Below are 141,631 nucleotides of genomic sequence, written 5' to 3'. Positions count from 1 at the left end.
GGCAAGCCCAACAGACTGCCTTTTTAAAAAAAAATATATAAGAGTGAAAGAGTGAGAGAGAGAACTGGCACATCAGGGCCCCTAGGCACTGCAATCAAACTCCAGATGCCTGTGCCCCGTTGTGCACACGTGTGACCTTGCGTGCTTCCGTCACTGTGTGTCTGGCTTACATGGGGCCTGGAGAGTCCAACATGAGTCACGAAGCTTTGCAGGCAAGCGCCTTAACTGCTAAGCCGTCTCTCCAGCCCTGAAAATTATACTTTGACATAGTGAATCTCACAGCATCACCTGAGACGCGTCAGAAGTGCAGCCTGTGGTCCCTGGCACGGGCTGTCTGTGAATGACAAGAACAGGCCAGCTGCCCTTTCTCTCCTCTCCAGGGGCCAACCAGCGGTCCCATCACTCACTTCACGTCTCTGCAGCCACAAGGGAGGGAACAAGGGTCCTTTGTGAGCTGGACAGAATGGGAGTGTCAAGGTTTCTTTGAAAGGATCATCCAAGGCCTGTTGGCACCTGCTGGTCTGACCCTCTGAGCGCTCACCCCATCCCCCAAGCTTCATACTTAATTTTCCCAAGGGGTCCCTGCTCCTAGAGAGGAGGGACGAGGACAGAAGAAAGCGTGGCCCCGGGGTCCAGCCCCACATGCTGCGTTTATTCTCTGCTTCCTGCAATAATGGAGTGTTATTTCGCTGTGGGCAGATGCACAATCACAAGTCCATTGTGTGCTGAGCTGGAGCACATATGTCATGCATTTGTCTTTCAGCATGCCTGGGCACCCTGCCCTGTCCCCAGGAAGCCCTCCCTGACTGCTGAACACCATGGGAGCCAGATAATCCCAGGAGACAAGAAGAAGAGCCACCCAAATCTCCGCTCCACGGATGGGTGGAAAGGGTCTTCTGGCCGCCTCCCACCCCCATGGCCCACCATCCACCAGCCCACCCCTGCCAGGCCTGCTGTCGCTCATCAGTCCCCTGTGCCTACATCACAGGAATGCAGAAAGCCCAGGGGCCGGTGGCGGGGCGGCGGGGGGCGGGGGGGGCAGCATGCTACAGGAAGGTTATCCTGGGGAGACCGCAAAGCACAATGGGTGAGAGAAAGAGGTCAGCCGGGTTCTGAGTTCAAATTCTCCCTCCTAGCAGGCCCGTGAACTTGGACTTGTTTCCCCTCCTATCCCCCATTTTCTGAAGCTTTCAACGTGATGCTGAGCACACCTTCCTCCTTCCTCCGGCATGCTGTGAAGGCTCGTGATCTCACAATCACAAGGTCTTTATCACAGAGCCACTTCCCAGACAGGTGCCGGGGGAGTCTGTAGTTGGTGCCACTGATTATGATGGAGTGGATTCCACCGAAGGCCCCTGGAATAGGGAGGGGCAAGAACTGCAGACTGAGCCCACCGAGTCCAGGGAGGAACTGGACCCAGGGAACCTTGGGACCCGTGAGCAGCCCTGCCTCCGATCTGTGGAAGCTGAGTCCAGGCCCCTGTGGAGAAGAGGACCTGCCTCTACAGGTACCCCATCCCAGCCTCCTGCCACCTCACACAGCTCAGCCACACCCCCACCAAATGTGGAACCACCCTCTCCGTCACTCACCATGCTCTCGGGAGCTCCTGGACAAGCAGCTTCTGCCCTGCTAAAGAACACTTAAGGGAGGCAGCTAGGCCAGGAATGAGGGGAGCCCTGAGTCCCAGCGTGATTCCCACCACTAACCTCAATTTGTTTGGCTGGTTTTGGCTTTGGGTTTTGTTCTTTGCTGTCTATTTTTTTAAATATTTTATTTATATTTATTCATTTATTTGACAGAGAAAGAGAATGGGCGCACCAGGGCCTCCAGCCACTGCAAACAAACTCCAGACATATGCACCCCTTTGTGCATCTGGCTAACGTGGGTCCTGGGAAATCGAACCTGAGTCCTTTGGCTTAGCAGGCAAATGCTTTAACCACTAAGCCATCCATCCAGCCCTATTTTTTTATTTAATTTATTTTTTACTGGCAACTTCCATAATTATAGATAGTAACCCATGGTAATTCCCTCCCTCCCCCACTTTCCCCTTTGAAACTCCATTCTCCATCATAACCCCTCCTCATCTCAATCAGTCTCTCTTTTATTTTGATGTCATGATCTTTTCCTCCTATTACGATGGTCTTGTGTAGGTAGTGTCTGGCACTGTGAGGTCATGGATATCCAGGCCATTTGTGTCTGGGGGGAACATGTTGTAAGGAGTCCTACCCTTCCTTTGGCTCTTACATTCTTTCTGCCACCTCTTTCGCAATGGACCCTGAGCCTTGGAAGGTGTGATAGAGATATTTCAATGCTGAGCACTCCTGTCACTTCTCAGCACCATAGTGCCTGCTTATTTTTGTTGTTGTTTTTGAGGCTGGGTCTCATGTAGCCAAGGTTGACCTTGAACTTCTGATCTTTCTGTCCCTACCTCCCACGTGGTAGGATTTCAGGTGCATGTCACCACATCTACCTGGTTATGTTTTAAACTGTTTTGTTGTGGTTGTTGGGGTGTTGTTGTTGTTTGTGTGTTTATTTTGAGAAACGTTCTCATTATGTAGCCCAGGCCGGTCAGGAACTCACTATGTAGTCCAGAGCGGCCTGTAACTCCCCTCTCAGCGCTCTCGCTGCCTCCGCCTCTAGAGCACTGGTATCACAGGCACGGGCACAGCCAGCTCTCCATCACTGTCTGTGCAACCCTAAGCAAGTCCCATCAACTCACTGAGCCTCAGCTCCCCATCTGGGAAGTGAGAGCTGGCCAAGGTCTCTAGCACATCTTCCAACATTGGCATCCTGCACTCTCACCAGCTGTGGCTCTGCTCCCGTGCACACCTGCTCACTGGCACTCAGACAAGGCTTGATCCATTCTGTCTCTCTTGCTGCTGTGCAAGGCCTGGCTCTCCTATTCCCGTACAAGACAGACCCTGGGGAACAGCAGGGGTAGGATCCCTCTGTGAGAGTCCTCTGGAATGGACACAATGTGTCCTGCCCCTTCCCAGACCCTGGAGACCAGGCCGGGCTGCCCAGGAAGTATGGAGTAAGGTCTCAGATGACAAAGATACCCGGGACACAGACAGTCTGCCAGCCCAGGGGAATCCAGGCCAAGAACAGATAACGCCTACAACACGCCCGCACCCTCGCTGCTGGGTGTCTGGGAGGTAACCACTCCAGGTACAACAGTGTTCTCAGCTGCCTCTGCCAAATCCCTGAGCAGAAGGAAACTGTCAACTAAATAACTCCACTCCTAATCCCTCCCCAGCCTTATCCCCCAAATCCCCCTTCCCCTCAGGGCCCCACGGCTCTCACTGAGCACGGGTGACAGCTGTCCAGATAGTATCAGTCTGGGGCTTCTCCTGACTGTGCCTCACAGATCCCATGAGGACCCGGAGCAGAATGGAGCTGCGGGCCAACTGTCCCGGGCTCTCAGCTGTGGGGCAGTGCAAGGTGGTGGAGGGAAAGGAACCCAGGAACTCTGGAGTTGGGGTCCCAGCTGCTTGAACTTAGAGGCATCATAAACCTTTACATCTATGACTTCCAGTTTGCTGGTTTGCAACTTGGTGTCAGTAATACCTATCTTGCAAGATTGCCCTGGGAATTAACCTCATGAAACTGAAGCAAAGCCACGGCCCTGCTCCAGGTGCTCAGGAAAGGTGGTTACTTCGCGCGGAGAGGTCACCCGCTTGGCTGAGTAATGCACAAAGCACAGGAACACGGTGACACAGGAGTACTTGAAAATACCCTCGAACCAGAACCTCTTTTGGCACTTTATAGTGGACTGGATTCTGTTCGGACTAAGATTTTGCATTTAGTTCAGACAGATGCCAAATTCACGGACCGCTCTCTGGAGGCCGTCTCCAGAACCCTGGAGAGGAATGCCAACTCGGGGCGACTCAGGTTTTCCCCACTTCTGAAGCACATCCCTGATCAGACCGGATTCAGCGGTGTTCAGACCCAACTACATGCCAGCATCCGTTCGGAGCATTCCCACGTCCTGGGTACCCAGCCCCGGTCCCAACCACTTTCTCAGCGTCTCTGATAACTGGGGCCCAGATATCAGCAATGTCGAGAGGTCCCTGGGAGATTCTAACATATGATCTACTGTGTCAGAAGATCTCTAAGGATCCTCCCAGGATCCCCGGAGCCTGCAACCACGCATGATTCCGAGAAGACACTGAGCAAACACTTGGTGAATAAATGAGGGAAGATCCTGGCTCATCTTTTTGCAGCTTCCATATTTGTAAATAATGAGGTGAAAGAAAAAAGACAGGGTTATAGAGATGGCTTCGTGGTTAAGGCGTTTGCCTGTAAAGCCAAAGGACCCAGGTTCAATTCCCCATGTTAGCCAGATGCACAAGGGGGCACATGTGTCTGGAGTTCGTTTGCAGTGGCTGAAGGCCCTGGTGTGCCCATTCTCTTTCTCTCTCTCCTCCTCTCTGTCTGTCACTCTCAAATAAATAAAAAATAAACAAATTTTTTTTAAAAATAAATAAAAATAAAGGAATTTAAAAAAAGACAAAGTTACTGGGTGGAGTGGTATGCACCTGTAATTCCAGCACTCGGGAGGCCCAGGAAGGAAAATCAGGAGGTCACAGCCAGCCTCAACTACGTAGCATGTTCAGGGACAGCCTGGGCTACATGAGACACTGAGACACTGAGAAAGAAAGGAACAAAGAGAAGGAGGGGAAAGATAGAGAAAAGGTTGAATGCAGAGTATCCAGTAGAAGTTTTCACATATGGAAGGGAACACCAGCTGAGCTACGGAGGGCCACGGGCAACCCTCCACCCCCACCATCTGGCCTCGGTTATGCTAGAGGCTGGCCCTGGGTTCTGTAAGCTGTGTTATTTGTTACAGTAGCCATGAACCCAATGCGACTGACTACTGGCTACCCGAAATGTGGTCAGCGCAACGAAGGCTGGATTTTCAACTTTATGTGAGTGTGACATGTGACTTACAGTGCCATCTCGAATACCGTGCAGATGGAGTATCCGTCGCTTATAACCCCAGCTATGCCTGGACACAGCCACAGCGCTCTCACTCACTAACAGCTTCCCCTTGGCTTCAGGGCAGCTCCCTGCCACTCCTCCCGACAGTCATGACCAAACAGATAATCCGCCTCCTCCCGCCAGAGAGCAGGCCTGGGACCCAGGCTCAATCAGCCAGACTTTCCTCTTTGGGAATTTGGTATTTTTACTCAAGGTAGGCTCTCGCTCTAGCCCAGGCTGATCTAGAATTCACTCAGTAGTTCCAGGTTGGCCTAGAACTCACAGCAATCCTCTACCTCTACCTCCCAAATGCCAGGATTAAAGGTATGCACCACCACACACAGCCCTCTCTCTCTCTCTCTCTCTCTCTCTCTCTCTCTCTCTCTCTCTCTGATTTTTTTTTTTCTAGGCAGGGTCTCACTGTAGCCCAGGCTGACCTGGAATTCACTATATAGTCTCAGGGTGCCCTCAAATTCACAGTGATCCTCCTACCTCTACCTCCCAAGTGCTTGGGAGTAAAGGCGTGTGCCACCATGCCCGGCCTGTCTCTGGGAATTTGACTCTTGCTTCAGTCAGACAGGTTGACAGGAGTGTTGATGCCCTAAGACAATGGATTCATTTCTAGAACAGTGGGCTGTGCTGACAACAAAAGTGGTATTATGGTGTGAGCTCAGCGTCATTACCACCATCCTTGCGGTCATCAAAGTCACCGGTACCCAGCAGCTCTGGTACCAGCAGCTTCTCTTGTACATGCATCATTTCTTCATCTGTAAGATGTGACTCATCTTCATCCTACCTTCTTCCAGAGGTTTGTTTTGGTTTGAGACAAAGTCTCATGTAGTCCAGGTTGGCTTCAAACTTGTTATGTAGCTAAGGATGACCTTGAACTTCCATTCTTCTTGCCTTCACACTCTGAGTGCTGAGAGCATATGCGCACCACCATGTGTGGTTTAGGTGGTGGCGGGAATTGAACCTAGGTCTTTTTGCATACTAGGCAAGTATTCTGCCAGTGAGCTATGTCCCTCAACCCTTCTTCCAGAGTTTTTGGACAGACACCAAAGAAAATAACGATCATAAGAAGTTTGATCCAAAGCCAGGCGTGGTGGCGCACGCCTTTAATCCCAGCACTCGGGAGGCAGAGGTAGGAGGATTGCCGAGAATTGCAGGCCACCCTGAGAATACATAGTGAATTCAAGGTCAGCCTGGGCTACAGTGAAACCCTACCTCAGGAAAAAAAAAAAAAAAAAAAAAAAAAAGAAGAAGAGGAGGAGGAGAAGGAGAAGGAGGAGGAGGGGGGGAGGGAGGGGGGAGGGGGAGGAGGATGAAGAAGAAGAAGAAGAGGAGGAAGAAGAAGAGGAAGAAGAAGAAGAAGAAAAACTTTGATCCAAATAAAATAAGGAGCAACTCATGTGTCTTTCACAGGTGTTGCACAGGTTTGGAGGAGTCCTGGAATGGTTGGGGCCCAGGTCACAAGTTTGGAGGAGTTCTGGAATGGTTGGGGCCCAGGTCACAAGCTGTGCAGCATCAGGCAAGACCCTTGTTCTCTCTAGCTTTTGAGTAAGAAATGCCCCTTTGGGTGCTTAACCTTTCAATTTCTTTTTTTATAAATGTATTTTTATTTATTTATTTGACAGAGAGAAAGAGGGAGAGAGAGAGAGAAAGAGAATGGGCGCGCCAGGGCCTCCAGCCACTGCAAACGAACTCCAGATGCGTGCACCCCCTTGTGCATCTGGCTAACGTGGGTCCTGAATCGAACCTGGGTCCTTTGGCTTTGCAGGCAAATGCCTTAACCGCTAAGCCGTCCCTCCAGCCCAACCTTCCTATTTCTATGCACACATGCCAGAAAATTTCCCAGCCTAGACTATGCTGGCCTTGCACCTCTTATCCTCGTTCCTCAGCTCCCCACCTCCCTGGGACGTTACCCTGGGAATACATTCTCATAGCCTTCTGCACTACTCTCCGGTGGTAATTTCGTGGAAGTCGTGGCTGCCCTCTCCTCCACTAGTAGACCATAATCAAAGGCTAGGGCAGAGGCTGCATTCCCCCTTTGCACTTCTGCATCCTCAGCGCCTGGCAGAACCAGAACACATCCGGTGCTCCACAATACTTCCCAGCTGAATGAGTGAATACCCAAGCCCATTCATTGTGCTTCATGAAAACTCCAGATCAATTTCATGTCAGGAAACCCACAGTACCCGTGACTCCATCACAAATTACTTCAGGCTTCTAAAACCCATGATTCATTGTTATCTCAATATTTGTTTTGCCAGGCAGTCTCACTGTAACCCAAGTTGACTTGGAACTCATTCTGTAGTCCAGAATGGCTTCGAGCTCTTGGCGACCCTTCTACCTTGGCCTCTGGAGTGCTGGGATCAAAGGTGGGCATCGCCACACCCTGTTCTGTTATCTCAATTTCTGAAGGAGAGAGATACAGACAGGGCAGGTGAGGTTGACCTCTCTTGGCTCCATGTCTGAGGCCTCAGCTGTGCATGTGCAAGACCCAAAGGCTGAGGGCTGACTCCTCTGACGTCTCAGTACACAACCTGTATAATGATTGATTCTGGCTGCTGGCTGAAGACCTACTTCAGGGAGATGTCAGCCAGAGCATTTTCTCGTGGCCGCCATGTAGTCTGGGCTTCCTCCCAACATGGTGGCTGATGTCTTCAGACAGAGGAAAGTGTTTCAGTTTTGTGACCTGACTTTAAGGGTCTCACAGAATCTACTCATCACAGACAAGTTCCTAAGCTCAGCCCACATCTAGAGGGAGGGGAATCAGACTCAAATCTTTTTAAAAGACAGCTATTGCCATCTTCTTCAGAAACCCTCAAAACTGTGCCTGTTAATGTTCCCTCACAGCAAGAGGGTCACTGGACCCTCACCTGAGATCTCGCCACTCCCTTCTCACCTCCCTGCCCACTCCGCGTGTGGTCCAGTGATATCTGGAATACTAAAGGATACAGTGGGTGGAAAGTTAACAGCTAGGCAACTAAAGGAATGTTGTCATCCGGGCTGGCGTGAGACTTCCATGCTATGGTTGTAGGGTCATCCATATTGCTGTAACTCCCTCCAGTCACGCTCTGTAAGGAAGCCCAATAAACTCATCGGTCACCACGTTGAACTTTGGTGGAATCGTATTTATTTATTTATTTATTTATTTATTTATTTATTTATTTGAGAGTGACAGACACAGAGAGAAAGACAGATAGAGGGAGAGAGAGAATGGGCGCGCCAGGGCTTCCAGCCTCTGCAAACGAACTCCAGACGCGTGCACCCCCTTGTGCATCTGGCTAACGTGGGACCTGGGGAACTGAGCCTCGAACCGGGGTCCTTAGGCTTCACAGGCAAGCGCTTAACTGCTAAGCCATCTCTCCAGCCCTGGAATCGTATTTTTAGTCAGTGTTTGGTCCTCTATCAGGGGGAGTAGGTGATTCTTGGCATCTCCCCCCCACCCAAGAAGGTTTCACACAGTAACCCATTTATATAAGAAGGTGGCAGCTTTTTTTCTCTCTTCACAGCATGCTTGGGCTTTTCTTGCCTCCAGGCACTTAAGAGGATCCAGGAGTAAGGAGCTTTCTTGGAGCCCTCAGACCCAAGGTTCTGGTAACTACCCCATAATTGACCACCTGGAGGCAGCAAAGGGTTTTCTCCTGGAGTTCAAAGGGCCAAGCACAGTCTGACATAGGAAGAACTTTAAGGACAAGATGCGGGCCTGCGGAATCTCTGAGGTCTTCTGCCCACAGTGTGGAAACCTTAGTGTCTAGAAAGGCAGCAACTGTGGGCCTTAGGAATACAAATGTGGGCTCTGAAACCCAATGTACTAGCTGGCTTTGAGTTACTCTAACAAAAAAGATCTAGGACAATGGGTTGGAGAGATGGCTTAGTGGTTAAGGCATTTGCCTGCGAAGCTAAAGGACCCAAGTTCAATTCCCAGGACCCACATAAGCCAGATGCACAAGGGGCCATGCACCTGGAGTTCGTTTGCAGTGGCTAGAGGCCCTGGCATGCCCGTTCTGTCTCTCTTCTCTCCTTCTCTCTCTCTCTCTCTGCTTACAAATAAATAATTTTTTTTTAAAAAAGATCTAGGGCAATTATTTTTTTAAAGGTTCATTTTGGTTCACCATTCTAGAGGTTCTGGTCAAGATGAGCAAGCAGTCTATAGCTTTGAGCCTGTGGCCAGACCAGCCCGTCATAGTTCAGAGTGCAACAAACCTTTATCAATGATCTAAAGACTCCCACTACACACAAAGCCCCACCTCCTCTGGGGACACAAGAGTCTTTGAGAATGAGTCTACATTAAGGCAGGAACTTGCATTTCCGGCAGGTGACTGTCATTCATACTAACTGCTGCGGGGGGTGGGGACAGGGGGGAGGAGGATTCAGCTGTGGACCTTTGGACCTTTGGTCAAGTTCTTTGCTCGTGTTTGGACTTCCAGGAGTTGCATATAGCTCTGTGAAATAAGGAACAAAGAGGATGAGTTGAATGTCAAAGAGCCACGGGGCACGCACAGCAATTATCTTACTCAGGGCGGGTCGACACTCCCCAAGCCCTCCCACTTCTGCATCGCGACTCGCGGGGGGGGCACTATCGCTCCAGCCCTGTGCTCAGGAACTCCTACGTTTAAAGCCAGTGGGGAGGTGGGCGGGCCTAAGAGCAGACGCCATGGGATCCCCGTGCAGTTAACCGAGCGAAACAGGGTGACTTTAACCCTCCTTGTTTCCAACAATAGTTACTTCCAGGTGGGCCAAGTCATGTGGTCATGTCGGCTGACAGATGGGGAAACTGAGTCCTACAGATGGAAGGAATCCGAAGTCCCAGAACGAGACAAGCACTGGTCCGGGTCTAGAACCTGGGTCTTTCAGGCCGGAGTTCCTGCATCTAAAAGCTGAGGAGCCCCGCAAGGTGTAGGAACTTCCCCATCGCATCAATCCCTTCCGAGCCAGGAATCTCCCTGGAGTTTGCTGTGCTCCGGTGTGACCCGTCGTGAACTTCGCAGCGTCCCGAGACTGGTGAGCAGGGAGCGAAAGCCCAGCGCATCCTTGGAGATAACTTTGGGATGCAGGAGGCTGAGGACCGGGCGGGAATGCGCTGGCCCTTTAAGGGGGGGACGGGGCGCATGCGCGGCGCGGGCCGGAGTCTCGCCGGGTGGGCGGCGGGCTGGGGTCCCGGCCGGCAGCCGCGGGTCCCAGGGGCGGCACGGGGGGAGGACGGCGAGGGAGAGCGGCGACCCGGGCTTCGCTGAGCCCCGGAGCCTGCGGTCTTGTCCCTGGGCTCCGCGTCCTCAGGCTGCACCCCGGGGACCGACGCATCCACGCCGGCCCGGGGCTTTGTCACCGGGCCGAGGCTGCGCGAGCGAGCCTGCGGGCTGCGGGTCCCCGCCCCGCGGTCCTCCTCCCTCCACCCTTGAGCTGGGCCGCGGGAGCCCCGAGCAGACAGCCACGGAGCATCACCCTTCGTCCACCCCGGCGGGACCTCCGCCCATGCTGCAGCCGAGCCCGGCCAGAGACCCTGCGGCCGGAGCCCGCCGCTCGGTGATCTCCGCCCGGCCCGCTGAGCCGGGGACTGCGGGGGGAGACCCGCGCCCCGAGATGGCTCGGTTGGCGCCCCGCCGCGCCCGGTGCCCGCCGTCCGCTCCCTGAGAGCTCCCTACCCCGCAGGGCCTGGGCGCCCCGAGCCTTCGCCTCCCTCCCCGCCGCTGCCCACCCGCGCCCACCGAGGACCACCGGGGACCGGGGTGGGGGTGCTCAGACGAAGCCCCCGCCCCAGCGTGTGAGCGTCGGTCGTGGAATGCGCGCCCCCCGCCCGCCCGCCCCGCCAGCTTCGAGTCTCGCCTCCCGGACGCCTCCCTCCGGCGCCGCCCACCCGCTCCCGGCGTCCTGACTCCAGGCCCGGGGTCGCCGGAGTCCCACAGTCCCCGGACACGATCGCGAGTGAGCACGCCAGGCTTTCATCGAGGACTTTGTTCTCTCCAAAACAGACCTGGGACACCCCGCCGGCGTGGGCACCCGTGCCTTGGCCCTCCCCGCGGCTGCAGCACCCAGCTGGCTGGCCTCAGTTTCCCTTCCAGTTTTCTCTTCTCTGCCATCCTAAAATTGCTGCCCGTCATTGTTCTCGCTGCCAAATGGGGGTGCATTGATTGTAGAGGCTGCCAAATTGGGGGGGGTGTTCTCGCGATCCCATCTTCTAAGCAAAACAAGGCCTCTAAGGCTGACCACCTCTTCCCTTTAAAAAAAAAAAAAAAACTAGCCCCTGACTCCCACTTAAGGGTGATGCTCTGATTTATTTCTTACCAAGTAGTATTTTATTGTGCAGGAGCCACGCCCTGATTTCTTAAAGGCGCCGGGCACTGTTTGGCCATGTGTTATCTCTACAGCTGGTGTGTGGGAGACCTCCTGTGAGCCACTGATTTTTTTTTTCCCGCCTCCTGATACATCCTTTCACCCCTCCCCCCGCCGAGGATTTAGGGATGCCAGCGGGAAAGAAGGTGGCAGCCAGTGGCAGCAGCGGCGGTGGCGCGTCCCCTGCTACCGCCCACTCCGGAGTCAAGCACATAGAGACCAGCGGTGAAGGGGCCTCGGCCCAGAGAGACGATGAACCCGAAGAGGAAGGGGAAGAGGACCTACGAGATGGAGGTGTCCCTTTCTTCATCAACCGGGGCGGCCTGCCTGTAAACGTGCCCACCTGGGAAAGGATGTGGAAGCACGTGGCTAAGATCCACCCCGATGGAGAAAAGGTGGCGCAACGGATTCGTGGGGCCACGGACCTGCCCAAGGTGAGAAGTGAAGTGAGGTGAGGCGGGGCCGGGGGGGGGGGGGGGACCACGACGCAGAATGAGCTAGGGTGTTGTGACCTTGGAGATAAGAGAGCAAAGCCAATGGATGAGGTAGGCAACCTTATTGGTATGGTAAGCGTTTTAAAAATACAGATGTCATACCTGCCCAGAACTTTCTCTGCACTGCTCCTGGGTTCATTTGAGGAGGGACATTCAGTGCTGTCTCCAGGAGCCCCCCCACCCCACCCCATAGCTTTCCGAAACATTGCTGTGGCCTGACATCTCTCGAGTTGATACTTGCTAAGGCAGAAAACGATGAGCATGAATGCTCGGGTAGATCACTGGACTTTGCATGGTGAGAAAATATATTTTGATGTTTTTAATCTCATAGTTCGCCCAGTAACCTTCTCAAGGAAGTGCAATTTGAGTCCCCTTTTAAGATGAAAAGGCTCAGAGCTCAATATGGGAAATCAAGGTCCCATAAGGGAGGACATGGCAGTGCTTGGGACTCAGAGCCAGGTCTTTGAACTCCAGATCATGGGCTTTATTGGCCCCCAGAGTCAGTGAAATTAGAGGTCCACTGGGGCAAAGGAAAGCTAGTACTTTTCTGAGTTGGCTGCAACTAACTACATTATGACAAAGACCCTTCCCCGGTGTCACCAAGGAAGGCAGAGGCTGTCTCATTCATCCTTGTCTCCTGGGCGCCTGGCACCGATGGGAGCTCATGCATGTTTGCTGAATGAAAGGAGGTTTGAGCCTGGGCTGCACAGTGCTGTGTGGAAATGCGAGCCTGTGTGTGTGTTTGCGGTGTTTACTGTTAAGTCTAAGTACTGCCCTTCCCCCCCCCATACAGAGCCCTTGAGCCAGAAGTCAGAGTCCTGTGCTTAGTCCTGAAGGGAGGGGACAGGGAGAACGGAGCTGGTGTGACTTAGACATGGAGACAAGCGATCTTTTATTTTCTCCAAGTTATTGGTAGAGCCGTCAGAAAATGGGCAAAAAGAGTCTGAGGTTGAAGGTTTAGTTACTGCCTAATATTTCCAGAGGGAGTAAGTATAGATAAATTTTGAGTAGCTACATCATTATTCTCTCATTTATTTAGCTAAACTAAGGTTGGACAGTTTCTACTATCTCTTTCTTTTCTTTCCTTTTCTTTTCTTTTCTTTTCTTTTCTTTTCTTTTCTTTTCTTTTCTTTTCCTTTCTTTTCTTTTCTTTTCTTTTCTTTTTCAAGGTAGGGTCTTGCTGTAGCCCAGGCAGACCTGGAATTCCCTATGTAGTCTCAGGCTGGCCTCAAACTCATGGTGATCCTCCTACCTCTGCCTCCCAAGTGCTGGAATTAAAGGCGTACACTACCACACCCAGCAATTTCTTAGTATCTTATCCTTAAATGAGCACCATAGAAAACATTCTAAAACATGAGTTTTGGAATCTAGCTCTGATTTTTTTTTTTAAGATAAATTCCTAGAAGAGAAAGCATTGCATCAAGAGATATGGACAAAAAGGGGGGGGGGCATAGTTTTGGAACGCCTGCCTGTCTCTCTGACCTTAGGCAAGTCTCTTCAACCTATTTGAGTCTCAGTTTTCTCATCTGTAAAATGGGTTAGTGATGGGGAGGGGGAAGCACTTGACAATCGACATAGCAAAACTGCAAACCAATATTCTTGTGATGTACGTTACCTTTTCTCCCCTCCCTCCCGAGGAAAAGAGAGATGCCACCCAGAGCAATTGTGCATTTGGCTCCCCAGCCATCTTGTTTCTGTCTGGACTGGGCTGTGGGAGAATGGGGTTAGTTCCTACAGAACTGTCACCATTCCTAGTTAAAATTCCAAAGTTAAAATTAGGAGATTTCTCACAGAACGATTCTGAATTTTGGCATCTTCACAAAAGAGAGAGAGATAGAGATGTGGTGGGCTGGAGAGATGACTTAGCAATTAAGGAGCTTGCTACAAAGCCAAATGACCCAGGTTTGATTCCTCAGGACCTATACAAGCCAGATGCACATGGTGTTGCATGCGTCTGGAGTTTGTTTGCAGTGGCTGGAAGCCATAGAGCACCTCTTCTCTCCTCCTTCTCTCTCTCTCTCCCCCTCCCTCCCTCTCCCTCTCCCTGTTCCTCTTTCTCTCTTTCAAGTAAATAAATAAATATATTAATAAAAAGAAAGGTGGAAACAGAGACTATATAGTCTCGTGTGGCAGCCAGCAGTGGAGGGTGAGTGTGGCACTCCCTCCCCCCAGTATACCTTAGCATAGCATCCTCACCCCAGCTGCCTTCCCGGTTTCTTACCTGCTGGGTCCCTTCAGGAGCCTGAACCCTACAGCTTCAGGGCATTGTGGGGGAAAGTAGAACTCTAGAAGAGAACCCACATGGTCTAGTTCTTGCTGTCTCTTAACCACTTATGAGAGGAGTATGTGCAACCTCCTCGTCCCTCAGTTTCCCCAGGTGTCAGATGGACACACTGACAATGCTCACTTCAGAGAGATGTTAAGAATTAATGATATATAGGATCTAAACTCTGTGATTGAGCAAGTTCAGCCCCCGGAACTTGGTGTCAGGGCCAGCCTCTTCCTGAGACAGCCCCTAGCCCTAACCAACCAGCGGGCCCTCCGGTTCACCTGAGCCGGAAGACAGCCCAGCACTATAAGGTCATAAATAACTTTGCAAGGGGAGGGCAACTCTCTGACCACTTGGGAACTTCCAACTGTGGATGAGCTTTTCCCCTTGGCTGGGCCTGGGCTGGGTCAACCTGGGCCTAAGCCCAGGCCCAGCAGAGAGGACCCGCAGCCCTTATTCTCCACAGGGGTTCTTCACCCCCTCCAGCCCCCCACATGGCAGCAGCTCCTTGAACTTTCTGTTCTCTTCTTTTCCTGTGTTTCCCCCCCCCCCCTCCGGGCCCTCCACATGGGATCTCTACCCACGTGGGAGCCTTTCCTTGGCTCTGTACTTCCCTCAATAAATATAATTTAATTTTAAAAATTAGTGGTATAAAGCATGTGACATCTCGTTAGGTGGGCATACAATCAGTGCCCAGCACTGCTGCACCAAGTGGGCACAAAGCACTTTGGGGAAAGAGTGTCTGCAAGCATGACGCTGACTTGGCCAAGGGTGAGTTTCTCAACGGGCCCAGAAGCCAGCAGCAGTCCATGCACCTCTGCGAGAATGTCTCATTAGCTCAGGCTGCCAAGTCCTCTAAAGCCTCGCGACCGTTCTCCAAGCGTAAGTGCTGAAGCTCTAGCCGTGGCCGCCAGACGCCCGTAGATGAACGCCGACATCCCTGAGAGGGTTAGACTGCTGCTTGCCGGCCCCACTGCCTGACGTCTTTCAGGCTCAACAGTAGCAATTGGTCTGTAGTCTCAGGCTGGCCTTGAACTCACCAGGATCCTCCTACCTCTGCCTCCAGAGGGCTGGGATTAAAGGTGTGTGCCAGCATGCCCGGCCCTGGGTCTTTTTTTTGTTTTGTTTTGTTTGTTTTGACTCACAGAACAACTGGCACCTGGGCCCTTCGTCTGCATGACAGTTGCCCACTATGCTCTCATGGGTACTGTCTGGCCCTGCCTTGACAGGCCTGGATCTGCTTGCGCTGGGCAAATGATTCTTGGACTGTGGCTCCCTCCCTCCCTGTGGGGGCTCATGGGTGGGTGCACTTATACCGCTCCAGTCACTTTTTTTTGTTTTTTATTTATTTATTTACTTGAGAGTGACAGACAGAGAGAGAAAGAGACGGAGAGAGAGGAGAGTGGGCGCGCCAGGGCCTCCAGCCACTGCAAACGAACTCCAGACACGTGCGCCCCCCTGTGCATCTGGCTAACGTGGGTCCTGGGGAATCGAGCCTTGAACCGGGGTCCTTAGGCTTCACAGGCAAGTGCTTAACCGCTAAGCCATCTCTCCAGCCCCACCCCCCCCCCATCATTGAACCGCACTCAGTGATGAGGAGTAACCCTGTCACACTGGGAGTGTCACTGTGGTCTGGTGATTCAAGTGCCTGTGCAATGCTGTTTATAAAAGCACAGCTAAGTCCTTCCTGTCATACCTCTCCCACCTCCCCACCCCCATGTCTTGACCCAGGGAGGGCTGCAGAACTCTCCCATTTGGCAGACTGGGAGGAGGTATCGTGATTGTCTCCTGCTAGTGGCTGTAAATGATGGTGCCTGGAGAAGGGAATGTGAAAGCGGACACGGCTTCCCCAGGCTGAGCTGTCTGCTGCTAGGGACTGCCCAGATAGAAAAGAGAGGACAGGCACGGGGAGGGGAGATAGGAAGAGTCAGGCTGCCCTATCCCAACCAGAGGCCCTTCCCTCCTGCATCTCCGCCCTATGGAGGTATCTGCCAGCCCCCATATCAGCAGCACCCCAGATGCACATGCACTGTGATGACGGACATGTCACTCCCCTTTCTGTCGCAGCCGCTCTGTGAGCTCAGCATCTCCACCCCTGGAGAATCTGCCGAAGAAAGGATGGAAGGAGTGGGGTCCTTCCTCCTCCATGCAGCCCCACCCCAAGGGTACCCAGGGCTTCTGATGTCCCTTCTTTCACTCATACCCCTATACTTGTAGCTAGGTGAGCATGGAGAGCTCTGTGTGGCCCTGGAGGGTCAGCTGAGCCCGGAGAGGGTGGGGTCTTCCTGTGAGGACCCCAAGACCACTTCACAGCTGAACTGCTTAGGTGTGGAAGGGCGGTGTTAAGGGAGACCCACCCAAAGTGGCCAGATGTCCAGCCAGTAGAGCCACAGCAAGACGTACCCATCAGATAGCCCCTTGGCCTGTTGCCACTGGCATACTCCTTACAAAGTCCGCTTGGTGCTTTGGAGGCCTGGCACACCTGCCACGCCACTTAGGTGAACTGACACCTCTTGAGATGATGTTCATCTCTCCAGGTCCCAGCCCAGGCCACCACCCTGGGAGAAAGAGACAAAAAAAAAAAAAAATTTTACTCTGGTACTTGAACCCAACTGTATTAGTCTGTTTTCCATTACTGAAATGAAATACCTGAGGCTGGTTTATTTAGTTCACAGCTTTGGAGGCTAAAAGTTCAAGGTTAGGGACCCCATTGGTTCAGCCTCCTGTAAGGACTTCAGAGCTATAGATGGCATCATGATAGGCGTGCAGGGGAGAGAGGGCTATCACACTGCAAACCAGAAGCTAGAACAAGGAGGTGGAGCTGGGAGTGCTCCTTTTAATTATTGATTTGTTAGGAGAAAAAGAGAGAATGGGTATACCATTCTCTTGCCCCTACAAACAAACTAGATGCCTATACCACTTTGTATATCTGACTTTATGTGGGTAGTGGGGAATCAAACCCAGGCTGTTAGGTTTTAAAGAAAACCATTTATTTGTTAGGTTTTTATCACATTGTGTCATTAAAAGGGGCCTTATGACTTCAGTTACACCATTTCTTTTTTTTTTTATTTGAGAGCGACAGACACAGAGAGAAAGACAGATAGAGGGAGAGAGAGAGAGAATGGGAGTGCCAGGGCTTCCAGCCTCTGCAAACGAACTCCAGACGCGTGCGCCCCCTTGTGCATCTGGCTAACGTGGGACCTGGGGAACCGAGCCTCGAACCGGGGTCCTTAGGCTTCACAGGCAAGCGCTTAACCGCTAAGCCATCTCTCCAGCCCATAGGCTGTTAGGTTTTAAAGCAAGCACCTTAACTGCAGAGCCACCTCTCCAGGCCCTGGGTTTGCTTCTTGTATGACAGCCCTGAGAATGATCTTGGGGGTCCCATAGGAAGTACTGTAATCCTTTCCAAGTCACACCTCCAATATATTAATGACCTCACATTAGGCCCCTCCTCAGTAGCACTATACTGCGGGACAAATCAACAACTTTAGAGAGACAAACCATATCCAAACCAGAGTGAAGCCCAGACCCAAACAAACTTAACCTCAATACTGACATTCCTGATAAACGTTAATGGCTATCTTAAAACAGTCAGTGAGTTGGCCTGTGCTTTTCTCAGATGATTAAAGCATGACGTTGGACCGTCAACATACGCTCCACATTAGAAGTGTGGTCATGCTGAGGTGTGGGGAGTAGAAGGAGGGCCAGGCTGGATGGAGAACCCAGGAAAAATGAGAGAAGGGTGGGGGCTAATCGTTGCTGGTGCTGCAAACTCAAGGATGAGCCTCACCGTGTCACTATGTGACCGGAGTGTTTTGTTTTGCTTTTGCACTCCCAGATTCCTATACCAAGCGTGCCTACTTTCCAGCCCACGACGCCCGTCCCGGAGCGCCTGGAAGCCGTGCAGCGCTACATCAGGGAGCTGCAGTATCCTCTTAGGGGCCACCGCTGTGGGCCCCATTTGGCTGGTGGGTCACAAAGACCAAGCAGAGCCTGTTTCAGACCAGGTTGGGGAGGGGTCAGCAGAGTGGCTCCCTCCCAAGTTCCAGAGGCACCATTCACAGGCGTCTTTGCTCTTTGGAGGAGTGCGGCTTGTGTCTGTGTGCTGGAGCGCTCCCGCGTGCGTCCCGTGTGCGCATGAGTGCGGAGGGTGGGGGCTGTCAGCCCCAGGAGAGGGAGGGAGGAAGCTCCTTTGGGGCTGTTGAAAAACTGACTTTGAGGAAATGATGGAGGAGAAGGATCATATGATCCATGGAGTAACTTCCACATCTTGGAATTTCCTCCTGGTTCTTGGTTTGTTTTTTGTTTTTTTTCTGTTGTTTGTTTTTTTTGGTTTTCCCCTAGCAGGAGGCCAGTTGCCCTGATTCCTTTTGTCCCTGCTCTGGACCCCTCCAGCCTCTGGCCAAGAGCCACGTGTCCTTGGTCTTCTCCCCAGGTCCCTTTGGCTGCAATGACGTTTGAAGTAGGAGGAGGCAGCCTGGGTCCTAGCAGGGAACTGCCAGGCCGATGGCTGGAAAGAGGGCCCGGGCGCCCTCGGCCACTGGAGACATCACTGTGGAGCAGGAGGGTGGTGGGCTGGAGGCGGCTCCCCGGCCTTCTCAGCGGTTTGCAAACTTCAGGCCGCTTCCCCAGCTCTTCCTGGGCTGGCTGCCTGCTCAGTCTCCGGTCTTAGGATGAGAGGCCAGGGGAGAACAGAGGTGAATGCCAAAGAGGGCGGGGGGAGGGGCACGGCTGTGAGGAGAAAGAGAGCCCCCCACGATGCGTCCTGCTTCCCCCTTCCACAGAGCAGGTCCTCTGAGGTCCTCTGCAGCACACTCCGTGGGGTCCTTACCCAGCCTGCGCATCCCATTGTCTGGAGCAGCAGGGGTACCCCGCATTCCATTCCTAGCCAGGAAACCCTTAACCAGCACCCACAGGTACAATCATACAGGGACACAGTTCTTTGAAATTAAGAAGAGCAGACCTCTGACAGGGTGAGTACCAGGCTTGTCTGCCTGCCTTGGGCCCCCAGCCTGGGCTGATCCCCGGGGAAGTCTCTGTGGTTGGCCTCTGAGGGGAAGCTTGGTGGGCAGGCTGGGACTTTCCAGAGGGAAGCCAGCTATGGGATGGGGGCTGGGTGCCGTCCTGGGGCCCCAAGGATGTCCTAATAAAAGAAATCCCACGGACATACACAGGGCTGATGAAAGGAAACCCCAACTGAACTACAGAGGGTAGCAGGCAGTGCCTACCACCCGCCCCCACTACAACCCAGCTTGCCTTGGTGATGCTAGAGGCTTGTCCCAGGTTAAATGGCTGACTTTTTTTTTTTTTCAGTGAGAGGTAGGCAAAAGTGTGGTCTGTATCACAGGGTCACCCCATTTGCCCTTCTGGACTTTAGCAGTCATGTAGCAGAAGGTCTTATATATGAGCAACAGGGACCTCACCATACACACACACACACACACACACACACACAAATTCCTTCTCGCCCCTTCCCACCCAGCCTGCAGACCACTGGCTGATTACTTGCTCTAGACTGTCCACCAGGGAAGCCTTGAGGGCTGAGGCCAGTGAGAAGGGAATGCTACGTTGAGTCTGGGGTCTCAGCCCCAAAATGGCCATAGGTTTAAAACCCTGGGGCTTTCAAAATTAACCCAGAGTTTACCATGCTCCACACATAATGCACGTCTGTGTCATTATAAAGTGCCTTAAGTGGTTCATTTACTTAACTGCCCTCTCTGGGAGTCCCTGGGTAGAATTCACCCTCCCCAATCCCATGCTTTGCTCTAGACCTACCTGGGCTGCGTGCTGAGGGTCCCCACTCCAGCCTCCCGTGGGATGGAAGAGTGCAGACAGCCTCCTGGACAAAGCCAGTGACCAGACTGAGACCCCAGGCCTGGAAAGCAAGCTGTCTTGAATTTCCAAGTTCAGGGGCAGGTAGAGCTGCAGGGGAGCAGAAAATTAGCAAGCTCTTGGAGAAGCTGTGGTTTGATCAGGAGTGTCCACTGTGCTTGAAAAGGAAAAGATCAATGCCAAGGTTCCCCGCACCCCGTGTCCTCGCTGCCCTCAGAGAGGTCCTAACACCATGGGCCAAAGCTCCCCTCCCCCAGCGGTCATAGAGCAGGAGCCAGGCCTGGGAGGAGGAAGTGAGAGGAGCAAAGGACAGAGACCCACAGGCCTCCTTCCTGATTGCCAGTGTCTCCCTCCCAACCCCCCAGGCTGGGGCAGGAGAGAAGGGAGGAGCGAGGAAGATAGCCTGGGGACCCAGCTCTGTCCTAATCTGTCTGGCCCACCACCAGAAGCAGCCCAGAAGGGGCTGGGGGCAATGTCCTCACCACTCCACCTCCCTTGCCCACAGGCTGATGGACCTGGCCAAGGAAATGACCAAAGAGGCTCTGCCAATCAAATGCCTGGAAGCTGTGATCCTGGGAATGTATCCTCTTATGGGCCTGGGAGGGGCCCCTTCTGCCTGCTGTGGAGTAGGAGGTCTGGTTTGGGTCCAGGGCTCTCCCCTACACCCCTATGCTTGGACCCCTCGGTGAAGGAGTCTCTGAAAGTGGGGGATCCTCCCAAGGGTGGACACATCCCCAAGGTGGATTCTGAGTCTTTGTACCTATGCGTGTTCGCTTGTTACAATTTCCCGGGCATGCTGGGCAGCTTGTCCTTGAGTCCCATGGACACAGTGACCGTGTTTTCTGAACCAAAGACTGATGTGGGCACAGTGCTGTACGCAGCCGGTTGTGCCATTGCTAAGAACCAAGCAGCCTAGGAGAACTCGTGAGAAAGAAACCCCAGTGTTGGCATGTCTATGGAGATGACAGAGGGCATCTTGGAAGCAGCGATGCCTAAGGTACATGCACAGGATTTCTCAGCCAGGACCCAAGCGTGAGGGGTAATCCCGCTGGGTCAGCTACATGCCTAGAATGGGCAGGGAGCAGGATAGTCTTTGTCCCTGTCAGGAAGCCCACATTCTGGGGGGAGACAGACTAGGCAAGCGAACAAAGAAGACAGTGAAATGCAGATTGTGCTAAATACCCTTGGACATCAACAGCCAGAAGTCCTGCTTCAGAAGGAAGGCCAGGGTTGGTGGAGAGTGGCTCAATTATTAAAGTGTTTGTCACGCAAGCATGAGGACCTCAGTTCGGTCCCTAGACCCCATGTTGAAATTTTTTTTTTAAGCTAGGCATGTGCCTAAAATGCCCTCCTGGGGCTTACTGGTCAACCAGTCTAGCCTAATTAGTTCCAGGCCAATGAGAGAGGCCATGTCTCAACAAAGGTGGATGGCACCTGAGGAACAACACCTGAGGTTGTCCCCCCTGCCTCCTGAGGCGCATGTAAATAAATGTACTAGTAAATAAAAGTATTTTTAAACATAGCCTTTAAATATATATATATTTAGGGGCTGGAGAGATACTTAGCAGTTAAGCGCTTGCCTGTGAAGCCTAAGGACCCCGATTGGAGGCTCGTTTCCCCAGGACCCACATAAGCCAGATGCACAGGTGGCCCATGCATCTGGAGTTTGTTTGCAGTGGCTGGAGGCCCTGGTTCGCCCATTCTCTCTCTCTCTCTCTCTCTCTCTCTCTGTTGTTCTCAAATAAATAAATAAAAATAAATAAACAAATATATATTTGCAAGCAAAGACAGAAAGGGTACACTAGGGCCTCTTACCACTACAAACAAACTTGACTCACGTGCCAATGTGGGCATCTGGCTTTATGTGAATACTGGGAAATCTAGCCTGGTAGGGCAAGCTTTGCAAGCAAGTGCCTTTAACCTCTGAGCTGTCTCCCAAGCCCAAATATCCTTTTTAAAAAGGGAAATGTGCAACCAGGTATGGTAGCATATTCCTTTAATCCCAGCACTTGGGAGGCAGAGGAAGGAGGATCACCATGGGTTTGAGGCCACCCTGAGACTACATAGTGAATTCCAGGTCAGCCTGGACCAGCGTGAGACCCTACCTCAAAAAAAAAAAAAAAAATGGGGGGAATGAGAGAGGACGTAGCTGAGAGGATCTGTGGCAGAGGAGATAGGCATAGAAGAGACTGACAGGAGGGACAAGGTAGGGATGGCCCACTGGTCCCTCATCCCAGCTTCAGCCACAGGGTTCTGAGAAACTGGGCGGTCTAGACCGAGGCTGTTAGCTAGAAATGTGCTTGGCATCAGAGCAGCGGCCGCTGGTCACCGAGGGCCTTGTTCCGCCAAGGCCTGCTGTATCAGACACGTGCCAAACACCAGGCTGAAAGCTAGAACAGGATTTGGAGATGAGAAGCCGGGGTCTGCCTTCAGAAGCTGGTGTTCTAGGAGACCCCCTCCCCTCCCTTCCAGTACATGTGTGTCCCTTGGGTGGTCCTGGCCTGGTTTCTCTCCTGGCCCTTTCCTTAGCTTGGTGACTGGCCAGTTACCTCACCAACAGCATGCCCACCCTGGAACGCTTCCCCATCAGCTTCAAGACCTACTTCTCAGGGAACTATTTCCACCACATTGTGCTGGGGGTGAACTTCGGGGGCCGCTATGGAGCCCTGGGCATGAGCCGGCGGGAGGACCTGATGTACAAGCCGCCGGCCTTCCGCACACTCAGTGAGCTCGTGCTGGACTACGAAGCCGCCTACGGCCGCTGTTGGCACGTGCTGAAAAAGGTGAAGCTGGGCCAGTTCGTGTCCCACGACCCCCACAGCGTGGAGCAGATCGAGTGGAAGCACTCAGTGCTGGACGTGGAGCGGCTGGGCCGAGAGGACTTCCGCAAGGAGCTCGAGCGCCATGCCCGCGACATGCGGCTCAAGGTCGGGCTCCACGGTGGCTCGTGGGACTACTTCCTTGTGGGGGTCCCCCTCTACCTCCTCCCCTGCTGCCCCATCCAACGGGGATGGCCTGAGGATGAATGTCTACTTAGACCCAGAGCAGGGTGTCACTCAGCAGTCAATGTGGTCCCCTCAGCTGGGCAGACCAAGGACCCCTCTGGAAGGAGAAAGGGGTGAACTGAGTTGTTTACATAGTGAGTGTGGAGGACAGGGGCATGATACTCTGGGCAAGTGCAATGAGGAGGGAAAGGCCGGGTCTATCTGTGGGAATGGGGAAATGGCAGGGCAAGGTTGTGCGAGTGGCCCCCACAATCCCTCCGGCCTGTTCCGGTATCCCATAAAGAAGCAGCGGGGGGTTCCAGGAGGGAAGGGCAGAGCACCTTGGAAGACAACAAACATAGCAGTTGCTTCCCCTCTCCCATCACACATAGAGGTACTGGGGAACTAGGGGATCTGTTGGACCCAGAACAGTAGACTGAGCTCCTGCATTGGCCCTCAGAGCCTCCCACCAGGCGTAATTTGGGGCTCCCTTAGTCCCCTAGACTAGCGTTACCTCTCCTTGGGAATGCCAGAACACTGTCCTGAGTGTTCAGCCCATCATCGAGGCATTAGACTGGATATAGAGCTGGAAGCTATGGTTACGCTGTCTTTAGTGTTGTTGAATCCCAGCATACTAAGCAGACTCTCCATATTACTTCCTCTCCAGCTCCGCACAAGGCACCCCACACTTTGAAAAGCCAAGGTGGGATGGCCATGCTGCGCCAAGGATGATTTCTCATTGTTTTTTCCAAATCAGAGACACAGCTCCCATGGCAGTCTGACATCTGATTAGCTTCAGATAGGTAGTGCCATCACTGGGCCTGACAGGATCCACCCCATGGCTTAGCCACCATCACACCCCCATCTGGAACACTTAACGTGACCTCCGTGAATGGGCCCTTTCTCAAGGGCATTTTCCCATCTTATGGCAGCCCAGTGCGCACCTCTTTGAAGGCGTGCAGGGACTAGTGGCTAGCCCCCTGCTACAGATCCACTGCCCTGGCTGCTTGGGTGCCTGAGATGACCCAGAGACATGACAGAGGTCACCTGGAGCTTTGGGGTGCCCTGTTCAGGGTAGCCTCCAAGGACTCTGGCTCCTGGCAGAGTAGGGTTGGGCCTTGTAGCAGAGTCAGAGTCATGTTTTGTTTTGTTTTGTTGTTGTTGTTGTTTTTCTGAGATAGGGTCTCAGGCTGACCTAGAACTCACTAGGTAGTCTCAGGGTGGCCTTGAACTCATGGTTCATCCTCCTACCTCTGCCTCCCGAGTTCTGGGATTAAAGGCCCGGCTTTCATGTTTTTTTGTTTGTTTTTTCTCCACCCAGATTGGCAAGGGGACAGGCCCTCCCTCTCCTACCAAGGACCGGAAGAAGGATGTTTCCTCCCCGCAGCGGGCCCAGTCCAGCCCCCACCGCAGGAACAGCCGCAGTGAGAGACGGTGAGAGACCACACTCAGAAGGCTTCTTTCCGTTCTTCTCTTCCTGGTTCCTTTTTGTCCCTTCTTTGCTCTGTCCTTTTTTTTTTTTTTTAATATTTTTAACGTTTTATTTATTTATTTGAAAGAGAGAAAGAAGCAGATAGAGAGAATGGATGCGCCAGGGCCTCGAGCCACTGCAAACAAACTCGACTCATGTACCACCTTTTGCATGTGGCTTATGTGGATCCCAAGGAATCGAACCTGGGTCCTTAGGCTTTGCAGGAAGCACCTTAACCAGCCCCTCTAGAAGGCTTTTGTAGGACACAGATTGCCATTGGAGAGATTTATACTTGAAGCTGTTGCCCACCAGCTGTGTCAGGTTAGTTAACTCCAGCAAAGAGCAAGAGGCTGTGTGAGAGCAGAAACCTGGCTAGGGGTTCCAGAAACACTTCCCTGCAGATGCTGCTGCTGCTGGGGAGACCCCTTGAAGCAGGAGGGAAAGCTGCCAGGACAGCTCCCTCCTCCCTCCGTCGTCTTGCCGGTGACCATTCATCCTCTTTCTCCTCCCCTCTGCTTTTCCTCCTGCAGACCCTCCGGAGAGAAGAAACCTTCAGAGCCCAAAGCCATGCCAGACCTCAATGGGTACCAGATCCGGGTGTGAGGCAGATGCCAGCACCCCAGGCCTCCTCTGTTTGTAGAGGCCCAAATCTACCTGAGGGAAAGAATCCCCTTTTCTCTGAGGCGGGGACTTGTGATGCTCCGGGGATGGTGGATGCTGCAGGATATTTGCAGCTCAGCCCCAAGCCATTCCCCCACCCAAGAAGCCAAGTCCCTCCCTAACTTTGGGCCAAGAGGGAGTTAATATTTTATTTGGAGTTCATTAGCTCTACAACTGAAGGAATTTGAAGGAAAGACAAATAGAGGTGCCGGTGGCTGGCAAGGCCAGCTGTCCCTGAGGATTGTGGCGCTGGCCAGGGAGGGCTTACTGGTTCTTGGGGTCACCAGAGATTTGGGAGCATGGGAAATGTCTCAGCCACCCCAGTCTGCGGGGTGGGTGTAGAGGTATTTTCCCAGCTAGGCCTGTCCTGGCAGAATCTTGACCCAGGGGAAAGGAAGCAGGGTAGCACACAGGTCAAAAGCTTGGTGAGGGACACATCTGCCTCAGCACAGGAGGCTGTGGCTCAGGAGAGCCCTGAGGCCCTGTGTCTCCCCACGCAGTGCTAGGTGGGCCAGCATGGGAAGAGTTCCCAGCCCCTAGCAAGTCTGCCGCCTCAGTCCAGCCTTACCTGTTGCAGCAGCGTAAGGGCTCTCAGCAGAGGCCTGGGCTTTGTAGAGGGCCCAGCATAGCCATGGAGTCTGAACACATCCAGAGGCTGTGGCTGCGCACAGGGTGGTGGTGGGGGTACGACTCTCAAGCTTGAGTCTTTCCCCTGGGAGTTCAGGGTTAGGCTCTGCTGCTCTTGCAGAGGGCCTGGGCTTTGTAGAGGGTCCAGCGTAGCCATGGGGAGGGAACAGACCTAGAGGCTGTGTCTGGGCGCAGGGTGGTGGAATTCAGGGTTAGGCTCTGCTGCCCTCTTCTAATAATTTCAGCCCTGGCTGGGGAAATCAAGACCAGGCCGCCATGCCTGTGTCTCGGGCTCGCCTCCCCTGCTTCAGGAGCCCATTTAGGCTTGGAGTGACAGTGGTGGGCCAGGCCACCACGTCTGGCAGTTCCTCAAGGCACTAGCAGAGGAAAACCCAAGCAGTGGGAATCGTCCACCTCCTAGCCACCAGGCATGAGATCCCTGGCACGGAAGTGAGCTGTGGAAAGAGACTGGCAGGGCTGTGGAGACAGACCGAGCCCCAGAACTGCGGGTGTAAGTGAGAAGGGCTGTGGAAGGAGTTGACGATGGGACTGTGTGGGGCAGTAAGTTCTCTCTGCAACAGATAGTGTTTGTCAGGGAGCTAGAGAGGGCATTGGGTGATGGAGTGCAGCGAGAGGTGACCATTAAGGGACTTTACTGAGGCTGCAGAGGTGCAGGGGCCTGCATAAGGGAGCCACAGAACTAGGGTTGTGAATTCAAATGCCTGCAGGAGCCGGGCGTGGTGGCGCACGCCTTTAATCCCAGCACTGGGGAGGCAGAGGTAGGTGGATCGCCTTCAGTTCAAGGCCACCCTGAGACTCCATGTGAATTCCAGGTCAGGTCAGCCTGGACTAAAGTGAGACCCTGCCTTGAAAAAACATTAAAAAAAAAATATTTTAAAAAAAATCAGCAAATGCCTGCGGGACCAGCAGGCGACACACGGAGGGCCACAGGGCTGGGGGACACTAAGAGAGCATGCCAGCATGTCCCATGGAGGGAGCTACTGTCCCCACGGTGTAGGCCCTGTATGGTGGTTACCTGAATTTGTACGTGCATCTGGTATTTAAAGGTTAGCAGTTGGGCTGAGAACGTGGCTCGGTTGGTAGGGGTGCCTGCCTCACATGTACTGAGCTCTGGGGCTGATGCCCAGCACCCCAGAAACTGAGCGTGGTGGTACCTGTAATCACAGCACTCTTCAGGCAGAGGCAGGAGAATCAGAAGTTCAAGGTTATTGGCTGTATAGTAAAAGGGCTACATGAGACCCTGCCCAGAAAAAGAAAAGGTTAGCAATCAGATCAAGGTATTTTAAAGATCCAGTACAGGTGACAGAGTGCCAGTGTGGCAGCTTCTGCTGGACAGGACTTGTCCTGGGGCAGAGACTCCTGCCATGGGTGAAGTGGGAGTGTGAAAGTTCCATTTCCAAGAGCTGGGCTGGGCTAGGGCAGAGGGGGGCTGCTTCTGGAGTTCACCTTCCTCGGCCCCCTGCAGGCAGACAAGACCACAGTCACCAGATGGGGTGCAGAGAAAGAGAAAGGTGCCACCCTCGCCTGCTAGGGGCTGAGTGGTGGTTGGAATCAAAGAAGGAGGAGGAGAGGGAGGAGCAGGGATGCCTTCACTGAGACGCCCCGCGAGGAGGCTAGCAGCTCATTACACCACTGCTCCCCGCCCCGGGGACCCAATGCCAAGCCCAGCGAAGGCCCTCCACGGGCCCATGGGAGGTCAGTGGATCAGTCCTTTGCCTCCCCGCCTTCCTCCTCCAAATTAGAGCCCTGGCCAGAGCAGTGACAGTGGTGTCTCCTGACACAAATTCATCTCAGTGCTCAGAGTAGGGAAGGCAGACCCCATGCCCTCGTGCTTACCTGGGGAGAAACGGCTCACCTTGAGAGGCCCAGAGCTAAACAAGGTCCTTCCTGGGTCTGGTATGGCTGCCTATAGAGAGTGGCTCCATAGGCGTCTGGGGACGGACATGGGAGGTAAACTATGAGGAACTAGGAGCTAGAGGCAGAAGACTGGTACCAGAGCCTTATGAGGTTCTAACCCGTGGCTCTTTCCTGCGAGCCCTGGGGGCAAGGAAGCAGACGGAGCACCAGACCTGCTCTCATGAGCAGCTGGTCCCTGGCTGTAATCCCCTGTCACTCGCCCCTTCTGAGCCGAGGACCTCAGGCCTGTGGAGACCGCCACAGGACACAGCGGTGCTTTTTAATTTATTTGTAACTCTTTCTCACATGTAGCAAGCCCTCCTCCCCGCCTGAGCTGTTTACACAGGCTCTGCTCCTTGGGGCTGGCCTGGCTGTGACGTTTCTGGGGAGGCAGGGGCAGGGACTATGGGGCCTTAGTCACCAACCATGGCATCACTTCATCTCTTACTTCCTGTGAGCGACAGGTACCCGGCAGACAGGATCCAAAATCCCCAACTCAGGCCTGCCTGCCACCTCCTCTGACCTTTCGTTGAGGTGCTGACTTGGGGGGGGGTGGCCTGAAGTGGGGGCTCCCTGTGCTGGGTCAGAACACTAGGAAGCTGGCTTCAGAGAGCCTTTCTCGCTGGCCAACTACCTGCCAGTCCTCTCCCTTCATGGCTTCACATTTCCATGCTGCCCCCACCCCTTCATGCCAGCCTCCCATTCCCAGCGGGCATGGCCGAGTGCGGAAAGCAGCCGTCCTCTGGCTCCGATGCAGTGATGAAGCCTGGGAACTGGACATAAAGGAGCAAAGGACGAGGAAGTTGACCATGGCTGACATCCAGTCCTTTCTGTCATCTCATGTCCCGCCCCTTCCAGCTGGGGCTTCTCGGCTCAGGAAGTGGGACTAATGATGGCTGGCGAGGGGCCCTACGGCCTGTGTGCATGTGTGCCTAGTTTTCTGCCTGGAATGTCTTCGGGCATGTGTATTATAGCCCCACCCTGGCACAGTGCCCCGGCCTTGGAGGATAGGCATGAATAGGTGTGGCCCAACAGGCTGATGGTGCGAAGGGCAGGGGTGCTTTCTGAAGGAGGGTGGGTAGGATGTAGGATTGGCCCTGCCAGGCACCACTGCCTTCCACCAGTTGCCCCAGACAGGCAGGGCCACCACAGTGTTAGCTGCACATCCATCACTAGGACCTTCTTGCCCCATCTTGGTGCTCTGGGGTCTCAAGCTTCTCTTTTTCTGACGAGACATGGGTACTCTTGGCCCTTGGGCCAGTCATGATGGACCACCCGCCCCTGCCCTACGCTTTGTTTGGATGTTGTGTTGTCCTAGATGTTCCTGTGTTCTTACCAGTATTGCCCCTGCCTTTCACTTTGACACTTCATCTCATTCCTGTTCTCATTTTTCCCCTAAAATGAATAAAGTCTCCCCAGACCCACTTGTGTGGCCTGGACAGAACTCATGTGAAGCCTTATCTCCATTACCGTGAAAGCAGGGCCCAGTCGCATGCCCATCAGGAAGAGCCCGAGCAGAGGTGAGTGGCCACCCTGCCATGGCAATGGAGTTTCTTGCTCCCTCAGCTGTCAAGCAGGAGCAACTTGGCTCTTGTTAACCCATTTGAGAGCAGAGCTGTGGCTGTGGGCGAGGCATTTCCCCCTCCCACAGAAGGCCTGGGCTCTGGAGTCAGCTCCTACACATAGCTCCCAACCTCCTCTTCCTGCCTTAGTTTTCCATAGGCCATCAAGACAAAGGAGAAAGATGAGCTTGTTTCAGGAAACCATAGCGACAGGGATCTGAAGACAGTTCTCATCAGTTGCCAATCCATAGTTTTGGGAAGGACCTCTGGGCCCACCATTCTCCCTCTCCACTGTCCTTTGATTATGGATCTCTTCCTCCAAGACAAGCGCAAACACGTGAAACCAGGCTGCCACAGGAAGTGTCTCAAGAGCCCAGAGCAGTCGTCAGCCTGGACCTTTCCTCCCTGTGTGTCTCTTTTCATCCAGCTTTAGAGCAAAATCTAGACTTGCATGAGAGATGACAATCCAGCCAGTCCCGCCACATCCTAACTGAAAGAACAGGTTAGCACAGCAAGCCCGCCCCATCTGCAGCGGTGCAGGGACCAGGCTGGGAGGCAGCATGCAGCAGGGGAGGACCTTCGACTAGACAGTTAGGAGCAGTTTTACTGCCAACTGAAAGGCTACCCCAAAAGGGCCTTTCCACAAGAATCTGCTATTTACACAAGCCCAGCCACGATGATGCAAAGCAAAGAGCCTGGTGAGTGAGTTGTAATGAGACGCTGGGCCCCAGGCTGCTGGGGGCCAGGGAAGGCTGGGCTTGAGCCTAAGTCATGAGTCAAGCCGAACACTTCCTTAGAATGCCGACAGAATACACATGTCACTGTTGACTTCTGTGTGGCTCAGAACCAGCGTCCTTGGGTGGGGGTGGAGGGCTTCTCGATCTCTGCCACCCTCTTTTCCCAAGCACACAGTCCCTACCTGCCTTATTTAAGCTCATGGCTAAATTGGGTTGGACCTTCATATGCAAACAGCACTTCTCAGAGCCCTTAAGTTGAAGAGGTTGACACTCTGCTAGCCTTCTGCCAGGACCTAGCATTTTGAATGCCACTGTGGAGGGCAGTGGCAAAGGAAGGCCACTGTCATGCCAAATACTAAGCAGACTGGCCCAGATGCAGGTCGCCTAGTTACCCTGTTTGCCAAGTGGGGAGGACAGCCAGCTGTTGAGGACTGGCAGGTGGTAGAAAGGCTACTTCAGGTCAGCAGGAGGGCTGGCTCTCTGAGCCAGCTCACATGATAATTTCCAGTCTCTGCTCATGGGAAACAAAGCCTCCAAGTCTCCATTTTCCCCACAGTGGGCTAAGGTCCCTGACCTTAGGGTCATAGGAACCAACTAGGGATGGGACAAAAGGGAAGAGTTCCTTTCAAAGTACATGAAATTCATTCCTCTGATCTCAGCAGATAATGCGCCCAACCAGGCTCTCACCTAGCTGACCCTTGTCTTCAACAGTTCAGTTTTGCACTTTTGCTCAGGAAAGAGGGACAGGCAGGGTGTTGGGAGCAGCTCCCCCTGGTGGAAGGTGGAAGCTGGAGGAATGGGACCAAAACCAAAGTGGCTGACCAAAACCAGTTCAGTGAGTAGCTCCAGCCTTGCAGGAACAGGAAAGAAAGTAGATTAAAAGCAGTGCCCTGGTGAGCCTCCCTCCTCAGTCTCCTCGGCTTCTGAGCACCCGCCCCAGGCTCCTGCCACAAAAGAGGCTGCCCTACAAGACAGCCTTGGCTCCCAAGCTCCTCCTGGAGGGTTGTACTGAGGAGCAAAGCCCAGTAAGAAATGAAACACAGGAGCTGGGGAGATGGCTCAGTGGAGAAAGCGCTTATCACACACGCATCGGTACCTGGGTTCAGATCACCACTCCGCATGTAAAAGCCAGAAGCTGTGGTGGGCTTCCGTAATCCCAGTGCACCTACAATGGTAAGGGAGGGAGACGGGAGTTTCCTGGAACCTTCTGTCCCAGTGAATGGAGCAGTGGACAAGAAGAGACCCTGCCTCAAATGCAGTGTAAGGAAAAGATGGGACCAACCTAAATATTGTCCTCCGACCGCCCTAAGTGCACAGTGGCACACACTCACCAGCACTTATGATTGCAATCATCAGGCGTGTGTGTGCACACACACGAATGAACTTTTTAAAAGAAAAAGAAATGAAGCAAAGAGCCAAGGTTCTGAGTTTGTCTCTGGTTCTCCTCCCCCCTCGCCCCAGTGCTCTGTAAGCCCAAGTTCAGCGTAAACACTCCACCAACGGGCTGAAGAAACTGGGGGAGTCCTCTGTCAGGAAAGGGTGCTCTGGAACTATACCTCAAACTTAAGTGTTTTTAAATACTTCCCAGCTTGTGGACCCAACCATCCAACCTAACTATCCACCCCATCTCCTGCCAGATTTCTTTTTTTTTTTCTTTCTTTCTTTCCTGAGGTAGGGTCTCACTCTACCTTAGGCTGACCTGGAAGTCACTATGGAGTCTCAGGGTGGCCTCGAACTCACAGCGATCCTCCTACCTCTGCCTCCTGAGTTCTGGGATTAAAGGCGTGCGCCACCACGCCCGGCTCCTGCCAGATTTCTTTGTAACTCTCAGGATCTGCATCCCTTTCTTGCCATCACACAATGTAGATCTGAAAAACTCTCAGATTAATTTCCACTTCACCAAATGATGCAGACAAACACAGAAGGGTCAAGTAATTTACCCAGTCACCAACCAGCCTGGCCAAGATAAAAGGGTGGTCTTCCTAACCCCTGGTTGTTTCCTTGCTCCTAAATCAGTGGGTCCAGACAGTACGCACTAGAAGCTCCAGGTAGCCTTCACTGACTTAAAGTTCACATGTGGGGTCTGGAAGTCTGTTCACATAAGGCAGACACCATACCTGGTCTCACATCGCCCTGACTGGCTTTCTTTTGGGGAGGGTGAAGGACAAAAGTAGTTGCAAGAGTTAGGCCCAGCAAGGGAGAGAAGTGATTTCCATGACAGATGGCCCACAGCTCAGCCCTAGTTCCAAAATGCTAAAGAGATGATCAGAAATAGATGCTCAGCAAGAGGCATCTGCCACATGCATCATGCCTCATACAGCCACCAGAGCTTTGACCATAAAAACAGATCTCATCCCCCTTTCTGCACAGATCTGCCCAAAACTGAACAGGCTATGGGAAGTACAGGGTGACAGATGGAATAACAAAAAGCAGCAAAATTAGAGCCCTTCTCATCTCACCCAGCAGACACACAGAAGGCAGCTGTACCATAGAGGTGGTCAGGTCTGGGGGCTCCACTCAAGCCCAGTTCCTCCCAGGTCCTAGAGCTCACAGAGATTAACAGAGGCAGATAGCAGGACATTTCTGTTCTAAATTTAGATAGAGATCCCACCCTCAGGATCAAAGTGTCTCCATCTTTTTGTGTTCTGCCCACATTTTTCAACCCTGTCTCCAACCTTTTTCAGAGTCCTATTTTTTAAGTATTTTATTATTTATTTATTTGAGAGAGAGGAAGAGGCAAAGGGAGGTAGAAAGAGAATGGGCGTGCCAGGGCATCCAGCCACTGCAAACGATCTCCAGACACATGTGCCACCTTGCGCATCTGGCTTCATGAGTCCTGGGGAATTGAACCTGGGTCCTTTGGCTTTGCAGGCAAGTACCTTAACCACTAAGCCATCTCTTCAGCCCCAGGGTCCTAATAAAAAGACCAACAATGAGGGGAAGGTAAACTTTTATTTGGAAAAAATGTTGTTACCCAGTTCTGCATGCTGCAGAGTGCAATTCAAATATCTAAACCCCCACTTCATTTCTAAAACAGAAACAAAAAAGAAAAGCTCTGGTCCTCTGCCATGTTTTGCAGTTTGAACCTGCATTTCCTGGCAGAGGAAACAGATAGGAACCAACAGGACATTATCTTGAGACCACCTCCGGAAATGCCTAGAAAGAGACACAGTGAATGGGGGATTGTGGACAGACAGGCCTGGGGCTCAGACAGACCCACGTCCAGTACCCAGAAAACAATTTACAATAGACACACAGGAAAGAAGTTGTCCAAAAACTGGTCAAGGAAAGCTTACAACCAGCCACACAGTAGCAGTGTTCAAGCTGGGTCTTTGGCATTCAAATAAATGAAAGAACACTAACACTGGCCCACCATCACCTGACTGTAACCTCTTGGCCCTCCTCCTCATGGAGATGGAACAGGGCAACAGCCACTCTAAATTAGAAGTGTGGGGAGGAGCTGGCCCAAGGACACCCTAGGCCACATCCCAACAATTAGAGTAAGGCATGCAGGTGGCACACAGTGTGTGCTAGAGGGGACCCTGAGTGGCTAGGAGACCCCATGTTTGGGGAGGGAGAGCAGAGGCTCTAAGCACTGAGGCTTTGCTGGACAAAGCAACTCCTCAAATACAGCCACCCATGCTGCCCAAAGCTAGCCTTTTGTTGAGATGGTTTGACCTGAGCTAATAGTAGGCTTCTGCAGAAAGAAAACTGAAGGGACCAGGGAAGGTAGGAGACAAGAAATAAAAGTAGTGTGAAGAAAGGAACGGAAAACTGCTTTTTAGGTGTGCAGAACAAATAAAAGTAAGCCCCTCAGGGCTTGAGTCCTGCCTAAGGCAGCTACAGAGCCTCCAGCTCTTTCCTACAGGAATTCCAACTCTAGTCCAGTTCTGCAAAGTCCAGTCACAGATAGAGTTTCCTGAAGGTTTCTTCTCCCCATCCTTAAAATGTTTTAAATTTCATACCACTATCCCACCTACTGAACTCCACACAAGGCTTTAATTTCTGCCTCCCTCAGGGCACTCTGGAGCAAAGAATGAGTCCTGCCAAAATTACCAGGCCTATGGGGAGCTCTGAGGTATAGTATATAGTGCATGCCCTGATCTGCTGGTCCAGGCTGTGGGTCATGAACTCCCTAAGCCCAGCTAACAAGTGTGTCCTGACTAATGAAACCCAAGGTAAAGGGTGACAAGGACAAATAAATATACCTGCTGGCTTTTGGGCCATGTTTTCAACCTGCCCCTAGCCCAGTGTTACCCCAAGAGGACACATGCATTCCTGGCAAGAGGGCTTGGCCAACAGGTCATGAAGGGTATGAGGTTAGTCAGAAGGTGCCACCAAGAAATGGCCCGAAAGCAAATAACCAATGAGATCAATAGCTCCCGCAACCCTGGTCATTAAAAATCAAGGGGAGTGCTGGGTACATGAAAGGGGGAAACCTTTCCGCCTCTCCCAGGGCCACCAAGCATGTGGCACAGGATTAGGAAGAGGCTGGGGTGTAGCAGGGACCATAGGCAGAGCACATGGATAGGCTTGGAGAAAGTCTAACCACAGGCAGGAAAGAACAAGGGAAAAGGATGTAAGTTTCCACAGCACAGGGCATTTGCACAGTCGTCAATCCAGTGAGCTCTTCCAGAAGAGAAGCCCCTCTTCCCCTGGGGGTCGTCACGGGGCAGTAACTTCCATGCCAAAGCTGGCTAACAGGCAGAGATGGTCTGAAGAGTAGAAGGGATTGGGTAAGCCGTTGGCAGCCCAGAGAATCTCTTCAGAGAGGAGGGAGAGGCGGCCCAGGAGCTTCAGAGTTCCATGTCGATCCAACCTGTGATCTATGGCACAAAGTAGAAGCCAGTGGGTATACCAGACAGGGCTTGAGACAGGCAGTATCCCCTTCGTGTGCCTCACCTCCTCCTGAGCGTCTGGATAGGAGGCCAAAATGACCCCTGTAACATCAGTGAATCAAGATGGCTACAAAGGGTCTGGGCAATTGGGACACAGGCTCAGGGTCCAGCAGTGCAAGAATTTTGATTTTCCAAGAGAAGCATAAATGCATACTTCTAACATAAAGTTTGATTTTTAAACATAAACAATCATTTCATTCCCCCAAAACATACTCTAAGCAAACTAGGCATGGGACTGGTGAACTTGTTCACTGTGACTATTGTGAAAAGAGAAAACAGGGTCTGACCTTACCAAGTCCCTCCCTAACTGCTGCCCCTGAGCAAGTCTAATCACCGCCTCCCCACCCCACCCCCCGCCATGCTCTATTTTTAACCCCTGAAATAGGAATAGAAAATAGAATAGATAAAGGGAGAAGGAAAGCAAGTGGCCTACAAGGAGAATTACTGGGATGACCAGCAGCAGACAGGTCACAGTAGCCCAAACCCAAGGACTCTGAGGTAGCATCTAACCCTGGTTCCATGAGGCTTACCAGCTCTGTTCTCATTCCCACAGGACTCAGCTGAGAAGAAGATGTAATCCACTGTCATCCCAAGACCTAAGGGCATTGTGGTGACCTCTGGGCGGCCATGCTGGGGCAGGAAGTGGGTATACACTGAGGCCAGGTGGAGGCAGTGCTGGATAGTGCCTATAGGTCTACAGGACAGAGGGGAAGGCTTCAGCTAGCAAATTACATTGTATCCAGGTCATGTTTCTATGTGGATTTTGTGCAAAAGTTTTAAGGCATGATCCCAAATATTTCCATCTTCACATTTTCCTTTTCATCCTATTAAGAGGCTAGCAGTCTCAACTAAAATTAACCTAGAACTAGACTTAATAATTTAGCAAACCCTGATATGCCTCATCCCCATTCTCTATTCACCCAACGAAATATACCAATCATATTCCTGTCTCTGACCAGCAAGCCTATTGGAGACTTTATCCCTCAAAGGAGTACACAGGCTTTTCACATGCAGACTCAATACGGGTGAGTCACCTGCTTCTATATATAGGCTCTATAAGCTTTATTGGGAGACTAGAGACAGCTTAACAAAAGTGCTCCCTCAAAATGTAAACTAGTCCAGCTGCTAAAGAAGTCAATATGGAGGTATAACTAAGCTAACAACAGATCATCCATATGGTCTGACTGCACCACTCCTGTGTGTTTATTTACCCAAGGACTGCAAGCCAATATACCACAGAGATACTTGTACATCAACAATTAGTGCAGCACTATTTATTATAGTATAGCTAAGTTATAGAACCAACCTCAGTGCACAACAGAGGAATGGATAAGTAAAATGTGCAATTTTTTCATCCATAAAGAAGAATGAAGTTATGTCATTTGCAGAAAAATAGATGCAACTGGAAATAATCATATTAAGTAAATTAAGCCAATCTCAGGCAGACAAATATTTGTTTTTATCTCATCTGAGGTTCCTAGATTTCAAATATGCAGAATCACTCGTATGTATTATACATATATGACATGAAAGTAAAACTTTCTAAGGGAACAAAGGAAACCAATGGGAGAGAAAGAAGGGAAGGAGAGAGGGGAGAGAGTGGAGTGTATATATATGATCAAAATACAGTTATACATGTACAAAAGTTTTTTAAAATAAAGTTTAAAAATAAATAAATAAAAAAGTGTTACCCCAAATTAGTCTCAGGACAGCCAGCAAGAATCTCTCTCACACTCAAGGCAGGGGCTACACTGAAACTAAAGAGAACTAAAATAAGTTTACCTGGGGAAGACAGGCTCAAATTCAGATGTGTCTTCCTCAAGGACACATTCGGCCCAATTAGCAGGTCTATCTGTAGATGACCAGAGAGAAAAAGCTTTTAGCATCCATACACACTGGAGCAGTGTTAAAACCTTTCACGATGAAATCCCTCTCAGACTCTGACTAGATTTCTTCAGAAGTATCTAGAAGGGGAAACATACACCAACTTAATCAGGAACAGAAAATCTGATTGAAGCCTGTAACAAGTAAAGATACTAAATCAGTAATTTAAAAACTTCTGAAAAGAAAAGCCCAGTCTTGGATGGCTTCTCTAGTGAAGTCTATTTAAACATTTAAAGAAGAGTTCATCCAAATCCTTCACATACACTTTCAAAGCATAAGAGGAAATATTTTCCAATATATTCTGTAAGGCAATACTGATATTACTCTCATGCCCAAAGTAGGAAAGTGCATCACAAAGTGTGTGGGGAGTGTATGCATATGTACATGCGTGTCTGCACACGTGCAAAGGCCAAAGGAATACATCTGGTGCCCTCCTCTATTGCTCTTCTGTGTTGTTTCCTTGAGAGTCTCTCTCTGAACCCATAGCTTTTGTTTTCGGTAGACTGGCTGAGCAGCAAGCAATTCTCCATTCTATCATAGGACTGGGATTGCAGGCACAGGTTCATCTTCTTGGCATGTGCTGGAACTGATTTTGTAAAGGCAGCTATTTTGTGCTATTCTTTTACAAAGGCAATCACTTCATTTTTTTCATTCATGGGAAGATAATCATAATTTCCGTATGTTTTAATATTTACCTTTGAAGTACTTATTTTTTTTTTAAGATTATTCATCTGCCTTTAGTTTTTCCTTTCTTCCTTTTTATGGTAATATTTTAGTACACATGCATAATATTCCTTTAGGGCAAACCCAGCTTACACCAGCTATCTGTATGACTTTTATAAAAGGAGGGACCTAGCATGTATTAGTCCTTCCTACACTGCCTCTTAGATTTCAAACAGTCCAGGGACTTTCCTATCACAATCTATGCTCTTCTATGCTCACTACAAAAGCAAGAGATTCTGCTTTCATGAAAAATATGCTCATCACCTTGGGAAAATATATACTATGGTTTTGAGATTCACATGACCTCACAGGTAAGTTTCTTTCCATACTTCTTCAAGCACCCAAGGCACATATCCAGTGCTAAAAGCCATTCCATGGGTGCTGTGGTTCATAGTTTCAGGTATCTTCAGATCTCCTAGTTTTGTAAATGATGGAGTTTCATCAAAGTGCTGTGAAGAAGTGATAGTGGTGTATTCAGCACTAAATAAGACATCTCTATCACACCCTCCCAGGCTCAGAGACCAATGTGGAAGAGGTGGAAAAAAGAATGTAAAAGCCAAAGGAAGGGGAGGAATGTTTACAACACTGTCTCCCAGACACCAAGTGGCCATGGTATTCATGGCTTCAGAGTGGCTCATGCTACCTTCAGAAGTCCTGCATAATAGGAAGAAAATAAAATGACAACATCAAAGTAGAAGAGAGACTAGTTGGAAAGAGAAAGGATTCAATGGAGGGGGAACTGGGAAGGGTAAAAAGGAGGAGTAGGAGAGGACTATGGTCATGATATGGTCTGCAACTATAAAAGTTGTCAATAAAAAGTTAAAACAAAGCCGGGTGTGGTGGTGCACACCTTTAAACCCAGCACTCAGAAAGCAGCAATAGAAAGATTCCTGTGAGCCACCCTCAGACTACATAGTGAGTTCAAGATAAGCCTGGACTACAGTGAGACCCTACCTTGGGGAAAAAAAAATAGTTAAAACAGTAAAAATGGGCTGGAGAGATGGCTTAGCAGTTAAGGTGCTTGCTTGCGAAGCCTAAGAACACATGATTATATCTCTAGGTCCCACATAAGCCATATGCACAATGACACAAGTGTGTAATGTTGCACATGCACACAAGGGGGTACATGCATCTGGAGTTTGTTTGCAGCAGCTGAAGGCTCTAGTGTACCCATTCTCTCTCTCTCTCTCTCTCTCTCTCTCTCTCTCTCTCTCTCTCTCTCTCCACCCCCCCCGCCCTCCCTCCCTCCTTCTCTCTCTCTCTTTAATATATTTTTTTTTTAAAAAAAAGGAGTTTGCCTTTTTCCGTCTTTGTTGATTTGAAATGGTTTCAGAGACAAAAAGGTGAGGACGTCAAGAATACTCTGCTATGTTCAATCAAAAAGTTCTCCTCGGGCTGGAGAGATGGCTTAGCGGTTAAGCGCTTGCCTGTGAAGCCTAAGGACCCCGGTTCGAGGCTCGGTTCCCCAGGTCCCACGTTAGCCAGATGCACAAGGGGGCGCACACGTCTGGAGTTCGTTTGCAGAGGCTGGAAGCCCTGGCGCGCCCATTCTCTCTCTCTACCTCTATCTGTCTTTCTCTCTGTGTCTGTCGCTCTCAAATAAATAAATAAAAATTTAAAAAAAAAAAAAAAAAGTTCTCCTCAGGGGCCAGGTGTGGTGGTGCATGCCTTTAATCCCAGCACTCAGGAGGCAGAGGTAGGAGGATCGCCAAGAGTCTGAGGCCACCCTGAGACTACATAGTGAATTCCAGGTCAGCCTGAGCCAGAGTAAGACCCTACCTCAAAAAACCTAAAAAAAAAAAAAAAAAGTTCTCCTCAGGAACAACTTTTTATTGTGCCCAGGTACACTGTCACCTTATGATTTTAACAAGCCTCATGATATAGTATCTTCCCCCTAGAAATGTTCTAACAGTAGTTATCTGCAACTTAAGCCTAAAAAGGCTAAGTAGCTTACTCAAGATCTCAGAGCTGGCAAGAACCCAGGGCTCCTGATTTGTGGTCCAGCACTCTGTTCACGATATGCATGTATGTGGCTACTTAATTCAACTCACCTTTCTTCTTAGACACTCATTATCACAAGCTGATTAAGAATTATATTTAGCGGGGCATGGTGGTGCATGCCTTTAATCCCAACACTTGGGAGACAGAGGTAGGAGGATCACTGTCAGAGACTATGCAGTGAATTCCAGGTCAGCCTGAGCAAGAGAGACCCTACCTCGGGGGGAAAAAACAAAAAGAATTGTATTTAGAGGGCTGGAGAAGAGATGGATCAGCTGTTAAGGAACATGCCTGCAAAGCCTAACCACCTGGGTTCAATTCCCCAACACCCACATAAAACCAGATGCATAAAGTGATGCATGCGTCTGGAGTTCAATTACAGTGGTTAGAAGTCTTGGCACACCCATTCTTTCTCCCTCTCTCTCTCTGTCTCTCTCTGCTTGGAAAGAAAGAAAGGAAGGAAGGAAAGAAGAAGGGAGGGAGGGAGGGAGGAACGAACGAACGAACGAACGAATGAATTATATTTAGAAAAGAACAAGAAACCAGTAAGTAACAAATGTCAGGGTTGAAGAAATAGGAAGACCAAGAAAATTGGCTTAGCTTCTGTTACCTGGCTTAGAGTCTGTCACTCCTTCCATGAGAACCAATCCTACTGGTCGCTGACAAGCGATGCTGCAAAAGCGGAAACGTAACAGGAAATCTCGGCCGTACTTTCGTCTCTCTGTAACCCAAGAATTAAAAGAAAAGAAGGAGCCCCATGCTGAAACCTCCTTAGTACCAAGAGGCTTCTAGCATAGTGACACAGAGCAAGTGTGGACCTAAAGACAAGGAGATTTTCCAACAGCTATGATTCAAAGGTGTCCATTTTATTGGGTGAACATATGGAGGACAATACGAAGAACTTGCTAAGAGAATTAAAGAGATTACACTTCCTCTTGTCACTGAACAGCAAGCTTTCTCCCATGATGGGAATGAAGACACATGCAACCAAGAATGTAAAACAGGCTTACCTAATCTCTTAGGACGACAGGATGTGGCATACTGACAACTGTCAGTGATGCCCAAGGAGCTGGGCCACAGTGGGGCCTGCAGCTTCCTCTGGTAAAGCTGATGGGAGCAGTCTTCCTGTCCAGACACCTACAAAGAATAACATGGTTGGGAATGAGAAAATAGAAATGACAAGTCCTGTTTTGGGACATTTGGAAAAATACAAAACATGCAGACTCAGACCATATAGATGTGGTAAAAGCAACATGACTCTCCAAGAAAGATCAAAATAAACTAGTTCAATCACTACTTTTTCACTAGAAACACTGAAATGTTCATGGGACAGGAAAGAAGGAAAAGAGAGTGAGTATGTGAGCCATGGAAAACAGACTTATGAACATGAAATCCTAAGGTTTGCTGCAGAAAAATTTACACAATTCTCAACAGGGAAGACAACTCTTCAGGGGCTTAACTTGCAATGGGGACAAGTTTGTCCTGACCTCTGGATCTTCTGGATCAAAGTCTAATTTCTAAAGTCTAGTACTAGGATGACACAGGGTCACACCAAATAGGAAATGTACCAAGCACTTTACCAGAGATCAAAGCCAATGAGCAACCTAGGAATGGACAGAAGGTACAGGGGAAATATTTGCCAACTTTAATTCAACAACAAATATTTGAATGCCAACTATGTGTAAGACACCAGGAGACTGGTGACAGACACAATCCTTCTGCCCCAAAAGGACCTACATATTCAATATGTCATCTGGAATTTAATAGACATTTAATGTTTATGACTTTGAACAACTTACTTAACTCATTGGTTTAATATCCATTGCTGTAAAATGGGATACTAATATTATTTACAATTTTAAAATATTAATAAAAATAACACTACAAAATGCTGATTGTTTCCTTTGAACAAAATACTAGAAATCACTTTACATAATTTTATGTAATCCATAAAAATATCTGATATAGGTCCTATTATATCTACACCATACAGCTAAAACAAATGAGGCTTGAGAAAATTAAGCAACTTGCCTAAGATATCAGAGCAAGGATTTGAACTCAGAACTGGCTTCAAAGAAAATGCTCTTATACCCCATGAAAAGTAGTGTCTGTTGTGTGGTAAGTCCTCAGCAAATTTTTTTTTCTGTTCCCTAGGCTCCTTGATTACAGCTCTTTTAGAGTAGGACATTGCTAGCTCTTGAGTAACTTTATTAAAATAAAAGCCCCAAGTGCTCAGTAATAATTTCATTCAATGTCTTTTCTCCATTGGGCTTTGCCAGAAGCTAAGCAAGTTGGGCCAGTAAGGACAAAACAGAGGAACAAAGGGAATAAGTGGCATACAAGAAAATCAGTACAAGCTGATAAAACTAGGAGCTGTCTATGCTACCAATATTCAGAATTTAGAAGACATGAGAAACTACTTACTGAAAGGAAAAATGAAGCCATAAATGGAAAATACAGTACTGTATATTTACAAACAGTAGATTTACATCAGCTGTTACAGCAATGCATACAGACCATACCACCTGGTTGTAAATCCTAGCTCCTCCACTACCTACATCATCTACAGAATATTATGTAGAGTCTGTTTCTTCATTTATAAAATAAAGCAAGGGCTGGAGAGATGGCTCCACAATTAAGTTGCTAGCTTGCATTGACTAACAGCCTGGGTTCAATTCCCCAGTACCCATGTAAAGCTACATGCACAGAGTGGTACATTCATCTGGGGTTTATTTACAGCAGCAAGAGGCTCTAGTATGTCCATTCTCTCTTTTCCCTCTCTCATTTTCTCTCTCCTTCCCTCCCCCCCACTTGCAAATAAATAAATATGCTTTAAAAATTAAATTTAATTAAAGTATTGCTCAGACACAATAAAAATGATGAGTTAGCTGGGCATGGTGGCACATGATTTTAATCCCAGAACTCAGGAGGCAGAGGTAGGAAGATCACTGTGAATTTGAGGCCAGCCTAAGACTACATAGTGACGCCCAGGTTAAGCCTGGGCTACAGCAAAACCCTACCTCAAAAAAAAAAAAAAGAAAAAGAAAAAAGTTAATGTCTGTCTATATATATTAGAAACTGGAATATAATTAGGAATTTATAAATGTAAACTGATGCTGGGTGTGGTGGCACATGCTTTTAATCCCAGCACTTGGGAGGCGGTGGTAGGTGGTTCACTGTGAGTTCAAGGACAGCCTGGGACTACAGAGTGATTTCCAGGTCAGCATGGACTACAGTGAGATCCTAACTCAACAATAACATAAAACTAATGTAAACTGACATACCAGAGGAACACAGATAACACTGTAAATGCATAAAACATAATCTGCAAGAATGGCATCAATCACAATAATCATTACTTTCTTCTGAGAGGAAAGTTATGGAATTAAGGTAATAAAGGGGGTATTTTCCCTACTTTGTCTCAATTATTACAAAAATATATGCAGATATTACTTGTGAATTAAAACTAATGATAAAAAGGGGAGGGGTTTCAATACTCCAGAGCCACTCATGAGCTACTAACATCCAGGCTCAGGCACAAGCTATTCAATTAAAGCAGTAGCAGAAGGGAACCAAAGCAGGTATAACAGTCTCTGCCAAAGAAGCAGCATGTGATGCCAACACCCACCTCTCTCCCCAGACTGTGTTCCCACCCCCCAGTGGCTGCCCCCATGTCACCTTCCAGGCTGGCATCCCATCATACTGGAGCTTTCCATCCCTGATGAAGTTGTAGAGAGGTGAGTCAGGCACGGAATTCAGGTCCCCACACAAGATGATAGGGCAGTGGCTCCCATCTGACAACCTGGCCACTTTGTCCACCTCAGCCAGGAGAATGGCCATTTGGGCCAGCTTGACATCACCCCGGCGTGGGTTGTATAGGACATGAGTATTTGCCACACACAGTGGAGCCACTGAGACTTGCCCCAGGCCTTCTGGAACTAGTGGCTGCAGCAACAACACTAAGCCCACATTGTCCCTGTTGAGGAGCTCTAAGCCTGGCCGGAAGTACTCCACTGGGCTGGCACAGAGCAGACGGAATCTGGTGGGCTTGTAGCAGACAGCACAGCCATCTGTTTTACATCCAGTCCTCCTCTTGTAGAAACAGGTAAAGCCTGCAAGGAAACCACACCAAGGAGATGGAGATGAGTCCAGAGTCCTTAAAGCTTGAATCCCTTCCAACCAATGCAATAGCATATGGGGGTAGCTCCTAAGGCACTGTTCCTATTGCCCCTTAAAGGGATCTCTTGCCCTTGCCACCTCTGTGGTTCTGCAGAGATTCCCTTACATCTGTAAACAGAAAGCTGAGGCACCCGGAGGGAAGAAAAGATATGGAGCAACACAACATGACAGGAAGAACAGAGAACCTGGGAGGGAGTCAACCAAGTGGAAGTCCTGGTTCCACAGCCTATTAAACAGCTTTGAAGTTTTGTGATTTTGAGGTCATATACACTTTCAGAACTCATTTCTTCAGCTGTAAAACAGGCTTCATAACACTCAGCTTCGTGGAACTGGTTACTACAAAGATTCAACAAACTTCAGAACTGTTTTCTTACTCACATATGGAAGAAGCTACCCTAGAGTGACTGAAGGTTTACTTAGACACAAGAAAAAGATGAGCTCTTCAGAAAAGAAGTGAGGACTGAAGGAAGAAGGGCTGACAAACATGCCAGGAAGCTGCAATACCCATCATCCGCAGAGAGGGCTCCAGCTGCTCCCAGTAATGGTCTTCCTGGACTTCCTGGAGACACAGGATCTGGGAAATTGACAAGAAAACCAATCACTCCAGAGGGCCACACCATGACCATCCCTCCCTGGGAGCAGGTACCCAGACCTGGTAGGAAGCTGCACACATAGATCTAAGCTGAAATCTCCCACAGGGCTGACTTCCCAGGCACCTACCAACATCAAGAACAAGCCCAGACTGAAGCTGGGAGTCAAGACAGGTGGGCTAGATTTTCCTGCCTCTTGAATCCCTCAAGTCCTCCTCCCTGGATGAGGGTGCTGAAAAGCGCACACCTCTGGATTCGTCTCTGTATATGCTCAAAACTCTGATTCAAGGGCACAAAGCTTCAGCCTGTCTGGCATAACTGTCATCATCTGAACAACTATGAAGTTAAATTCAATCTCTGGAGCAGCAGGGAACAATTGCTGTCCAGCACCAATGCAAGATGGTACATCCACCCTCTTCACTCACATCGGGGTCCCAGTGCTGGAATTCCTGCATGAGGTTGGCGAAGCGATAGTTCCAGTTTAGGATGTCTGGATGGCAATGCAGATAGAGCTCGGAGCTCTGCTGCATCAGATCCTGAGCCAGGATGTTGTAAGACATCAGAGTGAACTGGAACTGAGGGCCATCCCCTGCCTCCAGGCCTTGAGCATCTGGCTGGGTGGAGAAATCCTCCCATTCTCGCCACAAGATTTCTACAAAGGGGAAGAAGAGTCTGATGACAAGTTCAGGTTATTGAGAGGCCAGAGCCCCTCTACACACCACCGTAATACTATGCCTGAAGTTCACTCAGGTTTTCCAAGGCCGGGCCACCTCTGGACATGACCACAACACTATGCCTGAGGTTCCTGTTCCATTGCCCTTGTGACTCATCCCTCTGAGGACATGCTTCAGAGTAGACAGCTCCACAGAGTCAGAGGCAACCTGGCCTGTTCACCCTTGCAATCCCCCAGGACCTGGCACCTAGCAGATGCTCAAAAATACTCAGGCTGACGGCCTCTACTTTAGATTCACCCATGAGCCTCTGAAGAATTACTCAGTGAGGTGTGGTTAATAGCCACCTAGAGTTAAAGACATTTCTAGAGTAATTTCAGCCCTGAATATTGTCTGATCTCTACATCTGGTTATAGCATGAGGTAACTTCGTGGATTTCCATACCTATTTGAGCCACAAACCTTTCTTCACATTTTTTTTTTAAATTTAATTTATTTGTTTATGAGAAAGAGGCAGAGAGAAAGAGAGAGAGAGAGAATGGGCATGCCAGGGCCTCTAGCCACTGCAGACGAACTCCAGACACATGTGCCCCCTTGTGCATCTGGCTTACATGGGTCCTGGAGAACGGAACCAGGATCCTTTGGCTTTGCAGGCAAACACCTTAACCTCTAAGCCATCTCTCCAGCCCTTCACATTTTAATGAACCCCCGATATGTAACACAAATAAAACTAGTTATTCTCCTCAAGGTAGAGTAGAGGCCTTGAAATCCCCTCCTCCTTCCTCCACAAAGCCCTGTAGAAAAACAGAGTGGAGAATCAGAATTATAGCCAGGTGTCAGTTCTTACACTATCTAGCTATGACAGTAAACATGTCCCTTTACCTGCCTGCACTGTGGCTATCTCATCTGCAGGTCCATGAGAATGAATAAGATGATCTTTAAGAGCCTCCCTAGATCTGTCCCTGCAAGTCTCAGAAAAACAGAAAGAGCCACAGAGGGCTGGAGGGATGGTTTAGTGGTTAAGGCATTTCCCTGCAAAGCCAAAGGACCCAGGTTCGATTCCCCAGAACCCATGTTAGCCAGATGCACAAAGGAGCACACACATCTGGTGTTCATTTGCAGTGGCTGGAGGCCCTGGCACACCCATTCTCATTCTCTTTCTCTCTCTGTGTCAAAGAAATAAATAAATATTTTTTTTAAAAAAGAAAGAAGCTGGGCATGGTGGAACATGCCTTTTATCCCAGTGCTCAGGAGGCAGAGGTAGGAAGATTGCCATGAGTTCAAGGCTGCCCTGAGACTACATAGTGAATTCCAGGTCAGCCTGGGCTAGAGTGAGAACCTACCTTGAAAAACCAAAATAAATAAATAAATAAATAAAAATGAGCCACAGAACCCTCTACCCAAGGATCTTCTCCCAGACAACCTGCCACCCTGGCTTACTCAGCCATGTGCCAGACTCACCGTGATAGGGTATTTCCACTGGGGGAGGCTGCTCAAGGCCTTCAAAGGGCCACATGGGAGCCTCTTCCTGAGGCACAGGCTCCAGTGCCATGTTCCAGGGCACCACCGCAGGATCCGCTTCCCACTGCTGTGCAGCCATCGTGCTCAATGGAAGAACAGCACAGTCTGCATACTGTGGCTCTGTCTGTACAGGATCAGCTGCCCACAAGGGGCCCTCAACCTCTGACTGTGGTTCCTCCCCTAGAACCTCGGGGAAAGGCTGGTCCAGGTTCTCTGCTGCCCGCAGGTCACTCAGCTGCCTGCTGGACCACTTGTCATCTGAAGCTGCATCCTGTTCTCCAGAATTATCCATCAGGAGTGCCAGACTGCTCTCGGCTAATCCCTTTTCTGCAAGGGGACCCTCACTCACAGTTGAGGGCACCTGGTTGGACCCTTCTTCTCGCCACTGCTGCAGCAGGCCCTCACACTCCTCTTGGTCAGGGCCCCGAGGGGCCATGGCAAAGTTACCCTCTACCTGGGGGGACGGGCTCTTTGCCAGAAGGGCATTTTTTCGACATGTAAAGAAAGCATCTAGGAAAATAAAAATAGATGGTTATAAGAAGACAATATCACTCAGTCCACATTCTTCCCTGGCTATCAGGTTAAGTCTCCTATGAACAAGAGTCATACGTACTCCCTGTACCATCATGAACCTGCCCACCCTAACACCTGGATCAAGATCATCACAGAAGTGCTTCCTAGGTGTCAGGTACTGTTTTATATTAATATAATATAATATAATATAATATAATATAATATAATATAATAACATAGTGGACAGACAGGGGTGCCGCAGAATGTCCTACAACAGAGATTTATTTACAAGGATCTGCTCCAGTGTCAACAGTGTCAGCTAAGAAATCCTGCTCTCAGTCAACCAGGGCTGGAATGCTGAATATTAACATATTCGTTAATTTGCATGGCAGGGACCTGATAAGTTCCAGTACATGAATGAAAGAGCATAGAACCTAGGACACAGGCACATATGACCACACCTCCTTTATCTATCTTTTATCTGGAAGGAGACACTACTATTAACATCACTCTCTGGTTCTAAAAACCACATTATATTGGAACTAACCCTTGATCAAGGACTAGTACTGTAGATGATGAGCTTGTACTGAAATTAAAAGGAACCTAGACAATGCCCCAGTCAATTGGACTTGATTATAAAATGGGGACTAGAAAATCCCCAAGAGTTTTCTAGCTCTACAGATTCCATAATCTATGAAGGCATTCCAAAAGAAAAAGAAAAATCAAAATTAGATAGTCTTGAAATTGACACAACTTAATTCTTAGCAAAACTCTTGAGCCTAGTCTCAAAGCTATTTTTTCTACCAATAAAATTTTCACAAACTTCAGCATCTGATCTCCATTCCATAACACATCAGAGACTGTTTATAACAAGGTGCCAGAAAATGACAGTTATGAGACAGCTGTCATCCCTCTACTACAACCAACACAAATGACAGCTAACAGGCAAGAAGGACGGAGGGAATTCTCTAAATTTGTATCTTCAATGTTTTGTGAGAGCAAAACTTCCACACATACACATAACTTAGGACATAGAGCACAGGATGAGTGACTGGCCACTTCACTAGAGCTCATTTCATTGGCAATTTTTTGAAGCAGAGTCTCACTTTAGCCCAGGCTGAACTGGAGCTCACTCTGTAGCCACCCTCAAACTCACTGTGATCCTCTTATCTCAACCTCCTAAATGCTGGGATTAAAGGCCTGCACCACCAGGCCTAACAAGGCAATTTTTCTTAAGGAATGAAAAACTTCAAGGGGCTAAAATAGTGAAAATTCAAATGTGTTTATGAGCTACATAAGTTTCTCTCTCTTTAAATCAGTAATTTTCAACTGGACAACAGGCAGATTGTGCCCTCAAGCGACATTTAGCAACGTCCAGTGTGTTCCACACAAGAGTGGCAGAGCTACTGACATCTAGTGGACAGACAGGGGTGCCGCAGAATGTCCTACAACAGAGATTTATTTACAAGGATCTGCTCCAGTGTCAACAGTGTCAGCTAAGAAATCCTGCTCTCAGTCAACCAGGGCTGGAATGCTGAGCTTCAGTCAAGGACTTGGTAATTATCTGCCCCATGAAACACCCTGTGTATATACCACATAAGAGCTCTGGTTGATAAGCATGGCATGCTGAACTTTCAAACTTTCAGATTTTATTGGTGATGATCATTTTTAGAAGCTATATTTTTTTAATTAAAAAAAGAGGGAGAGGGCTAAAAATTAAAAAAAAAAAAAACAGATAATTTAATCTGTGGGTGGATAAGGGGCCTCTAAGACCCCTAAAACCCTACTGACCAGGAGACATAACTAGGACTAAGACTGCCACTGTGGACGCTGGATAGCTCTAGAGCCCCCAGGCACATACCTTTTTTTCTTTGCCGCGTTTTTGTCTTTTTATTTTTTTCCTTATTTTTTACTTTTATTTTTATTTTTTTGCAGCTGACAACTTGAATTTATTGACACAATTTGCAATCACAAACCAGAGTTGATTTTACTAAGTGACATTAATCCTCCAGAAATCCATCTCATTTGTAGTGGAGAGGTACAGAGCAGACACAATACAAATCTCAGTGCTCTAGTCCCAGCCACATACTTAAAGAAATGTGCTCTGTTTTCTGAAAGCAAGGGCTTCTGTAGACTTGCCCATTCCTGAGGAGTATGGACCGCCACCAGGCAAAATGTGGTAAGCATGTTCAGAGCAAACAAGTGAGCATGATGCCTCTGCCCAGCTGAAGCTGGTAGTCTAGTGGAAACACTGAAGTATTTCAACTGCTTTCTATACAACATGTAGTACCGGACTGGAGAGACGGTGCAGTGGTTAAGATGCTTGCCTCCAAAGCCTAAGAACCCAGGTTCGATTCCCCAGTACAAGAGGGCGCATGCATCTGGAGTTTGTTTGCAGTGGCTACAGGCCCTGGCACACCCATTCTCTCTCTCAAATACATAAATAAAATAGATTGTTAAAACATGTAGTATCAATTGCCCACAAAGAAAAATCACAGAATACGCCTGGGCCCCTCGTGTCTTAAAAAAGTCCTTCTTGGTTCCGGACTCCAGGAGAAAAAGTTGGGGAACTGTGGGTGGCCCTCGTCGAGCAATGGAAAAGTAAAGAAGTAAGCCTCCCTCCATCTTCCGAAAGCTTCCTGCGGGCATCAGCGCCCCCCCCCCCCCCCCGGCCCCAAGCCATCGCTGCCCCCCAGCTCAGGTGGAAGGCAGGCCGCCTCTGACTTCTGAGCATGTCCGCCCAGGAGCCAGCGAGGGCCAAGGCGGTGCGACGCCCGCCCCGCCTCCCCGCCCACACTGCCAGGGCTGCCCCGCCTCTACCCGCAGGGACTCCGAGCCTCGTCCGGGCACTGCCAACGCTGCCGACCCCCGCGGGGTGACGCGGCCAGCCGCCGGGGACGTCTGCGCCGCCACGGCCCAGGAGCACGGCCCCCCTCCCCGGGCCTCCGCCCACGTTAACCGTGGCCCGACGTCACCGGGCCACGGCGTGAGGGGGGTGCCCACGAGAGAGGGAGAGAGAGAGGGGGGGAGAGGGGGACAGTCGCCCGCCGGCCCGAGTCTCGTGAGGCCCGGATGGCCCCGAGGCCCCGGGTCGAGGACCACCCCCCACCTGGGCACTGCCGAGGCCCGACCGGGGTCGCCGGGTCCCGGAGAAGCCCTTTACGGGAGGTCCGTACCTGAGAGGGCGCGGAAAAGGCGCGCGGCCGGCAGCAGCAGGTAACACAGGCACGACGCGATCATGGCCGGCCCCCAGCGCCGCCCCTCTCCAGCGCTCTCCCGCCCGCGGAGTCTACCTCAGCTAGGCCCCGCCCCGCGGACACACAGGCCCCGCCCCGCGGAGTCCACCTCGGCGAGGCCCCGCCCCCGCTGACGCAAGGCCCCGCGGACGCGCAGGCCCCGCCCACCTCCTCCCCACGTGCGCGGCCGCGTGCTTCCCCCGCGGCCTCGCTTCAAACAACAACTTTATTGGCAGCGCAGGCTGAGCGCGCGAGGAACTGGCTAGGGGCCAGCCAACTCCTCATCATCCCCGAAGTTCCCGGATTTAAAATCAAGGCCTCAGGGCTGGAGAGGTGGCTTAACGGTTAGGACGTAGGGGCTTCATTCCCCAGTACCCACATAGGCCAAGATGCGAAAGGGATGGAGTTCTCTTGCAGTGGCTGGAGGCCCCGATGTGCCCATTCTCTCTGTCTCCTTCTCTAACCCTTTCTGCCTCTCAGAAATACTTTCTTTTTGTTGTTGTTGTTTTGTTTTTTTATTTTTTATTCAGAAATATTTTCTTTTAAAAAAATTAAGGCTTCAGAGTGCCTGGTCAGCCTCTGTAGTAAACCAATTATTTTGTATGCTACCTATAAACATTAAAAATAAAGCCAAGCATGGTGGCTCACGCCTTTTAATTCCAGCACTTGGGAGGCAAAGGTAGGAGGATCGCCTTGAGTTCCAGGCCACCCTGAGACTCCATAGTGAATTCCAGATCAGCCTGGGCTAGACTGAGACCCCCACCTCGAAAAAACAAAAACAAACAAAATTAAAAATAAGCCGGGTGTGGTGGCTCACGCCTTTTAATTCCAGCACTTGGGAGGCAAAGGTAGGAGGATCGCCAAGAGTTCCAGGCCAGCCTGAGACTACACAGTGACTTCCAGGTCAGCGTAGGCTAGAGAAAGATCCTACCTTGAAAACAATTTAAAAATAAGTAAATAAAAAGGTCCTCACTGGAGCTGTAATTCATTCTAATTCATTCAAAAGCCACAAGTTTATTCTCACTTCTGCCACCAAGTAGGTGTCTACCTTAGGAACACCTTCCAGCTCTGCCCATTTTTCAATCTGTAAATATGAAGGTCTGGAGTTTTCGCTGAGGCTGGAGCAAACTTTTCCTCATTGCTCCTTTCCTTTCCTTTTACTTTGTTCCTCAGCTAAGATTCTAGATCACAGATGGAGCCCTGCCCTTGCTTTGGCACATAAGAGTGTCTCCTCCAAACCCCCCTTCCAAATGAGGTGTGTGTCCTTGAGAAAGAAGAGAAGGAGGAAGGATGCCACAAGACCTAGGACTAAGTCTGACCGGTGGTGTTTACAAACATGAGGTATCTCTAGTGCTGAATACTGTCAGCTGCATGGTAGGGTCCAATGAATGAACAAAGCATGCATCTCTAAATGAAGGCCAGGTCTTCCATCAATTCTGTGTGAACCAATGACCTCTGTGAATCTCTCTTCCCCTGCCCCCACTCTCCTCAGCCTTCTGCCCCAGCTATGCTCTGAAAAGGACTACATAGTAAACCCAGGTTCGATACCCAGTGTCTGAGCTGCGCCATTTCCAATTTGTGGCTGGAGCCTTGGCTGTTCAGGAAAGCCCTCCGGGGAGTCACCAGATCCTGGACTGGCTGGGTACATCATAACACTGGAGGGCTAAAAGGAAGAAGGAGAGAATTGGTAATGTGACCTTCCTCTTTACTCACCTTTCCTGAGATGAACCTGGAGGCTTTAGTAATCTGAAGGTTGGGAAGCCACTTAGAAATTACCACACAAATGTTAGGACTACCCATGGAACCCAAAGCTCAACATCACTCTTAGAACATCACTTCAGTAAACCTTTCTTTCTTGTACTCTCCTTCCATTTTGTCCCAAGAGTTATCCAGAAGTCCAAGTTCCAAATCACGTTTTTTTTTTTAATTCGTATTTTATTTATTTGAGAAAAAGAGAGGTAGATAGGGAGAGAGAGAATGGGTGTGCCAGGGCCTCCAGCCACTGCAAACAAACTTCAAATTTGTGCATGCCACCTTGTGCATCTGGCTTACATGAGTACTGGGGAATCAAACATGGGTTCTTAGGCTTTACAGGCAAGCACCTTAACCCTAAGTCATCTCTGAAGCCCCCAAATCAGATCTTAAATCAAGGAGTCTACATATAATTTTGTAAAGCAATGGTTCTCTCATCTACTTGGGAAAATATAATTAAAATACAGATTTCTGGGGCTAGAGATAGCTCAGCGGAAAAGGCACTTGCTTGTAAAGCCTAACAGCCTGGGTTCAATTTCCCAGTACCCATATAAACCAGATGCACAAAGTGGCACATGCATCTGGAATTCATTTCCAGTGGCAGGAAGCCATAGTGTGCCCATACTCACTCTTTCTGTCTCTCAAATAAGTAAAAATATTTTTTAAAAAATCAAATCAAAGGGCTGGAGAGACAGCTGAGCAGTTAAGGCGCTTGCCCGTGAAGCCTAAGGTCCCAGGTTTGATTCTCCAGGTCCCACGTAAGCCAAATGCACATGGTGGCACATGTATCTGGAGTTCATTTGCAGTGGCTACAAGCCCTAGCACGCCCATTCTTTCTCTCCATCTCTTTCCCTCTCTCTGTGTCTCTAATAATAAATAAATAAATACAAATCTTAAAAAAAATCAAAGCCTGGCATGATGGTGCATGCCTTTAATTCCAGCACTCAAGAGGCAGAGGTAGGAGGATCGCCATGAGTTCAAGGCCACACTGAGACTACATAGTGAATTCCAGGTCAGCCTGGACTAGAGTGAGACCTGACCTCAAAACCAAACCAAAACAAACAAACAAACAAAATCAAATCAAGCCAGGCATTGCGGGGCACGCCTTTAATCCCAGCACTCAGGAGGTAGAGGTAGGAGGATCACCACAAGTTCAAGGCAACCCTGAGACTATATAGTGAATTCTAGGTCAGCCTGGGCTAGAGCGAGACCCTACCTTGAAAAACAAAACAACAACAACAACAAAAAGCAAATCAAATACAGATGTCTCTGCAGTGAACTTTTTACTTTTTTTGTTGTTGTTTTTGAGGCAAGGTCTCACTCTAGCCCAGGCTGACCAGGATCTCACTCTCTAGCCCCAGGCTGACCTTAAATTCATTGCAATCCTTCTACTTCAGCCTCCCAAGTGCTGGAACTAAAAGTGTGCACCACCACGCTCAATTTAAAATACAGATTTCCGAGTTCTGCTTTCACAAGAGTGAGGCCCTTAGATATTTATGAAGTCATGAGTTTAGGAACTTCTGCTAAAGGGGCCCACCTCACCTGGCTGCACAGTGCATAAGTGTGGGCATAGCATGGCAGGCCAGCTAGCTTATGCCACATTCTTTCAAAGGTTTTTCCTGGGGCCATTTAGGCAAAGCTTCCCTCTTAGTTATGTCCACACACACCACAAGCTTTGGAGTTAGACCACCTGAGTCCAAGTCTGGGGATTCACCACTCCTACCCATGGAACCTCTCTCAGGACCCCATCACCCCCACCCCCCACCTCCAGGGCCTCAGTTTCCTCACCATGCCTGAGCCAGGGTCAACCCTCACTATTTTTGTTTCTTTCTTTCTTTGCTAGCCTTGAACTCACTGTGTAGCAGTAAAGAGCCTTGAACCCCTGATTGTCCTGCCTCCACAGGTATATACCACTATGTCCTGTTTATGCAGTGCTGAGAATTGAACCCAGAGCTTCATACATGCTAGACATCTGTTATAGTTCTTGAGCTTGGACAAACACCAATTCTAGCCACTGTGAATGTTGGCTCTCCTTCCATAATCCCTGGCTGAAAGATTCAAACTGCAATGTGCCACGGCCAAGCAAGCCAGTGACTGCAGATTCCATCCAAAGAGACCTGGCCTGAAGAAGAGCAGCCTCGGTCTTCCCCAGTATGATCTGTACTGTGTCATATCATCACACTAACCTTCATCATATCAGACTAACCTAAGACGGGCATGAGCTACGTGGTTCATTCCAACTTTGTCTTGATAATGCAACAAGGAACACCTCCTTTGTCATTAGCAAGTTTCAAGGTGCAAAAACAAATGGGGCAAGCAGGAAGTTTTGCAATCATTTAAATGATTTAAAATGGTATGTGCAAAGGCTGGGGATGTGTAGGTCAGCTGTTAGAGTGAATTTTGAGTTCCACCCCAACACTCAGGAGATGGAGACAGGAGGATCAGAAGTTCAAGTTTCAACTTCAGCTATATATTGGATTCCAGGCTGGCCTAGGCAAAAAGAACAAATCTGGGCTTAGTAATTAAGGCACTTGCCTGTGAGGCCTAAGGACCCATATTTGATTCCCCAGCACCCACGTAAGCCAGATGCACAGGTGGTACATGTGTCTTGAATTCATTTGTAGTGGCTGGAGACCCTGGTGCACCACTCTGTCTCTCTCACTTTTTGTTTCTCTCATTAAAAAAAAAAAATAACACAAATAAAATGGTCTGTATGTAAGTTAAACAATGTGATGGCCTTTAACTTGTCTGTTGTACCTGTGCAAATTCAGAGGTCAGCAAAATGCTTCCACCACGATTGCAAAGTTACTAGCCAAGGCCTGAAACACTTCTGTCACCCCATCACACACAAACAATATGAGCCACATATTTAATTTTAAATGTTATACTTGGGAGCTGGGTCGGTAGCTCAGCAGTGATAGGTGATTGATTGCAAAGCCTGCTAGCCCAAGTTCAATTCCCTAGCCATTCATGTAAACTAAAAACAAAAGGTATTTCAAAGGGCTAGAGAAATGGCTTATAGGTTAAGGCACTTGCCTGCAAAGCCTAAGGATCCACGTTCTATTCCCCAGTGCCTACATAAGCCAGATGCACAAGTAGCACATGTGTCTGTAGTTTGTTTGCAGTGGCTGGAGGCCCTGGCATGCTCGTTCTCTCTCTCTGTCTTTCTCTTTTTCTGCCTCTCTCTCTCTCTCTCTCTCTCTCTCTCCCCCTCCCTCCCTCCCTTCTTCCGTCTCTCAAATAACAAAGTTAAAAAGTACTTTTTAAAAGAATGGCTCAAGCATCTGCTGTTTGCAATAGCGAAAGGTCCTGGCACACCCATACACAAACACACACACAAACATACACATACGCACACAAATAAATAAGTGTTATAGAAGCTGGATGTGTCTCAGTGGTAGAGCACTTGCCTTATAGGTGTCAGGCCTTGGATTCTATCACCAGCACCACAAATACATTGGATTCATATAAAAAGTAAAAATATGTGCTGGAGAGATGGCTTAGCGGTTAAGCGCTTGCCTGTGAAGCCTAAGGACCCTGGTTCGAGGCTCGGTTCCCCAGGTCCCACGTTAGCCAGATGCACAAGGGGGCGCACGCGTCTGGAGTTTGTTTGCAGAGGCTGGAAGCCCTGGTGCACCCATTCTCTCTCTACCTCTATCAGTCTTTCTCTCTGTGTCTGTCGCTCTCAAATAAATAAATAAGTAAAAATTAAAAAAAAAAAAACATTAAAAAATAAATAAATAAATAAAAATAAAAAAGAAATAAAAAGTCCTATGGAAAGTCTCACCAGTAGAATGGATGAAGGAGAGAACAGAATATCTAAACTAGAAGACAGGGAGGCAGATCTAATACAGTCCAACAAGGAGAAAGACAAGCTAATAGAAAGGTATGAATGTGAATTTCAAGATATCTGGAACACTATGAAAAGATCAAACATAAAAATTCAGGGTATATTAGAAAGAGTAGAATTTCAGTCTAAAGGCTTAGTAGGCATTTTCAACAAAATCACAGAAGAAAGTTTTCCCCAAATTGGGAAAGAAATGCCAATGCAGATACAGGAAGCTTTTAGAACACCAAGCAGACAAAACCTGGAAAGAACCTCTCCTCGCCATGTTATATTTAAACTACCAAATACACAAACCAAAGAAAATATATGGAAGCAGTTAGAGAGAAAAAGCAAGTCACCTGCAAAGGCAAGCCCATCAAAATAGCAGCAGATTACTCAACACAACTTTCAAAGCCAGAAGGGCTTGGAATGATGAATGCCAAGTTCTGAAAGATAACAACTGTCAACCAAGATTCCTTTATCCCACAAAGCTATCCATCCAAATTGGTGGAGAAATAAGGACATTCCACAGCAAAAACAGGCTAAAGGAATTTATGACAACTAAGCCAGGTCTACAGAAAATACTTGAAGGCATCCTTCACGCTGAAGAGAGAGCAAAGCACACACATGAGGAAACAGGAAAAGATAAACCACAAACACTATTAGACTTAAGGTCACAGATAACACCAAACACAATGGGAATCAGTGGTCTCAATATCCCACTTTCAATTGACAGGTCATCCTGGCAAAAAAAAAATACAGGGACATCTGGATTAAATGATGTCATGGAACAAATGGTCCTAACAGTATCTACAAACATTCCATCCAAATGCTGCAGAATATACATTTTTCTCAGTAGCACATGGAATATTCTCCAAAATAGACCATGTATTAAGACACAAAGCAAATCTTAACAAATAGAAAAATTGAAATAATCCTTTGTACCCTATCTGACCGCAATGGGATTAAACTATAAATCAGCAACAAGAAAAACTACAGAGCATACAAAAATTCATGGAGACTAAGCAGTACACTATTAAATGATGAATGGGTTATTGATGAAATAAAAAAGGAAATCAATAAATTCATAGAATCAAATGATGATGAGAGTACAACATACCAAAACCTTTGGGACACAATGAAGGCAGTCCTAAGAGGGAATTTTTATAGCTCTAATTATTTATATGAAGAAAGTAGAAAAGCAGGTGTGGTGGCACATCCCAGCACTCGGGAGGCAGAGGCAGGAGGATCACCATGAGTTCAAGGCCACCCTGAGACTACAGAGTGAATTCCAGGTCAGCCTGGACCAGCCAGAGTGAGACCCTACCTCGAAAAAAAAAAACAAGAAATTAGAGAGTTCACAAGTAAACAATTTAATACTTTGCCTTAAGGCCTTAGAAAAAGAACAAGGCAAACCAACTCTCCCCTCTTGGTCTCTGTCTCATGCTTGCTTTCCTTTTATCTCTGTGGTCATTCTGTTCTCCTGGCCTTCCTTTGTGTTCCTCTGACCTCCCTCCTCCCACCTATGGAGTTGCCTCTCTCCTCCACTATCCATCCTGAAGAAATTTCTACCACTTTGAGAGCTTCAAATACCATCCACATGCTTCAAAAAAAAAATAAAAAAATTATCCAGGCATGGTGGCACACACCTTTAATCTCAAGAATTTGGGAGGCAAAGGTAGGAGGATCACATGAGTTCGAGGCCACCCTGAGACTCCATAGTGAATTCCAGGTCAGCCTGAGCTAGAGTGAGACCCTACCTCAAAAAACCAAAAACAAACAAACAAACAAAACTTTTATTTAGTTTGTGTATGTGTATACACACACACATGTATACACATACACACCAGGGTCTCTTGTCACTACAAACAACTGGATACCTGGCTTTATGTGGCTGGGTAGAGAACTGAACTAGGACCAGCAGGTTTTACAAGCCAATGTCTTTAACCACAGAGCAGCAATCTTTTCTCCCCAGCTCCTATTTCTTTAAGACAGGATCTCATGTAGCCCATGCCAGCCTCAAACTCAATATGTAGCAGAGGATGACCTTCAACGTCGGATCCTGCTGGCTCCACTTCCAGAGTGCTGGGATTAAAAGCATGTGCCACCACACCAAGTTTCAAATCACATGTTTGACAAAAGACTTATACTCAGAGTCCATTAAACACCCTCAACTCAAGAAGAAAACAAATAACACAGGGCTGAGATGTAGCTCAGTTGGTAGAGTCCTTGTGTGCCAAGCATGAAGCCCTGTGTTCAATCCCCACCACCACAAAAACCCAGCATAGTAATACATGTTTATGATGTCAGCACTGAGGAAGTAGAGTCAGGAGGATCAGAAGTTCAAGGTCATCCTCTGCAACATAGTGAGTCCCAGAGCCCCAGGTGAACCTGAGCTACTTGAGACCTTGTCTGAGAAGGGATGAATGAAGGAAGGAAGCTTAATATAGGCAATAGATCTGAACTGCCAACAAAGACATTTGACCGGGAAATAAACAGATGAAAGAATGTCCAACATCACTAATGATTAAGGAAATATATATTAAAACCATGTTAAACTGGGCATGGTGTCGCACGCCTTTAATCCCAGCACTCGGGAGGCAGAGGTAGGAAGATCACCATGAGTTTGAGGCCACCCTGAGACCACATAGTGAATTCCATACAAGTCAGCCTGGACTAGAATAAAACCTCAAAAAAAAAAAAAAAACCCACAATGAAATACTACTTCATCTGCTAGCATGACAAACCAAAAACAGATACCAGCAACACCAAGTTTGGCAAGAATATGGAGGAACTGATGTTCTTGGTGAGAATTCAAAATGGTGCAGACACATTACAAAATCAGGGGAGGAGCTTGGATATTTCAGCAGATAATTTTCTCAAGCATGAAGACCTGTGTTCAGATCCTGAACACCCACCCACGTAAAAGCTAGGTACAATGCCATGTTCCTGTAATCCTGGCAATGTGGAGATGGAGACCGGAGGACCCCTGAGGCCTGCTGGCTAGCTAGTATAGCTGAATCAGTGAGCTCTAGGTTGAGCAAAAAATACTAATAAGGTAGAGGGCTGGAGAGATGGCCCAGCGCTTAAGGCACCTGCCTGCAAGGCATGATAACCTGGGTTCAGTTCCCCAGGACCCATGTAAAGCCAGATGCACAAGGTGGCACATGTGTCTGGAGTTCATTTGCAGTGGCTGGAGGCCCTGGCACACCCATTCCCTCTGTCTCTCTTCTCTCTACCTCTCTGTTTGGAAATAAATAAAAATATTTTTAAATTTTATTTAAAAGAAAATAAGATGGAACCAGGCATGGTGGCCTTTACTCTCAACACTTAGGAAGCAGAGGTAGGAGGATCACCATGAGTTTGAAACAGGTGGAGAGTGACTGAGGACGACATCTGAAGTTGACTTTTGGCCTCCACACACATGTACAACATGAACCCACACATGTTCACCTAGACACACACCACATGTACACATGCAAAAGGGAGAAAATTAAATGAGAGCTGGGCTTGTTGCCCTCAGGAAGAATAACGGATATGGAAAGTGGCAGACACAGCGGAACCCAGTGGTGCTGGATCATAGGCAAAAGCATCTCTAGAGAGGCATGGGTGTTGCGGAATGTGGCTCTCTCCTGAAGAATAATTCTAATTAATAAATGCAAAAGGATTGGGGATTAATTAAAGCTACTATGAAAACACCATAGTACAAGCAAGATACATTAAACAGTGTTAAAGTTAGTGAGCAATTATTTAGGCAGAAATGGGATATTTACAGTCTTAAAGCAGTCTTCTTCCAACTATGCATTAATTGCAAAGGGAAATACAGCAACTTTATAGTAGAAATTGCTGGACAGAATGTGTACCTAATACACAGTAAGGAGGAGGACACATGGACTCTGGGGAGTCTGTTCTAGTAATCATGAGAAAACATCAGAGAAACCAACCCTGAGGAAGATTCTACAAAATGTGACCACTGATCTTCACAAGTGTCAAGGTCATGAAAGACAGAGAAAGACTGAGGCGACACCACATATTGAAGGAGACTCGCAGAGCCACAAGAAGGCAATATAGTTTCCTAGAACACAACAAAATACAGCCCGTCACTTCCATGCTAGCACTGTAATGTAGATTTAAAAAAAAAATAAGATAGATTTACTTTTCTCTGGTTAAGATGGTGAGAAGCTGGGTGGAGCATATGGAGACCCTGGAATATCAGTGACTCTCCTATCATCTAAAATCATCTTAAAATAAAAGGGCTAACTTTAGCTGGGTGGCGCACACCTTTAAACCCAGCACTCAGGAGGCAGAGGTAGGAGGATCGTCGTGAGTCCAAGGCCACCCTGAGACCACATAGTGAATTCCAGGTCAACCTGGGCTAGAGTGAGACCCTACCTAGAAAAACCAAAAAAGAAAAAAAAAGGGGGGGGGAGCTGACTTTTCAAAGGATACCCTTTAGGACTAGGGATGTAACCGAGTGGTAGAGAGCTTGCCTAGCATGTGTGAGACCCAGGGTTCCATCCCCATTGAAGGAGAAAAAGAAAGAGGAGGAGGGAAAAGAAAGAGAGAGAGTAAGGAACAGAGAAGGAGGGAAGAGGAACAAGTACTGTATTTGGTGGCAGGAAGATCTCAACTTTGAGACCTTCCTGGACTCACAGCAAAGCCAAGAGTCAGCCTAAACTCCATAGCGAGACCCTGTCTTAAAAAAATAAATGGGGCTGGAGAGATGGCTTAGCGGTTAAGCGCTTGCCTGTGAAGCCTAAGGACCCCGGTTCGAGGCTCGGTTCCCCAGGTCCCACGTTAGCCAGATGCACAAGGGGGCGCACGCGTCTGGAGTTCGTTTGCAGAGGCTGGAAGCCCTGGCGCGCCCATTCTCTCTCTCTCCCTCTATCTGTCTTTCTCTCTGTGTCTGTCGCTCTCAAATAAATAAATAATTAATTTAAAAAAATAAATAAATAAATGAACAGAGCTGGAGGGATGGCTTAGCAGTTAAAGCGTTTGCCTGCAAAGCCAAAGGACCCAGGTTCAGTTCCCCAGGACCCATGTTAGCCAGATGCACAAGGGGGCACACGTGTCTGAAGTTCGTTGGCAGTGGCTGGAGGCCCTGGTGCACCCATTCTCTCTCTTTCTCTCTCTCCCTCTTTCTCTGTCAAATAAATAAATATAAAATATTAAAAAATAATAAAATAAATGAACAATGTAATACTTTTAAATTAATGCCCTTAGACATTTTGTTTGTTTGTTTTCCAAGAACTGACTAGTACAAAAAAAAAAATCTGCCATTTCTAAAGAAAATATGAGGGTGGAGAGCTGGCTCAGTGGTTAAAGGTTTGCAAAGCCTGATGGCCAGAGTCTGATTCTCTAGCATCCACATAGAGCCAGATACACAAAGTGGCACATGTATCTGGAGTTTGGCAGGAGACCCTAGCATGCCCATTCTCATTCTCTCTCACTCTCTCTCTGTAACCTTCTCTGTCTCTCAAATTAATCAATAAATATGTTTTAAAAGAAAATATGATGTTCATAAGCTCCTGTTCAAAATTTTTCAATGACTCCCTATTGCTTTCCTTTTGTAAGATTTTTATTTTAGTGCGTGTGTGTGTGTGTGTGTGTGTGTGTGTGTGTGTGCAAGCTTGTGTATAGGCATGCCAGGCTTCTCTCTACTGTAAACCAATGCCAGATGTTTGCCCTATTTTTTGTGGAATTTAGGCCAATTTGACCACTGAGCCCTTTTCCCAGCCCCTGCTTTCCCTCTTTTGAATTTTTTGTTTTGTTTTCTTGGAAACAGGGTCTTGTTACATAGCCAGGCTGTTTTCTTTTTTAATATTTCATTATTTATTTATTTGACAGAGAAAGAGAGAGAGACAGAGAGAATGGGCGCACCAGGGTTTCCAGCCACTACAAACGAACTCCAGACATGTGCACCCCCTTGTGCATCTGGCTAACGTGGGTCCTGGGGAGTCACACCTGAGTCATTTGGCTTTGCAGGCAAACGTTTAACCGCTAAGCCATCCCTCCAGCCCTAAATTTTTTTATTTTTAATTTTTTAAATATTTTATTTCTTTGTTCATTTGAGAATGAGAAGCAGAGAGAGATTGAGAAAGAGTGGGAAGAGAATGGGTGCAACAGGGCAGCTAGCTACTGTAAACAGACTCCAGATGCATGCACTTCCTTGTGCATCTGGCTTATGTGGGTCCTGAGGAATCAAACCTAAGTCCTTAGGCTTCATAGGAAAGTACCTTAACTGCTAAGCCATCTCTCCAGCCCTTTTTTTTTTTTTTTTTTTTTTTTTTGAGGCAAGCCCAACACTGTATTTTTTTAATGCAAGAATGAGAGAGAGAGAACTGGTGTCAGGATCTCCAGCCACGACAATCAAACTCCACAAGTGTGTGCCTTTTGTGTGCATGTGCAACCTTGTGTGCTTGTGCCACTGAGTGTCTGGCTTACGTGGGACCTGGAGAATCAAACATGAGTCCTTAGGCTTTGCAGGCAAGTGCCTTAACTGCTAAGCCATCTCTCCAGCCTGATTTTTTAATTTTTTTTTTTGTTGTTTATTTATTTGAGAGCGACAGAGAGAGAGAGAGAGAGAGAGAGAGAGAACAGGAACGCCAGGGCTTCCAGCCACTGCAAACGAACTCCAGACACGTGCGCCCCCTTGTGCATCTGGCTGATGTGGGTCCTAGGGAATTGAGCCTCAAACCGGGGTCCCTAGGCTTCACAGGTAAGCACTTAACTGCTAAGCCATCTCTCCAGTCCTATTTTTTTAATTTTTATTATTTATTTGAGAGAGACAAAAGGTGGCAGATAGAGAAAGAGAGAGTGAGAGAATCAGTATGCAGGGCTTCTGACCACTGCAAACGAACTCCAGACATATGTACCACCTTGTGCATCTGGCTTACCTGAGTACTAGGGAATTGATCCTGGGTCCTTAAGCTTCACAGGCAAGTGCCTTAACCACTAAACCATCTGTCCATCCCTCCAGACCCCCTTTATTCCTTCAATGATGCTTTCTCTTCCTCTACACCAATGCAGGGCCAGCTAGACATCCTGAGAATCTCTGAGACTCCATCTCCCTAACCATCCCTAGCATTCTTAGCGTTAGTTTGTATCTTATTTTATTTATCTGGTGGAGAGAGAGAGGCAGAGAGAAAGAGAGCTGCTGCAAACCAACTCAGACACATGCACCACCTTGTGCATCTGGCTTAGGTGGGTCCTAGAGAATCGAACCTGGGTCCTTTGGCTTTGTTAGCAAATGCCTTAACCTCTAAGGCATCTCACCAGCCCTTTAGTGTTACTTTCAAGGGACATGTGATATTGGGACACCAGGTGCTGCCACATCAGTTTAGAGTGACAGATTTTTTTCTATGCTCTGCCAAAAATATTTGCCTACAGCCCTCTTCCTAGAGGTGACCCTGCCAATTTCTAACTTGTCTCACACATGCCTGGAATGGAGTCTGCATCTACCCCATGACACGCCCATCTTAGTGCCTTTAATGCAGTCGATGTTCTGTAAGCATTTCTTGGGATAGATGACTGAAGAAACAAGGAACATCTCAAGTGAGCAGATTTCTTTTCACTCATGGTTTCAAGATGTTTGACACAAATTTGTAGATTTATCATCATTCTAAACGACTAAAAGGGATTTCCACACCCACCAAGTCCTCCAGCCACTGACCTGACTGTTGATGCTCTGAAATCTTATCAAGGAGCAACAGACAAGCCCCCAGGTCCTCTCGACAGCACACTGCCACGGAACTTCAACTCCACAGCATGAGAAAAGAGCCAAGTGTGGGAATGCTGGCTGAGCGTTGGGAATATTGGCTTCAAGTTAGGCAGCCCAGTGGTCTGGCTTTGACCAGCTTTGGCTGCTGCAAACCCGAGAGATAGAACATATGCTTGTGGTGCTTAGATCTTCGGCTCTGAGGTTGAAGGTGCTCTCCCAAGGACGAAGGGAAAAAGGAAGAACTGGGTGGAAGAAAACCAACTTCACCCATCACTGAAATACTTTGTACCTGAAACATAGCCACCTTGGAAAAAAAACATGGTGGGCAGCGCGTCACGGTCACCTGACTAAGGGCCTTGGGTTTGGTTCTGCCTCAGAGGGAAATATGCTGCCACTGAGAGGCCCCCCAACAGCACTCAAGCACTTACAGCCAAGTATGGGCTTGGCCCCAGTGGACATATGAGAAAAGAGGACCACCAGAGCCACCAAAAGGGTGGGAGACCTGCTGTTGCCAGGTCCACCCTTGTGGATCACAATGACTACATGAGGTCATAGAATGTTGCAAATAAAATGAAAGTGGCTCCTAAGTCACAAAGTGATGGGTGGGAGGGTATCCTTTCAACAGAGGTCTGGGGAGTAAGAGGAGGGGTACCACTGACTCTAATGAGCTGGGGGGGTAGCTGCCTCTCCTAGACAGGGTTGGGAGCAGACCCATGTATGTTCCCGCCAAAGCCCATGTTCCTCCAGATAGCTGGGAAGGAAGGATAGCTGCATGCTCCCCTGTGATTTGCCCACACAAGGACAGTGCCCACGGTTGGAGACAGAGGTACATGGACAGGCGTGCTTCTTAAGGAAGCAGCCGCCAGGGCCAAGAAGCTATCAGCAGACAGCAAGAAAGCACTGGCAGCATGGAATACGAAAACGAGGATCTTCTTGGGTATGAGACAAAAGGTGAAAAAGCCTCCTATCTCTCACCCCTTGGGCCCTCCCAAGCTACACAGAGATGTGCCCGTGATCAGGTGGACGCCAAAGTCCCTCCTCTCTCTTCCTGGGTGTCTCTAGAATGAGGATGATGTATTAGATTGACTTGGATCAGGGTTTGGTAACTACTGAAATAGTTGGATGTCATTGCTGGAGCTGGTACCTTCTGGCTCTGGCCAACCTTAATTTTCATTCTATGGACTGATCAGTAGCACATTGGTGGTTAAAAGTCAACAGTATTGGGGATATTTACACCATTATGAATAGGCCAACACTATAAATTGGCCCCGGGGGAGAAGTATTTTCCTGGAAAGCCAGTTGCTAAATACTTACTTGGCATCCCAGTGGCTGAATGGAATTCTCGAAAGAGGAAGCTAAGGCTAAGAAATCCACTGTGCTTCTCTAAGCACTCAGCCTCAGTTTGGGCAGCTCAGAGGTTGCATATCTTCTGACCACCAGGCCACAGTCCCTCGGTCCCCATGTCACATAGACATTGTCTCAGAGGCTGGGAGAGAAATGTTAGTACCTGGGTCAGTGAGCAAGAATAAGTAAGGCTTGGATCTACATGGAATCTTCTTAAAGTCCAAGTGGTAAAAATGGGGGGTCCTTGCCACAAATGTTTAGTCCACCCAAAGAATAGATTGGCCATGTTCTGCTCAGCCATTGAGGGCGGGGAGGGAAGCACAAGCCACCAAGGCCTTGCCCCTGCCAGATGATTGGGCTCTGTGCTCTGGTGTGGCTTTCAGGAGCCCACCACTCTGGCCCAGTGGACAGATGCCATCTAACAAGCACAGGAGATGGGTGTGAGGAAGTCACTGCTCCTCTTACCAGTGAATGAGTGTGCCTAATCATAGCAATCTATTTCAACCCAGAGGAGAGTTGTAAAACCTCCTTCTCTTGGTCATAGAAATGATGTTGGGTTTAGAGGAGAAAATGCTCGATCAACCTCCTAGAAATCAAGTGGTCTCTCTTGCTCCCTGGAACTGTTTTTAGTTCATTTTCTTTTGTATTTTTTAAATATTTTTTAATTTTTTTATATATTTATTTGAGAACGACAGACACAGAGAGAAAGACAGATAGAGGGAGAGAGAGAGAATGGGCGTGCCAGGGCTTCCAGCCTCTGCAAACGAACTCCAGACGCGTGCGCCCCCTTGTGCATCTGGCTAACGTGGGACCTGGAGAACCGAGCCTCGAACCGGGGTCCTTAGGCTTCACAGGCAAGCGCTTAACCGCTAAGCCTCCAGCCTTTAAATATTTTTTATTGATTGATTGATTTGTGAGCAGAGACAGAGAGAGAATGGGCATCCAGTGCCTCTGGCCACTGCAGTCGAACTCCAGACAAGTTTGCACCACCTTGTGCATCTGGCTTACATGGGTACTGGGGAATAGAACCTGGGTCCATAGGCTTCACAGGCAAACACCTTTAACTGCTGAGCCATCTCTCCAGCTCTTGCTTTGTATCTGACTCATGGCTACCTGTCCTGCCTTCCCCTCCCTGGCACCACTCCCTGAAAAGGGAACCAGCAGACCCTTCCAAGCAAACATCAAGAGGGGAGGGTGAGCAAAGACCTCACCAAAACCAGTCAGCACTGGGAACTGCGCACTTGTGGCCAGACCTCAATAGACCCTAGGAGCATTTGTCATAGGACTCCATGAGGCAAAACAGTGCTGGGAAGGGAGAGCTTGTAGACAGAAGTCACCAGGGCAGGACCTAGGAGGCAGAGGAGGGGAGCAGAGACCAAGTCAGGGACCACCCAAGGGGCCACAGGTTTCATTCCCGATGGGGTTTTCTTCCAGATGAAACTGAAACTGAAGCTGAAGCAGCGCCTCAAAGCAGCGACGACACTCTTTACTGCGAGGCCGAGACCCTTATAAACCCTGAGAAAGAGAAGACCAATCAGGAAGATGCCGAAACAGACCTGGAGATTGAAGGTTAGGGAGGTGGCATTTGGGGCAGGGTGGCTGGCTTTCCAGCTCCCTCTGAAACTAGAGAAATCTGGGTCCAGCCAGCGGGTCATCCTACATGGGGGATTGGGGCAAGAAGGCTGTGCCCAATTCTAGACCATGTCCTTTTCCTGGCTGTCGGAGGACAGCAGCCATGAGACCCTGCAGGGCAGTGCCCACAACAGCTTGTCACAAACAGGAGTTTCTGGTCTTTAAATGTCTCCCATGTGACATCTTGTGTGAGATCAACTTTATCACCTGTCTTTTCTATAAGAGGAAACAGAGGCTTAAAGAGATTGTGTGAATCACCCAAGGCCACCAGGAGCTGCCCAAGACTTCAGTGGGCTGATCTGACCTTGACCCCATTCTCATGACCTGCCTTCAATATTCGAAATTCCAAGACTCTGGAGTGTCTCTGTGGCCCATCTTGCAACTTGGTTACTTTCCAGTCACCTCAGAGGTCTTGTCTCTGCTGCTTAAGAATCCCAAGTTTGTCCCGGACAAATCTTAAGTACGCCTGGATAGCCGAGCTGAACTTAAGCAGGCACTCTGTTCTTGCAAACAACGCGTTCCTCCTAGCTTCCCCCAGGACGGAAGTGCCAAACACAATATTTGTGAAGCAAGGGGCGAATAATGCTGGCCCCAACTTTCCAAGCTGAGGCTAGCCCAAGACATCCTTCCTCTTTTTTTTTTTTGACACAGGGACTCATGTATCCTAGGCTGGCCCCAAACCGATGAGGTAACTGAGGATGACCTTGAACTGACCCTCCTGCCTCCACCTTCCAAGTGCTAAGATTGCAGGCATGTGCCACCACACAGGACCCCTCTTGTGTCCCAGAGAAATGCCATGAAGTGTGCCCACACAATCAGCCATAAGACTTTCCCACTACCATCAGCATATAAACTCCCCCTTCTACATAGCTCTTCCTGCTGCTCCCCGATATTCTGCATTCTGCGCCTCGCTTTCTTCTCTTTTTCTCTCTCTTTTTTTTTTGTTTTGTTTTGTTTTCGTTTTCCGAAGTACAGTCTTGTTCTAGTCCAGACTGACCTGGAATGTACTATGTAGTCTCAGGGTGACCTCAAACTCATGGCGATCCATCTACCTCTGCCTCCCAAGTGCTGGGATGAAAGGTGTGCACCACCACGCCTAGCCTGTGGCTCACTTTCTGACTTCTTGTTACTTCAAAGCTGTGACAAATCCTGTGTTGTTGTTGGTTTTATTTTTTCCTCATTTTTTTATTTGAGAGAGAGAGGATGGACGCACCAGAGCCTCTTGTTGTTACTGTAAACAAATTCCAGATGCATGCGCCACTCTGCATCCGACTTTATATGGGTACTGGGGATTGAACCTGGGCTGTCAGGGTTTGCAAGCAAATGCCTTTAACTACTGAGCCATCTCTCCAGCCCAATTCTACTTTATTTTTTCTTAAGTTTTTTGAGGTAGGAGTTAGGGTCTCACTCTGGTCCAGGCTGACCTGCAATTCACTATGTGGTCTCAGAGTAGCCTCGAACTCACGGCAATCCTCGTACCTCTGCCTCCCAAGGGCTGGGATTAAAGGTGTGCACCACCACACCCAGCTCCAATTCTACTTTAAAAAAATATTTTATTATTTATTTAACAGAAAAAGAGGGAGAGAGAGCTACAGAGAGAGAATGGGCGCGCCAGGGCTCCAGCCACTGCAAACAAACTCCAGACGCACGTGCCCCCTGTGCATCTGGCTAACGTGAGTCCCAGGGAATTGATCCTGGGTCCTTTGGTTTTAAAGGCAAACACATTAACAGCTAAGCCATCCCTCCAGCCCCAATTCTACTTTTTAACTCCTGATTTTACCCAGTTGGAGGAGGTGGCAAAGAGCAATATTGAATGTTTTGCCCAAGCCCTCTGCTTCCATCACATTCCCCACTTTGTCCCTGGGAAATGATGACATCAAAAAAAAAAAAAAAAAAGCCACCTCTAAAATATAGCCATGGTGAGTATAGCTAGAAAGGGTACTCATTGTGGGCCAGAGCAGGGGCTGTCCCCAGGACAAAATTACCTTCTTTTCTCCAACCAATAGGAACCTCTTCTAATGACTGAACTTGTTACTAAAAATTTTGTCCAAACCAGAAACTTGAGGCTCAGCTATTCTGGTTCCAAGGATCCCTGTGCAGAGATGCTGGGGGATAAGGGAGGAAGGGTTTGCTTGACCTGGAATTTACTATGTAGTCTCAGGGTAGTCTTGAACTCATGGCGATCCTCCTACCTCTATCTCCCGAGTGCTGGGATTAAAGGTGTGCACCATCACACCCGGCTTGCAACTTGCCTGTTTCTTGACTAACTTCAAGTTTCTGTCTTGTACTGATTTCTCTTGAGATAACACACTGTCCTACTTTAGCTTTTCTTTTTTTTATTTTTTTCTAAGTTGGCATTTCTCTAAATCTTTAGCAAACTTTTATTCATGGTTCATGACTTTTTGGTTTGGAGGATCAAACCAGAGTTTCACATATGCTAGGAAATCACTCTACCACTGAGCTGCACCACCAGCCATGGCTTACATTTTTTTTTTTTTTTTTGTCTTCAATGTTTTATTTTATTTGTCTATTTATTAGAGAAAGAGGCAGAGAGAGAGAGAATGGGTGCACCAGGGCCTCTCATCACTGCAAATGAACTCCAGACCACCTTGTGCATCTGGGCTTTCATGAGTACTGGGGAATTGAACCTGGATTCTAAGGCTTTTCAGGCAAGCACCTTAACTGCTAAGCCATCTCTCCAGCCTAGCCATGGATTACATTTTAACAGCACTAGTGAAATAAAAATGGAAATGGAGACTCCCTCAGCCACCAAAAGTCACCAGCTCTTCGCTTACTTGTTGTACTGTTGTCCCAAGGTGAACAGGATAGCTGGGCCCTTGGGCACTCCTGGTGACTAGTCTTTGAATGTGGCCAACTAGGGAAGGTGGCCAAGAGCATACTGCTATTCTCTTACAGGAAGGCGTAGGGCCTAAAACCAGCCTCTTCTCTTAACCCCAAGGGACATATCCATTTGGGGCTCTCTGGAGTTAGTGCCTTCTGCTCTGTGGTAATTTGACTGGACGTTCCCCCAATAGATTCAGGAGTTTATTAAAGCTTGTAACTTAGATCTCCAGCCACTGGCTAGAAGTGTTACTGTGGGTGGATGCTGGGGTCCACCCCAGGGTGTGTTTGGGGAGGGCCTGGAATTCCAGCCTAAAGGAAAGCAGAGCGCTTAAGCTCTGCCTGGGGTTTCTGGAGCTTGCTTGCTTGTGGTGCTGGGGGCGGTTTTTCTCCCTGCATGAGCCTGTGAAAGGGGGCCAGCTTCTTCTGCCATTATGGAACTTCCCCTGGATCTAAGCTGGCATAAGTAAGCTTCGAATAAATTCCCTTCTTCCCTTAAACTGTGCCTGATTTGGAAGTTCATCCCAGCAACATGAAGCTGACTGCTACGCACTCCTATAACTGGCTGACTCTGGAGTTGGGGTTTGCCTCTAGAGAAGGGCTTCTTAAGCTTTCCCACTCACAACCCCTCTTCACCCAAGAAATTTTTTAAAATATTTTATTTTTATTTATTTATTTGAGAGAGAGAACAAGGCAGAGGAAGAGAGAGAGAGAAAGAGAGAAAGAATGCACTTGCCAAGGCCTTGAGCCACTGCACATGAACTCCAGATGCATGCATCTCCTTGTACATCTGGCTTACATGGATCCTGGGGAATCAAAACGAGGTCCTTTGGCTTTGCAGGCAAGCTCTTTAACCACTAAGCTATCTCTCCAGCCCCACCCAAGAAATTTTTAAACAACCCAGGGTATATAGGGATATAAAATAGGTGTGCAAATCAAACATTTACTGATAAATCATAAACTTATTTTATTTGATTGTTATTAATTTGGGGGGGAGTTGAGGTAGGGTCTCACTCTGGTCCAGGTGGACCTTGGATTAACTATGTAGTCTCAGGGTGTCCTCGAACTCTCAGTGATCCTCCTACCTCTGCCTCTCAAGTGCTAGGATAAAAAGCATTCACAACCATACCTAGCTCATAAACTTATTTTAAAACAATTTTTTGGTATACATGAATTTTACCATTTATTAAAGTTGAAAAGCAAACTTGCATACTAATAAGGTTGATGTGCTCATTTGTTTTTACAAAGGATGAAATCCTAGGACTGGGGAAATGGCTCAGTAGCTAAAGGTACTTGCTTGCAAAGCCTACCAGCCTGGGTTCAATTCCTCAGTACCTACGTAAGACCAGATACACAAAGTGGTGAATGTGTCTGGAGTTCATTTGCAGTGGCAAGAAGCCCTTATGCACCAACATTTCTCTCGCTTTCTCATAAATAAAAGACAATAAAATTATAAGCCAGGCGTGGTGGCACATGCCTTTAATCCCAGCTCTCAGGAGGCAGAGGTAAAAGGATTGCCATAAATTCGAGGGTACCCTGAGACTCCATAGTGAATTCCAGGACAGCATGGGCCAGAGTGAGACCCTACCTTGAAAAATAAAGTAAAATAAAATAAAATCTTGGCTGAATATTTGATACTACAGAAGCTAGAGCATCCCATTGTCTTTCAGAGTTAATCAATATTTTGATTTCATAACTCTTAATGCTGAGATTACCACTTTGCATAAAGATATAGTTTTAAAATGGTAGAAGTATGTTTAGGACCATTTCAGACATTGTTGGATATCCAATCCTAATCCCAAACCAAAATTTACTTAACAATTTTTATGAAACTCAAGTTAATAACTCAAACAGTAACTTTTTAAAATTTTTTTGTTTATTTTTATTTATTTATTTGAGAATGACAGACATAGAGAGAAAGAGGCAGATAGAGAGAGAGAATGGGCGCGTCAGGGCCTCCAGCCACTGCAAACGAACTCCAGACGCGTGTACCCCCTTGTGCATCTGGCTAAGGTGGGTCCTGGGGAATCAAGCCTTGAACCGGGGTCCTTAGGCTTCACAGGCAAGCACTTAACTGCTAAACCATCTCTCCAGCCGTCAAACAATAACTTCTAAAGATCAAATATTCTGAACCAGCCATGGTGGTGCATGCCTTTAATCCCAGAACTCAGAAGGCAGAGGTAGGAGGATTGCTGTGAGTTTGAGGCCACCCTAAGACTACATACTAAATTCCAGGTCAGCCAGGGCTAGAGCAAAACCCTACCTCCAAAAAAAAAAAAAAAAAAAAAACCAAATATTCTAACACAATACAATCCACAGTTATACTAATTTGATAGTATGTGATAGTATGAAAAAATATTAAAATTTCTTTTTCTCTGTAATTAAATCATAGTGTTTTATAAAGGTCAAAAACACTTTTATAGGGCTAGTGGTATTACTCAGTGGTTAAGACATTTGCCTGCAAAGCCTCACAACCTAGGTTCAATTACTCAATACACACGTAAAGCCAGATGCACAAAGTGGCACATGCATCTGAAGTTTATTTGCAGTGACTAGAGGCCCTGGTGCACCCTTACTTGCTCTTTCTCCTTCTCTCTATATCTCTCTGCTTGTAAATAAATAAATCAAATTTAAGAACACAAAGATCTTTTGTAAGCCTGGCATGGTGGTGCATACCTTTGATCCTAAAAGTAGAGAGATTGCTGTGAGTTCGAGGCCAACCTGAGACTACATAGTGAATTCCAGGTCAGCCTGGACCAGAATAAGACTCTACCCGGGTGGGGCGAGGGGAAACCTTTGTGTATAGAATAAAAGCACTACAATTCATAAGGTAGAGCAGTCTTGAATCTGAGTCAAGGTGCTTCCGACAGTGTTCTTTGGCTTTGCATGGTGCAAAGTGCACACAGTTTGTGTTCAGACCCAAAGCTGCAGTGAAGTCACACCATGCGATACCAGTGAGCATTGCCAAAAACCCCTCTGCACTAGTCAGGGTCCTCCAGAGGAACAGAACTGCTAGGATGAATTATTTTAAAAAGGGAACTTATTGGATTAGCTTACAGTAGTCCAATAGCAGTTGCAGGCCCGAGAATCATGGAACCTGGTAGCTGCTCAGTCCACGTGGCCAGATGCAGTCCCCACCCAGCACTGCAGATGGCGCTGGAAGCCTGGAAGCTTCCTGAGGAGCCTCTGGTCTTCAATCCACGCTGGAAGGCAGCGAGCAGCTCTGGCAGCCAAGTGGAAGGAAGGATGGAAGGACTCTTTTTTGTTGTTGTTGTTGTTGTTTAGTTTTATTTATTTATTTGAGAGCGACAGAGAGAGAAAGAGGCAGGGAGAGAGAGAGAGAGAGAGAGAGAGAGAGAGAGAGAGATTGAGAGAATGGGCGCACCAGGGCCTCCAGCCACTGCAAACGAACGCCAGACACGTGCGCCCCCTTGTGCATCTGGCTAATGTGGGTCCTGGGGAATTGAACCGGGGATCCTTAGGCTTCACAGGCAACCGGTTAACCACTAAGTCATCTCTCCAGCCTGGAAGGCCTCTTTTTACCCAGAGCTTCCTTATATGAAGTCCCCCTCTGAGCTGGCCACCCGCTCTGGGGGAAGGGCTCACTCTGGGGGAAGGACTTCCTCCTTTAGTTGATCCTTCCTGGAAGCAACCTCCAAGACCCACCTGAAAGGGATTTCTGTGGATTACTAAACAGATCAAGTTGACAACACCTTAACTATCACACCCTCAGATTCTTGATTTTGAATTAAATTTTGGTCATGGCACACTCAGAAACATTCTACTGTTGCCAAATTTTTCGTGACAACCCCCCCCCCTGCATTCAGTCATATGACCTCAAACTATGACTCACCGATTAAGAAGCTGGGTTCTAGAGCGCATACTCACAGAGAGAGACCCTTGTACAGGGGAGTCCGGGTGGAGGACCAGGCCACCTGGGATTGGAGGGGAGGCGAGTGGGAGAGAAGACCTCCTTCATGCTGTCTTCCTCTGCAGACACAGAAAAGTTCCTCACCATCGGACAGAAGGAACTGTACCTGGAAGCCTGCAAGCTGGTGGGCGTCATACCTGCCTCCTACTTCATCCGGAATATGGAGGAGCCCTGCATGAACCTCAACCACCATGGGCTGGGACCCCTGGGTACCAAGGCCATTGCTATAGCCCTAGTGGTGAGCATGCTGGCAAACCTGGTGGAGGAGAAGGGTCAGCAGGGTGGCTGGCCTTGAGATGTGGGGGACCCCTTCCTTTACAGTCTAACAAGCACCCTGAATGCCCACCTGCCTCGTATTCTGCCAGTCCCTGGCAAAGCTGCCCCCATTGCTGCCTCGCTAGCTTTTGGAAGGGGCTGTGCTTTGCAGCCTGTGTCTTTCCCATTAGGAAAGCTGCACACCAGCCTGGGGCCTGGGAAAAGTAGCTGGGTTAGAACCAGGCCCAAGAGTCAATGTTAGAACGTGACCCAAAATATAGACGAGGGTCTCCGTTTCAAAGCAGACCTTGGCTACAAATGGGGCTGCTATCGAGCCATTCCATTCAACGTCTGCCTTTTCCAACATTGTGGTTTTTCATTAACTAATTAATTTTTTGTTGTTGTTTTTTGTTTTTTTGTTTTCAAGGTAGATTCTCACTCTCAACTCTCATTCTCAACCCAGCTACATTATGTGGTTTTGTTGTGCTTTTTGGTTTTTCAAAGTAGGGTCTCACTCTAGCTCAGGCTGACCTGGAATTCACTATGTAGTCTCAGGTGGCCTCGAACTCAAGGCGATTCTCCTACCTCTGCCTCCCGAATGTTGGGATTAAAGGCGTGCGCCACCATACCTGGCTCTACATTATGGTTGTTTTTTTTTTTGTTTTTTTTTGTTTTTTTTTTTTTTTTTTGTTAAAAGAAAGTCATATGTGTATACACACACACACACACACACACACACACACACACACATACATATATGGCTTTCTTTTATTTTCTTTTTTTTAAATTTTGTATTTATTTATTTGAGAGTGACAGACACAGAGAGAAAGACAGATAGAGGAAGAGAGAGAATGGGCACGCCAGGGCTTCCAGCCTCTGCAAACGAACTCCAGACGCGTGCGCCCCCTTGTGCATCTGGCTAACGTGGGACCTGGGGAACCGAGCCTCAAACCAAGGTCCTTAGGCTTCACAGGCAAGCGCTTAACCGCTACGCCATCTCTCCAGCCCTACATTATGGTTTTTAAAGACCATGCCACAGAGAATACTATCTCTTTTTATTTTATTTTATTTATTTATTTATTTTGGTTTTTCAAGGTAGGGTCTCACTCTAGCCCAGGCTGACCTGGAATTCACTACGGAGTCTCAGGGTGGCCTCAAACTCACAGCGATCCTCCTACCTCTGCCTCCCAAGTGCTGGGATTAAAGGTGTGCACCACCACACCCGGCTTGAGAATACTATCTCTTGGCTTGGCATGACCAAACAAGGACTTGACCTTCAAGTCACCACAGCTTTATAGATAATTATTAATTCATACAAAACTGGCTCTCATCACAGGATTTAAAGATGGTATATGAGCACAGCCCTGTCTGTACACTTAGAAAGGCAAAAAGGAAGAAGGGGTAAATATTCTTTTTCATTACTGTTTTGGGGTTCACAAGCACGACGACCTGAGTTCAGTCCTCAGTACCATGTAAAACATGCTGGACGGGTGTGCAGCCCTAGGGATGCAGAGACGTGCTGTTCCCTGGGGCTCACTGACCAGCCAGTCTGCCCTAATGGGTGAGATCCAGGCCAGTGAGAGACCCTACCTCAAAAAAAACAAATGTACTTAGGGGCTGGAGAGATGGCTTAGTACTTAAGGCTCTTGCCTGTGAAGCCAAAGGACCTAGGTTCTATTCTCCAGGACCCATATAAGCCAGAGGCACAAGGTGGCGCATGTGTCTGGAGTTTGTTTGCAGTGGCTGAAGGCCCTGGCGTGCCCATTTTTTTCTCTATCTCTCTCTTCTCACAGAGATAAATAACCTATCTAGAAAATGTACATGAACTGTGAGATTGTACTGTTTTCTGGGAAGAGGAGGAAAACTGCAGAGAGAGAACAAAAGCCACCGTTCAATTTACTGAGGGCTGAGAGACTGATGAAGGAAGTGTTAGGAGCGAACTATTACCTCGTGAGCTTCATGGGAACCAGTAGCTCACAGTGAGATCTTCTCAGGGCTTAGACACTTGTGTCTTAGCAAAGGCAGTGTCTGTCTGCAGACGGAAGTCATCTCCTTCTCCCATCCCCTGTGTGGTTCATTTGACAATTCATCGTTTTGACCTTTGGATGGACTGAACTTTTGCTTGCCTTTGGTACTGTTTAGCTTATCATAGATTTCTGTTTCCCCAGCTTAGAAGAAAAGCGTCTTTGATGGTGGTGGTCATATTTTAACCTTGGCTGTAGTCAGCGCCTGTCAAGTACTACACGTTTGCCCTGGTGGGGAAGGGGGACCCGAAAGCAGGATGTTCTGTTCTCCATCTCCCTGGCCATCAGCACAGAGAGTGACAGATGCTGGCCCTTGTGGAACGGATAGGCATAGTTTGGGAGTGGGCCTCCTGCTCCACTCTGTAAAATGCTTTTCTAGCACGTCTCAAAATGCTCACACCTGGGCTGGAGAGATGGCTTAGCGGTTAAGCGCTTGCCTGTGAAGCCTAAGGACCCCGGTTCGAGGCTCGGTTCCCCAGATCCCATGTTAGCCAGATGCACAAGGGGGCGCACGTGTCTGGAGTTCGTTTGCAGAGGCTGGAAGCCCTGGCGCGCCCATTCTCTCTCTCTCCCTCTATCTGTCTTTCTCTCTGTGTCTGTAGCTCGCAAATAAATAAATAAAAATTTTTAAAAAAATGCTCACACCTAGGTGTCTAGACAGATGCTAATACAGTGTCCAGACTACAGGAACTAAGGACCATCTCCCTTTCCTTTGAGCATAAAAGAGAGCTGAGTCCAGAAAACACGCCCTTAAAACCCTGGGTGAACCACCTTGCATTGCAGAGATTCCAACAGGCTGGCTTCAAAAAGTCACTACGGGGCTGGAGGGATGGCTTAGTGGTTAAGGCGCTTGCCTGAAAAGCCAAAGGACCCAGGATCAATTCCCCAGGACCCACATAAGCCAGATGCACAGGGGGGCACACGCATCTGGAGTTCCTTTGCGGTGGCTGGGGCCCTGGCGCTCCCATTCTCTCTCCCTGCCCCCCCCCCAACCTCTTTCTCTCTGTCAAATAAATAAATCAATAAAATATTTTAAAAGAAAAAGTCACTACGTGGAGCAGGGTGTGGTGGTGCACGCCTTTAATCCCAGCAGCACTAGGGAGGCAGAGGTAGGAGAATCACTGTGAGTTTGAGGCCATCCTGAGACTACATAGTGAATTCCAGGTTAGCCTGGGCTAGAGCGAGACCATACCTTGAAAAACAAGAAAATCACTATGTGGCTAAGATTGATCTTGAACTTCTGATCCTCCAGCCTCCAGCCTCTTCTGTGCTGGTATTACAGGCATGCACTGACCACACTTGGTTTAGGTGGTGCTGGGGATGGAACCCACAGCTTCACCCGTGCTCCATAAGCACTGAGCTGGGCCCATCCCCAGCCCGGACATTCTCAAGGCTGCTGGAAGGAGCAGGACTTAGATCCTCGATGAATATCTACAGCCACGTTAGTCTTCATCCCTATGGGGAGCAGGATGAAAGAAAATGACTTCAATTACTGCTTGAAGAAATGCGGTTAGCTGTAACCAAAACTTCCAGAATTTCAAAAAAGAAAAAGGGCTAAAGAGAGAGAGACAGAAATATTGAGATTCAATATGGGCATACCAGGGCCTCTTGCCACTGCAAATCAACTCCAGGCGCATGCGCCACTTAGTGCATCTGTTTTTACATGGACACTGGGGACTCGAACCCAGTCTGGCAGGCTTTGCAAGCAGGCGCCTTTAGCTGCTCAGCCGTCTCCTCAGCCCTCAGAATTTTTTTATTTTTATTTTTTTGGTTTTTCAAGGTAGGGTCTCACTCTGGCCCAGGATGACCTGGAATTCACTATATAGTCTCAGGGTGGCCTCGAACTCTCGGCGATCCTACCTCTGCCTCCTGAGTGCTGGGATTAAAGGCGTGTGCCACCACCCTCAGCTTCAGAATTTTTAAACATAGATACATCTCTTTGTATAAACATTTTCAAATCCCACCAAGTTGCAAGAGAAGTAATGGGTAGCCTGGAATACATAAAACCTTGTCTCAAAGAAAATAAATATTAGGATCAAAATACATTATGTACATGTATGCAAATGGTCAATAAAAAGTTAAAAAATAGGCCAGGCATGGTGGCACACGCCTTTAATCCCAGCACTCAGAAGGCAGAGGTAGGATCGCCATGAGTTCGAGGCCACCCTGAGACTATATAGTGAATTCCAGGTCAGCCTGGGCCAGAGTGAGACCCTACCTCGAAAAACCAAAAAACAAAACAAAACAAAAAAAAAGTTAAAAAAAAAATACACAAGTATTGGGTGAGACTAAAACCAAACTGCAAGAAGAGCCCTGAGGAAGCAAAGTAAACACTTAAGAAGTCTTTCCTTTTGTAAATTTTATTTGGGGGCTGGTAGGGTTGCTCAGTGGTTAAAGGTGCTTGCTTACCAAGCCGCATGGCCCGGTTCAATTCCCAAGCCACCCACATAAAGCTGGAGGATGAAAAAGTGGTGCAAGCATCTGACTCGTTTGCAGTAGCAAGAGGCCTGGAAGGCATGTGCATGCACGCTTACACTCACGTGCGCACACACATACAAAGACACTTTTTAAAAAAAATATTTTTTCTCTTTTTAAATTTATTATTATTTTTATTAACAACTCCCATGAATTTTTTTATTTTTATATTTATTTGAGATAGAGAAAGAGAACATGGGTGCATCAGGGCCTCCAGCTACTGCAAATGAACTCACTCATGCGCCACCTTGTGTATCTGGTTTATGTGGATCCTGGGGAATTGAACCTGGGTCTTTTGGCTTTGCAGGAAAGCACATTAACCACTAAACCATCTCTTCAGCCCACAAAGACGCTCTTTTAAAACCAATCTTTTAACTTTTTTCTTGTGTTTCCCTCCCCTTCTACTGAACTCCTCTTTCCAACTAGACCGTCTCCTATTTTGATGTTTTGTTGTTGTTGCTATTGTTTGTTTTTTGTGGGTTTTTTTTTTTTTTTTGGTTTTTCGAGGTAGGGTCTCACTCTGGCTCAGGCTGACCTGGAATTCACTATGTAGTCTCAGGGTGGCCTCGAACTCTCGGAGATCCTCCTACCTCTGCCTCCTGAGTGCTGGGATTAAAGGTGTGCGCCACCACGCCCGGCTGGTTTTTTGTGTTTTTGTTTTTCCTCCATCACCCATGACAGCATGTTGATGGGCTCAATAGTATAAAGATCTTGTGTGAGGTCACTTCATGTCCAGAACACAGCATCCAAAGCACTCCTCCCCCATCTTTTGTATCGTACATTCTTGTTAAAAATATTTTATTTATTTATTTATTTGACAGAGAAAGAGGGAGAGAGAGAGAATGGGTGCGCCAGGGCCTCCATCCACTGCAAATGAACTCCAGACACGTGTGCCACCTTGTGCATCTGGCTAACGTGGGTCCTGGGGAATAGAATCTGGGTCCTTTGGCTTTGCAGGCAAACATCTTAACTGCTAAGCCATCTCTCCAGCCCTCTTACATTCTTTTTTTAAGTTTTTATTTATTTATTTTTTGTTTTGTTTTGTTTTGTTTTTCAAGGTAGAGTCTCACTCTGGCCCAGGCTGACCTGGAATCCACTATGTAGTCTCAGGGTGGCCTCAAACTCACGACAATCCTACCTCTGCTTCCCGAGTGCTGGGACTAAAGGCATGCACCACCACTCCCTGCTCTTTTTTAAGTTTTTAAAAAATTGTCTATTTCATTTATTTTACAGAGAGAAAAAAATAGGCATGCCAGGGCCTCTAGCCACTGCAAACAAACTCCAGACACATGTGCCACCTTGGGCAACTGGCTTTATGTGGGTACTGGGGAATCAAACCTGGGTCCTTTGGATTTGCAGGCAAGCGCCATGGCCACTAAGCCATCTCTCTAGCCCAAAGTTTTTAAAAAACATTTTATTTGCTTATTTGACAGAGAGGGAGAGAGGAACAGAAGGGAAGAGGCAGATAGAAAGAATGAGTGAGCTAGAGTCTCCAGCCCCTGCAAACAAACTCCAGATGCATGTGCCTCCTTGTGCATCTAGCTTACATGGGTACTGGGGAATCAAACCTGGGACCTTAGGCTTCACAAGCAAGCTCTTTAACTGCTAAGCCACCTCTCCAGCCCCAATTTTTTAAGATTTCAATTTTATGTATTTGTATGCAAGGAGAGAGAGAGGGAATAGGCATGGCAGGGCCTCTTGCTGCTACAACTGAACACCAAATGCAGGCGCCACTTTTTGTGCACCTGAGTTGACAAGGGTACTGGGAATAGAACCCCAAGCCAGGAAGTTTTGCAAGCAAGTGCGTTTAATCAATGAGCCATCTTCCCAACCCTCTTACATTCTTTTGGTTGTTGTTGTTGTTTTTATTTATTTATTTGAGAGCAACAGACAGAGAGAGAAAGAGGCAGAGAGAGAGAATGGGCGCGCCAGGGCCTCCAGCTACTGCAAATGAACTCCAGACATGTGCGCCCTCTTGTGCATCTGGCTAACGTGGGTCCTGGGGAATCGAGCCTCGAACCAGGGTCCAGGCAGTATAGGCAAGAGCTTAACCACTGAGCCGTCTCTCCAGCCCGACATTCTTTTTTTTGTTTGTTTGGTTTTGTTTTTCAAGGTAGGGTCTCACTGTAGCCCAGGCTGACCTGGAATTCACTATGTAGTTTCAGGGCAGCCTTGAACTCAATTCTCCTACCTCTGCCTCCCAAGTGCTGGGATTAAAGGCATGTGCCACCATGCCCAGCTCCTCTTATATTCTGCCACGTTTTCTGCAGCGTTCCCTGAGCTGTAGAGGGTGTGATGGAGATATTTTATTTAGTGTTGAGCACTCAACCGTCACTTCTTCTCAGCACTGGAAGGGGTTGAGTTCCCTTGCCAAGTGCATCGTGTTGCCCTTGATCCCGTGGTAGATAACTCTCAAGGCGCCTTGCTTGGCGTATCCTTACACCTGTGACTTTTCAGGCTAGTCATTGATTTAATGAGCCTCTCCTTGCCTTTCCTGGAGATGGCATACTGTGGAGTTCAGTGGGGTGGCTCATCCTCTGCGCTGCCCTTCTCGCCCTCTGCACCCCTTTAGATCCCTGGCTTGCATTTCCACACCCTCTCTATTAGTGCTCTTCCATTAGCATAACAAAATACCTGAGACTGGTGACTTGATCAAGAGAAGTGTTTTACTTCGCTCGCTGGGTCAAGGGCATGGTATTGACATGAGCTCTGTTTTGGTGAAGACCTCATGGCATCACAATAGCAAGACTGAAGAGAGAGAGAGAGAGAGAGACCTAGTAACCACCTTCCAGTAGGCCCACCTCTTATAGTTCCCACCAATTCTGAACATTGCCACACTGGGAACCAAGCCTCCAATCCAGGGACCTTGAGAGACAAGCCATATTCAAGCATAGCACCTCCTCACATGGCTGGGTGGGTCAAGAGAGGGGCCAAGCTCTGGACCACAGCCATCAAGGAACCAACTCAGTCACCAACCATCTCTGTGTCTTTCTCCCTCTCCTTTTGTGATGGCCAAAGTCCAACACGACCATCCTCAAATTGGAGCTGGAAGACAACCGCATCACGGAGGAGGGCGTCTTGAGTCTGATGGAGATGCTGCATGAGAACTACTACCTCCAGGAGCTGGTACACCCCTCCTCCTCTGGCTCCTCCCTCCATACCTGGAGACCCAGAACCATTCAAACCAAGCCCGGGGCCCCATCCTCTGGGCCAAGGTCAGCCTCAGGCTCCTCCTCCTTAGACTCAACTTCTCAGAGGAGGGCCATGCAGCAGAGGCTGGCTCTGGGACCGAGGTCCCTGTGGCTATAGAAAACCCTAAGCATTTCTGTCTACCCCTTCCAAGTCCTCAAACAGTGAACTTTCTTTCTTTCTTTCTTTCTTTCTTTTTTTTTTTTTTACTATTTTTGTTGATCATTTATTTGAGAGCGACAGACCGAGAGAGAAAGAGGCAGATAGAGAGAAAGAGAGAGAATGGGAGCTCCAGGGCCTCCAGCCACTGCAAATGAACTCCAGACGCGTGCACCCCCTTGTGCCTCTGGCTAAACGTGGGTCCTGGGGATTCAAGCCTTGAACCGGGGTCCTTAGGCTTCACAGGCAAGCGCTTCACCGCTAAGCCATCTCTCCAGCCCACAGTGAACTTTCTTAAATGAAATTATTTCATAAAACACAATATGCCTGGAGGAAGATGGTGGTGATAGTTGCACAATGGGAAACATTTTTATTTCTTAAAGACATATTTTTTTAATTTATTTTGTTTATGAGAGAGAGGGGGTGGGAAGTATGTATTCAAGGGCCTTCAGCCACTGCAAAGGGACTCCAGATGCATAGGCCACCACCATGTGCATCTGGCTTACACGGGCCCAGGGGAATTGAACCTGGGTCCTTTGACTTCTGAGGCAAGTGCCCTAACTGCTATACCATCTCTCCAGACCAGGAGCTTTTTGTTTCATTTTGTTTTTGTTTTGTTTTTCGAGGTAGGATCTCACTCTAGCTCAGGCTGACCTGGAATTCACTGTGTAGTCTCAGGGTGGCCTCGAACTCACAGTGATCCTCCTCCTACCTTGGCCTCCCAAGTGCTGACATTAAAGGCGTGTGTCACCATGCCTGGCAGGGATATTTTTAATATCACTGAATTGTACACCTAGAATGGTTAAGGTGGTAGCTTGTATATGTATTTTTGCCACCATAAGAATTTTGAAAAGAAAACCAAGTTAGACAATAATGGCTGATTTTCAAAAAAAAAATCTCTCCCACTAGCCTGAAAGGACCACACAACCATGTGTCCCTCCCTTTTCCTGGAGTAGGGATTCATACCTTGTGGATCAGTAATTGGAATTCACACTGATCATTTATTCTAAAAACATCATTTCTCAGTTGTCGCATGAGAAACTGGCCAAACGAAGCTGTCATTGGATTTCAAAATAAGCAACCAATATGTTCGTCCAAAGTAGCAGGGCTGTGCTGCAGAGGTGGGCTATCAGTGGAGACACCTTCGTAGATGGCTGAAGCCACACGAGCGCTCCTGCCTCCCTCCTCCCTAGCCCTGGCCCTGCCTTTCACAGCACGCCTACTCCCTCAGTGACCCGCCACACGAGCGCTCCTGCCTCCCTCCTCCCTAGCCCTGGCCCTGCCTTTCACAGCACGCCTACTCCCTCAGTGACCCTCCCCACCCTCATCTCCCTTCTTGCTTCTTTTGTTTGCTTGTTTTTGTTTTTGTTAGGTAGGGCTTCCCTCTAGCCCAGGCTAACCTGGAATTCACTATGGAGTCTCAGGGTGGCCTCGAACTCACAGCGATCCTCCTACCTCTGCATCCTGAGAGCTGGGATTAAAGGCGTGTGCCACCATGCCTGGCTCCTCCTTGCTTTTGAGGACCCCTTTGGTGGGATTCTTACATTCATATGTATGTTTTTTGCCCCGTAGAATATTTCTGACAATGACCTTGGTTTGGAGGGCGCCAAGATCATCTCCAATTTCCTCCAGGAAAATAACTCCTCACTCTGGAAACTGAAGCTTTCAGGTGAGCCCATGGAAGCACGGGCGAGGATGGTGGGAATAAAGGAAGAGGAGAAGAGAAAGAGCGGCGAGGGTCTGGGGTCTATGTGAGCCAGCTCCTTCTGGTCTCGGAACAAAGCCCCGAACCTCCCCCAGCTGCCCCCGGCTTCCTCCCCTCCATGGCCACACTGTCTCCTTGCTTGTGTCACAAGCCACTCTGTCCAGCTGTGCAGTAGTCTCCTTGCTTGGCCGTCACCACCCTCTACTGTCTGCCTGCTTTGCACGGCTTACTCCACCTTGTCTCCCCTCAATGTCATCTCTTGAAGAGACTTGCCTGAGCCTTATCCAAACAGCAACACTCCATTACCACCTTTCTCTAGTCCGTGTCTTCCGCTGGCTTCCTCATGCTTATTACCAATTTGATCCTCTTCCACATCTATTTTTTAAATTGTTATTTATTTATTTATTTATTTGAGAGAGAGGGAAGGAAAGAGATAGAAAGAAACAATAGGCACACCAGGGCCTCTAGCCCTGCAAATGAACTCCAGATGTACGTGCCACCTTGTACATCTGGCTTACATGGGTCCTGGGGAATCAAACCTGGGTTCTTTGCCTTTGCAGGCAAGTAAGTGCCTTAACCGCTACGCCATCTCTCCAGCCCTTGCACATCTATTTTTAAATTAGTTTATTATTTATCTTTCATGGGGGTGGGGAACAAGATCCCTAGAGACTATCTGCAGATGCCTATTGCAAGAAAGGAACATAAAAAAGTAGTTCTGGAGCCGGGTGTGGTGGTGCACACCTTTAATCTCAGCACTTGGGAGGCAGAGGTAAGAGGATCGCCATGAGTTCAAGGCCACCCTGAGACTACATAGTGAATTCCAGGTCAGCCTGGACTAGAGTGAGACCTTACCTCGAAAAACTAAAAAAAAAAAAAAAAAAAGTAGTTTTGGGGCTAGGAAAAAAGTTCAGTAGGTAAAGTGTTTGCCTGAAAACCTGAGTTAGCTCTGTAGGTCCTATATATTTAAAGGACAAAAGTGGGGGGGGGGTAAAAAAGCTGGGGGCTGGAGAGATGGCTTAGCAGTTAAGGCACTTGCCTTGCAAAGCCAAAGCACCCAGGTTGGATCTCCCAGGACCCACCGAAGTCAGATGTGGCTCTGGAGTCCGTTTCCAGTGGCTATAGGCCCTGGTGCACCCACCCTTTCTTTCAATCTCTCCCTCTCAAATTAATTAATTTTTAAAAAGTTAAATTTCCAACTTTCCTGTTCAAAAGCCTATACCAGTTTATAATTCTATCAATGGACTATTTCCTTACTCTTTCACTAGAAGGATTATTAGCCAAGATATTTGTAAATCGAAGGTTAACGTCTGGGTGTTGATGTAACGGTGCTTGGGCCCAAATCCCAGCTTTGACACTGGGTAAGTTAATTAGCTCTTTAGGTCCCCTCATTATTTCTCATGCATAAACTAAGAATAATTATATAACTTACCTTAGATGGACATGAGGACTAAATGAATTAAAATTTAAACTGCCTAGAACACTAGCTAGCTCATAAATATTCAGTGCATGTTAATTACTGTTTTCATCTTCATTGCATTCCCGTATTAGTGTTGGAGTAGAACGTCTTTTCTTTTTATAATGTACATAGTATGTGTGGTGTAGTGCATGCATATGTGTACAGGTCAGCATGACTCCCTGCCTATGAGGCCCTCCATTACTCATCCACCCTTTTTTTTTCCTTGTTTTTCTAAGGCAGGATCTCACCCTAGCCCAAACTGACCTGGAATTCACCCTGTAATCTCAGGCTGGCCTCAAACTCACAGCGATCCTCCTACCTAGGCCTCCCTAGTGCTGGGGCTAAAGGCGTGAGCCACCACACCTGGCTCATCTGTCCATTTTTTCTTGCAACCATGGAGTTTCCTCCTAATTCCAGAGTTCACTGTTGGCCAGCCACAGGAATTCTCTTAACTCTGCTCCCCACAAGACTAGGGTCAGAGACGTGCCTAGGCATGGTGAGCTGTTTACTGTAGGTTTTGGGGCCTTGAACTGGAGCCGTGTCAAGCCCTGAGGCTTGTGCAGGAAGCACACTTAACCGCTGAGCCATCTCTGTAGCCCTAGAACATCTTTTTAGATACTTGTTTCCAACTTTCACCTCCTCTTCTATGAAATATCAACTGTTATGTGATATACACATACTTATATATATATGTATATTTTTTGTTTTTGCTTTTGTTTTTGTTTTTCAAGGTAGGATCTCACTCTAGCCCAGGCTGACCTGGAATTCACTATGGAGTCTCAGGGTGGCCTCGAACTCATGGCGATCCTCCTACCTCTGCCTCCCGGGTGCTGGGATTAAAGGCATGTGCCACCATGCCCGGCTGTATTTTTATATTATTGTTAGGCATTTTTTAATAGTCTAGAGATCTGAATGTCAGGGAGAAAGGCACACTGAAAGCGATGGTAATCAATTTCTCCTTGTCCTTGGGTCTATACATTAGCATTCAGTACCTGCCGTATTTTCTGTGCCACACTGTCCCACCAAAGGGCCAAGGGGCTGTGGTGGGGGAGGGCGAGGGAGCGTGGTCTGGAGGGCATGGCTAACAAAGGGCCCTCACGACAGGAAACAGCTTCAATGAAGAATGCGCTGCCCTCCTTTGCCAAGCCCTGTCGGTAAGGAGCTAACGGTGCAGGCGGGCGGGCGAGCCCGGTGAGAATGTCCCCGGGAGGCCTGGGTAGCCTGGGAAAGCTCTGGGTGGATGCGGTGAAGCAAAGCCCCTCACCTGGTTCAGGGAACTCGTGAGTGTTTGGCCTCTTGCCAACTCGTGCAAAACCTTCAGCAAGATGTGGGATTTTAGAGCCGCACGCCTTTAATTCCAGCCCTGGAGAGGCAGAGGAAGGAGGATCACTGAGAGTTCAAGGCCAGCCTGAGACTCCATAGTGAATTCCAGGTCAGCGTGGGCTAGAGTGAGACCCCACCTCGAAAAAACAAAAAAAAAAGGCTAGAATAGGAATCACGTTTATAGACTCGGACCCCTGGGCCCACCCGTTTGGCCCCTGGGAGACTTGTCATCAGAAGACAAAAATAACCTCGTGCTGGGCAAGACGGTCCACACTTACAATCGGAAGTCTGAGGCACAAGGGTGGAGAGCTCAAGCCCAGCCTGGGCCACCTAGTGAGACCCTGTCTCAAACAAACTCGAGAAAAATACCCTCTCTTTCCATGTGTTCCTCTAGTCCAACTACCGAATTAAGACGCTGAATCTCAGTCACAACCAGTTCTCTGACACAGCAGCCGAGCACCTGGCGCAGATGCTGGGTATGTTCCCCAGAAGGGAAGAGGACCAGCCAAAGAGAGGGGCTGAGGAGAGGGGACCACAGAGAGGAATAGCCTTTTATTTTTGAATGTTTTTTTTTGGGGGGGGGGGTTGTTTGGATTTTGTTGTCACTGCTGCTGGTAATTTTGTTTAGTTGGTTTGGTTTGTATCACTTTGTAGCCCAGGCTAGACTTTTAACTTGAGATCCTCCTGCTTATTCCTCACAACTGCTGGAATCACAGGTATGTACCCTGATGTTCACATTATAACACTGATGTAAATCATGCTTAAAATAAAGAAATAAGCTGGGCGTAGGGGGCGCTCACCTCTGGTCCCAGCACTCTGGAGGCAGAGGTAGGAGGATCGCCATGAGTTCAAGGCCAGCCTGAAACTACATAGTCAATTTCAGGTCAGCCTGAGCTATTAAGATCCTACCTCGAAAACCCGAAAAAATAACAAATAAGGAAAGAAACCGATGTCAGTGGTATAGTGGTTAGCACAGCTGCCTTTCACATGAAGAAACAAGCATATAGATGAGGCAAGTAATAAGACAACATAGAAAAGCAACTTGCTAACTTCTAGGAAGCTCAGGATTATGACATGTAACCCAGGAAGCATAAACTGCAACAAAAAATGTGAAACACAAAAGCAGGTTGGCTGGCCGCGGTGGCGCACACCTTTAATCCCAGCACTTGGGGAGGCAGAGGTAGGAGGACTGTGAGTTCGAGGCCAGCCTGAGTCTACATAGTGAATTCCAGGTCAGCCTGGCCAAAAACAAAAACAAAAAACAAAAACAGCAGGTTGGAGAAATAGCTCAGAGGTTAAGGCGCTTGCCCACAAAACCTTAATAACCTGGGTTCAATTTCTCAGTGCCCACAGTGATTGCAAATAAAAAACAGTGTTGGGCTAGAGAGAGAGCTTAGCAGTTACAGAGCTTGCCTGAGAAATCTAAGGACCCAGGTTCAACTCCCAGAACCCATGTAAGCCAGACGCACAAGGTGACACGTGCTCGCAAGGGAACGCACGCATCTGGAGTTTGATTGCAGTGGCTGGAGGCCCTGGCGTGCCAATTCTCTCTCTCTCTTTTATAAAAAGAGCATTTTTTTTCCCTTTTTCTTTTTCTATCTTTTATGTTTAGTTTTTTGGGGGGGAAGGGTTGAGGAATTTTCAGGTTTTGAGGTTTGTTTGTTTTTTCCCATCAGGCTGCTGAGCCTGGAATAATACAAGCAGAGGTGCCCCGGGGCAGAGCACATATATTTATTTTTTTAAAAAACAATTCATGTGTTGGACAATATGTTTAAAACATGATAAAAGATGCCAAGACATTTTATAATGATGGCATTATAATGGCAGACCAGACCCAAAATCTTTAGTTCTATAACAAGTAATACCAGTACCAGTTTAAGTATTTAACTTTTCTTTTAAAAAACAAACAAACAAACAAAAAAAAAAAAAAAAACAGGTGTGGTGGCACACGCCTTTAATCCCAGCACCTAGGAAGCACAGATAGGAGAATTGCTGTGGGTTTGAGGCCACCCTGAGACTACATAGTGAATTTCAGGTTATCCTGGGCTACAGCAAGACCCTACATCAGGGGGTGGGGGAGAACAGGGCTGTTGAGATGGTTTAGCAGTTAAGTGCTTTCCTGTGAAGCCTAAGGGCCCTGGTTCAAGGTTCGATTCCCCAGTACCCACGTAAGCCAGATGCACAAGGTGGAGCATGCATCTAGAGTTTGTTTGCAGTGGCTGGAGGCCTGGGCGTGCCTTTCTCTCTCTCCCTCTCCATCTCTCTCTCAAATAAATAAATAAATAAAACATATTTTTTTAAAAAAAAAGATGCCAAGAAAAAAATTTTAATGCCAAGTATGACCTTTTTTGTTGTTGTTTAATAAGTTTTATTATTATTTATTTGAGAGAAAGAAAAAGGCAGAGAGAGAGGGAATGGGCACACCAGGACCTCTAGCCACAAGGGATCCCCAGACACATGCACCACCTTGTACATCTGACTCACGTGGGTCCTGGGAAATCAAACCTAGGTCCTTTGGCTTTGCAGGCAAGTGCCTTAACCACTAAGCCATCTCTCCAGCCCTATTTTTTTTTGGGGGGGGGGTGTTTGTTTTTTGGTTTTTCAAAGTTAGGGATTTCACTCTAGCCCAGGCTGACCTGGACTCACTATTCAGGGTAACCTCGATCTCTACAGCAGTCCTCCTACCTCTGCCTCCCAAGTGCTGGGATTCCTATTTGTTTTTAGAGACAGGGTATCGTATCATGTCATGAGGCTACCCTTGATCCTCCTGCCTCTACCTCCCAATTCTGGGATTACAGGTGCACACCATCGTATCAGCAACCAAAGACAACCTTAAAAGGCAAACAACAAACAGGGAGTGAGTATTTGTAGCGTTTATATAAACAGTTGTGGTGGCACGTGCTTGTAATCTCGGCACTCAGTAGGTGGAGGTGGAAGAATCAGATCCCATGGTACTCATGGTTAGAACATTGAACCACAGAGAAAGGATCAGAAGTTCAAAATCATCTTTGGCTATATACAGAAGTTCAAAGCCAGACTAGGATACATGAGATCCTGTATGTATATGTGTGTGAAGATACCAAATGTTCACCAGGAGTGGGAGGGTGGCTCATATCTTTAATCCCAGCACCCTCCCTCAAAAAAAAAAAAAAAAAGAAAAGAAAAGAGAGAGAAAGAGATACCAAATATTTAGTGATTACCACATGCATGATTTCATGCTTGCCTTTAACATGCATCCTCCCAAGGCCCCATGTAGGTAAACAGGAGGTGACTATGAACAGACGGAAACCTCATTTGATAATCAGGGAGCCACAGTAATGATAGGATCAATAACTTGCCCAAGACCACACAGCTGGTGAGTGATGAGATCAGCTGTCACGTTCACATTGTGCGGCCACTGAAGAGATGGACTGTGCGAAGCAGAGGTCAGTGAGGGAACTGGCAGAGAAGAGTAAATAAGGGTAGGAAGAAAGAGAAGGAAGGAAGGAAGGAAGGAAGGAAGGAAGGAAGAAGGGAAGGAAGGAAAGAGGGAAGGAGGGAAGGAGGGAGGGAGGGAGGGAAGGAGGGAGGGAGGGAGGGAGGGAGGGAAGGAGGGAAGGAGGGAAGGAGGAAAGGAGGGAAGGAGGGACGGGGGGAAGGAGGAAAGGAGGAAAGGAGGGAGGGAGGGAAGGAGGGAAGGAGGGAAGGAGGAAAGGAGGGACGGGGGAAGGAGGGAAGGAGGAAAGGAGGGAAGGAGGGACGGGGGAAGGAGGGAAGGAGGAAAGGAGGGAAGGAGGGAAGGGGGAAGGAGGGAAGGAGGGAAGGAGGGAAGGGGGGAAGAGAGAAGGAGGGAAGGGGGGAAGGAGGGAAGGAGGGAAGGAGGGAAGGGGGAAGAGAGAAGGAGGGAAGGAAAAAGAAAGTGCCCTCGCAAAATCAGGGCAGGTGGGATTTGTGAGAGCGCATCTTTGTGGTTGGCGCGCACACAAGAGACACGCTGGCACCTGGCGTGCTGTCCATAAAGAAACAAGTAGCAGCCTGGTAGTGCCAGCCTTGTCAACCCAACTACTGTAGAGGCCGAGGCAGGAGAATGGCAGGTTCAGGGCTTGCCTGGGCTTCGAAGGGAGTTCCAGGCCAGCCTGAGTATCTTGGTGAGACTCTGCCTCAAAACTAAATAAATAAGGCTGGAGAGATGGTGTAGTGGTTAAGCACTTGCCTGTGAAGCCTAGGACCCCAGTTCAAGGCTCGATTCTCCAGGACCCACGTTAGCCAGATGCACAAGGGGGCGCACGCGTCTGGAGTTCGTTTGCAGTAGCTGGAGGCCCTGGCGCGCCCATTCTCTCTCTCTCTCTGGCACTCTCAAATAAATAAATAAAAATGAACAAAAAAATTAAATAAATAAATAAGGACTGTGCATATAGTTCAGTGGTAGAATACATGCTTAGTATAGGTGAAGCCTTAGGTTCAATCCCAATACGACAAAAAAAAATAACAATTTTTTAAAACATGAGGTTGGAACTGACGGTAACTCAGTGATAAAGCATTTGCCTAGCATACATAAGACCCTATATTCAATCTTTCATACAACAACAACAAAAAAAAAACTTTGAAGCTTGGCATGGTAGTGTATGCATTTAATCCTAGCACTTGGGCAGCAGGGTAGGAGGATCACTGTGAGTTTGAGGCCACCCAGAGACTACATAGTGAATTCCAGGTTAGTCTGGGCTAGAGCGAGACCCTACCTTGAAAAAATATATATAAGAAAAAATAGGGGCTGGAGAGATGGCTTAGTACTTAAAGCATATGCCCGCAAAGCCTAAAGACCCAGGTTTGATCCTCCAGATCCCACGTAATCCAGATGCACATGGTGGTGCATGTGTCTGGAGTTCATTAGCAGTGGCTAGAGGCCCTGGCGCACCCATTCTCCTTCTGTCTCTCTCTCTCCCTCTTCCTCTGTCTGTCTCTAATAAATAAATGAATGAAAATAAATCTCAAAAATAAAAAATAAAATGAGGTCAGGTATGATGACTCACAGTCTTTTCTCTTAACAGGAGAGTATCTGTCATGACATGTTTGCCAAATAGATTAAACCAATTGCTACCTGCAAGAGAAGAGTGAGCTATCTTCCTGCCTCCCAGTATTGGAGATCATCTTATGATCTTGTGTTTGGTCCTCATAACTGAGAGAGTTGTCACCTGAATGTTTTAGCTTGCATGCCCCTTGGTCATTCCAAGCCTCCAGTTCATGGGTATTAGCTCATCCTGAGACTGAGGTCTTTGGGATGTGAAGGTACTAAGTGGAATCCTGTCCCTCCCAGCTCTCAATGTAGGGCTCCAGTCGCTGAACCTGAGCTGGAATCACTTCCACATACGTGGAGCTATGGCCTTATGCAATGGTCTCCGGGTAAGGCACTCTCTGGAAGGTGGTGTGTAGAGTACAGGTGAGGATGGCCAGAGTCTCCCATCCTGCCATCTTGGACCACTTACTTTCTCATGATCACCATAGATGAGAGGGTATAGGGCCCTCACCAAACACCTTTTGAATAACTGGACTCCTTCCCATAATCCCTATATGTGCATTGCCATTTTATAAATCCTGCCTGTTGAGGTCGGGGTGACATCTTTGGGAACTCTTCTGAAAGATAGTTTAGTTAAAGGACAGGGGGACCAGACCATAAAAGGATGAATCTTAAGAGTAGTGAAGACTGAGTCCAGCTGGGAAGGGTCTAGAAGGACTGAGTCTCTAGGACCACTCACTGTACTAGGATGAGGTTACAGCTGGGGTTAGAGTCAGGGTAAGGGTGAGGGTTGGGATAGGATAAAAGTTAGGGTTATAGTGGGTTAGGGTGAGTATGAAGATTAGGGTTACAGGCTGTAGAGGCGGCTCAGTAGTTAAGACACTTGCCTGTAAAGCCTGAGGACCAAAGTTTTATTCCCAGTACCCATGTAAAACCAGATGCACAAGATGGTACATGCGTCTGGAGTTCATTTGTACTGACTAGAAGCCCTGCCATGCCCATTCTTTCTCACTCTCTCTATCTGCCACTTTCTCTGTCTCTCTCTCTCTTCAAATAAATAATAAATATTCTTTAAAAGATTAGGGTTGGGCTAGAGGGATAACTTAGCAGTTAAGGCAGTTGCCTGCAAAGCCAAAGGACCCAGGTTTGATTCCGCAGGATCCACGTTAGCCAGATGCACAAGGGGGCGCCTACATCTGGAATTCGTTTGCAGTGGCTGGAGGCCCTGGCACTCCCATTCTCTCTCTCTCTCTCTCGCTCTTACTCTAAAAATAAATATTTAAAAAAAAGAAGATTAGGGGACTGGAGAGATGGCTTAGTGGTTAAGTGCTTGCCTGTGAAGCCTAAGGACTCCCATTCGAGTCTTGATTCCCCAGGTCCCATGTAAGCAGATGCACAAGAAGGCGCATACATCTGGAGGCCGTGGCCGGAGGCCCTGGTGTGCCCATTCTCTCTCTCTCTCTCTCTCTATCTCTCTCTCTGCCTCTTTCTCTTTCTGTCTGTTGCTCTCAAATAAGTAAGTAAAAGTAAACAAATTTTAAAAAGTAAAAAATGATTAGGGTTAGAGCCAGGCATGGTTGTACACACCTTTAATCCCAGCATTCAGGAGGCAGAGATAGGAGGATCACCATGAGTTCGAAGCCACCCTGAGACTACATAGTGCATTCCAGGTCAGCCTGGGCTAGAGTGAGACCCTACCTCAAAAAAAAAAAAGATTAGGGTTAGGGTTGAGGGTGAGGTGTGAAGCTAGGGTTACGTTTAGAATGAAGGTGAGATGAGATTATAGCTAGGCTCCAAGTTAGAGTTAGGGTGAAGGTGAGGTTTGTTGCTAGGTCTTTAGTTAAGGTGAGGATAAGGGTTAGATGGCGAGGTCCTATGAATATGAGACGTACTCTACAGCCTCATGTGTTTGTGATGAACCCTCATACTCAGCTCCCGCCAGTGGCAGTTTGGGAGGTGGAGCCTTGGAGGAGGTGAGTCCTTGGGGGAGGTGAGGCCCTGGAGGAGGTGAGTCCCTGGGGGAGGTGAGTCCCTGGGGGAGGACCCTCACGTTTATTAGCCCAGCTCCAGGCTCAGTGCTACTGCTTTCACCCAGACATGCAGAGAGCTTCCTGCTCAGGTCGTGGCTTTGCCATGATGAAGCTTCCCCTCAAAACCATACACCAAAATAAACCCGTCCCTCCCATAATCTGTTTCCAGTGAGGCAGAAATGAGAAACTAACTGTTACTAAAAATTGTTACTGAGCAAAGCGAGCGTGGTGGCACACGCCTGTAATACCAGCATTGGGGGGTGGGGGAGGCAGAGATAAGAGGATCGCCATGAGTTCAAGGCCACCCTGAGAGTACATGATAAATTCCAGGTCAGCCTCAGCTAGAGTGAGATCCTCCCTACCTCAAAAAATAAAAACGAAAACAAATTATTACTGAGTAATGAAGCTATTGTTGCAATAAGCCTGTTTCGTTTGTTTGTTTGGGTTACTCTTTTTTTTTTTTTTTTTTTTGGTTGTTTGGAACTGACTTATTAAGAGGAATGTGGAAGGACTTTGAACTTTGGATTGGAGAAGCCATACAATACTATAAGCAAAGCTTGATGGACCTTTTTGGAGAGAATTTGAAATACTTAAATGCAGATAGAATTGTGGACTGTGAAAGTGTGGCTTATACGGTTTCAGAGAGGGAAACAGACTTTTTGGAACTACGCTAGAAGCAGTATATGTGAGAGGCTGGCTACTCTGCCTGGGTCCTGAGAACTTGAGCAAAGTTGAATTTAAAAGTAATGGTCTGGGCTGGAGAGATGGCTTAGCGGTTGAGCACTTGCATGTGAAGCTGAGGACCCCGGTTCGAGGCTTGGTTCCCCAGGTCCCACGTTAGCCAGATGCACAAGGGGGCGCATGCGTCTGGAGTTCGTTTGCAGTGGCTGGAAGCCCTGGCACGCCCATTCTCTCTCTCTCCCTCTATCTGTCTTTCTCTCTGTGTCTGTCGCTCTCAAATAAATAAATAAAAAAAAAAGTGAACAACAAACAAAAAAAATTTTAAAGTAATGGTCTGAGCTGGGCATGGTGGCGCACGCCTTTAATCCCAACACTCAGGAGGCAGAGGTAGGAGAATCACCATGGGTTCAAGGCCACCCTGAGACTACATAGTGAATTCTAGGTCAGCTTGAGCTAGAGTGAGACCCTACCTCAAAAACCCAAGATAAATAAATAAATAAATAAATATAATGGCCTGGTGTCTCTAGTGGAGGAAATGTAAGCAGGTTTGAGTTCTGAGCACAGAGATTGGCCTTCAGCTGCAATTATCTGAGAGGTTACCACCATTGAGTCTGTGTTGAGACAGTAAGAAGAATGTTGACTCATTTGAAAAGAGGGACCTGAAGGAAAAATGCTAAACAAGTTTCCTGCTCCTCAAAGACAGCTTTATCCTCCCCTCAATTAACAAATTTTGGCAGCCTCACTCACCTAGCACTGGTTTTAGAACTATGACAAATGCAAGAAAGAGAGGGTCTTTGCATTCGCAACATGTTGATTTTGGAGATGCCCCTAAGGTAATGTGAAGCGGGGCCATACTCCCTGCCTAGAGACTATGAGGGGTCATGGCATGGAGCTTTGAAGATGAACCATGGGTTGCAGTGGAGACCCCAGGATTTTGAAGATGCCAAGACTGTGGGACAACTGCCCAAGAGAGCTGTTCCTTCTGGCTCTGGTGGATCGTCTGGAAAGCCAAGCAGTCAGGACTGTAGGGATAGAGTCTGGATTCATCCCAGGACTTCATAATGGGCCCCAGATGCCCAACATGGAGCTGCAGGATTTTTGCTCTGCTTATTTTTTTAATATTTTTATTTATTTGCAAGGAGAGGGAGACAGACTGGGCACATCAGGACCCTTTGCTTCTGCAAATAAACTCCAGATGCATATGCCACTTTGTGTATCTGGTTTTATATGGGTACTGAAGAATCTGGCTTTAGAAACAAGAGCCTTAACTGCTGAGTCATCTCTCCAGCCCCCTGCTTGTTTTTTGGTTTTGCATTAATTCAGTCTTTGCTTGCTCTGCTCCCCCTTTGAAATTGGAATGTTTGCTCTGCAGTTATATGTTGGGAGTATTTAATTTGTGTGTTGATTTTACCAGCTCACAGTTAATAAACTGTCTCAGATGAGACTTTGGACTTTTGAATAGTGTTGAGATTTATAAAAACTATGAAGACTCTAAAGTTGGACTGAATGTATCTTGCATTATAAGATTGCTATGATTATATGGGGGCCAGGATGGAATGTGGTAGTTTGAATGTGAGCTTCATGTGTTTGTAATGAAACCTCTTACTCAATCTCCGTTGGGGGAAATTTGGAAGTCGGAGCCTTGCTGGAGGAGGTGTGCTACTGGGGGTGGACTTTCATGTTTATTACACTCAGATATGTACTAACACCCAGATATATAGACAGCTTCCTGGTCAGGCTATGCTTTTCCCTGCCATAGTGAAACTTCTCCTCAAGACTGTAAGCCAAAATGAACCCTTTTCTGCCATTAGCTGCCTCTGGTCAGGTGTTTTGTCCCAGCAATGAGAAGCTAACTGTTACAATCAGTTTAGGGTGAGGGCCATAGTTATGTTAGAGTTAGACTGAGGGTTATAACTGGATTCCCTTGAGCTAGGACTAGGGTTAGTGTGAGGGTGAGGATTAGACTCTAGAGTTAGGATAAGGGTAAGGTTAGGGTTAGTATTGGGCTTAGTGTTAGGGTTAGAATTTGTGTTAAGGTGAGAGTTGGAACTAGGGTCATGGTTAGGGCTTTAGAGTGAAGGTGAGTTTTTGAGTGACGATGAAGGTTGTGGAAATGTTTAGATTTAGAGTGAGGTTAGGTTTGCAGCTATGGTTAGTATTTGTATTACAACAAGAGCTTGAGAGTTAGACTGAGGGTTAGAGCTAAGGTTAAAACTAGGTTTAGGTGGGGTGAGAATAAGAACTAGGTTTAGGGTTAGGGTGAAGGTGAAGGCTACTTCCGAGATTAGGGTGAGGGTGAGAATTAGAACTAAGTTTAGGGTTCAGGTGAGGGTTTGTTGCATTCACCTTCTAGTTGCTAGAACAAAACACCTGACGAGAAATAGCTTATGGGAGGAAAGGGTTTATCTCAAGTTTGCAATTTCTTTTTCTTTTTTAATTATTTTTATTTGTTTGAGAGACACAGAGAGAGAATCAGGCTTGCAGTTTCCAGAGGAAGCTACATCATGGCAGAAGAATCTGGCTTACCACATCTTACATTCACAGGAGAAAGAGAGAACCGCCAGAGGCCAAGCTGGCTCACCACACTCAGTAGGCTAGGCTCCTTACCCCAGGGTCTAACCCAGCCAGACACCTCCTACAACGAGACTCCACCTCCCAGACTACACCAGCTGGGGATCTAGCAGGAAGCTTAATCAAAATTACCGAGGTAGGGCTGGAGAGATGGCTTAGCGGTTAAGCGCTTGCCTGTGAAGCCTAAGGACCCCAGTTCGAGGCTCTATTCCCCAGTACCCACGTTAGCCAGATACACAAGGGGGTGCACGCATCTGAAATTTGTCTGCAGTGGCTGGAAGCCCTGGCGCGCCCATTCTCCCTCTCTCTCTCTCTCTCTCTCTCTCTCTCTCTGCCTGTTTCTCTGTCTGTCGCTCTCAAATAAATAAATAAAAATAAACCAAAATAAAAAAAAAACTACTGGGGTATCCAGGTGTGGTGGCGCATGCCTTTCATCCCAGCACTTGGGAGGCAGAGGTAGGAGGATCACTGTAAGTTCGAGGCCACCTTGAGACTACACAGTGAATTCCAGGTCAGCCTGAGCTAGAGTGAAACCCTACCTCAAAAAAAAAAAAAAAATTCCTGAGGCAGACTGGAGAGGTAGCTTAGTGGTTAACATGCTTGCCTGCCAAACCTAAGGACCCAGGTTCAATTCCCCAGAAGCCACATAAGCCAGATGCACATGGCACATGTGTCTGGAGTTTGTTTGTAGAGGCTAGAAGCCCTGGTGTGCCAATTCTCTCTCTCTCTCATAACTGAGTAAATTTCAAAATAAATTTTAGGGCTGGAGAGATGGCTTAGCAGTTAAGCGCTTGCCTGTGAAGCCTAAGGACCCCGGTTTGAGGTTCGGTTCCCCAGGTCCCACGTTAGCCAGATGCACAAGGGGGCGCACGCGTCTGGAGTTCGTTTGCAGAGGCTGGAAGCCCTGGCGCGCCCATTCTCTCTCTCTCCCTCTATCTGTCTTTCTCTCTGTGTCTGTCGCTCTCAAATAAATAAATAAAAATTTTTTTAAAAAATAAATTTTAAAAAACCCTAAGAAAAATGCCTGAGGCTATGATCGACATTTACATTCAAACCACGACAGGGTGAGAGCTAGGGATAAGATTAGTGTAAAGGTGAAGTATGGGGCTGGAGAGATGGCTTAGCAGTTAAGCGCTTGCCTGTGAAGCCTAAGGACCCCAGTGCAAGGCTCGATTCCCCAGGACCCATGTAAGGCAGGGCAGATGCACAAAGGGGCGCATGCATCTGGAGTTAGCAGTGGCTAAAGGCCCTGATGCACCCATTCTCTTTCTCTCTCTCTCTCTCTCTCTCACTCTCAAATAGGGGTAGGGAGTATAAAAGGCTTCTGGTTAGATTGAAGGTGTTTCAACTACAGCAAGGGTTGGGGTAATATTAAGGGTTAGCTGAGTGTAGGGTCCGTGTCAGTATTAGAGAAGGAGAGGGTTTTGATGGGGGCAAATATTAAAGCTAGGGTTAGAGTTAGGGTGAGAATGAGGGTTACAGATAGGATTAAGGTAAGGGTGAGGATCAGGGTGAGAGTGGGGTTTACAGTGGGGTAAGGGTGAGGATAAGTGTTAGAGATAGTACTGGGGTTAGAGTAGAGATGCGAGCTAGGGTTACAGCTACAGTTAATAACAGGGTGAGGATTAGAGTTACTGTTAGGATTGGAGTGAGGGTGAGGATGTCGTTGAGGGGAAGAGTTATGGCAAAGGCAAGGGCTGGGGTTAGGGTGAGCTTAAGTATTAGAGCCTGTTTGAGCGAGAGTGAGTGCGAGTGTGGGTGAGGAGTGGGGTTAGGACAAGGTTTGGGTGGCAATCATGGTGTTCGCCCTGGCTAGTGTCACTTTACATTGCCTCTTATGCTGTCCTCCTTCCCTGGAGTCTAACGTGACCCTGAAGAAACTGGACGTCTCCATGAATGGCTTTGGCAATGAAGGCGCTCAGGCCCTTGGGGATGTCCTCAAAATCAACAGCTCTCTGGTCTACATAGATCTCTGTGGCAATGGGATCAGCAATGATGGGGCCTCCAAACTCAGCAAGGGACTAGAAGTCAACGAGAGCCTCCAAGTGCTGAAGGTAAGACTCCCTGAGCGATGGCTGGCATGCTATGCGTCTATGTCTGTGTGTATGCAATCGACAAGCCTGCCCTCTGCCTGCCTGCCCGCTGGCTACTGCTAGAGAGAACTGCCAGGCCCTCCCTCCATCTCTCACTCCCATGTGCACTTACCCGTGCCTATCTCCAGGCTGTGGACCCCAGGCCACCTCCCCTCTCCCTGGTGATACACGTGCCTCTTAACACGTCTCCCCTCTCCCCGCCTATTTTCTCTGGGCTTTTCTTCACTGAGCCATAGTGTGCTTTGAGGACACGGATCGGACCTCCATTCTACTCCATATGCACACTCCCAGCTAGCTATCCTCTAGATGTAACCCCAACAGCTTCTTGCTGCTGTGTTCCGTCTTCTGGTTCCGGTGTGTTTCTCTAGCCTTGATTTGCCCCCCTGATCTCTCTGGCTCTGGACCCAAGGCCTCCTGTCTGCTCCCCTCTCCTTTCTGGCAAGCACAGGCTATCCATGCAACCCGCTTTTAGTTCTGTTCTTCTGCAGAACGCAGTTGTTCCACAGAGAGCTGGCAGCCTCCCTGATGAGGGGTTGCTCCCAGCACCCACATCTCTCCTCCCTTGAATGGGACTCTGCCTCAAAAACAAACAAGGGCTGGAGGGATGGCTCAGGTGTTCAGGCACTTACCGACAAACTCTAATGACTGGGGTTCGGTTCCCAGTGCCCATGTAAAGCCAGATGCACAAAATGATGCATGCGCCTGAATTTGTAGCAGCTGGAGGCTCTGACACAACTATTCTCTCTGTTTATCTCTCTTCTATCTCTCCCTGCTTTCAGATAAATAAATAAAAAATTTTAAAATAATCCCAGCACTTGGGAGGCAAGAGATAGGAAGATCGCCATGAGTTTGAGGCCACCCTGAGACTACATAGTGAATTCCAGATAAGCCTGGGCTAGAGTGAAACCTTACCTTGAACCAAAATAATAATAATAATAATAATAATAATAATAATAGGGCTGGAGAAATGGCTTAGCAGTTAAGTGCTTGCCTGTGAAGCCGAAGGACCCCGGTTCGAGGCTCTATTCCCCAGGACCCACGTTAGCCAGATGCACAAGGGGGCACACATCTGGAGTTCGTTTGCAGTGGCTGGAAGCCCTGGCACACCCATTCATTCCCTCTCTCTCTCTCTCTATTTGCCTCTTTCTCTCTGTCTCTGTCACTCTTAAATAAATAAATAAATGGAACAAAAATAAAAATAAAGTAGTAAAGGAAATTCTTGGCTGGATTACAGGTGAAGACCACATCACCCTTCCCACAGAAAGAATCTATTGTTCTCAATATTCAACCCTGGCCACCCCCTCCCCAATCTGAGGAAACTAAACAATCTCACTGGGAAGGGAGGTTCACAAAGGCTAGATGCCAGGCTCCACCACACACCTGGCACAGAGTACATGCTCTGTGAGACTATTGTCCTCTTTCTTCTTGAAACCACCCAGTGAGATCACCAACAGCAGTAGCCACCATCCATAGACTGCTTTGTATGCCCTGGGTACCCTTTCGACTGGGGTCCTTAGGCCTGACAGGCAAGCGCTTAACTGCTAAGCCATCTCTCCAGCCCAAGGGTCCATCCATCCATACATACATCTTTCCATCCATCCATCTATCCATCCATCCATCCATCCATCCATCCATCCATCCATCCTTCCATCATCCATCAATCCGTCTGTCTGTCCATCTGCCCTTCCATCCATCCATCTTCCCATCCATCTTCTTGCTACAAACACATGCCAGGCTAGCTGGCCCGCAAGCTTCAGACTCTCCTGGCTCCACCTCACATTGTCACGGGTGCAGTGCTATCACAGATGTTTTGTGTACAGCCTTACGTGGGCGCTGGGGAATCAAAAACTCCACTCAACAGGCTTTACGGGCAAGTGCCCTTAACCACTGAGCCATGTCCTCAGCCTCCGTTCCCTCTTCTTAACATCCACCTGCGCTTCAGTGGCTCTCAGCACCAATCGTGTCCTAACCATGCAAGGTCCACCATGAGGAGACCTGATCCAGCCCTGTGGCTTCCTGCCCTCTGCCCCTGTTTGCTGAATGTGCACTACTGCCCAAACCCTCCTTCTGTTCACACCACGCCGGCACGTCTTTGAACCTGTCTGTCCATATCTTCTTTGGTGAGCCCTTCCCCCCCCCATTTGTACCTGTCCCCCTTCTTCAGAACTGACTGCGTGTTGTAGTGTCACCTGCAGGCAGAAACCTAGTAATGCCCACCCACCCTTTTCACCTGGGAGGCCTCCAGTAAACGTTTGCAGATGGATGGATGGGAAGAAGGATGGATGGATGAATGGATGGATGGATGGATGGATGGATGGATGGATGGACAGACGGATGGATGGGAAGATGGATGGATGGAAGGGCAGACGGACAGACAGACGGATTGATGGACGATGGATGGATGGATGGATGGATGGATGGATGGATGGATGGATGGATGGATGGGAAGATGGATGGATGGAAGGGCAGACGGACAGACAGACGGATTGATGGACGATGGATGGATGGATGGATGGATGGATGGATGGGAAAATTGATGGGAAAATACATGTATGTATGTATGTATGTATGGATGGATGGATGGATGGATGGATGGGAAGATGGATGGATGGAAGGGCAGATGGACAGACAGACAGATTGATGGATGATGGATGGATGGATGGAAAGATGGATGGATGGATGGATGGGAAAATATATGTATGTATGTGTGGATGTATGTATGTATGGATGGATGGATGGATGGATGGATGGATGGATGGGAAGATGGATGGATGGAAGGGCAGACGGACCGACAGACGGATGGATGGATGGATGGGAAGATGGATGGATGAATGAGTGGACAAGTGGTGAGCAATAAGTAGATAGGTAGGAGGATGTATGGGCAAACAGATGGACAGAGAGACGGATGCGGATAGAGAAGTGGGAGGCAGACGGGGTCACGCTTTGATGGGGAGAAGTGAGTGTTGCTCGAAGACAGCCTCCCTGACCCCCATCACAGCTTCCTCCTCTCTTATCACCCCTCGTACAGATTTTCCTGAACCCAATAAACGCCGAGGGAGCCACGTCACTTATCCTGGCCATCAAGAGGAACCCCAAGTCCAAGATGGAAGAGCTTGACATCTCTGTAAGTGGCCAGCTGCTGGGCTTGCACCATGTCCACTGTGCCACAAGAGCTGCCAGCATTGTTCCTCAACCCTGAGGCCGGAAGCACAGCAGCCAGGGTCGCCTGGGTGGCTTCTTGTCAGTGTGAGGGGGACTCTGTCCATGTCCCTGCCTTCTGGATGTTGGCTGGCTCTCTTTGGCATGTGGACATGCCATCCTGATGTCTGCCTTCATCTTCATGGCATTTTCCATGAGCACATGTCCATCCCTATCCAAAAACCCCGTTTAAAAAAAAGAAAAAGAAAAGAAAGAAATATGGTGGCACACACCTTTAATCCCAGCACTGGGGAGGCAGAGGTAGATAGATCTCCGTGAGTTCGAGGCCACCCTGAGACTACATAGTGAATTCCAGGTCAGCCTGAGTTAGAGTGAGACCCTACCTTGAAAAACAAAACAAAAATGTTTGTTATTTTTTGAGAGACTGAGGCAGAGGGAGAGAGAAAGTGACACAGAAAGAGAATGGGCGCCCCAGGGCCTTCAGCCACTGCAAATGAACTCCAGATGCGTGCGCCCCCTTGTGCATCTGGCTTACAGGGGTATTGGGGAATTGAGCTTGGGTCCTTAGGCTTTGCAGGCAAGCTGACCACAAACCTCCCATCAAGTGTGAGGACTGAGAGCCCAAGGTGGGCCTGTCTTCTCCTAGTTCTAAGAAAATGTGCATTTTAAGGTTGAGCAGGTGGAACAAACCTTTAATCATAGCACTCAGGAAGCAGAGGTAGGAAGATCCCTGTGAATTTGAGGCCACTGTGAAACTGCATAGTGAATTCCAGGCCAGCCTGGGCTAGAGCAAGACCCTACCTTGAAAAATCAAAACAAACAAAAAAAAAAAAAAAAGAAAAGAAATAAAATGTGCATTTTATTATTTACTTATTTATTTATCTGAGAGAGAGAGAGAATGAATCAGTGTGCCAGGGCCCTAAGCCATTGCAAACAAACTCCAGATGCATGTGCCACCTTGTACATCTGGCTTACATAGGTCCTGGGGAATCAAACCTGGGTCCTTTGGCTTTGCAGGCGAACACCTTAACTGCTAAGCCATCTCTCCAGCCCCCTATGCCCCTTTTTAGGTCAGGGCCCATCCTAGTAACTTAATCATCTCCTGTAAAGACAGTCTTTCCAAATGAAGTCACATTCACAGGTGTGGGGAGGGGGGTCTGGGTTAAAACTTCCTTTTGTGGGGAAGGGAGAATAGCTCATCCCACAACACATGCTTTCCTTCATTTCTACCTGTAAGCAATCTGAAATAGACATGAGATGAGCAGGCCCAGGGTTCCAGCTCCTCCTCTAGAGTTATTTAAAAGTAATGATGTGAAAGTCCCTTAATGTTCTTTTGTCACTTGCCGTGTGTGTGTGTGTGTGTGTGTGTGTGTGTGTGTGTACAGTTGTGGACACATATGTGAGTACAGTGCATATGTGCGTACATGGATGTGATGGACATGGGAACCGGAAGTTGACAGACGGGGTGATCTCTATGGCTGTCTGCCTTGCTCAGTGAGCCCCAGGGATTCGGTGTCTCCTCCTCAGACTAGAATTACAGGCATTCACTTCTGTGCCCAGTATTTGGCATTCTCTACATGGGAACTGAGGATCCAGACTTGCCCAGCAAGCACTCTACCCAGAGCCATTCCCCTCCCCGGCCCCTCCTTCACTTCTCCTAATGCTTCACAGTGATGTTTTGTAAGATTATTCCAATGCTTGACAATTATCTGAGTGATGATATTTTGAAGATTTGAAGTCAAGTGTCTTCAAACTGAATAATTCATCAAATTTGGATTCCTTCCTGCCATAGATTGTTAAACATTATGAAAGCATCATATCGGCGCTTTTATTTTACTTGCTCCCCCCACCACCACCACCACGCCTGCGCACTCCTGCATCTTTTTCCCCAGAGGCCCTCTCTGCACCCTCGCACTGCACCTGTGACTTTGCACCCAGCCCTCAAAGCCGCTTAGCCTCACCCGCCCTGCCTCTGGTTCTCAACCGCAGGTCCAGGTCTTGTGGCCGTCTTCCCACCCTCTCCACAGAGCTGCTGGAGAACATGGACCCAGGCACTATCTCAGGGACTTGAGGGGACCTGAAAGATAGGTGATGCAGACTGGGGAGATGGCGTTTGCCTGCAAAGCCAAAGAACCTCAGTCGGATTCCCTAGGACCCATGTAAGCTGTATGCACAAGGTGGCGCACGCATCTGGAGTTCTTTTGCAGTGGCTGGAAGCCCTGGTGTGCCCATTCTCTCTCTCCCTCTTAAAATAAAATAAATCAAAATTAAAAATATTTTTTAAAAGATAGATGGTGCAGGTTGGGGAGGTGGCTCACAGGATAAAGGCATTTGCCTACAAAGTCTGCTGGCCCGGATTCAATTCTCCAGTACCCAGGTAAAGTGACAGGAAGCCCTGGCATGACCATTCTCTCTCTCTCTCTCTCTCTCTCTCTCTCTCTTTCTCTCTCTCTCTCTCAAATAAATAAATAAATAAATAAATTTAAAATAGGACTAGAGAGGTAGCTCAGAGGTAAAGTCACTTGCGTGCAAACCCTGATGGCCTGGGTTTGATTCCCTAGTACCCACATAAAGCCAGATGCACAAAGTGGCACATGCATCTGGAGTTCAGTGGTAAGAGGGCTGGTGTGCCCATTCATTCATATTCTCTCTCCTCTTGCAAATAAATATTAGTTTTTAAATATTTGAAATAAAAACAAATAGGTGGCACAGAGCCTCTAGATAAGGCTGCCAAAACAAAGAGTTATCCGCTTAGTCTGTTTCCCACTGTGAGGATTAAGTGTCTGAAGGTGAGTGCTTTTCAAAGGAGAGCGGGAGGGCTGGGGAGGCGCTTGGCGGTCACGGCGCTTGCCTGTGAAGCCATGTTCAGTCCCATGTTCAATCTCTCTCCAGATCCCACGTAAGCCAGATGCACAAAAGTGACACAAGCTCAAGGTCGCAAATGTGCAGCAAGTGTCACAAGTGTATGGAGTGTGATTACAGCGGCTGAGGCCCTGGTGTGCCAGTTCTCTCTCTCTGTCTCTCTCACTTAAAAAAACAAAAAAAGAATGGGGCTGGAGAGCAGATGCTTAGCAGTTAAGGCACCTGCCTGGGAAGCTTAAGGACCCAGGTGCAAGTCACCGAGATCCATGTAAGCCAGATGCACAAAGTGTCACGTGCATCTGGAGTTCTGTTGCAGGGGCTAGAGGCCTGGCAAACCCATTCTCTTTCCCTGTCCGCCTCTCTCTAATCTTAAATAAATGAATAAATATTTGGAGAAGAACAAAAGAAAACAGTGCTATTTAGCTCACAGTTCTGGATGCTGAAAGAGTGAGAGGCCTCCTAACCCCTCACCTTGTGCAGATGACTTCACTGTGGAGGGCATATGGGAAGGAAAGGTCATATGGACGGACAGGAAGCGGGAGACCTAGTCTTGCTCCTTTATGACAACTTCCTCTTGCCAGAACTGATGGGTCCTGTGAGAACCTCATCACTTCTTGCAGAGGCAGTGCTCCCAATGACCCCACGACCGAACGCCCTTGCGCTAGGTTCCATCTCTGTAAAGCCCACCTCTCATGTCACCACCCTGGGGACCAAGCATTCAACAGATGAGCCTTGGTGGAGCGAACCACATGTAAGCCATAGTATGGCCTTCTCCTTCCCACTTTTAATGAATTAATTAATTTGTGAGTTTTGAGAGAGAGGAGAGACAGTCTGGGCACTCCAGGATCTTTTACCACTGCAGCAAACTCTAGACGCATGTGACACCTTGTACGTTTATTTGGGTGCTGGGGAATTAAGCCCAGGTGATCAGGGTTTGCAAACAAATGCCTTTAACCACTGAGCCGTCTCTCCAGCCCCCCCCCCCCTTCTGCCAGTGATGCCGCCATGACTCTAAACAGGAATTGGGATTCCTGCTTTGTGCTCCTAGGACCAGGGGATCCGCAGAGTCCCCAGCACTTCAGCATGAGTCTAAACCTCTGAAAAGGCAAAAGGTTCTCTGACCCCCATACCTGAGGAGACACAGGTGGATCAAGATGGTAGAGGGCAGGTCCAATCACTCTCCTGCATGGACACAGCAGTCCATGTTCTGGAAAGCAGCTCTGAGGGTTCTGCCCCAAGAGGAGGTCCCAGTTCACCGTGAGCCACAGAGTGGCTAAGTGGCTAGGATAATCCCAGTCACCTGCTCTAGACAGCATAAATATGGACAACTTAGACTCCTTATCAAAATTGCATGGGAGAGAGGGGCATCCTGGAAAAGGATACTAATCCTAGCACTTGGGAGGCTGAGGTAGGAGGATCACCATGAGTTCAAAGCCAGCCTTGGATACAGAATGACACCCTGTCTCAAACAGGTGAAAAAAAATCAGTCAAATCACAAGTTCAGTTAATTTTTTTAAAATTTATTTGAGAGAGAAAGAGGGGCAGAGAGAGAGAGAGAGAGAGAGAATGGGTGTGCCAGGGCCTCCAGCCATTGCAAACAATCTCCAGATGCACGTACCATCTGGTGCATCTGGATTACATTGGTCCTGGGGAATTGAACCTAGCTCCTCTGGCTTTGCAGGTAAGTGCCTTATGCTAAGCCATGTCTCCAGCTCCAGCTTGTTTGTTTTTTTTTAATTTTTATTTATTTGAGAGAGAGAGAGAGAGAGAGAGAGAGAAACAGAGAAGGAGAAGGAGGCAGAGAGAGAGAGAGAATGGGCGCCAGGGCCTCCAGCCTCTGCACCACTTTGTACATCTGGCAAATCCTGGGGAATTGGTCCTGGGTCCTTTGGCTTTGCAGGCAAGCACTTTAATCCTAAACCATCTCTCCAGCTCTTGTTTATTTTTTTTTAACCATTTGTATTTATTTATTTGCAAGGAGAGAGAGAGAGAATAAGAGATGACCTGGAATTCACTATGTAGTCTCAGAGTGGTCTTGAACTCACAATAATCCTCCTACCTCTGCCTTCCAAGGGCTTGGATGAAAGGTGTGCACCGCCACGCCCAACTCAGATCGCCAAGTTCTAAAACACCGGAAGTGTCCCAGTTCAGGAGCATCTTAGTAGAAAAGACCAGAAAAGGCAAAAGCTCCTGAACTTAGCTTGGGTAGCAGGGGAGGGCGCTCTGGTTGGCAGAGGGATGGCACAATGACAGCACCCTTCCATGGGTTCCTCTCTCCCTGCTGCAGAACGTACCGGTATCCGAGCAGTTCTCCAAAATACTGGATAGCGTGTGTTCCACTCACCCGCAGCTCGATGTGGTGTTCAAGGGATTGCAAGGCCTCCCTACAAAGAAAACCCTGTTCCTGTGGACCAACCCCATGAGACTGATCCAGGTAAGGCCTGCCTTCCTGTCACAGGGAACCCTGCGGGAAGTGGCCATGGGACTGTCAATCACCCATCCAGTGCTTCCCCTCCCCAGCTGTCTGGGCATCTTTTTAAAAAAATTATTTTTCTTTATTTATTCAAGAGAGAGAAAGAAATAGGCAGGGGAAGAGTGTGTGTGTGTGTGTGTGTGTGTGTGAAAGAGAGAGAGAAAGAGAGAGAGAATGGGTGTGCCAGGGCCTCTAGCCACTGCTAACAAACTCCAGATGCATGCACTCCCTTGTGCTTACATGGGTACTGGAGAGTTGAACCTGGGCCCTTTGGCTTTGCAGGCAAGTGCCTTAACACACTAAGCCATCTCTCCAGCCCCAATCTGGTTTTTTTTTTTTTTTTTGTAATGTTTTATTTATTTACTTGAGAGAGACAGAAAGAGATTGAACACACCAGAGCCTTCCACCAGTGCAAATGAACTCCAGATGCATGCACCACCTTGTGCATCTGGCTTACATGGGTCCTGGGGAATGGAACCTGGCTCCTTTGGCTTTACAGACAAATGCCTTAACCACCAATCCATCTCTCCAGCCCCTGCGCATCTCTTTCTAACAAGGACTTCCCCAGTCCCTTGCACTGTAGATGTGGCGTATTCCCTGGGGATATCAGATCCCTGGACGCTGTTCCCTGACTTTCAAAACAGGGAAGAGCTACGGTTTACAAGAAACGGGAGGGGGTTGGCACAGGATGGATTCTACCACCTGGAACCCTCTGTTTACTAATGTACCACCAAAGGCAAATCACTGAGACCCTCTTGCCTCAGTCTTTTCACTTGTAAAATGGGCACAGAAATAAGAACTGTAAGGCTGCCAAGAAGGCCAAATGACTTTGTATGTATAAGGTGCTTGGAGTGGTGCCTGGCATGTAATAAACGCCCAGGAAACACAGCCTCTCCCTGACAGCTGGTGAGGATACCCAGTCGCCCTGTGGTTAGCGTGGCTGTCCTGCTATTTCAACCAAAGTGATTTCTAGTGATAATTTGACCTGGCTCAGGTCTTGTCTTGGGTTGACTCTGGTAAGTCACTAGAATTAAGTATAACAATGAAAATGTAAAAATTAGCCAGGCATGGTGGCGCATGCCTTTAATCCCAACACTCAGGAGGCAGAGGTAAGAGGATCGCCGTGAGTTCGAGGCCATCCTGAGACTCCATAGTGAATTCCAGGTCAGCCTGGGCTAGAGTGAGACCCTACCTTGAAAAACCAAAAAAAAAAAGAAGAAGAAGAAAAGAAAGATAGACAGAAAATGTAAAAGCCAGGAGACTGTTGAGTGAAAGGGGTGTTGTGGCTCATGTGGCCCCTCCCAGTGCCTCACAGAGCCGTGACAGGCCCCGGTCTGCATCCCTTGGTGATGTGGAGGCGCCTCTGTTGATGCTATCTGGAGGGCTGTGAGACCCTCAGGTTGCCTCCTGCCTCTATGTCTCAGTTTCCAGGACTAAATGAAAAGTCTCTCACGTGAAAATTAGTACCGTATGAAAAGTTCTGCATTAGGTTTGTTTAGGAGAAAGCTGACCTCGATGGAACCAAGGGAAAACTGGTTTTGCAAGAGGAGCAAGAGGCCTCGGTGAAAAGACAGGGAATTCTCTGAGGCACAGTGGGCGCCTCACCCCTTGTTTCAAAAGAATATAGAAGTGCTGGAGGAATGGCTTAGCAGTTAAGGCTTTTGCCTGCAAAGCCAAAGGACCTTGGTTTGATTCCCCAGGAACCACATAAGCCACAAGGTGGCACATACGTCTGGAGTTCATTTGCAGTGGCTGGAGGCCCTGGCATGCCCATTCTCTCTCTCTCTCTCTCTCTCTCTCTCTCTCTCTCTCTCTCTCTCAAATAAATAAATAAAAATATTTTTAAAAAGAATATAGAGAGATGGCTTAGACATTAAGGTGTTTGCCTGCAAAGCCAAAGGACCCAGGTTCTATTCCCCAGGACCCATGTCAGCCAGATGTACAAGGTGGCGCATGCGTCTGGAGTTCATGTGCAGCAGCTAGAGGCCCTGGCACACTTTTTCTCTCTCTTTCTCTCCCCTCCTCTTTCTCTTTCTCTCAAATAAATAAAAAATAAAATTTAAAAATATATACATTTAAAAAATATAGACGGGCCGGAGAGATGGCATAGCAGTTAAGCGCTTGCCTGTGAAGCCTAAGGACCCCGGTTCAAGGCTCAATTCCCCAGGACCCACGTTAGCCTGATGCACAACGGGGCGCATGCGTCTGGAGTTCGTTTACAGTGGCTGGAAGCCCTGGTGCGCCCATTCTCTCTCTCGCTCTCTATCTGCCTCTTTCTCTCTCTGTCACTCCCAAATAAATAAATAAATAATCTTTTTAAAAAAGAGAGAGAGAAATTTGGAGTGATGCCAGGGCATGGTGGCGCACATCCTGAATCACAGTACTCAGGGGCTGGAGGCTGAGGTGGGAGGATTGCTGTGAGTTCGAGGCAAGCCTGGGGCTGCAGAGTGAGTTTCAGGTCAGTCTGGGATACAGACTCTACCGACTCTACCTCTTTAAAAAAAAAACAAAAAGGGCTGGAGAGATGGCTTAGTGGTTAAGTGTAAGTGCTTGCCTGTGAAGCCTAAGGACCCCGGTTCAAGGCTTGATTCCCCAAGACCCACATGAGCCAGATGCACAAGGGGGTGCATGCATATGGAATTTATTTGCAGTGGCTGGAGACCCTGATGCACCCAATCTTCTCTCTCTCTCTCTCTCTCTCTCTCTCTCTCTCTCTCTCTCAAATAAATTTAAAAAAAAAAACAGGAGTGATCTGAGCAGGCAGGAGCTGAGGACTGGGAGTCAGACTGACAGCTGTCCCTGGGTCTCAGGAATAATTAAAAAAAAAAGAAAAGAAAAGGGGAAAGTGGGGGGGGGGAGGGAATTACCATGGGTTTTTTTTTTTATAATCATGGAAAATGCTAATAAAAATTTAAAAAAAGAAAAAAGAAAGCATGGGCCAGGCCTAGAGGTACATGCCTGTGATCCAACACATAGAAGGCTTAGGCAGAAGGATTTCAGGTTCAAGGTCTGCCTGGGCTAGAGTGAATTTAAGGCCAGCCTGGGCAACTTAGTTAAACCCTGTTGCAAAATAAGAAGTTAAAAAAAAAAAAAAAGGTGGGGGCTGGAGAGATGGCTCAGCAGTTAAGACTCTTGCTGCAAAAGTCTAAATGACCCAGGTTTGCCTGGGGTGTGCCCATATAAAGTCAGATGCCCAAAATGGCACACGCATCTGGAGTTTGTTTGCAGCGGCTGGAGGCCCTGGCATGCCCATTCTCTCTGTATCTCTTCTTTCTATCTCTCTTTGCTTGCAAGTAAAGAAATAAAAAAAAAAAAATTTAAGTTGGGCATAGTGGCACACGCCTTGAATCCCAGCACTTGGGAGGCAGAGATAGGAGGATAGCCATGAGTTCAAGGCCACCCTGAGAAGACATAGTGAATTCCAGGTCAGCCTGGGTTAGAGTGAGACCCTACCTTGAAAAAAAGAGAGAGAGACGAGGGAAAAAAAGAAAAGAGAAGAGAGGTAGACAAGATGGTAACACTGTCGGAGGCAGGGAAGCCCAGGTAGGAGAGGGCTACCGCCTAGCCCTGCCTGCCTCTTCCTGTGCCACACCTCAGCCCGTCACCCTGCGCCCTTTCTCTCAACTCAGACATGGGCACAAGGAGTCCTTCTAGCTCGTGCTTTCCTTGCCCCTGGCTTCTCTCCCATCTCTTCTCATCTAGCAGGACTCTTCCTTGGAAAATTGTTCTCGAACTCCCCAGGCAAAACCAAATGCCCACATGCTTCTAGAACTCCTGGCTTCACCCTTCATTGCTGCCCTGTAAAGTCCTCCGGGGGAGGCCCTGTGTCAGAACTTGTCAGGGACACCCACCAAAGCCCTGAGCCTGTTGACGGTCCACAGCTGCACACCACAGCGTCACACGGAGGAGAGAGCCCATGGAATTCTCCACTTAGAGCCCACAAATGGCTCCTCAAACTCTCCGTCAGTGTCTCCGAGATGGCTGCTGTTCTGCCAGGGTCAGAAAGCCAGCCACACATTGGGGAATCCCTGCTAAGCCAAGACACAACCCACCCTAAGGCCCACAATCTACAGGGCTCCAAACCAAGCCTCTCACACATACATCGCCAATAGGTGCTTGGCAAAGCCCTTCTCACCGTGAGCCCTAAGTGCAAGCTTGAGAAAGCCGTCCTCACTCTCCGGCCCCTGGATCCTAGAGGAACGTAGCCGGCCCAGGGTCCGCCTCAGCAGTCTCTCTCAGTACAGGGAATCAGGCTGCATTTGGTTCACTTCGGATGAGTGACTCAGGGGTAAAGGGGGTGCCCGGCAGCTGTTGAGGGTGCAGAACTGGAAATGTAGTTTGGGCATCACTCCAGCATGGTGAGAGGCAGTGTTCTCCAGAGAGGGAATTGCTGGAAGGGTGAGCAGAGGACCAAGGACTGAGCCCTGAGGACTTTATCTATGAATAGGACATAGCGGGAATGTCCACGTGGAAGGACCTCATCTGGGGACTTGTGACAGTAAAAAGGGAAGAGAGCCAGGCGTGGTGGCACACGCCTTTAATCCCAGCACTCGGGAGGCAGAGGTAGGAGGATTGCCATGAGTTCAAGGCCACCCTTGATGACAGAGATGACAGAGTTAATTGCAGGTCAGCCTGGACCAGATTGAGACCCTACCTCGAAAAACCAAAAAAAAAAAAAAAAAAGAAAAGAAAATCTGTATGAACACATCATATGTTGGTACCATCATTTCCTCCTCCCTGCCCCCATCTCACTGAGGGCCCTCCTCAGTGGGATTGCTGGTGTTCACCATGGAATTGTGGGTTATGAGTCATGGGGGGGGGTGGAGGGCAATGCCTCTGGGTATTCCCTTCTACCCCGTGGCTCTTGCATTCTTTCTGCCCCCTCTTCTGCAAAAACCTCTAAGCTGTGGTTGAGTGTATTTTAAGTCTACTTTCGTGTTGAGCTCTCAGCAGCTTCTGGATTTCTGCTCCAGTACATTGAGTGTCCTCGGTGACTGTCTCCATCACCCTGCCCAGGTTGTCAGGCTCGCCATGGAAGCAGCACCCTTGCTCCTCTCGCCAATACCTGGGCCCTAGCTGATGTGAGAGTGGTGACGCGTCTCAAGATTTCTCATCTTGTTGATAGATTTTAACAGTCCTCAATTTTTGCTGCCTTTTTTGTTGTTGCTGTTTTTGTTTCTTTATTATTATTTGTTTATTTATTTATTATTATTTATTTGAGAACGACAGAGAGAGAAAGAGGCAGGTAGAGAGAGAGAGAGAGAATGGGCGCGCCAGGGCCTCCAGCCATTGCAAACGAACTCCAGACACGTGCGCCCCCTGGTGCATCTGGCTAACATGGGTCCTGGGGAAATCGAGCCTCGAACCGGGGTCCTGAGGCTTCACAGGCAAGCGCTCAACCTCTAAGCCATCTCTCCAGCCCAGTTTTTGCTGCCTTCTAATTTCAGCCCCTGAGCTCTAGCATGGTTACTGAGTCCACCATCTTGACCAGAAGTCTCCCTTTTAAAGTTTTCTGACAAAGCATTTCTCCGTATGTACTTCTGTTGGATACTGGAGCGCCTGGGGTCTGTCCCCCAGTCACACTTCAAGGCTGCCGCTTTGTTGCGTGTCTGGAGCTCATGAAGCCCACAGCGCCGTCCACAGTGCGAATCTAACAGAGGCCATTCCGAAGCCAGACAACAGACGTAGATGTCACCACTGTCCCTGCTGTCTGTCCCTATTCGCTCTGTTAGGTCAGGCATGGCCAGACTGGGTGGGGGTGGAGCTGCTGGAAACTGGGCAAACGCAAGGACTGTCCAGTGTCACAGTCTATGATGAGGCTTTCCCCTGTGCAGGACACCAGCTCCGAAGCAAACGCTAACGTTCAGGAGTCCCAAGGGCTGAGTTACCTTCCCCGGTGCCCTTCTGTATCCCGGGGCTGCTCTTTGGGGAGACGGGGGGGGGGAGCTGGGGGACCTATGATAAGGCCAAGCATCAGCTCTTCACGTGCCTTGCTTCTCCCAGATCTACGCAGATCAGAACAAAATCTCAGTCATGGACTTCTTCAAGAGCTTGACCCCTACGGGGTTAATGACGATGCCGGTGGGCGAGTTCCGGAAGGCTATGGTGCAGGTGTGCTTGCTCCTGGTGGCTGAAGACTCTGGGGAAGGAGGGAGAGGCCGAGAGGGAGGAAGAGGGAGGCAGGGAGGAGGAGGAGAACACAGGTGTAGGTTTTATAGCATGTCCTAGAGCTGGCTGTGGGGGCGCTCACCTTATTCGTCTAGACCAGAAGGCAACAGAGACCTCCCTTAACCTTCCTGCAAAAGTCATTCTCTGTGTCATGTGGCCTGATGCCAGCCGCCACCCAAGATGGTCACATGTTCTTCCTCTTGATGGCATTTCTTCCCATGGCACTCATGCCTCTGGGAAGAGGAAGAAGGAAGTGGGAGAAGTACCCACTTCAAACCTTTATTTCCACCTTTGACACAGTCGTCTCACTTGAAACCCCACATTCCCCCGCCGAGATAATGAATGTAACGGAAGTGCTGAAGGCCAGCTCGAAATACACTCCTGAAGTACCCATCCCAAAAGCATCCTAGGAGGCCGTGGGTTCAGGAAAAGGACCTGAGGGCCCAGACAGGGGTGGATGTTCAGTACCCAGGCCTACTGCCAAGGGCTGGTGAGGACTAGGTTGTAAGCAAGAGTGGCTTTCAAGCAGGGCATGGTGGTGCTCACCTTTAATCCCAGCACTCGGGAGGCAGAGGTAGGAAGATCGCTATGAGTTCGAGGCCACCCTGAGACTACATAGTGAATTCCAGGTCAGCCTGGGCTAGAGTGAGACCCTACCTTGGGGGGAAAAAAAAAAAAGGTGGCTTTTGTATGTTGCTGAGGACAGTCCCTGCCCACTCCAGAGGACGCTTGCCTCATCTAGATCCTGATCCACCGGTGCCTCCAGGAGTGTGTTGTAGGGGAGAGGGTCTGGGTGATCTCACAGCAGTGGCTTCCATGGTGGGTTCAGTCTGCCCTGGGCCCTCAGCTGTCACCCATAGTTGCAAGGGGAAGGAGGTGTTGTGGAAGGCTGCTGACAATGGGGAGCAGGGTGCTCTGTAACGCACTTCATCCTCTCCTTAGCAAACCATGGTCCCCATCAACCGGTACCAGGTGAGGGAGCTGATCAAGAAGCTGGACTGCAAGGCTGGCATGGTGAACTTCAGGTAGGTCTGACCCTGCCCTCCACGGGGTGCTGTGGCAGGGTGGGCCACACACACACCCCCCACACTTGTTCTAGATGTAAGAGAACACCCACCTAGCTAGGCGTGGTGGCGCACACCTTTAATCCCAGCACTTGGGAGGCAGAGGAAGGAGGATCGCCATGAGTTCAAGGCCACCCCGAGACTACATAGTGAGTTCCAGGTCAGCCTGGACTAAAGTGAAACCATACCTTGAAAAAAATGAGACAGAGAGTGAGAAAGAACACCCGCCTGCAGCTGTTAGCTGCCTCGTCCCAGATCCCAAGGCCAGGTCACACCATTCACCTTCTTTCTTGTCCCCAGTTCTCTTGCATAGCAGAGCTTCAGCCAAACGCTACAATGGAGGCCAAAGGAGCTCCAACTCCCACAGCCCAGAGGCCCAGGGGGCTAATGCTGCGGCGGTGAGCACAGGGAAGGGCTAAGGGGGTGTGGATGGTACTGCGCCCCAAAGGAGGCATCACTTGGGTGGGGGGTGAGGGCAGTGTTTCAGCTGGGTCTGGCCCGATGCGGAGACACGGAGGGAACAGCAGAGAGACTGCAGCACAGCATGCTGTGCGTTTGTGCTATGCTGAAGTGTGAGCCAGCACGGTGTCGCCGGAGTCCCCAGCCGCCGCACTCTGCTGTGTCACAGAGGTGAGGTTGTGCCGGGCAAACTCCCTGGACAAAGAGGACAGCAGTGGCAGTGGTCAGTCACCTCTCACTGAACCTCTTCCAGGCGCTCAGAACTGGCCACTCGCCAGACAGACAGCACGGCCAGACGCCCTCGGCGCCCACCACCGCTGCCCCATCTCTGAGCAATGAAACCAAGGTCAAGCAGAGCAACAAACCCATTCTCCCACCACTACACCTGGGCACTGAGGTACAAGTGGACAGTGTCCCCGCCTGGCCTGGGACTGCAGATGGACCTCCGTAGTTGCCCTGCCTGCGTCCTCGGGGAGCTCCAGCAGGGACGTCCGGCCCTCCCTCCACCCTCCTTCCAATACCCGTGTCCTCTGCCTCATTTAGGGCCTCAGTGAGAGAAGCTTCAATGCAGACACAAAGGGCGAGTGGCCACCGCCAGCCTGTGGCTCACTCACAGCCCTGTTTACAAGTGCGTGGTGACCACAGAGCATTCTACGGGGATCAAGAGGGTGTTGGGGTGCGCACAAGGAGCTGGCCCATGGGGGTGTCACTCAGGAATGACAGTCATCCTAGCATAAGTGTTTGGCGCCTCCCACCCTTGTGCCACTCATGGGCCTCTGCCCTTTCCCCCCATAGAGAGGTACCTCTTGAACTGGAGAGATGGCTTAGCAGTTAAAGCGCTTGCCTTCAGAGCCTAAGAGCCCAGGTTCGAGTCCTCTGTATCCACATAAACCAGATGCACAAGGTGGCACATGGGTCTGGAGTTCATTTGCAATGGCTAGAGGCCCTGATGCAGCCATTCTTTCTCTCTCTCTCCCTCCCTCCCTCCTTCTTTCTCTCTCCCAAATTAATTAATTAATTAATTATTTTTTTTTAAAACTTTTTTTTAAAAAAAGAGACACCTTAGGAAGCTGGTAGGAAGTGCCCAAGGTAGAAATTGCAAACTCAGATTCCAGATGGGGCACATGCCTCAAATATGCACAGGAGGTCACAAGGACATGGAGAGGCAGAGCTGAAGCCTGGTGCTGAGTGCCCCTGCTGAGGACTCTCAGGGCCTCCACTTGTCCCTCAGATGACAACTGTCACTTGACTTGTTCCCATCGAAGAGCAGAACTGTAGTTTTTACTTGTTGTTATTGCATGACATGACTGTTTCTATTTTTGTCACAAACAATATCTCCTTGCAAAATCCTAAATCCACAAAGTGTGGGAAGGAGGCCATGGAGGTTCTCTTCAGTCGTCCTCCCAGGTCAGCCTGCCTTCCCGAAGGCTACCCAAGCCAGCTGTGTCTGTTTCTTCTTCTGTATCGTAGTTGCCACAGCATGGAAGTTTTTGAAAATTAAATGAAGGGCTGGAGAGATGGCTTAGCGGTTAAGGCACATGCCTGCAAAGCCTAAGGTCCCAGGTTCAATTCTCGAGGCCCCACAGAAGCCAAATGCACATGGAGGTGCATGCATCTGGAGTTCATTTGCAGTGGCTAGAGGCCCTGGGACACCCATTCTCTCCCTCCCTCTCTTTCTCACTCTTTCCCTAATAAACAAATAAATAAAAATAAATCTTTAAAGCTGGGTGTGGTGATGCATACCTTTAACCCCAGCACTCGGGAGGTTAGCCTGAGTGAGACCCTACCTCAAAAAATAAAAATAAATTACTATGGGATATTTTTTTATAATCATGGAAAATGCTAATAAAAATTTAAAAAAAAAGAAAGAAAGAAAAATAAAGAAAAAGCCTAAACCTGGAAAAAAAAATTAAAAATAAAAATAAAAATAAATCTTTTTTTAAAAAAAAGATGTATATCACACTAGGCATTTAAAAAAAAAAAAGAAAGAAAGAAAATTAAATGAAGCCGAGTGTGGTGGCTCATACCTTTAATCCCAGCACTCATCTTTAATCCCAGAATTGAGAGGAAGAGGTAGGAGGATCACCACGAATTTGAGGCCAGCCTGAGACTATATAGCGAATCCAGGTCAGCGTGGACTACAGTTAAACCTACCTTGAAAATAGAAAGAATGAAAGAAAAGAAAGGAAAGAGAGAGAGTAAGGGGAAGGGGGAGGGAGAGGAAGGAAGGAAAGTGAATGAGTTAAAGAAAACCATTTGGTATGTCACATGGTAAGTAGGCTCATAGTGCACACGTGTGTGTATGCACATGCACGCACATTCTGTGGCACGGCATGGGTGTGGAGATCAGAGGATACTGATGAAGGCGCCAGTCCTCTCCATCTTCCTTGTTTGAGCTGAGGTCTCTCTTGTTTGGTGTTGAGAAGGCCAGACTAGCTGCTGCAAAAGCTCCCGGATTCTCCTGACTCCACCTCCGTTGCCATAGATGACGGGCAAGTGCCGCACTTTGCATCTAGTCCTCCCTGAGTGCTGGGGATCGAAATCCAGCAAGCCCCGTCAGCCACTGAGTCCTCTCTAGAGCCCCACTTATGTGTTTTTATCACTTATTGTTTTATACACAGAGTCACAAAGGCTTTTAAATTATAATAGAATGAGGCTGCGACATTCCTCTGAGCTTGCTTTGCCTTAACAGTATATTGTGGTGATCTTTCTACTTGGGTACGTTTAGACCCTTTTTTAACTGCCATGTTGTATTCCATACAATATCAGTCCCACAATTAAATCACACTTTTCATTCCCATTTAAGCCATTTGCAATAGTCTTCTACTTTAGATTGTCAAAAACGCCCTCATGCCCATAGTGTTTGCAAAAGTGTATTCCTCCAAAATGGGTGCTGTGTGTGTACATCCAGCCATGGCTGGATCAGAGGGTGTGACATTTTAAAATTTAATCCACCTGACCCTTGCCAATCACATAAACCAGGGCCCTGTCCCAGCTCCATGCCGACAATGAACCAATACTGTACCAGTTTTCTAAGTGGTCTCCATCACATTTTCGAACCTGTCTTAACATTGTCAACTATGGGCACTCATCCTTAATCCCTTATCTTCCAAACCAGGTTCTTCAAAGTGTGGAAGTCACAGCAACAAGTCTGGTCCAGAAAGAAGTTCCAACAAGAAAAGTCCTGGCCAAGTCGATGGTTGGCAGGGAGGAGCCCGAGCGGTGGCAGAAAGCTGGGTGACAAATGCCACAAGCCAGGGCCGTGCTTAAGCAAATAAAATCTGACTTGGGTGTCGCTTTCCTTCACTGGAGAACACCTTCTGGTTTCGAGGACCACCAGGGGATGTGTTCTGGGTGACCTCACTAAGCACCCACAAAGACCAACTGTAGATGTTAATGGAGAATGTTAAAGGCAGGAAGAGTCCACTGGAATCTGGTCACAGTGGCAGTTGTCATGGTCATTGGAAACTGTGTCAAGGAAAAAGGTATCTGAGATGGGGGGCAGAGGAAACAGGTGCTGAGGGAATGAGGGAGGAGCCTGTAGAAGCAGACTCCAGAGTGTTCACATGGAAGGAGCCCATGATGGAAAAGCAAGAAAGCGGGCATCTAAATGCGACCTTGAGGCCTCGGGAATCCCACTTGACAAATGGAACTGCAGAAATGAAGCCTTCCCACTGCGCTTCCTGGAGTTCATCACTGTGCGTGGCATTTTTAAATTCCTTAAGAAGGGCTGGAGAGATGGCTTAGTGGTTAAGGCACTTGCCTGTGAAGCCTAAGAACCCAGGTTTGATTTGCCAGATCCCACGAAAGCCAGATGCACATTGTGGTGCATGCATCTGGAGTTTGTTTACAGTGGCTGGAGGTCCTGGCATGCCCATTCTCTCCCTCCCTCCCTCCCTCCCTCCCTCCCTCCCTCTCTCTCTCTCTCTCTCTCTCTCCTTCTCTCTGTCTCTAATAAATAAATAAATCAGGAAAGAAAAACATTTTAAAATTCCTTAAGAACCGGGTGTGGTGGCACACGTCTTTAATCCCAGCACTCGGGAGGCAGAGGTAGGAGAATCACCATGAGTTTGAGGCCACCCTGAGACTACATAGTGAATTCCAAGGTCAGCCTGGGCTAGAGTGAAACCCTACATCGGAAAAAAAAAAAAAAAAATCCTTAAGAAATGAGGCAGACACAGCCAGATGTGGGGCTCACATAGTAATCCCAGCACTTACGAGGCTGAGACAGGAGGATTGCCATGAACTTGAGGCCAACCCGGCCCACATAGCAAGACCCTATTCTGTAAAAATGGTGTGGGGCTGGGGAGATTGCTCAGTGGGTAAAGTGCTCGCCATGTAAGCATGACAACCTCAGTTCAGATCTCCAGAATCCATGCAAAGCCAGATACACTGATGAGCGTCTATAATCCCAGCCATCCTACAGTGAGACGAAGGCGTACATACAGGCGTCCCAGAATCTCATGGGTGAGCTAATCAGGCTTTCTCTGTGGAAAATGACAAGATCCTGCCTCCCGCAGTGCAAAAGGCAATACATGACACTTGCGGTTGTCTTGTGACCTCCACATATGCACTGGCACATGCATACCCACACCTGCCCACACATAATTTTAAGTGCTCACTTCTGCAGCATATATTCAAGTCTTAGAATGATACAGAGACTAACTTGGTCCCTGAACACAGATGACATGCAAATTTGTGAAGCATTTTATATTTTTATGGGTGGGGAGTATATTCAAGATACATTGTGTATGTGTATGTGTATAAAAATTGGCAATATGTAATCCGGGTGTGGTGGTACACACCTTTAATCCCAGCTCGGGAGGCAGAGGTAGGAGGAATGCCGTGAGTTCGAGGCCACCCTGAGACTACAGAGTGAGTTCCAGGTTAGCCTGGGCTAGCGTGAGACCCTACCTCGAAAAACCAAACAACAAAAATAAAATTGTCAATATAATTTTGAAGTTTTTAACTTTATTTTTATTTTTATTTATTTGACAGAAAGAGAAAGAGAGAATGAGTGTGCCAGGGCCTCCAGCCACTGCAAATGAACTCCAGACCCATGCGCCATTTTGTGTATCTGGCTAATGTGGTCCTGGGGAATCGAACCTGGGTCCTTTGGCTTTGCCAGCAAACGCCTTAACTGCTAAACCATCCCTGCAGCCCAATTTTGAATTTTTTAAATTAAAAATATGGGGGGGGGGGGCTAAAGAGATGGCTTAGCAGTTAAGGTGCTTGCTTGTGAAGCCTAAGGGACCAGGTTCGATTCCCCAGTACCCATGTAAACCACATGCACATGATGCACGGGCACATGCATCTAGAGTTTGTTTGCAGTAGCTAGAAGCTTTGGTATGCCCATTATTCCTCTTTCTCTCTCTCCCTCTCTCTCTCTTTCTCATCTCTATCTTCCTCTTTTTCCTCTCAAATAAATAAATATTTTAAATTTTTTGGAGGGGCTGGAGAGGTGGTTTGTTTGTACAAAACCTGAAGGTCTGGGTTTAGTTCCCAATGCCCATATAAAGCCAGGTGTACAAAGTGGTGCATGTGTCTGGAGTTTGTTTGCAGTGGCAGGAGGGCCTAGTGTGCCCTACTTACTCCCTCTTGCTCTCTGACCCTCAAATACTATTTAAAAAACTTTTAACAATTTTTAACTGGGCATGCTGGCACACACCTTTAATCTGAGCACTCGGGAGGCAGAAGCAGGAGGATCACTGTGAGTTAAAGGCCAGCCTGAGACCACATAGTGAATTCCAGGTTAGCCTGGGCTAGAATGGGACCCTAACTTGAAAAAATAACAAAAAAATATATAATAATTTTTGAAAGAGGGAGGGGCTGGAGAGATGGCTTAGTGGTTAAGGTGCTTGCTTGCAAGCCTGACAGCCCAGGTTCAAATAACCAATACCCATGTAAAGTCAGATGCACAAAGTTGTGCGTGCATCTGCAGTTCATTTGCAGTGGCAAGAGGCCACTGGTTCTTGTTCTCTCCCTCTCTCTCCTCCCTCTCTCCCCCTGCTTGTAAATAATACTTTTTTTAGAGGGAGAGAGAAGGAAAGAGAAACATACAGAGAACGAGAGCTTCAAAAAGAAGAAAAGACAGAGCCAGGAGCAAATGCACACAGCACAGGTGGCTGGGCTGAGCGTGAATGCTGAAAAGATGCTGATGAGGCTCACCAGTCACCACAGTGAGGCAGTCAGGGCAGAAACTGTCTCCTGCACACAATGATCAGGTGGACAGATGACCACTAGCCACAGGTCAGTGCTACAGCTGGCTCAAACACGGGCGTTTTCCTGAAGTTGAGTTTCATCCGTTGGGAGGTAAAACCAGAGGCTCAGAGAGTCAAGTCCGAACCTGCCCTGCAATATTTCCTCAGTGCGGCCCAAAGGTGGTGTCATTCCCACTTAGAGCCACTAGGTGTCAGGTCAGCTCCAAAAGTCCCTACGAAGAAGGTCATGGTGCTCTTCTGAGTTTTCCTAACTTGGAGCAGCAGGCCATTTACTTCCCCAGACTCCTGAACTCCTGCCCCAGAAGCCCAGCCTGAATCAACCCCAGGGATCCAGCACATTCCTGGAAGACCCCTGTGTTCTCACAGTGAATCAGGGTTACTAAGAACTACCTTGTTCCTCTGTGGTCAGGAAGAAAGGTAGGCACCTGGACAGAGCCATCCCCAGGCAGCCCACCTGCAGCAGAGCAATGCAGGCAGAGGTGAGCTCCCCTGGACAGAACACACAAGTGCTAGTCAGGCCAGCAAGCCTGCAGGGACCCAGGTTGGAGCTGTTGCACTTCCGAGGGGTTCTCACACAGTAATCCTAGCACTTAAGAGGCTGGGACATGAGGCTGGCTGGGTGAGAGATGGCCCACAGGCACCCAGCTATTGAGCCCCAGGAAAAGGTCGCCTGGGCTTGCCTCTCCTTCCATACCCAACTCAACTAGCCATTGACTGTGACTGTGCCACAAGCCCTGTAAAATCCGCTCCCTATTAGGAGAAATGGGAGCACCAAGGAAGTTAAGCATCCTGCCCACAATCCCCTAGCCTAGTCATGATTCATTGAGGACCCAGCCAAGAGACTGGCTATGGCAATGTTTCCTGACCCTCTGAGGCTGTTCTGCAGCTTTCCACCACTAGGGGGCATCGTAAATAAGCTCAGCTTGACACCAAGGTGTTACAGTTACTTTTGCATTGCTGGAACAAACATCAGAAGCAGCCTGTGGGAGGCAAGGGTTTGTTTCAGGTCTACAGACGCCAGCAGAAGCCGCAGCATGGCAGAGGAGGCATCCACAGCAGAGGGAGTGCTGCCAGCACCACAGGCTTGAGTAGCCAGGGCTCAAACTGATTCTCTACAACCCTCCTAGGGCTGGTCTCAAGATCTGGCCCCCAGTGACACACCACCTCCAGCAGGACTCTGCCTGCTGAAGACTTAAGTAGGAAGCATAATCATAAAAAAAAAAACCTTGAGTCGCCAGGTGTGGTGGCACACGCCTTTAATCCCAAAACTCATAGGTAGGAGGATCACGTGAGTTCAAGGCCACCCTGAGACTCCATAGTTAATTCCACATCAGCCTGGGCCAGAGTGAGACCCTACCTCGAAAAACAAATTAAAAAGAAAATACTTGAGTCTGGGGGCAGGCACACATTTGCATTCAAACCACAACTGGACTGGCTAGAGGGAAAGATGTGATGCCCCTGCCCCTTTGTGGCCAAATTCTCCCAGGTGGGTTGGCAAGCCTTACCCACACCCATCCCTACCTCCACCCCCACCCATGGGGCTCAGACGCGGAGCTGAGGAAGGCAGGGTAGTGGGAAGCAGGGTGGCGTATCTCTATGTGCCAAAACCATATGGTGTCTACGCATGTAAATTCTAGCATTGCACACTTCTGTTGGAATTCTGTCTGGTTTTACCAGTTATCATCTCTGGGACCTTAAGCAGGGTGTGACACATCTCTGACCTCAGTCCGTAAATGGGGTTAGTGATGGTTCTCCTTTCTCTATAGACAACTTTGAAGAGTCAATGGAATTATGCACATGAGACCGCGGGCCAAGGCCTGGCTTACGGTAAGAACCGACTTTAAAGTGACCTCATTGCAGTTATGTGCCCCTCATAAGGGCAGTTGGGTAAAGGCCCGGCCCAGTGGGGCACAGAAGGATCTATCTCAGACACACCCAAGTACCAAGCTTTGGAAATGCCATAGAGCAGTTCTAACCTCAGACATTGGCTGAAGGCTGGTGTGAAAATAGGATCTGCGGGCTGGAGAGATGGCTTAGAGGTTAAGTGCTTGCCTGTGAAGCCTAAGGACCCCGGTTCGAGGCTCGGTTCCCCAGGACCCACGTTAGCCAGATGCACAAGGGGGCGCACGCGTCTGGAGTTCGTTTGCAGAGGCTGGAAGCCCTGGCGCGCCCATTCTCTCTCTCTCCCTCTATCTGTCTTTCTCTCTGTGTCTGTCGCTCTCAAATAAATAAATAAATAAATAAATAAAAATAAATAGATAAAAATTAAAAAAAAATAGGATCTGCCCAGGATCTAGGAAAAGAATAGGAGGGAAGTGGGAAGAATAGGAGGGCAGGGCAGGACCAGCAGTGCCCACAGGTGTACGGGGCAGCGCAGGCTGGTGGGCTGGAACAGGACTCCTGCACATCTGCCGTAGTTATGTCAGCTGGGATGCCGGCTCTCGCCTCCGTCAGACGCCCACTCTGGAATCAGGCGCTCACATCCTAGGAAGCATTGGGGACAGGTCTCAGGACAGTGTCAGTGGTGATGCTGACAGGGCCTGGCGCCTGCAGGTCAAGGGTTCAGGCTATAGAACCTCTGAAGTCTGTCCTTGATGACAGCTGCAGTGTCCTTAGGAGACCAGGCCTGCCTTGCCAAGTGAGGGCCTGAGGTTTGGTTTGTTTTGAAACAAAAAACAATGGTTGGCTAAGCTAGTTTGCATCCTAAACCCTGGCTTCTGACCAGGACAAAGGAACAGCTCTCCTTCACGAAGCAGATATGGTATCTCCATCCTGAGGTGGGGAGGGCAAAGTGGGCCAGGTGGGGGAGTTAGCTCTGGGCTGAGACACTCTTTAAGGGAGAACAGCAAGGGTCTCACACTATAGCTCAGACTGGTCTCAAACTCCCTATGCCGCTCAGGCTGGCCTTAAGCACTAGGCAATCCTCCCGTCTCTGGCAGGGGCTGTTTCTGATTTTGCTTTGTCAGTGCCTTGGGAAGTCCACGGTACTGGTGTGGAGAAGGCTGGCTGCTGTGGGGTCCAAGACACCTGGGACAGAGTTCGTGCTTGTGGGAATATGTGGAGCAAATGACAGAGGGGAGTTGAACGTGGCTGTCCCAGGACTCGGAGGATAAGGCAGAGGGATTTCAAGCCACAGGCCAGCCAGGGCTACATAGGGACATTCTGACTTAAACAAAAGAAAAGGAGCCGGGCATGGTGGCGTACGCCTTTAATCCCAGCACTCGGGGGCAGAGGTAGGAGCATTGCTGTGCGTTTGAGGCCACCCTGAGACTACATAGTGAATTCCAGGTCGAATTCCAGGTCAGCCAGAGCTAGAGTGAGACCCTACCTCAAAAAAAAAAAAAAAAAAAAAAAAAAAAAAAATGAAATCCCTGGGCTGGGGGGTGATTGCTCTGTGGTTAAAGACACTTACTTGCAAACCCTGCAGACACAGGTTCAATCCCCCAGTTCCTACATAAAGACATACGTACAAAGTGGCACATTGCATTTCAAGTTTTTATTTCAGTGGCAGGAAGCCCTGGCTTGTGTCCATACACTCAATCTCCTCACAAATAAATAAACGTGTTAAAAAAATTTTTTTTAGCCCTTGGAACTTCCTGAATAACAGGATGCCTTTGTTATGCTAATGAATTATTCAAAAGACCCCCTTGATAACTTTAGGATTCGAGTTGGTCTCTAGAACAACCCTGACTAGAGCTTTCCTTCCAACCCAGCCTCAGATGCTGCCCAGGAGGGGTTAGAGGTGAAGTTCAGTCGTGTGGCCAGTGTTCAATCATGCCACCGAACGAAACTGTGATAAAACCTTGGACACACGCTGGTGGGGTTTCCGGTTGGTAAACAAGCCAGTGTTGCTGGAGGTCACCGTCCTGGGTCCCCAGGCTTCAGGCCGGCATACTCACTGCCAGCTCTTTCCCTGTCTATGTCTGTCTTCGCCTACTGTAAATGTGTGTCCAGTGGGTTCAGTAACCCATTCTAGTAAATTATTCAAGCTGGAGAGGAAGCAGGAACCACCAATGTTTAGCTGGCTGATCAGAAATGCAAATGCCGGGCTGGAGAGATGGCTTCATGGTTAAGGCTAAGGAAGCCTAAGGACCTAGGTTCGATTCTCCAGAATCCACATAAGCCAGATACACAACGTGGCTCGCGGATCTGGAGTTCATTCACAGAGGCTACAGGCCCTGGCATGCCCATTCTCTCTCTCTCTTTCTCTGTCTCTAAAAAAAAAAAAAAAAAAAAGATACTTAAAGAAATGCAGGTCCATTGCGGAAGAGGTGGCAGAAAGAATGTAAGAGCCAAAGAAAGGGTACCACTCCCTACATACAATTGTCCAGACAGAATTTGGCCTCGATATCCAAAACCTCACAGTGCCTAGCAATACCCACACAAGACCTTCATAATAGGAGAAAAAGATGATGACATCAAATTAAAAGAGAGACTAATGGAGAGAGGGAGGGGATATGACGGAGAGCAGAGCTATGAAGGGGAAAGTGGGGGAGGGGAGGGAAGGGAAATACCATGGTTTGTTGCCTTTAAGTATAGAAGTTGTCCATATATGAATGTATGAGTATGTATGTGTGTGTGTGTGTGTGTGTGTGTGTGTGTGTGTGTGTGTGTAAATGCAGACGCCCTGGGAACTGCACTAGCAGCTGACATCTGAAGCAGAGCCAGGCCTTCGGAGGGCGAGGCTTTTGAACCAGGGCGGTCTGGCTGCAGGGAGCATACAGTGTAAGTAGGTCAGGACTGAGCTGCAACACAATACAGTTGCAACCACCCTCAGTCGGGAGGACCTGCAGCAGGTGTACACAAAACATGCTCACATTTGAATTATAAACACGTCGTCTGTGCTCCAACCTGTCCCTTCTGAAAAAAGAGGGCCTTGTCTGAGAATGAAGTCTCAAACAATCTGCTTTCTGGAAGGATCCCCAAGACCGGCCTGGAACGCAGCCTCTCCTAGTTACCCTCGCCTTCCCAGCAGGGGGCGATCCAGGCTCACAAGTCATCCATCAACAAAGCGGCTCCAGTGCTCAGAGGCCTGGTGTGGGAAACGAGAGAAAAAGGAAACAGAACCGTCACACGAGCTCAAGGGAATCTGATTCCTATTAGCTTCGGGGAGAAGGGCAATCATAATGGTGGCTCCAAGAGAGCACACAGCAGAGGCCAAGCCAGCAGCCTCAACCTGTCTAAGGAGCAGGTTCTGTCAGGACTAAGCTTGAGCAAGTCAGGGACCTCTGTGGGGAGGAGGGACAGGGGGGACGGGGCACGCGTGCATACGTGTGTCTTTCCACTGCAAACCACTTCTGTATCTGGCTTTACATGGGTAGTGAGAAACTGAACCCAGGTTGGCAAGCTTTGCCAGCAAGCACCTTCAACCACTGAGCCACCTCCCCAGCCCCAGGGTAAGCAGTGACTTTGCTTTCTCCTCACTTCTCTACCAGAAGATTTTTTTGGGGGGAGGGGCTTGTTTTCAGGTAGGGTCTTGCTCTAGCTGAGGCTGACCTGGGATTCACTATGTAGTCTCAGGGTGGCCTCGAACTCAGGGCGATCCTCCTACCTCTGCCTCCCCAGTGCTGGGATTAAAGGCGTGCGCCACCATGCCTGGCTACCAGAAGATATTTGGCCATGTCTAAAAACGTTTGTTTTCATAGCTGGGAGGGGTACATCTAGAGAATAGAGACCCAGGATGCAGCCTCTAATTTTCAGAAGAGCCCTCATCATGATTATTGATCGAGGCCAGGGCTGGGGTTGTAGCTCAGTTAGAATGGTTGCCTGGCATGCACAGAGCCCTGGGTTCGAACTCCAGCACTCTATAAACTGGGGGTGGTGGTGTGGGAAGCGCAGGAGGCAAGAGAATCAGAAATTGAAGTCGGAAGCCAGCCTGGGATACCTGAAAACCTATCTCAAAAAAAATCAATAGTAATTAATAAGGCCAAAATGTTGTTTTGCCATAGTGCAACCCTTCTCTGGATGGGGGGGGGGGCTCTTCCCAATTAGTGGCCCCTCTCCTGACTTATACTGAGACCTGATCATTCTTGGTACTCAATTTCCTAGCTTCCCTGGCAGCTAGGCATCCTCATGTGACCCAGTTAGGCCAATGAGATGTAAAGAGAATCATACCAGTGGCTTCTGAAAAAGATTTTTTTCTTTTCTTTTTTCACTTTTTTTTCTTGGTTTTTTTTTTTTTTTTTTTTTTTTTTTTTTGGACATACAGTTTCACTCTAGCCCAGAATTCACTATGTACTCTCAAGCTGGCCTTGAACTCATGGTGATGATCCTACCTCTGCCTCCCAAGGGCTGAGATTAAAGGCGTGCGCCACCACACCCAGCCCAGCCTTTTTACCATTGTTGTATTCATTTGAGAGAGAGAGAGAGGCAGATTAGAATGGGCATGCCAAGTCCTTCAGCTGCTACAAACAAACTCCAGACACATGTGCATCTGGCTTACATGGGTCCTGGGGAATTGAACCTGGGTCCTTTGGCTTTGCAGGCAAACGTCTTAACTGCTGAGCCATCCCTCCAGCCCTTTCTTCTTGATAAAAGGAAAACCCTTCTACTCTGAGTTTGGCCGTGACCACATGAGGGTGTGGTGCTTGGCACAGTAGCATCCATCCTATGAATAGAGGGTGGCATCACCAATAGTACTAAGGATGGCAGAGCAGAGAGAGAAGTAGCCAGAGCCTTTGATGACATCACTAAGTTGCTAGGCAACCCCACCCCAGTTAATATCTTCTCTAGGCTACTTTGAGTCAAGATCTCTGTGACTTGCCACCACATGCATGCTAAGAACTATGACCCGGTCACTGCTGCCCATCCGCCTGAGCTGCTCTGTGTGTTGGACAGCTAGCGTCTGCACTGGACCTGGAGCCCTTGGTGAGCGGGCTGAGCCTCCCTCATCTTCTCCATGCCTAGTGCCAAGCCGGGGCTCAGGAGGAAGGCTATGAAAAGGACGGGGAGACGAGCGAGCGGCTCACACTGCCTGCGGCCCAGCGGCGGAGTTTCCCACGAGTGGCTCCGTCAGACACGCCACTCAACTGCCCCGGGCGGGCCTGCGCGGAGTCACTGTCCGCGCTCAGGACAGCAGGGCTGGCTCAGAGGCTGCGGCTCCAGCAAAACCACGAGAGCAGGCGATGCGGCTGCAGCCTGAGGCTGAGGCCTGAACCGGTCATGATCCAGGCTGACAAGGGAATCTCTGTTGATGAGGCCCCTGCCACCAGCCCTTGCAGGGACAGACTCCGCAGCCACCCAGGACCCGTGTTACAGGGTTAGGTAGGTGATACCTACACAGGGGCTTCTCCCATCAGGAAGATGGGAAGCCCAGTGCCGACCTACCTGACACTTCATGCTTCTCTGGGTAGGGGCGGGGCTCCTCTCTCTTTCTCTCAAGCTCCTTCCATGAAGCCCAGGCCAGTCCCGATGCAGGCCTACATGTGAGTTTGTTCCTGGGACCTTCCCTGGCCCTCACAGGTTTCTCAAGGGTTGCCTGGGCTTGAGATAATGTTCCAAGTGGTTAGGCCATGCTTGGCACCAGGCTGATTGGAGTCTTATCTCAATCACCTCCTCCCTTATTAAGTAGGGAAGTATGGAAAATCAGACACATGCGCCACCTTATGCATCTGGCTTAACTGGGGAATCAAACCTGAGTCCTTTGGCTTTGCAGGTAAGTACCTTAGCCACTAAGCCATCTCTCCAGCCCTTTTTTTTTGTGACCCTCCTACCTCGGCCTCCTAATTCAGCTGGAATTAAAGGCATGTGCCACTATGGCCCACTCTGTTTTCCTTTGTTTGTTTGTTTGTTTTGTTTTGTTTTCCAAATCCTTACTAGGTTGTTAGGGCCAGGGCCTGAGCCCTGGCAGCCTTACCAAGCTAGGCTTGGCCACGCATCCTCAAGAGACCAAGCAGACAAAAAAATGGTTTAAAAGCAGAGGAAAAAAAAAAAAGCAAAAAAAGATTTATTACATTTGGCTACATTGGGAAGAGGAACAAAAAGGTCTGGTGAACAGAAACAGAAGATTGAGAGAGAGAGAGAGAACAGTGTGGTGGTGCACACCTTTAATCCCAGCACTCGGGAGGCACAGGTAGAAGGATTGCTAAGAGTTCAAGCTCAGCCTGAGACTACATAGTGAATTCCAGGTCAGTTTGGGCTAGAGTGAGACCCTACCTCAGAAAAAAAAAAAAAAGTCTGATGATACCCCCATACACATACAGAGAGAGAGAGAGAAAGAGAGAGAGAGAGAGAGAGAGAGAGAGAGTGTCCATCTTCCAGTTTCTAACATCAAAGACAAGATATGTATAATTGAGCCGTCATACATGGTCAAGGTGAGGTCTGGCCCATCATGGTTGTCTCAGCTCCAGTCTGTCCAGCTCCAGTCTGTCCAGCAAGGAAGTTGTCAGAGCTCTGTAAAGTCTCTTGACAGGATAAGCTCTCCCTGTGGCTGGAACTAGAGCCCTAGACTTTTCTTTTTCCCAGCATGGCATGGGGCCGCATCATTTCAATAGCTTTATAGAAAAAGAGAAGGCCGCACATATCTCTTTAGAGTATCTTTTTAAAAATATTTATTTATTTGAGAGAGAGGGAGAGAGAGGCAAATAGAGAGAAAGAACAGGTATGCCAGGACCTCCAGCCACTGCAAACAAACTCCAGATGCATGTGCCCCCTTATGCATCTGGATTACATGAGAACTGGGGAATTGAACCTGGGTCCTTTGGCTTCGCAGGCAAACACTTTAACCACTAAGCCATCTCTCCAGCCCTTTTTAGGATATCTTCATTCCTGCCAGGGAAGTTACAAAGCCAGCACACTCCTGAACCCAAAACCCAAGCCCCTGCCCTCCCTCTGGCTCAGGGGACAGAACGGCACCAAGGGTAGTCACGCCCGCCAGATCACCGCCAAGACAGCTGCTCTGCTGTGGCAGCAAGAACGACGTATCCCAGGGGTGGGGGTGGGGGGCGGTGTACAGATGTCTGGCCCAGAGCTGCCAAAACAGCCATACTCCCCGCTCCCCTCGGGAGAAAGGGATGTTCACGGGTAACAGAAGGGTCAGACAACCCTCTGCTCTACCCAGCCTTGCCAAGGGCCCTCTGTTGGCACACTATGAGCGGCTGTGAGCCCCTTGGCCCAGATTCTACCATCCAGCCACTTCCCTCCTTTGGTCAACTAAGATGGATGGGTGTTACTTCAGAAGATCAGTAGGTCTTCCCTGCTGCCTCAGTTTCCCTAGGAGAAGGCTGGGACATGGCACAAGATTCATGTTGAAGAAGTGTTGGCTGTGAAAGGCTGTGAAGAGCAGTGTGGTGGATGTCTGCCCAGACTTGTCTGTAGCCAAGTTCTCAAAACATGTCTAGGAGACATAGGGTAGGCCTGGGAAGGCCAGGGTTTCCTGAGGGCAGGATCTGTTTTATGGGTACAAGGCCACACATGCTTTCTTTCCACCCTCTTAAAATATCTTAATTTTTAGCTGGGCATTGTGGCTCACGTCTTTAATTCCAGCACTCAGGAGGCTGAGATAGGAGGATCACTGTGAGTCCGAGGCCAGCCTGAGACTACGTAGTGAATTCCAGGTCAGCTTGGTCTAGAATGAGACCCTACCTCAAAAACACAAAAGCAAACAAACAAACAAAAAAAAATTCTAATTTTTAAACAAATGGCTAGGCTCGCAAATTATATAGCTGATTGTGTGTAGGAGGGAGAAATTCTTTCGGTTAATTGTTCAACGCAAGGTCTCACTCTAGCCCAGGCTAACCTGCAACTCACTCTGTATCCCCAGGCTGGCCTCGAACTCATAGTATTCCTCCTACCTCAGCCTCCTGAGTGCTGGGACTAAAGGTGTACACCACCATGCCTGGCTAAATGTTTTCTGCTTTGATATTTTTATTCATTATTTGGCATGTGCGCCACAGCCCACGTGGGGAGGTTAGAGGGCAACTCTGAGCCAGCTGTATTCCATATTCCACCTTCTCTGAAGCAAGTTCTCTTGCCACTGCAAATGAGCCATCAGACCGCAAAGCAGCATCAGACTGCCAGCCGGCCCTCCAGCCTCAGGTTCTCCTTGCCCCGCCTCTCCTTGTCACAGCGACCGTGCATCCAGCTTTCTGTGGGAGCTGGATCCAGGCCAGTAGGCTCTGCAAGCAAGTGCCTTTAACCACTGAGCCATCTCCCTGTTGAATTTTTTTTGTTTGTTTGTTTGGTTGGTTTCTTGAGGTAGGGTGTCACTCTGGCCCAGGCTGGCCTGGAATTCACTATGGAGTCTCAGGGTGGCCTCGAACTCAAGGCGATCCTCCTACCTCTGCCTCCCAAGTGCTGGGATTAAAGGTGTGCGCCACCACGCCCGGCTCTGGATTTTTTTTTTTTTTTAGATATATATTGTTTCATGTAACCCAGACTCGAACTTGCTACCTGGCTACCTTGAACTTAGGAAAAAAAAAAAAAAAGAGGCAGAAAGAATGGTCACACCAGGGCCTCTGGCAACTGTAAAATGAACTCCAGACGCATGTGCCATCTTGTGCATTCAGTCCTCCTGCTGATCGTGCCAATAGGACTGTGTCTCAGGAAAAGAGGAGACATGGAGAGTAGTACTAACCTCAACAGGTAAGGTCAGGAAGAAAGCCGGACAGTCCCCCTGAGGACCAGCCCTTGTCCTGGGGCCCTCAGTGGCCTCCTCCACCACTTGGGGAGGAGTGAGTGGCTAACTGGCATCCCTGAGCTGGCAGTGCCCTGAAGGAGCCTGTGGATCTAGGGGAGAGAGGTGGGTAGTCGGGAGGAGCAGAGGGAGGCTCTGGTGAAGCCTGGAGCCACGAGGAGAGGAAGATCTTCAAAGTTCTAGCCGCCAGGGCTGGCTCTGACCGCTGGTCTGCAGCCAGTGGGGTAATTTTCAAACTGCTCCCTCCCAGCTCCAGCCAGCAGCCTGGGTGGGCAGAAGCCAGGGCTCCGCTTTCCAGACGCTTCCCCCCAACTCAACGGCTGGTCCAGGGTCAGGTAGTGCCGGGAAAGCCACTGGCCGCTGGAAGGGCGTAGGGATGGGTCCCTGGCCAGAGCTGGAGAGGATCCAGGCGCACGGAAGAAGGTGGAAAAGGCGGCCCCACCCTGCTGTGCGTGGGGGGCGCGGACACTGAAGACAGGACCTTCCTGCAGTCCAGCCTGGATCCCAGCCTGCTTTAGGCAGCCAGGCCAGCTAAAAGCCTGCCCTCCTTGGCAGAGGCCTGCCAGGCAGGGCCCCCAGGCAGTGCCACCCTGCTTTCACACCCCACCTTCTGTTCTGGAGGCTGAGAACCCGGGCGGCCCAAACTCCTTCCCCGGCATTTTTCACAATCTGGGCAGCTAAGGCCCTGTCTGTTAAAATGGCACATTTTCAGGCTGGAGAGACAACTTCGTGGTTAAGGTACTTGTCTGTGAAGGTGAAGGACCCAGGTTCAATTCTCCAGGACCCACATAAGCCAGATGCACAAGGTGGTGCATACACCTGGAGTTTGTCTGCAGTGGCCGGATGGCCTGGTGCACCCATTCATTCTGTCTCTCTCTCTCTCTCTCTCTCTCAAATAAATAAATAAGCAAATAATAAAATGCACATTTTCTTAGAGTCAGGAGAAGGCGGGCACACCTTGGGCTCTCTCGTTCCTCACACTTGTGTGGGAGGTTTGTGGCCCGTGAGAAGTGCCCGGAGCACCAGGCAGCCAAGGGCAGGTGGGAGCTGCCAGCACCCACTTGCTTCTGCAAACCAAGACGAGATGGCCAAAAGGTCCAGGGAGCCTTCTAGTTTCCAGGCGTGCCCCATCTCAAGAAGAAGCACAGCCAGCCTCCCGGGACCCCACCCCCGGCCCAGGACAGGGCAGGTCCCAGCTTTGGCACTTTCTGGCAACATGCCCTTGGGCAAGACCCTTTGCCATCCAGCTGCAGCTTCACCTGCGGAGGGTGAGAACCCCGCCAGGATCAGCTGTTTCATCCTGGCTCATAAGAAGCCTTGGTCCCAGGATTCGTCTCCTTCCCTCCCAGTGACGGACGATCCCCCTGAGGTCAGCCGCGCTCTCACATTCCCACAACCCAGTGTCAACCCCAGGCCTGTTTCTCAGACTAGGGGTGCTCACAGAACATAAGGGACCCGAGAATCTGTCTTTGGAAGAGCTCCCCAGGACCCCGTTGGAGTACTGGTCTGGCCTTTCGTCTCCACAGACACATAGCCAAACGCCATGACTCCAAAGGGTCCCATTCCACTCCCCTGCCATTGTTGAAGGAATTGAACACTAAGCACCCTGAGCCACCTCCAGGTCTACCAAATCCACAGATCCATCAGAAGCCAAGCCTCACTCACCCTCCCCAGCGACAGAGAGGTCTAAGGCCACTATCCCAACAGGACATTTGGGTATCTGAAGGCAAAGGCCACTCTCCGCCCTGAAGGGCAACTCTGTCGCCGTCCACCTGACCAGGACCAGGACAGCCGTGACACATACAGTCCCTGGTATCTACTGCCCCTGCTGCCTGCTTCTTAGAAACCCCAGATCTCTGTGCTAATCACCACAAAGCACAGTTACACACACACACACACACACACACTTAATATTTTGGCATTTTTAGCTTTTTTAATTTACTTACACCTGATTTACGTGGGCTGGGGATGGAATCCAGGGCTTTGCGTATGATGCCAATTGGGTTACCTCCCTAATCTCTCCTCTCCTGTTTACACTACCCACTTCTTGCCTAAGGCCCCCCCCCCAGACCTAGAGTCCTGAGCTCAGCACATTTGACTACAAAGAAATCTACCTCTCAGAAAGAAAGATAGTGAAAAAAAAAAAAGAGAGAAATTTACCTCTCCCACCTGTTACCTGGGTCACTAGATACTCTTGTCACTAATACACCTCTGCAAAATACCTCCTAAGCCTCATTAAGAACCTTTTATTTTGGTTTTCTGAGGTAGGGTCTCACGCTAGCCCAGGTTGACCTGGAATTCACTCTGTAGTCTCAGGGTGGCCTTGAACTCATGGTGATCCTCCTACCTCTGCCTCCCAAGTACTGGGATTAAAGGCATGTGCCACCACGCCCGGCTTCAACACAGATATTTTCAATGACAGCTCTTCCTCTCACTAAGTTGACCACAGCCCCTCATTTCTGTCTATTTTCCACAGGCTTACACTGTAGACATGAAAAGCTGTTCTGGAACCTTCTTGAATAGTACTTGGAATCATGCCTCCCTCCAATGCAGACCCATCAGACAAGGCCTTATCTTCTCCCTGAGGATTAGGTGTCTACCATACACATCTCCACTGCTCCTGAAGTTTCTAGAAGTGCTGCCTTTCCTACCCATAAATACACCTTGGGTTGAATACACCATACCCAATCAGCTCAGCCTGCCCGCAAGGCTGGGTGCTCTTCCTTCTCCACCCAGGAGACTTTCATCCCCTCATCCAAAGTGCTCCCCAAGGTACCCCAGACCTCGATCCTTCAGTGTCTGAATTGTTTTATATTCCCTATCCACATGACAGTCACCTCTCCCTTTCCCAATATTGACCTATCCTTTCTTCCCATATTCCTGCCGGTCCCACATCACTCCACCTGGCAGCTTTCTAGCAGAGAGGTAAGAAAAACACTCATTTCTGAGCAGTGTGAAAAGCTAAGGCAGCTGGGCATGGTGGCGCATGCCTTTAATCCCAGCACTCGGGAGGCAGAAGTAGGAGGATCACTGTGACTTTGCGGCCACCCTGAGACAAACTAGTGAATTCCGGGTCAGCCTGGGCTAGCGTGAAAAAAAGAAAAAGAAAAAGAAAAAGCTAATGCAGAAGGCTTAGCTTCTGGGCTAGGCAATCTCCTGCCTGCTGGTGAACTAGTGCGCTCAGACCTGTCAAGGGTTGTGCTATGATCTCTTTCCTGTCCCCTCCCATGTCACTCCGGCTATCCTGGGAAAAGAGAACATGCTGGAGGCGGGGAGCCAGCGGGTGGAAGGGGGACCTCTCAGTGTGACAAGGGATGTTGTTCGTTTGTCTCAGGCTGATCTCAAGCTCCGTATGTTGCCAGAGCTGACCTTGAATTTCTGATCTTCCTTCTACCTCCCAAGTGCTGATCTTACAGCCATTGCCTCACCACGCCCGGTTTATGTGGTGCTGGAGATGAGACGCAGGGCCGGGGCTATGCTAGGCAGGCAGGCGACAGCTAAGCCGTATCCCCATCCTCCCCACAGCCTTTTTCTTTGAGACAGCATCGCACTCTGCAGCCTAAGCTGGTTCGGAAGTCACTGTGGGTTGGTTGATCAGTTGATTTGAAACAGGGTCTCATTCTAGCCCAGGCTGGCCTCGAACTCACAGCAATTTCCCCCTACCTCAGCCTCCCAAGTACTGGGACTAAAGGTGTGTGTATCACCCACACCTGGCTTGTGGAGCTCACTAGCCTTGAATGTAGGATAATCCTCCTGCCTCAGCCTCCCAAGTGCAGGATGCCCAGCAATATCCTGCCGCTTGGTGACTCGGGAGCAGCCCAAGGTGAGACCCTATTAGCTCTTCTCACAAACCCAGAGAGAGGGACTGAATACGAGACCACAGCAGAGACTCAGAACTAAGCACTCAGTTCCTGCCAGTGGAGTGGGATGTGACCTGCCCAGAGCTGAAGTATGAATCGAGGAGGAAGAAGGCAGCCCCTCCATTTCCAAGGAAATGGGACAGACACGGCCCCTCCCAGTTCCGTTCCTAACAGACCGGAAAGACACCTGCAGCCTGACTTTCCTCGGAGAAAGCACCTGGGCCTACTCCAGGCCCTGCTCCCTGTCAGTGCACTGACACGGATAGACGACTTCACCCTGGACTGCCACGTTTAAAACTGAGCCACTGTTTACTTCTCTGTAAAATGGGAGCAGCATGCGAACTTTCTTCCCAATATTGTGGAAGCCAGACTAGATTATACACATAACGTACTGAGCCTAGTTCTTGGCTCAGAGTTCATGGAGAGCAATGGTTAATAGTGTGTGTGTGTCTCTCTCCCCATTTCCTTCCCTCCTTGCCCTTCACCTCCTTCCTACGTCTTCTATGTCTCTCCTCCTCCTCTTCATCCCTCTTCCCTCCCAGCTGGGAAGCAAGGCTGAGCAGAGACTCAATCCTTCAGACTCCATTCCCCCAACACCTCAACACCCTGACTCCCTGCCCATCCTGAGGCCTGCTCCTCTATGTGGAAGGCGACTCGTTTGCTAGGAGAGATTCTTAGAGACCAGCCAGGCCAAGATGCAGGTGCCCCGCAGGCTGGTAGAAGCTTCTAACTGATGTGATCCATGTCTTTTTCCAAAGTTCCCTTGGAGGAGAAGCTGAGCCTTGTGTGGGAGCTAGTCAGATTCAATGGAGACCAAGTCATTAGTCTTTTCTTTTAATTTTATTTGTTTATTTGAGAGAGCAAGAGAGGGAGAGGCGGGCAGAGAGAGAGAGAGAATGGGTGCACCAGGGCCTCCAGCCACTGCAAATGAACTCCAGACACATGTGCCACCTTGCGCATCTGGCTTACGTGGGTCCTGGAGAATCGAACTGAGGTCCTTTGGCTTTCCAGGAAAATGCCTTAACCGCTAAGCCATCTCTCCACCCCCAAGTTATTAATATTGGAGACAGCTCAGGCCCTGGCTACAAAGATATCCTGGGTCCCGGTCCCATAACATAACATAAGGATGGACATCCATGGAAACAGGACGTTACAGTGTACAGCTGTAGTCCTAGCACTTGGGAGGTAAAGGCACAAGGATAGGAATTCAAGCTTATCCTCAGCTCCACAGGGAGTTTGAAGCCAGCCTGGACAACTTAGACCTTATCTCATCAACAACAATAGCACAACAGAAAACAAAAATTAAACAACAACAACAAAAAAAACCTACTGTGACCACTGTATGACAGTGATGTTATACCCTCACTGAGAAACATGCCAGAAACGAGAGCTTCTGAAACCACCCTTCAGTGACAACGGCCTGGTCTCCCCAGAGCATTGGGGAAAGGGGTCAGCAAGTTAAGAAAACTGAGGAGAAACTGAGGCAGCTGCCAGCCTCCTCCTTCTCTACCCTTAGCTCCCACACAAGGCTCAGCTTCTACTCCAAAGGAGTGTATGTCAATCACATCAGTGTGAATCATCCCAATACTGTCTTGTGGGTCACCTGTCTTCCAGCCTGAGCAGCTGGCCCCCAAGAAGTCCTACAGGACGTCACATGGAGGAATGAGCCCTCGAGCGGGCGGGGCACAAGCGCAAGTGGGCTGAGGGCTTCGCCGGGTCTCGGGGCCGAGCTATTCAAGGTGTGGTCCACAGCTGTTGTGTTGTGGTTTGAGTGTCCAGTGTCCCCCATAGGCTCGTGTGTTCCGTGAGCTGGGGGTGCTTTTGGGAAGATTGTGAAACCTTTAGGAAATGAAGCCTTGCTGGAGGAAGTGGCTCACTGGGGACAGGGCCATGAGGTTTTACAGCCTGACCTCACTTCTGATTCACCCTCTGCATCCTGACCGTGGCTGCAAGGTGGCCAGCCTGCCTGTCATGACGGAATGTAACCCCTCTTGAACCCATCAGCAGAAATAAACCCTTTCCTTCCTTGAGTTGCTTCTGGTCGGGTATCTGTTCCCAGCTATGAGAAAATAACTAATCAACAACCTTCTACAACTCACACAAAATACAAGGGGAGGGGAAGTGCTCCACTCCAGCCCAGAAAGCCACCTCAGACCTCCCTCACAGCTGCCCTGGGATGGCCCTTGGCCTAAGGTGAGATAAAGCCAGACACAAGCAGGAAGCATGAAGATACTTCTCCAGCAACTGGACAAAGTGATCTCATGGCCGTTTAATAGTATTAGTAAAATTGAGCTCATGTTTTTGTGCATTGTTATTTCCTTTCATCTTTCTAGCAGTTCTTTTATATTCTCTTTTATGAAAGAACCAGCCTGTAAGTCATTAGAAATTAGGAGGAAAACAATGGTTCCCTTGACCACACGGACTTGGAGAAGCTCTGCTCCAGATGTCTTCTCATCTTGGTTTTAGCAACCTTCACGTCAACACGTTACATTAACACACGCCGCTTAGAGGGACAGGCTCAGAGCTTGCCTCCTGACTCCAGCAATGTGCCTGACCCTAGTAGGCTCCTCCTGTCTCAGCAGTGCAGTTGGGAACGGCCCTCCTCCACACCTTCCCTGCCACCCAGTTCTCAGCACTCTTTCCACTGGGACCTTCTGTCCTCTCCATTCATTTGGCAATTTACTTAGTTAAAAAATAAGAAGGAGAGCTGGAGAGATGGCTTAGCACTTAAGCGCTTGCCTGTGAAGCCTAAGGACCCTTGTTTGAGGTTCTGTTCCCCAGGACCCACATTAGCCAGATGCACAAAGGGGCGCATGTGACTCGAGTTCGTTTGCAGTGGCTTGAGGCCCCTGGCACGCCCATTCTCTCTTCCTCTCTCTCTCTTTCTCGCTGCCTCTTTCTCCCTCAGGAGTGGTGGCAATTTGCCTTTAATCCCAGCACTTGGGAGGCAGAGGTAGGAGGATCGCCGTGAGTTCAAGGCCACCCTGAGACTACATAGTGAATTCCAGGTCAGCCTGAACTAGAGTGAGACCCTACCTTGAAAAAAAAAAAGAAGGAAGAGGAGGAGGAGGAGGAGAAGGCAGCGACTCAGTGTGGTGCTGCACACCTTTAATTCAGCATTCGTGGGCAGAGGTAGGAGGATTGCCATGAGTTCAAGGTCACCCTGAAACTACCTGGTGTATTCCAGGTCAGCCTGAGCTAATATGGGACCCTACTTTGAAAAACCAAAACATAATAACAAGGGCTGGATAGATGGCTTAGTGTTTAAGGCGCTTGCCTGCAAAGTCTAATGACCCTGTAATTCCCCAGTACCCACATAAGGCCAGTGCACAAAGTGGTAAATGTATCTGAAGTTTGTAGCTGGAGGTCCTGGCATACCCATTCATTATCTCTCTCTCTCTTTCTCTCCCTCTCTCTGTCTTTCTGCTTGCAAATAAATAAACAAATAATAATAATAACTGAATCCAAGGTTCTAGGCAGTGCAATCCAGCATGTGCCTTCTGGAGTTTGTCCAAGTTCTGTTTCTCTCTGGCTCAGCCCCTTTTTCTGGATAGAATCATCGCTATGCTACTTTTCTAGTTTCCATGGCCAAGTACCAGCAAAGATGGTGTAGGAAAGGACGGGCTTACTTGAGCTCACAGTCCATCATGGTGGAGAGGTCGCAGTGGCTGGGGCTGGAGGCAGCTGGTCACGTTGCGTCCAGAGTCAGGAAGCAGAGGGAGAGGAAAGCTGGTGCCCAGCTCGTCTGTGTGGGGTGCACACATGCGCATATGCATGGCACAGTGCGATGTGGAGGTCAGAGGACACCCTCGGGTGCTGGTTCTCTTCTCGCCTGCTACTTTTTTTTTTAACCACTTTAAACACCAGCCTAGCTGGCCCACATACGTCAGGATTCTCTGAATTTCACTTCTCACTCAGGAGGTGTGCTGGGATCACGGATGTGTGTGCCACTTGCATGCACACAGCTTTGTGTTGGTTCTGGGGGCCTGAACACCAGCCGTCAGACTTGCACAGCAAACAATTCTGACTACTGAGCCATCTGACCACCGGCTCCTTTTTCAAGAAAAAATTGTGAATTAATTTTTACAATGTTTTTATTTATTTGTTTGAGAGAAAGAGGCAGATACATAGAGAGAACCGGTATATCAAGGTCACTACAAACAAATTCCAGATGCACGTGCTGCCTTGTGCATCTATCTGGCTTATGTGGGTACTGGGGCATCAAACCGGGGTTCTTGGGCTTCACAGGCAATCGCCTTCACCGCTAAGACGTCTCTCCAGCCTCTAATTTATGGATTTATTTGCAAGGAAAGAGACAGAGAGAAAAGAGACAAACAGAGAGAGAGAATGGGCACTCCAGGGCCTCCAGCCACTGCGAATGATCTCCAGGTGCACGCGCTGCTTTGGGTACCTGGCTTGATACGGGTTCCGGCAAATCAAACCTGGGTCCTTGGGCTTTTCAGGCAACCACCTTAACCACTGCACCATCTCTCCAGCCCCCACAGAGTATCAGCCCATGGAATGATGCTGGCCACATGCAGAGTGGGTCTTCCCTGCTCGGGTTGATTTCTCTGGAAACACCCTCACATGCCCAGAGGTGGGTCTCCTAGTTGATTGTAAATTCAGCCAACTTGACAAAGACTAACCACCACATTCATCTACTGCCTTTGAGGTCCAAGGACTGTGCTGCAGTCCACGTGTCTCCCTGCTGCCCTGGTGAGCGCTAGGCGCTTGGTGTGGTTGAGGTGCAACAAGCAGATCCCACCGTGGGGTTGCCAGGGTACCTGGGGGGGGGGTGACAGCAAGTGGGAAAGGAAGGAGCAGAGGACCCCTCTCTCTCTCTCTTCTCACTTTCCTCTCTCCTCTGACTTTTCTTCAAAACACTGGAGCTTTGTCCCTTTTTTGTTTAAAATATGCTGACTTTTTAAAGTGTTTTCTTGCACAAGATTAAAAAAAAAAAAAGTAAAAACTGGGGCTGGAGAGATGACTCAACAGTTAAGGTGCTTGCCTGCGAAGCCTAATTACCTAGGTTCGATTCCCCAGGAGCCATGTAAGGGCAGGGCCCAGCATGTGCAGTTTGTTTGCAGTGGCTAGAGGCTCTGGTGCATCCATTCTCTCTCTGTCACTCGTCTGTCTGTTTCTCACTGTGTGCAAATAAATTAAATATTTCTTTATCTATGTTTTTATTTACTTATTTATCTGAGAGAGAGAAAGAGCCACAGAGAGAGAATGGGCACGCCAGGGCCTTCAGCCACTGCACACAAACTCCAGATGCATGCGCCCCCTGGTGCATCTGGCTTACGTGCGTCCTGGAGAGTCGAACCCAGATCCTTTGACTTTGCAGGCAAATGTCTTAACCACTAAGCCATCTCTCCAGCCCCATAAATTAAATATTGTTTTAAATGTAGACTGGAGGCTGGAAAGATGGCTTAGCAGTGAAGGTTGTTTAAATCTGCACATGCTCCAGGATCTCCTATGAACTGGTATGTCTAATGGAGTTAAATGCGTGTTGGCTGGGGGGGGTGGGGGGGGCTTCTTGCGGAAATCAGAGCCCCTCTAAGCAGCATCCCTCACACTTAGACACTCAACAAATGCTCATTCTTTTCTCATTTCCGGTGGCTGCTCAGATGACTTATTTCTAGTCCCTTCCTCCTGGACAGCCTCCCAGGGTCTGCTGTAATGTCTTTTTCTAACTGCAGTCCCAGGACCTAGCACAGAACCCCATTGTGTCTCTGCAGTGTGGTGGACAATGGGCCTTTTACGTCCCTGCTTGGGCATTTCCTTCTCCCAGGGCCTGGAGAGCTGCCCTTGAGGTTCTGGTGGGCACACAACTGTGGCAGGTATGGGGAACTCCACTGCCCACCACCCCTCAGGAAAACAAGGAAGAAGCTGAGGGTGAGGGGGCAGCATTGCTTGCAGAATCGGGGTTCACAGCTCTGGATTTACAACTGGGGGAACCTCCCGCTTCCTGCCTCAGATCTAGACCCTAAAAGGCCCTGCTGAATCCGTCAAACACAGCTAGAGAAAAGGGAAGCCGGGAGCCAGGGTCTGGCATGAGGACCTTTGTACAGAGGAAAACTGGCGTGCAGAGAATTTAAAGAGCCCGGCTCACACAGGTACACGGTGAACTCAGGTTCGGCTCTGGCTGTCTAGAGCCCGTGTCCCCCTCACGCTCGCCCTCAGCCTCACCTTCGCCCCTGCTGCTGGACTTCAGCCGCCGTCCCAGGAGTGCGGCGCTGTCCCGGAGCCATTCAGACAGACCCGCGGCTTTGCTTCCGGCCCGAAGAGGAGTGCGAGGGTGATGACACCAAACAGCGGCTCCCCAAGACACGCGTGTCTATTTCCTCATCCCCGGAACGCTGGGCGTGTTACGACTCATGTCTGGTGTGATTAAAGGTTAGAGTTTTGAAGTGGGAAGATCGTCCTGGGTAACCCAAGTCAACTCACAATAATTACAAGAGACCTTATAAAAGGGAGATGAGAGCTGGAGAGAAGGCGCAGCAGTAGAGGCGCTGGCCTGCAAAGCCAAAAGACCAAAGGTTCGATGCTCCAAGACCCACATACGCCAGATGTACAAGGTGGCACAAGCGTCCGAAATTCATTTACAGTGGCTGGAGGCTCTGATGTGCCCATACTCTCTCTCTTTCTCTC

General features: G+C 48.8%; 3 protein-coding genes, 1 long non-coding RNA gene and 1 other non-coding gene across 6 annotated transcripts; 3 read left to right on the top strand and 2 right to left on the bottom strand.

The window, feature by feature from the left end:
• The first annotated feature begins 9,604 nt into the window (after window positions 1-9,604).
• On the top strand, window positions 9,605-29,018 carry Vash1 (vasohibin 1). Of its 2 annotated transcripts, none has more exons than XM_004649390.3 (8): window positions 9,605-9,987; window positions 11,443-11,750; window positions 17,918-18,006; window positions 18,996-19,052; window positions 20,417-20,491; window positions 22,457-22,838; window positions 24,217-24,329; window positions 24,897-29,018. In XM_004649390.3, the coding sequence occupies exons 2-8, from the start codon at window positions 11,445-11,447 to the stop codon at window positions 24,967-24,969; spliced, it is 1,095 nt and encodes a 364-aa protein (XP_004649447.2). In that variant the 5' UTR covers window positions 9,605-9,987; window positions 11,443-11,444; the 3' UTR covers window positions 24,970-29,018. The 2 variants fall into 2 exon arrangements, with proteins under 2 accessions (XP_004649447.2, XP_045009941.1); XM_045154006.1 differs by lacking the exon at window positions 9,605-9,987 and adding an exon at window positions 10,762-10,908.
• Window positions 15,558-20,148, bottom strand: LOC123462084. The gene is made up of 3 exons (XR_006638104.1): window positions 19,855-20,148; window positions 16,483-16,637; window positions 15,558-16,183 (listed from the first exon to the last, which is right to left on the bottom strand). It is a non-coding gene; the product is annotated as an uncharacterized LOC123462084 (long non-coding RNA).
• A 3,784-nt stretch (window positions 29,019-32,802) lies between the features above and the next one.
• On the bottom strand, window positions 32,803-50,116 carry Angel1 (angel homolog 1). The gene is made up of 10 exons (XM_004649389.2): window positions 50,022-50,116; window positions 46,273-46,842; window positions 44,567-44,793; window positions 44,056-44,125; window positions 43,051-43,484; window positions 40,383-40,509; window positions 39,983-40,093; window positions 36,550-36,619; window positions 35,298-35,461; window positions 32,803-34,695 (listed from the first exon to the last, which is right to left on the bottom strand). Exons 1-10 carry the CDS (start codon window positions 50,083-50,085, stop codon window positions 34,535-34,537), a joined length of 1,998 nt encoding a protein of 665 aa, XP_004649446.2. The 5' UTR covers window positions 50,086-50,116; the 3' UTR covers window positions 32,803-34,534.
• Window positions 50,117-64,287: 14,171 nt separating this feature from the next.
• Window positions 64,288-114,195, top strand: Lrrc74a (leucine rich repeat containing 74A). Its single transcript, XM_045155590.1, is given in 14 exon segments — window positions 64,288-64,330; window positions 66,158-66,292; window positions 73,193-73,365; window positions 80,900-81,007; window positions 82,802-82,898; window positions 85,495-85,544; window positions 86,108-86,189; window positions 91,007-91,092; window positions 97,848-98,042; window positions 101,110-101,205; window positions 106,390-106,536; window positions 112,579-112,686; window positions 113,686-113,768; window positions 114,108-114,195. Coding segments are annotated over 14 exon segments (1,491 nt in total).
• A 4,685-nt stretch (window positions 114,196-118,880) lies between these two features.
• LOC123462560 lies at window positions 118,881-118,984 on the top strand. The gene has a single exon (XR_006638362.1). It is a non-coding gene; the product is annotated as a U6 spliceosomal RNA (small nuclear RNA).
• Window positions 118,985-141,631: the final 22,647 nt, after the last annotated feature.

Source organism: Jaculus jaculus, chromosome 7 (assembly GCF_020740685.1).
Source record: "Jaculus jaculus isolate mJacJac1 chromosome 7, mJacJac1.mat.Y.cur, whole genome shotgun sequence".
Classification (NCBI taxonomy): domain Eukaryota; kingdom Metazoa; phylum Chordata; class Mammalia; order Rodentia; family Dipodidae; genus Jaculus; species Jaculus jaculus.
The sequence above is the reverse complement of the archived record's forward strand: the minus strand, read 5'-3'. Positions and strand labels throughout refer to the sequence as shown.

Coding starts and splice junctions, on each gene's coding strand:
- Vash1 (XM_004649390.3), top strand. CDS start 11,445: ATGCCAGCGGGAAAGAAGGTGGCAGCCAGTGGCAGCAGCGGCGGTGGC. Junction 11,751..17,917: donor GGGCCACGGACCTGCCCAAG/GTGAGAAGTGAA, acceptor TTGCACTCCCAG/ATTCCTATACCAAGCGTGCC. Junction 18,007..18,995: donor CGCTACATCAGGGAGCTGCA/GTATCCTCTTAG, acceptor CAGCACCCACAG/GTACAATCATACAGGGACAC.
- Angel1 (XM_004649389.2), bottom strand. CDS start 50,085: ATGATCGCGTCGTGCCTGTGTTACCTGCTGCTGCCGGCCGCGCGCCTT. Junction 40,510..43,050: donor ATGGGATGCCAGCCTGGAAG/GTGACATGGGGG, acceptor TATTCTTTGTAG/GTGTCTGGACAGGAAGACTG. Junction 34,696..35,297: donor TGGGAATGAGAACAGAGCTG/GTAAGCCTCATG, acceptor TTTGTGCCATAG/ATCACAGGTTGGATCGACAT.